General features: G+C 37.4%; 2 protein-coding genes across 2 annotated transcripts; both read right to left on the bottom strand.

The window, feature by feature from the left end:
* Positions 1 to 38,389: 38,389 nt before the first annotated feature.
* On the bottom strand, positions 38,390 to 109,203 carry LOC149196024 (uncharacterized). The gene is made up of 3 exons (XM_089408117.1): positions 109,062 to 109,203; positions 39,160 to 39,767; positions 38,390 to 38,896 (listed from the first exon to the last, which is right to left on the bottom strand). Exons 1-3 carry the CDS (start codon positions 109,201 to 109,203, stop codon positions 38,390 to 38,392), a joined length of 1,257 nt encoding a protein of 418 aa, XP_089264243.1.
* An 11,054-nt stretch (positions 109,204 to 120,257) lies between these two features.
* On the bottom strand, positions 120,258 to 122,461 carry LOC149196023 (methyltransferase FGSG_00040-like). The gene is made up of 2 exons (XM_089408116.1): positions 120,959 to 122,461; positions 120,258 to 120,818 (listed from the first exon to the last, which is right to left on the bottom strand). Exons 1-2 carry the CDS (start codon positions 122,459 to 122,461, stop codon positions 120,258 to 120,260), a joined length of 2,064 nt encoding a protein of 687 aa, XP_089264242.1.
* Positions 122,462 to 144,179: the final 21,718 nt, after the last annotated feature.

Raw genomic sequence — 144,179 nt, 5'->3', positions numbered from 1 at the left:
TTAAGCAAATGTCTATCCTCTTAATTCAATTTATTTTACTCTGTTTCTCAAAAAAGATTGATGAGTCATAATTTACACAGTAAGCAATGATCAATCATAATTTGAGCAGTAGGTAAATTTGATCAGTAAGCAATGCTCCAATTAGAGACAAGTTAGCAATAGCAATAAACATAAACTCTACCAGGTCATTCACAAAGCATTAGTGCCCGTTTTTATTGCATAGGACTTGGATATCCTGGTGAGCAAGTATGCATTCCAATAGATTTCCATCCGTCCCAGTTGAGAATTTATGTTGTTTAGCCCAAAAATACAAATAAGACTGGAACTGATATCTAATGGTTGAGTGATGCAAAGATTGCACCTTCTCCTGAAATAGAGAGCTACGTATTATGAATCTTAGTAATTTTATGTATAATGTTATGTACAAATTTCTAGTGGGAGACACCCACAACTGCAGAGCAAAACACCGACCTTCAGGTTAAATCTATCTCCCTAATTCATTCATTTTTCTTATAGAAAGAAGAATATTATTCATGATTCCTATGAAAATTTATATTATTCATTACTTCTGTGTGAAAGATAAAAATAATTGAGATTTCGTGGAAACCTTTCTTTTAGAAGGAAGCTGTTAATGCCATTGCATCATTTTGGAGTTATTAATGTATCAGACTGTATTGACATCGCATTGAAGGATATGGTTGTATACTATATCATCATCCATAACCTCCCCTGTTTTGTAAGTATTTATGTATAATAATGGCTGAAGTTTCGTAAGTATTTGTGTATAGTAATAACTGAGAGAATTTAAGCATTTCTGGGTAACAATCATTGAAAGATAATGTTAAATGAAGGCTTCTATATTTGATAAAGGATATCTGGTAAAGGACATCTATATTAGGCCATAAAATATCAATTCTATCATTTTAAAATTGGAAAATATCCGTATGTTGGAAAATATCAATACGTTGTACTTGAGATGTTGTTGACCTATTGCTGTTTATTATTTTGATTCATTTAAAGATCCAGAAAATGATCCATATATGTAAGAGGTCTAATGAAGAAGGTCAAACTTCCAAAGAACAATACCTGCTCTGGAGCATGTTTAGTAACTCGATGCATTTTCGCTTCATTGTCAATATAAGTGAGAGTTGTCCTCTTGTCAGTTGGATTGAAAGGAAGAAAATGGACCTCTTGAATGGTTGCCCGTGCCTTTTAGATGCATGGATGTTAAAAGCCACAACAAAAGATACAAATCAGTAAAATAAGCATTGGCCTGCTTATCAACTAAAATTTAATATGATGACATAAAAAAAATACTTGCCTCCTTAGGATATGTAAGCATCCCAACAATTGTTGCATCAATGGCATCTTGATTCTCTGTTCTGGATGCTCTTGCAACCATCAAGACAACAGCATCCTTGCCATATCCTTTCGTGAAAACCTATTCATGACAACAATTAGTAATTGATACTTGTTTGAAGGAAGCTAACAGTACTGGATCATCCAATATTACCACGAACCCTAACTAGCCAATTTGGTACAACTGCAGTATCACCAAAAATTATGTATTTATGAAATAAGAGAAAGCACAAAAAAAAGAATCAGAAGTCCAGAATAAATACCAACCTTTTGGAAGTGGCCAACTTGGTTTGTACTGTTGACAATATGTGCTGGTTTACCAAAAAAGTATGGATCCCAGTAGCAATGACAACACATTCAAGTTCATCCTGTTTGCAAGTAGAGCCAGAATAAATCCCATTTCCAGGACGCTTTGTTACTGGTAATGACTGACCACTGAGGGCAGACTACACACATTCAAAAATATTGTCATAAAGCGTGGCTCAGGAAAAGTACCAAAACAGTTGAAGTTAATCCTAGAAACGATATAAAAGCATACCGAAAATTCGAGCACTTGTAATCAGAAATAAGAAGTAAAGAAAAGCATTGGATTAAGACCTGATCAATCTTTAAAGGATCTCCTTCAAGAAGACGTGCATCTACAGGAACAATATCTCTAAGTTTGATGCTGATTATGTCACCAAGAACAAGCATTGCTGCATCTTTTTCATTCCATTGTCCATCTCTGAGAACTTGTTAAGTTCAAAGTCTTAAGTCATTGACCAAGGAATTTAAAACTGCAGCACCCATGATCTTAAGAGGATTCTGAACATCCAATTGCATGCTTCCCCTCAAAAACCAGGATAGAAAACTAAAAATATTGGGGCTGCCACTCATACAAAAGATAGTGAACAAACCTTGCTCTTTGGAGCCAGCCAAGTCATCAGTGCTGCAGGAACATTGCTAGCATTGTTTTCCTCTATGAAACTTATGTTTAGATGAGATTTTCATTCCTTGTACAGGTAACAGAAACATAGGTAAAATAAAACAAAAACTTTCGAGCCCAAAACTTTTGTTCGACTTAGGTTATAATGCTATTATAATGAAAAATCATGTCGGTCAACCAACGGTCAGCAATTGATCAATTGCATATAGTCCCAGGGAAGGACTAATAATACCAAATGCATTATGCCATAATTCCATTTTCAAACAACATATATTCATTTTAAAGTCCATATAGTTTGGTGCTATTTATAAAGTCTAGCTTCAAGCATGCTGCAGAATGCATTCGATCTCAAATACAGGACAGAAACAGAAACAGTACAAACATACATGTATAAAGACTTTCTAACCCTGTTTCCTGAATCGTTACCTACAGTATGCAAGAAACAAAAACTAACATAGCATTCAGCCATAACATAGGAAGAGACAGAAATGACTAGCCAATTCAATATACAATTTGTCATTTAACTTGAGTAGATAATAAGTGCCATGTTTAATCAATCTATGGAATCTTTGGTGTTTGCATTTAGCAAGTGTAGATACAAAATTATTGCTGATCTGATGTTGCATTTGCTGTATTCAATGATATAAAGCATGATGCAGAATGCGTTCCATTCGAGATAGAGAACAGAAACATAAACAGTACAAACACAGATGCATAAAGACTTTCTAGCCTTTTTTCATCAACCGTTGCGTTACATATTCTTTGTAAATGAGTCAAAATTGCAAGTCAAATACTTGTATTATAGTAAGAGCATAATATGAAGAAACATATTCATATTACTTTTGAATTTGTTGTACATTTCTTTTTTGTTTGCAAATTGCCTAATGGTTGTATTGGGAATGAAGCAATATTCTTTGCAAACTTCAGGTACAGTTTCTATGATACTTGATTCATTAAGCAATATTATTTTGTCACAGTCACCGTGATCATAAACAATTTTAGGCAATATCCTGAAATTTGTAATTGAGATGTTGTTGCCTTGCAAAATTTTGTGTTCATGTCGCTCCACCAAATGTGCAGGTACACTCAACGTTATAGTCATCATTCCTTGAGCATCTGTCAAATCAGCTCGCAATACTTGACGTGATTTGTTTGCTTTATCAATGAATGCAATATAGACAACCATTATGTCTCCAACAAATAACTGCCCAATTTTACGACTATTGAGATCTTCAATTGATACTTTAATTGGCACTATCTGTTTTTGCCTATTAAAATTGCTTAGTTATAAATTGCTATAAACATTTGTAGAATAGTATGTTTCTCCTAAAGACTAAATAAGTAGAAATAGATTAGAGTGTTGTGTTTCATATGCATACCTTTTTGATGTATCATTTTGTACATTTGTTGAATGAAGTTTGGCTGCGATTGTTTCAGTTGGACTAACACAGGCAAAGGCATGGTTCAATATGATGTGGATATTATCACGTGTATTTTGTGATAAGAAATCAATAAAGAAATTGTGATATGTAACCTGTACATGTCTTCTTGCTGCATTGTTTGGGGGGACTTACTACTAGTGCTTTCTTCACTCGTCCAAGATTTTCTAATTTATATACATTTAAATATAGATATGTAAAAAGAGAAGATATATATAGTAAACATTAATCTGATATATATACATTTAAATATAGATATGTAAAAAGAGAAGATATATATAGTAAACATTAATATTTTAAATAGAAAATTGCATATTTGTATAGTTGTCATACATACCTTTTCAAAGAAAGTGGTTGGTTTGCCTTTTCTAATTGAGTTATGCGCTCTATTTCTTCAGTTGTTTGTTTTCCTTTTTCAGGATTTATGCTATGTTATAGAATAGCAACATATATTTAGTTCAATTTGAAAGAGCATATAGAAGTAAACAGTTAACAAGGAACATTAAAACCATAGAACCATACATATGTAAAGATAGAATGCATATATAGTAAACATTAATATTCTAAATACAAATTGGCATATTTGTATAGTTGTCATAGACATACCTTAGTGAACATTATTATTCTAAATACAAATTAGCATATTTGTATAGTTGTCATAGACATACCTTTGCAAAACAAGTGGTTGGCTTGCCCTTTCTAATTGGGTTATGCATTCTATTTCTTCAATTGTTTCTTTTCGTCTTTGAAGATTTAGGCTATGTTATAGAATAGTAACATATATTTAGTGCAAATTAGAAGTAAAAAGTGAACAAGAACATTAAAACCATAGAACCATACATATGTAAAAATAAAAATAGAATGCATATATAGTAAACATTAATATTCTAAATACAAAATAGCATATTTGTGTAGTTCTCATAGACATACCTTTGCAAAACAAGTGGTTGGGTTGCGCTTTATAATTGGCTTATGCATTCTATTTCTTCAATTGTTTCATTTCCTTTTTCAAGATTTATGCTATGTTATAGAATAGTAAGACATATTTAGTGCAAGTCAAAAGAACATATAAAAGTAAAACTTGAACAAGAACAAAAGATCCATAGGAAAGGAAAGGCAAAAAGAATATACTCTGTTTGTTTATGTTGCATGTTGTTGTTCTTTTTTCTTGGTCGTTCTATTCAATTGAAAAGGGTTTTACTAGCAGAATCTGCATTCATAAATAGATGAGGTCATATCTGCAAATTTATGATAGGATACTTGTGTTGGTTAATTGAAAAGGCTGTCTTTGGCATAACTTGCATTGATCAATACAGAACGCCATATATGTAAATGTACAATAGAATGCATAGTATGTATGATGTTATCACTTTGTTTAGTACAAAAAGGATATTGTAGTATGCTTTAGTAAAATAGATATGGTAAAACCAATGAGGTATTGCAAAAATGTCAAAATTTGGAATTTTGTAAACTGTTTCATGTGTATATCATAGCTGAAGGACAAGAGATATTGTATCATGGTCATACCAATATGTATCCAATACGAAAATTCTATATTTTATATTAGCTAGATTTGCCCAAACATGGTCAATCAATGATTTGTGCATGCTATTAGTTTTGTCAACTAGGAAATGAAGATTGTAGTTTTGCATGTAGGTTTCTAGCTGCTTTGTTTTTTGATTGCAATGCACCATATCAATATTGAAGTCCCCTAATATAACTATGATATTGTTTAGATCTAAGTGGTATAAAGCTTTTGCAATGACATTGAGGATATTGTTTAGGTTTGCATGTGGCGATGCATATATATTGAGTATTGCAATTTGTAATGTGTGAACTTTTATTTTTGCGAGCAATGCTTCTACAAAGCAATCTTCAAAATGGGTATGTTCAAGGATAATGATATTTTTCTTTATCAATATCATTACTCCATGCTTAATGCAACTTGAGATGCAATTGAAATTTTTGAAGTATTCATTTTCCATACACAGCAACATATGTGTTTCTTGTAAGCAAAAGATATCAGATTGCATTGTGTCATAGTCATTGCATATGTCAGCAAGATGCGCATGAAGATTGCGAGTGTTCAATGAAAGAATAAAGATGGATCGCAATGATTGTATTGATGAAGAGTCATATTCTAATTGCCATTTTCCAGTGGTTTGCAAACGTTGCATTTCACAATTTACTTTTTGCTTGACCTTGAAATTTTAATGTTTAAGAGGATTAAGCAAATACAATGATTCTATGTTTCTGACACGTGATAGTGCTGTGTATACTAGGCCATGCACTTGTACTCCAGTAGGGTCGAATGCAAGCCTATCCAAGGTTAAGCCTTGTGATCTATGTATTGTGCGTGCACATGCAAGTTGAATTGGAAATTGTTTTCGTATTTTCAATGGCGCCATCTTTGATGTCATAGGCATTGCTTTTGATATTCGCAATATTGGTGTCCAATCATGTGCTATCTCTGAAGTATACAAATGAGCTAGTTTTCTAGATTGTCGATGACCAATATTAGGGTCATGGAACTTAATCCATAGAACATCGACCTTATCTATATGGGTATATGCTTTAACTATTCCATCTGCACCATTCACTAGCCCATCTGGTGCATCATAATTGCAAGCATACATTTCAACTAACATGTTCAACTTTATCAAAAGGTGCGGAGGCAAAATAGCCGTATGTTGATGAGTTGGGAAATTGCCGTTATTCTTCTCATTTTCGTCAATTGCATTAATTAAAATTTCTTTGCCAGGCATCAGCATCAACATTTTCTTGTTATGCATTGCAACATCTTTGTTTTTGTAAAATAAATAGGGAAATGTTGGATCATTTGGTACAGGGCGCATGCAACTTGTATTCATGTATGTTATATCGTCAGATGTTTGACAATTTGTTCGCATTCTATTTAACACTGATATGAATCTCTTATTTGTTTGTCACATCGTCATATGCAATTGGAAGCACTTGACATTATCCTTCCAGAAATCATGTGTTACTGTTTGATTGTTGATTGTTGGTTGTTCAAAAATAAGAGAGTCTTGAATAGGTTGTGCTTGATAGAAATCACCACAAAATATGATGTCAATGTTCCGGAAGTATTTCGTTTGGACATGTTTTATGTTTCTGAGTCTATTGTCAATAGAATATAAGAACCGACTTCCAATCATCGAGATCTCATCTATGAAAGCTACTTGCAATTCTTGATATAGCTTTGATAAGTTGTCCAATACTTCTTTGCTCAATGAGAACAGTTGAGACTTGTTAAAAGGCATTAGCAATGCAGAATGGATTGTTGTTCCACCTGCATTATATGCAGCTTTTCCTGTGTATGCTAATATTATACCTTTTGGTTTCATAGGATCAGTTGTGTTTTTTGAATCATAAATTCGTATAAGCATTTGGAAAATCGCTTTTGCTGTGAGCGTTTTACCTACACCTGCTCCACCTGTAATAAAAAGGTAAATTGGTTCCTTGGGGTTTTTTTTTTTTTAATTGCAATGTCTTTTACAATTGCTTGTTGCTCTTTGTTCAAGATTCTTCTAAGTTTGTAATATTCATTGTTCTCCATTAAAAATGGATGGGAAGTAATTTGAAATCCAAGATTGATTTTTTTCTTCATTTCAAATTGTTTTGGAAATTGCAAGTCCGATTGCAAATCATATTCCTCATAATGGGAATTGTTCTCTTGGTTTTGCATATTCATTTGATTACTATTCAAAGAAATAATTTGCTCATTTGTTGCAGTCTCTAAATCACCCCATGTTGGATTGATGTTATATGTAAATTTGGCTTCATTGACTTGAATTGTTTTTTCATGTAATGTATATGCAGAGAGCCATGTAGGCAATTCTTGTTTCAATGTATCTTCACAATTTTCAAATGGCATATATAACAATAATTTCTCTCGACAAAAGTTTTCAATATCATTGTGTTTGTTATATTTGACAAATCGTATAACATTTGGTTTTTTTCTTTTAGATATGGGTTTGCCATCTTTCTTGTAATTTGATACAAATTCTGCAAGGCAGATTTTGCTAATGGAACTTGGTTGTCCAATGTAGTAGTCAACAATGGAATGGCACATAACATCTTCTGAATCATCAGGTTCTTGTTTCAAAAGAATAGGCGGTTTAAGCATAAATGTGCGTTCATCAACTAGAGACGTGTTTACAAATATACATTCCCTTGAACTAGAACTCAATGGCAATGAAAGTGCTATATGCACTGCTTGTTGAGCTAACATTTGCTGTAGATTGAGTAATGTATTTCCAAGTTTACGAATCATTTGCATAGCATCAATTTCATCTTTCTGATGCTCTTTGCGTATTCTTCTAAATGCATTTGTCATAGACTTGTCAATTTTGGTCATATATGAACTACAATATGACGCTGCAGCATATGCATTTAGCACAAATTGTGCATCTGTATTCGCATTCCATAAAGTAGGCATAGCCTTTGCAAAATTGTTATTCCAAATGTGAGAAGGTTTTCGTCTCAGGAAAATTGTTGGTTGCTTTATTGTATGTTGTAATAGTTCTATGTACTCATTTTCTAGTAGCCCTATTTCTAGGAGGAAATTGTCATGTGTTATTGAATCATTGTAGTTTGTTTGCTCCAAGAATGCAAAAAACGATATTGATTTCTCTACGATTTTTTTATTTTCTGCATTGGTTGGTTCAATGATCATTGTTGATTTCATTGGTGGCATGGGGAAGTTGTATCTGCAATTTGAATTTTTTCGCTTCTTACAACTTTTTGTATGGTGATGTTTATGCAATTTAGCAACATCTGGCTCCAAATGATCTGTATTAAAAGTGATGTAATTGTCAAGAAACTTCTCAATTTATGAATTGCTTTATTTTCCATATATTGGAGCATTCTCTATCCATAACAGTCCATGTTCATGTTTAGTTCCTCTATTTTGGAATTCTGTTACGAAATAGTAATCAGATATTTTTCCAAAGAATGTAGTATCTTGAGATATCAATTGCTTTATAGCATTAATTCTATGTCTATAGTATTGGCTACATGTGACTGGATATTTTCTTATAAGGTAGTCAATGTCATCATCTTCTAATATATCAATAGCATTTTTATTTGCTTTATTTATAAACAATGTGACGAGTGTATCTACTAATGGTTTCCATCGATGTTCTGCACTTGTGAATGTCACGAAGAAAGTTAGAGGCCCCAGTTGTCGTATCATTGCAAATATGTTTTTCCTAATTTGTTCCAAATGGTCAGAAGATATGCGAATGTTTTTGAAATCTATGTATCCAATGTCAGACTTCAATAACTTTTCCAAATTTGCTCGATACTTGACATCTTTTGCTAATATTTTCCTGCCTTTTAGTTGTCCTTTTCTTATTCGTACCCATATGCAAGAAAGCACTTTATCAATTATTATTCGCATTGTCTTGAAAAACAAATTTGTTGTATGATATTGGAAGTCACCACTTGCTTGTAACAATTTCCATTGCACAATTTTTTGGTAACTAAACCTATTTGTGATGTCATGATCACGTGCATTGCCATAAAATAATGTTGGAAAGTTCATTTCTTCTGCATATTTGTCCTTGAAAATGCCTAATGGTCGTTGTCCTTCAGCAGGTGCCAATTCAATAATCGTGTCTTGCAAATCGTAGATGCGTTGTGATTCTATTAATCCATGCACCAATGTTTTAGTAGGTGTTTCATTATTTGCATCACTATCTGTATCACTTTCATTGTCACTGTTTGAATTTTGTACAATGTATTCATTATTCTCTTGTAAAACATGGGTCCAATTCTCATTTATACAAATGTTGCTAGCTTTATAAAGACTTCTAGAACATAGTTCGTTCAATGCTTTCATGACAATAATTGGACGTACTTTACCTGTTTGGTATGCATTTTTGTATTGCAATCGTCTTTTCAATGCAACTGCAATTGTCATTGTATCATTTAGATATTGTGGCAATGCTTTTTGCACAATGTCCATATGAACTGGTAGATTGATAATTGATCCTGTTAAGCCAATTTGTGATCGTCTATGTCCCCATTGTTTGATTTGTGCAAATGCAATTCTCAATGACACAAGTCTTTCTTCTAGGTCTGAAAGCATATTTACAGTTGGCAATGAAATGTTATGTCTTATTTGTTCAGGTGTTGCAAATTGTGGTAGCTTTCCATTCTCGAGCGCTTTCTTGCAAGAAACACATATGTTTTCATTGCTAAAGGTCCTATTGTTCAACGTCAAATTCATATGCTTTTCTTGCAAATCTATAGTGAAGAATCTAATATTTTTTGCAAAATGCAATTTGTTGCAAACTGCACATGTATTCCTAGGCGTGTCTTCGACTTTTTCCATATAAATTTGTATTGCATTTTTCTTGCTTGTAATTCTTGACTTCTTATTAGAAAATGGTTTTTTGCATTTGTCATTGCATTTGCGTTTTGTACGTATGAATTGCTTTAGCTTGTGATAATTCAGCCTACAATCCTTAGTTGGTTGCATTTGATCTAAATGACATGCTATCTCAAATGCAATATTATTGCTAAAATGTACTTGAGATATACATTGCTCTTTTTGTACTATATGCTTATGACACAATTGACTACAAACGTCATTTGCTTCCATGTGCAGTTCTTGAGAATTGTGAACATATTTTTGTATCATTGCGTGGTAGTGAATATGTGATGTATTTGTCATGAATGACAAGATGTTAACAATATCATTGCATCTCGAATAAGCGGAACTGTAAGTGACAAAGTTATTAGCAATAGAGGACCATACTTGGATATTGACTTTGAATATCACAGATATCCATTGTAGACAAAATGGTCCGCCTTCCACTTGTCCTTTTTCATATGGCATTGCCATATTTATCAGATATTGTTGCCAGTTGCTATTCATTGTATAGTGTATCGCATCAACTACTAGGTATTGCTCTAAACAATGCAATGCCTCTTGATTCTTATGCATAAGTGCATTGCAAAAAGATTGCACAATGTAAAGTCGCAAACACTCTGCATTGAATTCTGTTGCTACTAAATAGCAAATTGCATTAAAGAGACTGTCACCACAATTAGATGTCACTTGCTTTGCAATTGTTAGTCCATTTAAAAGCATATTATTTGCAATGTGCATCCAATGGCTTTCAATATCTTTGCAAATAGGTGACAGGTAGATATTAGACTGGTTGCAAATGCAAATTGGAAACTTTTGGTAAACCAATGGTTCATAATGACCAGTAACAGGATTTGCATCATGAAAGAGAATGCAATATGGAATTGCATTTTCATGTTGATTAAAGAGCAAATATCTCATTTTTCTTGTCAATGACCAAACTGCAATTGATATATCTAGCCATTTAGCTAACCAACGTATGCAAAAGGTATCACCCCATAAACCTCGGTCAGACTCCTTTATATTTGTAGATGCAGAATAACGCATTTTATGAAGATATGTACCAATATCATTAACACCATGTAACTCGTATAGGAAGTCAGGTGCTATTTCATACTGATATGACTGTATTGCTTCAACGTCATTGTTCTTTAAGCAAAAAAGACAGTGGTCTATTAACCCATTTCGCAATTCATTTGAAGTATAACGAAAATGTAGAAGCATTTCGAATGAGTCAAATAGACAATCTCCTACAGTGTATGAAAATGCATTTAGTCTAAAAAGACCATTTCTTTTTAATACAATATCAATGTTCTCAGGCAAAATGCATTGCAATCTGAATTTGTAATTGTCAACATCTATTATTTCTTCCATCATTTGCAATTGCTTACCAGAGTTGCCTTTTGCAATTGTCTTGTACAGCTTTGCAAAAAATATTGATGAAGTTAGCAAAAACTGAACATGATTGTTTTGAACAAAAGGTATGTATATTAAAAAAATAGGCTATTGCATTATGTTGCTAAACAAATATCAAATTTCTAGCAAGAAGCCATATTTATAAATAACAAAGAAGTTGGAAATGGAAACAATGCAAAGACATAATGAAAAAAAGGAGCATAATTTTAAGAATATTTGTGCAAGTTAACAAAAGAAAGCAATGGAAAGACAAAATGAAGTTAACAAAAGGAAGCAATGGAAAGAAAAAATGAAGAAATGCAGCATAACTTTAAGAATATTTCTGAAAGTTAACATCATTGTCAATTGCATTTGTGAAATAAAATAACTGTGAGGCTATTTATGAGTTTTACATAAGTGGTGAACCAATTCAACTGTCAAAATATAAAAAGTATTGTCTCCAATTTGTGCTAGGTTGCAACTCCAATATATTTCAAGGTAAAAAGTTTCCTGCTATTTGGTATCAGAGTATGGTTATACTATATGGATCTAAACAGAATTCAAGGATCAAGGAACCCAAACAAGCCATTGAGAACCAGATACGAGTAGTGCATAAGCGTACTTCCATAAGGCTTGTCAAGAAGATCCATCATTATGTGATTCTGGAGGTATGATTCATATAAATGATGAACATGTAATATGTTCAAAGGACAGCTTTGGCAAACACAGCAACAGTCTGCCTGAGCAAATTGTCCCAAGACTGTTGCCAATTGTGGCACGTGAAAAAAGATGCCCAAAAATTACAGATCTTTGATGATTCACAAATTGCGGTGAATTGGATGAATGGAACAAATTCATTGGATAATTATAAATTTCAGCCTATATTTCAGCAGATTCAACTTGATTGAACAGAGTATTTAACACATTATCTTTCAACATGTTTACAAAGACAGGAACATGGAAACTGATGGACTGTCAAAAGCTAGATTACACTTGGTAGCACGAGCTTGGATCATTCAAGAGAAAGTGGAAGGGCAGCTCATGGAATGTCTTGACACACTTTTGATATAATCATGGGACTGTTTAAATGTGCATATCTATATGTATATTTTTTATGGCACTGTTTATGAACATATCTAGGAGCTAATTTTTTATGAGACAAACTGGTTTCAAACCTGCAATATATGTCAGAATGACCATGATAGGGCTGTCATATTGACATTTTTGAAAACTGTTTATGAAGCAAGATATCTTCTCAGCCATACTTTTATCACTTCCTATGATTAAGGATATCTCTATATGTATATTTTTTTATGGGACTGTTTATGGACATATCTAGGAGCTAATTTCTTATGAGACAAAACTGGCTTCAAAGCTCTGATATATGTTAGAATGACTATGATAGGGCTGTCATATTGACATTTTTGAAAACTGTTTATGAAGCAAGATATGTTGTCAACAATACTTTTATCACTTCCTATGCTTAAGGATATCTGTGAAATGCAGAAACATATATAGTAAATGTAATTTTGTTTTCATAATAAAATTATTTTTTCTCTCTGAGGAGAATAAGGTAGTTGAACATCATATCAGAACCAATCTGGTTATAACTAGCTAACATGAGATTTTAATCTAAGGTTTAAATAGACAAAATGTCTTGATACACCATTATACGGAGCTAGTTGGATGCATTACCCAACTTCTACTTGTTGGGATCATCTCAAATAATATTATTGTTATGATTATAATAATTAATAATATTAATATTAATATTAATGTAAACATAGAATAAACAACGACGATTCCATATTTGAATTGCAATATAATTGAATGAGACAAAAAATATAAATGAGCCAATACAGCTTAAATATCTATATTTTTTAAAACAATCACAGAGTAACTCGACTATAAACCTAGAGTAACTGGACCATAAACCTACACAATGCAAAAATTAAAAGCCTAACAAATTGACAAAAAGCAATTAATAGAAAAATTGACAAAAAGCAATTAGTAGAATAACGCCGTACCTGCAACGAAGCCAAGGGTTCGAATTCCTTCTCGTCTAGACCATATTCATGCACAACACAGCCTATACGAGTACCATGAGAAAATATGCAAATGACGAAATTGGTTAACGAAGTCTCCAGAAGCCCCTGGAAAAATACTTGCAGGTCTTTATTCCTCTCTCCAAACCATAATACATTCCATTAATAAAAAGGCAATATGCGGCACATACATAAATACTTGCAGGTCTTTATTTCTTTCTCCAAACCACAATACATTCCATTAAAAACCCAATATGCGCCACAAACAGTTCAAACAGTTCAAAAACCCCAGTTTATTTAGATGTTCATGTGCAAAAACACTTCAAACTACAAAATACTGCCGCTCAATCTGTACCAAGAATCACAGCTTCACCCAGGTCATCTCGGCCCAAATGACAAGGAAGTCACATGGTGGTCGAAACTGACATTTACGGAAATTTCCATAAAACCCATGCAGCTAAGAGAAACCCTCAGTATCACGGAAAAGCTTATAATTTTCGCAAAGGAAACATTTCATCCAATATATAAACAACAGCAAACGAAGAACATCTAGTACCAGTATAGCAAACCTTCAATTCAGCAGTTCTTAACAAAGCAAATGAACTTAATAGTAACTAAATGAACTTAACAGAGTTCTTAACAAAGAAACCTTCCGCTCTAGGAGTAATGTCAGAGTCGAATATTCATACATCCATAACAGAATTACAAAATTAAAAGAACATTATGCACCAAAGTAAGCATACAGATAAATTATACAAGCGAAAAACCTTGAATACACGCCTAAGATAGGAAACCGTGCAGTTACAAAACAGACTGCAATCTTAAATATTTTAACATTTCGGGCAAGCAGAACAGATCGCAGACACTGCAGAGCTAAACAACCAAGTAACAATAATAACCCAAAGGGCGCGAACAGGGTAAAACCCAAGCCGACTAACTTTCCAGGATCTCGAGGAGGGACAGTTGTCCGCCGATAAGACCACCACAGTACATGCCGTCCGCATGGGAGTTGCGGGACCACGTGCCCTTCACCTTGAACGATGCGAAGCCCGCAACAAGACCCCAAAACCTTTCCACCCCCAAAACCTTAGTTCGACTTAGGTTATATTGTTAATATATCGAAAAATCACCTCGGTCAATGAAGGGTCAACGATCGATCGATCGCATATAGTCCCCAGCAGGGAACACGGAGTAACTGGACTATAAACCTAGAGTAACTGGACCATAAACCTACACAATGCAAAAATTAAAAGCCTAACAAATTAACAAAAAGCAATTAATAGAAAAATTGACAAAAAGCAATTAGTAGAATAACGTCGTACCTGCAACGAAGCTGAGGGTTCGAATTCCTTCTCGTCTAGACCATATTCATGCACAACCCAGCACCAGACCCTTGAATTTAACAGAGGAGTACCTATTTCTTTCTCCAAACCACAATACATTCCATTAAAAACCCAATATGCGGCACAAACAGTTCAAACAGTTCAAAAACCCCAATTTGTTTAGATCATCATGTGCAAAAACACTTCAAACTACAAAAGACTGTCGCTCAATCTGTACCAAGAATCACAGCTTCACCCAGGTCGTCTCGGCCCAAATGATAAGGAAGTCACATGGTGGTCGAAACCGACATTTACGGAAATTTCCATAAAACCCATGCAGGTAAGAGAAACCCTCAGTATTTAACCAGAATGCCATTAACTTATAATGCTCAAATAACCATGGACTCTTGAGGGAAACGAATAGACAATACTGTGACAAACATCAACGCCACTGGAAAACGCCAAACGACAGAGGAACAAACATCTAAACAATACAGTAGCCGAACTTACCAAAGCGACACCAGACAATCAAGGCATACAAGCCGGACCTGGAACAACAGAACCGCAACCAAACGTTTGCTATACAGCTAACTGAGCAGGCAGGAACCGCATTGTGTTTTCACCGCAGACAATACAACAAATACAAAGGAAAAATCGCAGAGACTGCAGAGCTAAACAACCAAGTAACAATAATAACCCAAAGGGCGCGAACAAGGTAAAACCCAAGCCGACTAACTTTCCAAGATCTCGAGCAGGGAGACCACCACAGTACATGCCGTCCGCTTGGGAGTCGCGGGACCACATGCTGCTCAATCTGTACCAAGAATCACAGCTTCACCCAGGTCGTCTCGGCTCAAATGATAAGGAACTCACATGGTGGTCGAAACCGACATTTACGGAAATTTCCATAAAACCCATGCAGGTAAGAGAAACCCTCAGTATTTAACCAGAATGCCAATACTGTGACAAACATCAACGCCACTGGAAAACACCAAATGACAGAGGAACAAACATCTAAACAATACAGTAGCCGAACTTACCAAAGCGACACCAGACAGTCAAGGCATACAAGCCAGACCTGGAACAACAGAACCGCAACCAAACATTTGCTATACAGTTAACCGAGCAGGCAGGAACCGCATTCTGTTTTCACCACAGACAATACAACAAATACAAAGGAAAAATCGCAGAGACTACAGAGCTAAACAACCAAGTAACAATAATAACCCAAAGGGCGCAAACAGGGTAAAACCCAAGCCGAGTAACTTTCCAGGATCTCGAGGAGGGACAGTTGTCCGCCGATAAGACCACCACAGTACATGCCCTCCGCATGGGAGTCACGGGACCACGTGGCCTTCACCTCGAACGACGCGAAGCCCGTAATAAGACCCCAAAACCTTTCCACCCCCAAAACCTTAGTTCGACTTAGGTTATATTGTTAATATATCGAAAAATCACCTTGGTCAACGAAGGGTCAGCGATCGATCGATCGCATATAGTCCCCAGCAGGGACTAATAAAATAACCGTGTTGAAAAACCTTTAAAACATACTTAACGCAACGTAGTTAAGAGGTCAAACCCATCAAGGAGTAGGTATAGTAATAGATGGTATGGCTTTGAGAGAAAACTTCATGAATTGTATTACATTGTCATGTTATGTTGTTAATGTTATTTATTTACATGAGCACCTTTATTGAGGGAGTGCCTGCGCACTAAGTTGTCTTTTCTTGGCATTGTTTCTTACTACCTATTTATTTTTGCTTTTTGCTTTTTTCATGTTTTTTTCATTTCAATGAGTCTATATATATATATATATATATATATATATATATATATATATATATATATATATATATATATATATACACTTTAGTATTTTTAGGGAGGGGTTAAGCACTAGAGATTATTGTATTTTTCGGATGAGAATATGGAGAATATGGTTTAGCATATGACCCAGATAATTGCATGATGGGACATGAAGTTTTAACAAGACCCTCAAGCTTTACTAGCACATGAAATCCTTCATGGATAGAGTCCTCAAGAATAATGAAATTGAGTGTAAAATTCATCTTTGTTGGTAACTATATGCATCTAGTTAGATTAAAAGACATGAAACCTTATAGAGATTTCACTGTTACCTCTACCTAATGAGTTTTTAAACATTTCTAGCTCTCAAGTTTTGAAATTTGATTCTCTAGATCCTCTAGTCATTTTTCTTAATCTTATAAAAACTACTCACCATTGTCACTGGTAAGACCAACTTGTTTTGCAATATGATGGGTTGGCAATAATTAATTTGATTTTAAACCTCTATTTAAGGGTTGGTTTTAATTTTCATTGTTACTAAAAAAAAAATTCAAATTCATATTGACATTTTAAATTATCATAAGTTTAATCTTCTCCAAACATTTCTTATGTTGGACATTGAAAAACAATTAAAAAATAACAATATAATAAGATAATGAGAAGTAAATAAGAATCAATTAAAGTAACAAGTTTGATAAAATGATAAGTGATCACAACTCATATCTTTTATGTTGTCTGTCCCAATCAATATTTTCCTGTCGTTACCAAAATCCCAAGTCATATTCATGCGCCACCAGTGGATTATTTTAATAAAGTTCCTCAATATCAATGATCCTTTTATTCTAATGGGAATATTATCTCTGTATAAATTCTCAATATCAAAATTTCTCATATATTTTGCCCGAATGATGTCCTGTCAGTCATGTTGTCCATTCATGGCCCTCCAGAAAGATTTACTCAACATTGTATATCCAAAAGTTCTGTGTTCCAGCAACCCCCAACCACTGAATTCCTTTGGAATAGACAAGTCGGCCCACCTGCAAAGATGATATTTTGTAGTAGTTCTTGCATGAGACGAGAGGAGGCTAGTTATGATAGACTTAATCTTTAATGAAATGGAAAAAGGGATCATGAATAAGTGTGCCCAAAATATAGATATCTACCGCAAAATCACCTGAATAAGAATGTATCTTCCACCCAAAGTGAGAAATATGTGTCCATGTGTTCAATTTCCTCTTATATTTGTCAACCATCGATAACTAGTCTCTAATTATGTAGTTACTAGGATTTGAGCTTATAACCTAGGTAGGTGAGTCCTTCCTCCATTGGGGTTATCTGAAAACCAAATATGCCTACAATGCATTCAATATCCAACCTGTCTCCAGACGATAAATAGAGCATAGATTTGTTACCATTTTTAAGGAGCCCAGAGGCTGCTCCATATCTAAGATATATGTAGTGTAATGCAGACCACTAAGACCTAGATATAATGTCAAAGGTTAGTATATCATCAATAAAAAACAAGTGAGTGATGTTGACCTATCTAGAGATATTTAAACCCTGAAATAAACCATGAGACTATGCCTCTTTGATTCTCAAACTAAGACCATTCATAATGAGAATAAATACTAAGGGGGAAAGAGAGCACCCCTCTTTAAGACCTCTACTCGCGTAGAAAATGGTGCAAGGAATACATTGATCAGAACAAAAAAAAAAACCTAAGGAATACAAGCCATTATCCTCTCCACATTATGAGACCGAAGACCAATCTTGTAGAGAATGAGTGTAATATATGACCAATCCACACTGTCATATGCCTTGTGTAGGTTGGTTTTCATCACCACCGCCTCCTTCTTATACAAATGGATAGAATTGATAGATTCTTGTGTTGATTCAATTGCATCATGAATCTAGTGGTCATTTAAAAAACCAAATTGTTCTCGATAGATATGCAAAGATAGTACCTTATTGATGCACCTTGCAATCACTTTAGAAATAAGCTTGTAGAGAATGTTTCATAATGAGATAGGTCTGTAGTCCTAGAATTTTTTTGGGGAAGAGGACTTCAGGATGAGAGCTAAAAATGTTGAATTTATGGCACCAGTAATCTTACCCTGAGTCCTAACATCTTCCAAAATCTCCAGAATATTATGTCCCATCGGCTCGAAAAAGCATATGAAAAACTCCACTGTCCATCCATTTGGTCCCAAACTTGTCTTTTCTAAAAGACATTTCCTCTAGAATAACCAGGTGATAAAGATCATCATTTGCATTATCGTCAAACATTTTTAGATATAGGTCCAAAGCCCATATATGATCCTTGTAATCCACATCCTCCTGGCCTTATCAAACAGTTTGAAAATTTTGACAGCATCATCTTGTATCTCAGGAGTAGTGTGTTTGGAGTCCCCATATGAGGATTCAATGTACCAAATAGTATTAATATGTTTCCTATAATTTGCGAACCTATGAAAAAAATTAGTGTTACGGTCTCCCTCACATAACCATATTGCTTTGCTCTTGAGCCTCTAGGTTGCTTTCTAAATGTTAAGGATCTCACTCTTCCTGTCTTCTAGCGATTTTTGATGATCGAGATCCCCCCAAGTTGGATTTTTTTGGTCCATGGCTTTGCAAAAACTAGACATGTCACAAGTGATCTTCTGTAATTTTGATATCAACCCTTGTTTTTTAATTCTTTCCTATGTCCTTGTTCGAATTTTTATGATGTTGATATTTTTCATAATGGTCTACATGGCAGATACATCCCATAGGCATTCATCTATGTCCAGGAGGACTTCACCAACACATTATAATATTTATCTTCAAGCCGAACTCCATAGAATTTTAAGGGTAATCCCCAACGGATATTCTCCATCCTCCACTTTTCAAAAAACAATATATAATGAATGATTGTGCTTACAAAATATAATTCATGATCATAGTTACGTGTGATGTTATTATTATTTGTAATGTTGACATATGTATTATTTAAAAGAAATTATAACAACTGATGGTTTTAAATGTGCCTTGAATGATAATGATTTCAAAATATTATTTGTGATGTTGTCATGGTTTTTTCTATAATTTTAATTATTTGTGATATATTTTTAAAATGTTATGATTATTGAATTGAGGCTTCTGTGATCCATTTCAAGTTTATGAGAGATTTTTTGGCGTAAATCACATGATATTTCATTTGTCAACGCGTTTCGAACCAACCAGTGTGGTTCATTGTCAGGACAAGTTGAAAAATCACATCTAGCTTTGCATATTAAATAGTCCCAGCAGAACCTCCAACAGCTTTATTTCATGACCAGGTAACGACTATATTGACTAACGGCTATATTTAACCGAAAAAAGAGTTAGCTAGATTGAAATAGGGGCATGACCTATATTTAATTAATTAAGTTAATTCAATTAATTATTAAATGATAGTTAGTTTTATTCTTATTAAAATAAAAGTTAAAGGGACTATTCTATAAACTTATAAATATAAATATATATTAAAAAAATAAATTAGAAAATAAATTAATTTAAATTAATAGTTAGTTATAAATATTAGAGTAAATAACCATTAGTTATAAAAGTTGTTAAATATAAATACACCTAGTTAGTTATAGTCTTATAAATATATATTAATTTATAAAAATAAATTAATTTTAAATTAATAATTATTTATAAAAGTTATTAAAATATAATTACTCGAGAAATTTTTAGGGGTTAGAAAGAATATTTCAAATATTTAGAGTTAATTAATAGTTTAATTAAGGGGAGAAATGGACAAGGACCAGGGGCCTAAAAATAAGTTAATTTAATTTATTAAATAGGAAGTTAGTTATATTATCAATAAATTAAAAGTCAAAGGGACATGAAAATATATATATATATATATATATATATATATATATATATATATATATATATATATATATATATATATATATATATATATATATATATATATATATATATATATATATAGATATAGATATAGATATAGATATTTTAAATGATTATTAGGTTATTGGTTAGTTATAAATATATAAAAATAAAATTCAAGTGTTAAAAATATATAAAAATAATTGTTCATCTAATTATCCTAGAGGTTTGAACAATTCATTAAATTATCCAGATGAATTAACCTAAAAGTTTTAACTATACAAAATTATTATTTATAATATATAATAAATTAATATTTATTCAGGCCATAGTTAGTTATAAAAGATATTAACAATAATATCAAAATAAGTTAAGACAAGGAAAGAATAAAAATATTTTAAATATCCAAAAATAATTAATCGTATATCCAATTGCTAAATAAATTCATTATTATATAACAATACAAGTAATAATATTAACTATCAACTAAAATTATTAGGATACAGTATAATCAGAAAAAACTAGAAAACGAGGGAGGAAAGAAGGGAAGAAAGCGACTAGGAAGAGAGAGCTGGGACCCAAAAACTACTGATCTTCCAGCCATCCTCTCTATTGAGATTGCTCGGCCTTTTTTCAATCTCAAGGGCTTCCTAAATTTCCGATGATGGAACTGTGAAACCCTAGCAATAACACTAGCTTCCTCAATACAAACATGATGTTTGGTTTTTTCCACATGCTCTCCTAAAGCAGAAGACTTGGTTCTTCTATGCTTAAAGTCAGCTGCATGCTCACTAATCCTTTGATTAATGTTATGATTATGTCATATTTATATTTTTGCAATATATGTTGGCTAATAGTACCTATTAAAAAACAATATACGTTATATGATGTTGCTTTCAAATAAATTATTTGTAATATTGTTGTGGTCATTCTTATAATTGTATTTATTTGTAATATATTTTCAAAATGTTATAATTTTGTCATATTCATTTATATTTTTGAAATATATATTTTCTGATAATACTAACTAAAAAACATTAAATATAAATAATCTATTTGATAATACTAACTAAAAAATTAAATATAAATAACCTATTATACTTATGCATTTCAAAAATTAATATACCTTACAAAAATTAATTTTAAAATATATATTTTCTGATAATACTAACTAAAAAATTAAATATGAATAATCTATTGTACTTGTGCATTTAAAAAATTAATATCTTAAAGTAAATATAGAATAAGATATAAATATTCATCATCATAATTGTATTTCTAAAATATATCTTGATTGATAATATTTGAAAAAAATAATAATAATAATAGTAAATTATTAAATTGATTAACAACCATCTTGCAATATGCGACCTATATATAATTAATTTGATTTAACTTTCCCATTTATTTTACTGTTAAAGTCATACAATCTGTAAATATAAAAATATTTAGTGATATTTGGTAATAAGAATATCATTTTATCAATTTAATTACGCCGTGAAGCGGGATAACATTGAACCCCTAGTCAGAATAATTGAATACAATTTAGTGTTCTGGGAGTAATGATTTTTTATTTTAAATAAACGGAGTGTTTTAAGACCGTTAGGACTTGCTGAGTGAACCCTTTTTCTATTATTAGCATATTGCTTATTGACGATGGAGAATCTAATTATCAATAAAATTATATATTATAAATGCTGGAAAATTATTATTATCAATTAAATAAGTATTAATTCAAACGAGTGGTTGATATCTTAAATATTATAGATAAAAATATTTAATTTTACTTTAATTAAAATTAAAAGTATTAATGGTAAATATTCATAATAGTTATTCTAGATTATGGTAATTAACTAACTTTATTTGTTTAAATTGGGTAATTGTGAAGTTAATAGCGAAATCGTTTGACTTGAAAAAAAAAGTATTAATGGAAAATAATTATTAAAATTTCAATGGTTACATAGAAAGGATTCGGAAAAATATTAATTAGATTAATTAATTGATTTTTCTTTAAATGATAATTGGGTTGTCTTTGATGATTGATCATAATAGTTGTTATTTGTTTCACTCGAATTTAATTTCTTGTAAGTGATATGATGATGAGAGATATTATTCTAATAGTTATGTGCCTCCAAAGATTGTTGTATTGACCTTCACTGTCACCTTGCGCCGAGAAAGGTGATTTCCTTGAAAAAAAAAAATCATTAATAGAATTAAATAAACATTAATTAAAATTATTATTAAAATTTTAAATATTATATATCAAAATTTTAATTGTGTATTAATTAAATAAAAATATTAGTTAAAAATAATTATTGAAATTCAAATGCCCACATGGCGCTTGTAAGGCATTCCATGGTTAAAAGGTCACGGGGTCAAAACCTCGTGGGCATAACTCTAGCCTTCATGGCTGAAGGCATGTGTGACCTCCATGTCAAAAGTTGTCATGGCTCAAACCATGTGTGATATCCATGTGATTTCGACAACATAGATGCCCCTAGGTTGTGACCATTCCAGCAAATATCAATGGTTCAAATCCTAGTGGCCAAAAATCTTGCCTTGTTAAGGGTTGATATGGCCCAAACCAAGGGTGTTCCCATATGCTACTCAAGCCAAGCTAATAATCTCAAAACTCACCCTACTTAATAAAGAAATATAAAATTGTTAAAATTCGAATATTCATTAAATAAAAAGAATACTTAATTTTTATTTTTTATTTTTTTTATACTATTGTTTTCTTTCCTTTTTAAATCATAACAATAATTACATTTAACTTTCCTTCAAAATTTATAAGATCTTTCATTTTACTACAATTTAATGAAATATGATAATCATTTAAATCAAGTTGATATAAGTTTATTGATATATATTGTGTGGGAGTTTAGTGATGTCCTAATTTTGAGTGGTCTCGTCACCCATCATTAGGAACTCAAGTAAAGAGTCCCTAATGATAGGTGATGAGACCGCTAGTATGCAAAAACTTAAATAAGGTTGATATAAGTTTACTGATATATATTGTGTGGGAGTTTAGTAATGTCCTAAGTTTGAGTGGTCTCTGTTGGCTTGTTTGAGCCTGACCCAAGTTCGGAAGAATTATTAGCCAAACAAACCCCGCACTACCGACCCTTTCAGCAACAGTCCACGGATCGCGGATTGAGGTCTCACCCAAGGTAGCATGGGAGGGTGCTGGAACCAGGTTTTCGCACCCTTGGGATTTCTTGATATGATCTAGAAGGGTCATGAACCGATCTGCGGCCTCGTGCCACTCTGCACTGTTGTCAGACTTCCGCTTAAATCCACACCGATGCGCTTTATTATTAATTAATTTATTAAAGATCTAATCTACTTCTTAAGGTCTCTATGCAAACATTTATCAGTAACAACCAATGCGCATAATCATAAATATGCATAAATCCAGAACATAGCAACAGATAGATTCGTGATAAAGCACACAATGATTCAGAAATTCTTATCTTTATTTATCTCCTTCTCAATACCACCAGATCCACCCTGCGCACTCAGCTGCAGGGGTCCGCGCACACAGCTGTAGACTCTACCAGGCCTCTATGCACATAGCTGCAGAGCCTCTATCTATCTACCAACACCCTCGACTTGGACTTACAGATGCAGAGAGAATATTACCTTCATAAACCCATAACATTAAGATCCAAAACAAAACTGACTTCTAACCTTAGAGCCTTGCTCTATTTATACATTCCCAAGTCCCGTGGACCATGGGTAGGCTGACTCACTTTCTATTTTCTTACATTATTTTCGGGCAGACAACCGTTTGAATTGACTCATTACAACTCGCGCTCCGTGTACCTTGCGGAGCCTTTACCATACTATTACCCAAAATTGTGGACTTTAAGCCCCAAAACTGTTATGCGGGGCCTCTGCTACCTAACAGGCCCCCAACAAAATCATTGTGACTCGTCCCGAGTCACTCGGACGGTGTGGCAATCTTCGCGCGGAGGTCATGCAACAACTTCTGTGCTTCGCTTACACTCGCAACAAAATTTTCTGCCATCTACTATACCCATTCTACGCGAGCCACCAATGCTTTAGTATCAGTTTCAGTTTCTTGTCCGAGTTCATATACTACCTGCATGTGTGCCAACTTTCCCTCGATGTTGGTGGAGACCGCGAATGCCTCATCAATCCAAGGCTGGATGCATTCTTTAAGCATTGCTTCCTTTTGCCGAGCGGTGTCAACTTGTGCCTTGAGAACCTGGGCCTCCCTCATTTTGGCCAATTGCTGCATGATGGCAACCGTTTGCACAATCCCCTTGACTTTGTCATAAGCCTGTTGTAACTCCTACGCTTCTGTCTCTACCTGTTGTAACATTGGGTCTTCCTGGAGGGATGTGAGCATAAGGAGGGTCCGATCCAACAATCCCGAGCAATCTTGGACATCACGCTTTATCACTTCTAATCCTGCTTAAATTTCGCCGTAGCGCTGCTGTCGAACTTCTGGGGGTGTGGGTGGCTGCGCCTTTAGTCTTAGTTCTGCAATTTGTAAATTTAATTCCCACTGAGATTTCACAGCCTCTTCTTGGGTTGTACGGAATCCTGCGGCCATGTGATGAATCTTTTTAGCTACGGGAAGTTCCACTAGCACAGCCAACTTTGGTACCTTGCTGCAGGCCTCCGCCATGACCTGTTCCAATTCTTAGTTACGTGTGACCAAATCATTGTGTTGTAGACTGACCTACTCTAGATTTTCCTTGTGCTCCATTAGGATTTGGAGGGCACGGCCTTCCCTGGCACAGATCTCAGTGGTTAGCTCATCTTGCAGTTGGTATAGGGCTTCTCTAGGAAGGGTGGCCAAATTCAACCCCCAAATGCACATGTCACCTTCAGCTTCATCTAGGACAACGCTTGCGGGCAACAATAAAGTGTTCATTGTGGGGATGCACACCATCTGCTCGATTGTGGATGTGTCGTCTGCTAAGTTTGGTATCATCCTTCCTAGGGAATGCACCTGTAAGGCCTGCAGCTGCGCTTTGAGCTCCCCCAACACAGTTGTCTACTCTGTCATCAGCTCCTCCAATGCACCTTTAGTGATATTACTCGTTGGTTCGTTGTTGTCAAGAAACTCTTTCTCCAAAGGCTTTGCTATCTTTTTCTTTTTGCTGGTATGTGGCGACTCCTTGATGCGCGACCTCTTGCCTTGGGTCGATTTGGTGGGAAGGTCCATGCGTTCCTGTGTCTCTGTTTCCCTCTACATGTCCTGCTCCAAGGAAATTTCCTGATCTTCCCTAATCTCTTCGGCGATTACTTCTTGGGTCGCCTCTTGCTGTGAAGCTGCCTTCTATTCCTGACACATCCTTTCCACCATTTTCATGAGTTGCAACTAGATTTCCTTCTTTTGCTGCTATGCTACCATCCTTTCTAATGCGGCCACGTCAGGGCGTGCCACTTTAGAGGCCATGCTGCCATTACCTCGTAAATTGCATCATTCATTACAATAGACAGAAGCTTTACCCATGTTTGTTTTGGATCCTTCCATGCCCGGATGTATAGGTTATGCATGTCTACTTTGAACTCCACCATGCTTTGCAAATTATTGTATACTGTTGGGGATAACCGCGGTCTGTGAGCGATCGATGTCTGGATATTTGCCTCATGGATATCCAAAATAACTTGATCTCACGAACCCTCGTGGCATCCTTTGTAGCCCAGAGTGAGTTATACTGCACTACTTCAAGTAGGTTCTCCTCAATGTTGTGAAACTAGCTACCCTGCGGCAGTTCTCCTGCAACCAAAAGGATTGATAGTAGCAACCATGCATAATGGAAAGTCTTACCTTTCTCCTATGCTTCCTTACAGTTTGTCAAAAAATTTTCACATAGAAACTGTGCCCACTTGAACTGAACCCCTTTTGCACACTGCTCCACAAGCACAATGACAGGGGTTGGTACTTCATCTGCGTGGCACTTCCTCATGAGTTTACTGGCCAGTAGCTGGGTGGCAACTCGCACCCTCGGTCTTTTATGCTTGCCATTACATACCCATGCTTCCGCTTTTCCAACTTATATTTAGCCTTCATTGCTTCTGCGAGACCCACATCGCTACTTGTGCTGGCTATATATGTAGGGTCATTCCCTTTAGTAGGCAGATGGGTAATTTGGTGTACTAAATCGGCCGTGATGGGAATCGGTTCCTCCAACCATAGATACCCCTCATGTACCAAACATAGTAACTATCAGATAACAAAAAAGGTGATGGTCGTGTGGTGATAGTGGGGTATCCACCTCAAATTGAGTAATCCCGCCTTCTCCACACCCCGTAACCACTTTCACTGTAGTAATTTCTCTTTAGCCAATTGGGTGAACTTTTCACTATCCACAAGATCTAAATCTTTGAACTTGATACTCGATACTCGGCCCAGCGATATACCATCAAACATTATCTCATCCAGGAGAAGAGGGGTCTGGAGCGTACTCTTCGCGACGTCCAAGTCTTTTAGTATATTGGTTGTCCTGTTCCATGGAGAGATATATGGTGGTAGCGAAGGTATGTGGACAACATCCTCTGCTTCGTCATCCTGTGCTTCAATCTGAGAGATCAGGGCTTGCAAATCTTCCTCATCCTCGTCGATTTCAGTGTTGATTACTTTGCCCTTTTCTGCCTCTGACAACTTACTAAATCTTGGTGATACCCAGACCGACCCCATAGTCTGCTTGTTTTTCTGGGGTCACGATGTGCGTGGGGACTTTGGAACCTCGGGGGTAGCAGTTGCTTCTTCCGGCTCCTCTTGGGTTGGATATAGCTCTTCTGCAAACCGTGCTTGGGTTCTAGCCATGGTACTCATGGGAGGCCTGATAGCTGGGTGTTTGTTGTTCTGTACTGGCTCAAATGTCAAATATCCCGGTGTTATCCAAGGGATTTTATAGGAACGCGTGAGTTTGAATGTAACCCTTCCCTCCACTCCTAATTCATTAATGTCTTCTTGGCGACATATATTTTTGTATCTATCTCGGAACTCCTACCTTAATGGCACGCCAACCGCTCCTCTTTGTCGTAACTTGAACTTCTTGTCATGAATAATGACATTAACGGTCACCTCCCACCCTTCCCACACGGCAGCACAACCCCTTTGGCGCGGTTGCGATCTTGTTGACCGATTGGCCCTGCACAGAACCTTCTTTTTGCACCGACCCCCCACAGACTTGTTTATAGTCCTGCGTCTTCTTTAAACTAGTTGGGGCATTGAGACTGTGTTGTCCACAGCTATTCAGGTGGTCGCACCCTAGGTGCGAGGTCTCAGCTTCCCTGCTAGCCCGGGCTGTGGGCACCTTTCGAGTACCCTCGTATCTGTTATCCTCTTAGGCACTGCTATATATGGTACATACCTCTGTTGGTGCGGTTTCAGCCATGATAATAGGGTCACAATTTATTCTAGTACCGAGGTAGGCCTAGCCAAGCATGGTTCCCTTCTTTGCAGATTCATGCGGCTTTCTTGTGCGACACCAATTTTCATTTTACTGATTCCTTCCTCCAATGTCGCACTTTTCCTTCTCGGCCATGCCCATTCTTCATCAATTTCATGAAGCCTACTGCTTATGTGCCCCTTCTTGGTTTCCTCTTGTCTTATCATTGATAATATCACCTTCGCCTGCCTCCTTCTGCTGATGGTCTTATAGGCCCATCAAACTCCTGGTATCCGCAGATTCCCATTGGGTCGTCTTATTAGGTGGACGCTATTCATGGTCCCCCTATTTTCCTGCTCGCTTTGTCGCAAACAACTGGTGGAATGCATCGCTGCGGTGAATTTGGATATTTGATTCTTAGTCAGTTAGGCGTTTTCACAACATACACCTGCACCCTACGCCACCGATGGATGCTCACCCTGCTTTTTCCTCCAAACCGTACGTGCATATGCCTTGTACATTCTCACCACTTTCTCCTAGTCTTTTTGTGGGAACTCCACCCTTGTGCAGTTGTTGCACACAATGGCCCCGTTAGTGCACCTGGCTACTTTGGTTCCAAACTTGCCATTTCATAATGGTCTACAGGTTCCTCTTCTTTCACTGCATTCGCATCTGTTGGCAGCTCTCTTGCTTCTATCGTTACACAATGTATTAATCTAACCATCATATTACAATTTAGCATTATTACCTCATGCAATCGATTTTGCCATCGCTCAATCTCTTCATCTAAGTTCGACGTGCAAGAATTGTCATGTTCCCATGATATTCTCCTGTCCGCTATTAGATTCACCGATCCTAATCTTGCGCTGTGATCTGGTAGCTATAGTCTAGTTCATCATCACTGTCCTCATCGCGTACAGGCTCAATGTAGCGTGCCCCTTTGGCTGGGTCTAGTGGAACCACTACGTGGAAGGAATTTTTCTTGAATATCATTTTTCATTTCTTTAGGCTGATGACTCCATTCATATCCATGGCCCAATATATCCATAATAATGTAGGATACGGGTTACTGTCATCCACAATTTCTATTACCTCAAAATCTATTTTTGTGCTTGCACCTTCAATGTCTATTGTGACTCCTTGCAGTCTCCCCATAGCCAAGATCTTTTGTTGGTTTGCCATCTAGAATTGAATAGGAGACCATTGTAGTGCAGGCATTCCCATGTGCTCCCAAGTCTGTTTAGGTAGCACATTCACATCTGACCCCAAATCTAGAACGACCTGATCCATCTCATAGTCACCAATTTGGGCAGTCAACCACATTTTCCGCCCAGTGCGCAAAGCATGCTTGCCTAGTTTCTGGACCATCTGCGGTTCACCTAACCCTGCGCACCTAGTTATCAACTCTTGCAATCCCTTAACTGCTTTATGGTCCCGTAGCAACTTCAAGGTAGTTCGCATAAAGGGATCCATTTCTGGACTAGTTTGATCCTTGCTACCTGAAGTAGAAGCCTCCATGAAGCTCTTCTTAGCTTCCAAAAATGTTTCCTCACGCGTTCCAAATCAAACTCAAGTTGCTTTGTGGGGACCTTGTGGACCCATGTATCCTCCTTAGGTTGCTTCCCCTTATCTTCTCCTGTAGTTGCACCACTTCTGAGCACCATGTTTATGTTAGGGTCCTCTTCGCACAGTTTAGCCTTCATCATTTGGACGTTCTGAGTGCGAGTGGCCTGAAGCACCCCTTTTTCACACAACTATGCAATTAGTGTGGGGAAATCTACCGCTTCATGATCAAATTGGTAACAGTACGGACAACATGTTTTGGTCGTGTTTGTGTAATCACACGTGCAGTGCCCAGGTCCTCCACAATTATAGCATATTAATTGTCCACACCCTCGTCCGGGTCCCATTCCCCCTTGTCCCCATCCGCGTTCCTGGAATCCACCACGTGCTATTGTTGCAGCTGGATCCTGACCTCATGCCTCAGTCTGCATCCTGTAAGTAGATGTTCGATCCATCAACAACTCATAACGTCAACAATTTTGTTCGTCATGGCCCATCGATCTACAACAATTGCAAAATAGTTGTTGGGGTGGTTGGATAAGATTTTGCAATAGATGATAGTTGTCCATGGTGTGCTTTCATCCCACCTGACAGATCATGCACCAGAGTCCGGGCGCTGCGCTTGGCCCCACTTGTGACTCTAATCGTAATGGCATTGGTCCCCCTGCCAAAGAGTTCATAAAAATCTAACAATGATCCTTATGATTGCCTTGGCCCTTACATTTTATGCACCACACGTCTTCGCACACCTCTCTTATTTCAAACTTTGCATCTCTAAGCATACGTTTTGTAGTTGTAAATGGATTTGTTGAACTCCCAACCCTCGATCCTGTATTGGAGTTTCATGCAACCTCATTGCTATCTCTAAAGCTTCAGCTTGGGTTGAGATCTTTTGCTATGACAATGTCGTCCTCAGATGTGGCGTCAAAGACGCCACAAACCACGCACAGTGTTGCGCATCTATCAACATCATATTAGCCTCACGGATTGTACTCTTCAATATCTGATCTAGATCCCACGGGGTTTCACCAGGTAGCATCACGGTCTCTTTGAACCCGATGATCGACTGCATCTCTGATTTTGGCTGGCTGAATTCTTTGTTCAACGTATCATGGATCTTCGCTATTCCCGCATTCGAATGATCACTAGAGTGCTTTATATACCACGTCAACACGCGATCCTACAACGTGCTCACCAAAGTAGCCTTTTTGATGTTATCATCTGTAACACCTTGGGCTTCCCACATTGCCTTTACTATGAACCATAACTGATCTGGTTCCTCATTTCCTACGCCTCTAAATACAGGTAACTTGATCGCACTCACCATTGCAACCCTCGGTGGTGATGGAGGTGGGGTAGGTGAAGATGAGTTTGATGTAGGTGAAGTAGGTGATGGCATGGACAGCGACGATATCAGCGGAATGCACTGCTTTATCAATCGGACTGCACTTCTCAGAGATAACCCTGTGAGCTCCTCCTTGCTTTCTCGCGAAAGTGAAATCAGGGGGTTGTTCTCTAATCTTTCGGTCCCTCGGTAGCCTCTTCCTCTCCACGTTACCCCAAATATCAATGGATGCGCATAACCCATTTTTCACATAACAACATTTTAATCCAAGTATTCAACGATTTGATGTACTTACCCCGCAGTCCTTAGAGGAAGCGCCTTTCTGCTTCGCTATAACTCACAGCTATGTCTATTTTGAATTTGGTGATAAACCCTCCTATTATTTGATCCAACCAGTGATCTACTGCCCATGCGATTTTATCTTCAGATTCTTCTAGCCTGCACACCAACTCTAGAGTCCACACGATGGGCTGATCCAATCTGCACCTTCCCTGATTATCAGCTAGCCTCGCAATCCACTCATATAGCTCTATCAAGAAGGACATGAAGAAGATCTCATGGATTTCGGTGTATATGTATCGATCGAGCCACCTTTCCTGAGATATTTGTGGATTTCTATTTCCCTGTACCACGAACTTGTGAAGCTTCTGATCCAACCAATCTTCAATCTCTTTTTTTGTAGGGTTCTAGCGTTCCGACATTAGAAGCCCTTAGGCAGATTCCAGTCCCAAAAGTGGAACCATTTGTTGGCTTGTTGGGGCCTGACCCAGGTTCGAAAGAATTATAAGCCAAAAAAATCTTACGCTACCGGCCCGTTTCGGCAACAGTCCGCGGAGCGCAAACAGAGGTCTCACCCGAGGTAGGAGGGGAGGGTGCAAGAACCAGGTTTCCACACCCTTGGGATGTCTTAATGTGGTTTGGAGGGGTCGCAAACTGATCTGTGGCCTCGCACCACTCTGCACTGTTTTCAGACTTCTGCATATATCCACACCGATGCGCTTTATTATTAATGATTTTATTATAGATCTAATCTACTTCTTATGGTCTCTAAGCAAACATTCACCAGTAACAACCAATGCGCGCAATCATAAATATGCATAAATCCAAAACATAGCAACAGATAGATTCGCGATAAAGCACACAATGATTCAGAAATTCTTATCTTTATTTATCTCCTTCTCAGTACCACCAGATCCACCCTACGCACTCAGTTGCAGGGGTCTGCGCACACAGTTGCAGACTCAACCAAGCCTTTGCACACACAGTTGCAGAGCCTCTATCTATCTACCAACACCTTCGACTCAGACTTACAGATGCAGAGAGAATATTGCCTTCATAAACCCATAACATTAAGATCGAAAACAAAACTGACTTCTAACCTTAGAGCCTTCCTCTATTTATACATTCCCATGTCCCGTGGACCATGGGCAGGCTGACTCACTTTCTCTTTTCTTACATTATTTTTGGGCAGATAACCCTTTGACTTGACCCATTACAACTCGCACTCCGTGCACCCCGTGGAGCCTTTACCATACTATTACCCAAAATTGCGGACTTTAAGCCCCAAAACTGTTACGCGGGGCCTCCTCTACCCAACAGTCTCGTCAGCCATCATTAGGAACTCAAGTAAAGAGTCCCTAATGATAGGTGATGAGACCGCTAGTATGCAAAAACTTATATGAAGGTGATTACAAGCTCTGGAAAATATACACTCATAAACATTTAAATCAAATAAAATATAAACTAAATTAGTATATTATTTCTAGGAAATTTCTCATAAATAATAATTAAATTAAAAATAATATCATATTTAAAAAATATACAATAAATGTTACCATTAATAATATTAAATAAAATACAATTACTTAGAATTTTGATATATTGCCCATGGGGCTCTGGATTGACGGTGAATGGGTGCATTGTTAAGGTACTCCAAGTGATAGGTCACTAGTTCAAATACCCCATGGTCTTACTTACCAAAAAAAATTGATATACCAATTAAATAATATTTTTTAAAGCAATTTCAATAATGTAAAAATTATAGAATATATCATTTTTTATAAATAAAAAGAAAATCACTCCTACCATAAATAAAATAAAGTAAATTAAAATACTTTACGTGTTTTCAAAATTATATTTCAATTCTATATATAAAAAAAAATTCACCATAACATATATTTATATATGTTATGTAAATATAGGCATCATTTTTATAAATATCAAGATACTTATTTTATTATTCATATCACATTTTTAATATTAAAAAATACTAAAATACTAATCTTATTATAATTTTATTTTAAAATATTGTTGTTATTAATTATAAGAATAATTAATATATGAGTTAAATATATTGAGATTAATTATAGATAGACATCAATCCATGATAAACATTAAAACACTTGCTTTAGATTATTATAAATCATTATACGTCTCAAATTGTTAAAATTGAAAAAAAATATAACTTATATATATATGAAACATATATATATATATTTAAAAACATGGAACAAAAATTTTAACAATAGAAAAATAATCCTACTTTCAAGCCACCATGGCATATCTAGCTCATGGTCTTAAATAACATATAATAATAAAATAAAAACCTTTAAAACATACTTAAACACAACGTAGATAAGACGTCAAACCCATCAAGGAGTAGGTATAGTAATAGATGGTATGGCTTTGAGAGAAAACTTCATGAATTGTATTACATTGTCATGTTATGTTGTTAATGTTATTTATCTACATGAGCACCTTTATTGAGGGAGTGCTTGTGCATTAAGTTGTCTTTTTTTTTGGCATTGTTTCTTACTACCTATTTATTTTTGCTTTTTGTTTTTTTTCATGTTTTTTTCATTGAGTGCAGTTTTTATTTTTTTTATATATATATATATATATATATACCTTAGTATTTTGAGGGAGGGGGTTAAGCACTAGAGATTATTTTATTTTTTAGATGAGAACATGGAGAATATGGTTTAGCATATGATCCAGACAATTGCATGATGGGATATGAAGTTTCAACAAGACCCTCAAGCTTTACTGGCACATGAAATCCTTCATGGATAGAGTCCTCAAGAATAATGAAATTGAGTGTAAAAGTCATCTTTGTTGGTAACTATATGCACCTAGTTAGATTAGAAAACATGAAATCTTATAGAGATTTCATTGTTACCTCTACCTAATGAGTTTTTAAACATTTCTGGCTCTCAAGGTTTGAAATTTGATTCTCTAGATCCTCCAGTCATTTTTCTTAGTCTTATAAAAACTACTCACCATTGTCACTGGTAAGAACAACTGGTTTTTCAATATGATGGGTTGGCATTAATTAATTTTATTTTAAACCTCTGTTTAAGGGTTGGTTTTAATTTTCATTGTTACTAAAAAAAAAATTCAAATTCATATTCACATTTTAAATTATCATAAGTTTAATCTTCTTCAAACATTTATTTATGTTGGACATTGAAAAACAATTAAAAAATAACAATATAATAATATAATGAGAAGTAAATAAGAATCAATTAAAGTAACAAGTTTGATAAAATGATAAGTGATCACAACTTATACCTTTTATGTTGTCTATCACAATCAATATTTTCCTGTCATTACCAAAATACCAAGTCATATTCATGTTCTCCCAGTGGAGTATTTTAATAAAGCTCCTCAATATCACTGATCCTTTTATTCTGATGGGAATATTATCTGTGTATAAATTCTCAATATCAAAATCTCTCATATATTTTGCCCAAATGATGTCCTGTCCGACCCATTGTCCATTCATGGCCCTCCAGAAAGATTTACTCAACATTGTATATCCAAAAGTTCTGTGTTCCAGCAACCCCAAACCACCGAATTCCTTTGGAATAGACAAGTAGACCCACCTGCAAAGATGATATTTTGTAGTAGTTCTTGCCCGAGACGAGAGGAAGCTAGTTATGATGGACTTAATCTTTAAGGAAATGGAAAAAGGGATCATGAATAAGTGTGCCAAAAATATAGATATCTGCTGCAAAATCACCTGAACAAGAATACATCTTCCACCCAAAGTGAGAAATATGTGTCCATGTGTTCAATTTCCTCTTATATTTGTCAACCATCGATAAGTAGTCTCTAATTCTGTAGTTACTGGGATTTGAGCTTATAACCTAGGTAGGTGAGTCCTTCCTCCATTGGGGTTATCTGAAAACCAAATGTGCCTACAATGCATTCAATGTCCAACTTGTCTGCAAATGATAAATAGAGCATAGATTTGTTACCATTTTTAAGGAGCCGAGAGGCCTCTTCATATCTAAGATATATATAGTGTAATGCAAACCACTGAGACCTACATATAATGTCAAAGGTTAGTATATCATCAATAAAAAACAAGTGAGTGATGTTGACCTATCTATAGATATTTAAACCCTAAAATAAACCATGAGACTGTGCCTCTTTGATTCTCAAACTAAGACCATTCATAACAAGAATAAATACTAAGGGGGAAAGAGAGCACCCCTCTTTAAGACCTCTACCCGTGTAGAAAAAGGTGCGAGGAATACATTGACCAGAACAACAAAAAAAAACCTAAGTAATACAAGCCATTATCCACTCCACATTATGAGACCGAAGACCAATCTTGTAGAGAATGAATGTAATATATAACCAGTCCACACTGTCATATGCCTTGTGTAGGTTGGTTTTCATCACCACCGCCTCCTTCTTATAGGAATGGATAGAATTGATAGATTCTTGTGTTGATTCAATTGCATCATGAATCTAGTGATCATTTAAAAACCAAATTGTTCTCGATAGATATGCAAAGATAGTACCTTATTGATGCACCTTGCAATCACTTTAGAAATAAGCTTGTAGAGAGTGTTGCATAGTGAGATAGGTCTGTAGTCCTAGAATTTTTTTGTGGAAGAGGACTTCAGGATGAGAGCTAAAAATGTTGAATTTATGGCACCAATAATCTTACCCCGAGTCTTAACATGTTCCAAAATCTCTAGAATATTATGTCCCATCGGCTTGAAAAAGCATATTGGCTCCTCTAGATTAACCGGGCGATAAAGATCATCATTTGCATTATCGTCAAACATTTTTGGATATAGGTCCAAAGCCCATCCTCCCGGCCTTATCAAACAGTTTGAAAATTTTGACAACATCATCTTGTATCTCAGGAGTAGTGTGTTTGGAGTCCCCATCTGAGGATTCAATGTGCCAGATAGTATTAATATGTTTCATATAATTTGCGAACCTATGAAAAAAAATAGTGTTATGGTCTCCCTCACATAACCATATTGCTTTGCTCTTGAGCCTCAAGGTTGCTTTCTGAATGTTAAGGATCTCATTCTTCCTGTCTTCTAGCGATTTTCAATGATTGAGATCCCCCCGAGTTGGATTTTTTTGTTCCATGGCTCTGCCAAAACTAGACATGTCACAAGTGATCTTCTGTAATTTCGATATCAACCCTTGTTTTTTAATTCTTTCCTATTTCCTTGTTCGACTTTTTATGATGTTGATATTTTTCATAATGGTCTACATGGTAGATACATCCCACAGGCATTCATCTATGTCGAAGAGGACTTCACCAACACATTATAATATTTATCTTCAAGCCTAACTCCATAGAATTTGAAGGGTAATCCTCGACAGATATTCTTCATCCTCCACTAGAGAATAATGGGCAGATGATCATATATGTATGTATTGTATACACTAGACTTCAAATTACCGAGGCTCTCTATCAGATTTTTCTTGTATGAGGACTTGGTCCAGACATTTCCCAACATGTTCTTCACCCACTTTTTGATTATTCGATGTGGGGGAAAGTGGAAAAGGACAAATTTCCACCAAATTATAATCAATAAAAAGATTATATAGACGAACCACAAGTGGATCTAGCCTATTGTTCTTTCCCCAAGACTCTTGTGTCATGAGAGTGACATTCAAATCACTAGCAATGATAAATCCACTGATCTTAATAAGATTGCATTGTTGAATCTGGTCTAAGAAAGCTGAACAATTATGACATGGAGCATATATATTAAGCAGATGTATATGACAAGGTGTTCCTATGATATGTCTAGACAAAAGGATGCCTGCAAAAAGACAAGGATGCTAGGTGGTACAAATAACCAAAGAAGGAGATTTGATATGTTGGGAAGTAGGAGGATTCGAGGTCACAACTTCCCAAGGAAGGGAAGAAGTTGAGCAACAAGGAAAATAAACATATTCAAATGTAAATAATCCACAAAGTGTTCATGACAACAACTTGATAGTAAGCATGGTGGCCAAAAAAGAATAAAGATAGTCTCGAATAGTGCAAAGTATGACACTTCCTCACCAAAAGTGTGATACCATGCTCATTCACACCCATACAGCCCCACAAGTAGCAACATAGAATCACATAGAGATAAGCCCCACAAGTAGCAACATAGAATCACATAGAGATAACACTTGTTTTGAAATTTCCAAGAAATTTGACGAAAAGTTAAACAATTGATTTCGTCTTCATCTATTTCAATTAAAAAAAATAAAATTAAAAAACTATTTATAATGATTAAAATACCAAAAATTATATAAAAATAAATATCAAGTTAAATCTATCTTAATTCAAATTTCTCAAAAATTGTCATTTTAAATATTTTAAATTATCATTTTAAATATTTTAAATTATAAATCTGAAAACAAATCCTTTAATCTTTTTCAAAATAATAATCATTTTCAAAGATTCATTAAAAAAAATTACAAGCATAATTACAAATTAGTTACATAGAATAAATTTGTGTAAAATATTACACAAAATAACTTTAAAATTTAAATATATCGAAATTAATTTATCCGGGAAATCTTACATTATCAAAAGCCAAGTATATTGATCTGAAACCAAAATCACTTCCCATTTCCACCCACTCCTCCCATTAACACTCCATTTTAAACACACCCATTAACTCTCTATTTTAAACCTATACTAAGTTGGTAGGGGCATCCCTAACAAGGATATTAATGCTTTGAATATTGTACATGGCCGCACATGCAAACAGAACATAATTGGACTTTGTTTTTGCTTTCAGCAATGCAATATAATAGCCATATTAGATGGCCATACACATATCCAGAACACATTTGCATTTCAACGTTTATAAAATACAGAAATGAAATAATATCAATGCCAGAGAAATACAATTTCAATGTTTATAAAACACGGAAACGAAATAATATCAATGCCAGAGAAATACAATTTCAATGTTTATGAAACACAGAGATGAAATAATATCAATGCCAGACAATTCTAAAGCGGAAATAATGTCAATGCCATACCATTTTAGAGCCGAACAATCGAAAGACAGCGTTCATATATTCAAAGACAGGACAAGGAGGAAACTACAAAAGAGACTACACTAAGATATCTATCTCACACCCATTATGTTATGACATACCTTTTCTAAATGAAATCTTCCCAAAGGAGCACGAATGATATCAGGCCTATCTAATGGTCTTATACTGTGCGTATCATGAAAATCTAACTATTCACTCTGACAGTTGTACTGTTACTAAAAGAGATGGCAATCTGAATGCTGTAAGACGAGCGCCTTGAGAACATCTTCACTGTGCCTCCCAAAGACTCTGATGCATGCCTCCCTCGCCTGCTCTGATGATAAACTTTCCTCTCCAAACCAACGCTTCGTTCCTCGTAACTGCTCGGCTACCATAACCAGGGTTCGAATGTCCCCGGGTACAGCATTTTGAATGGCCTTAACAACTTTTTCGCCGGAAGGAACGCACTCCTTCAACGTTGTGGGGAAGAAGTCGTCCGACTGTGTTCCTGCAGGATATGCAGAAACAAATGACGCGCGAATCCAATTTCTCTCTTCTTCCGTTTTCAACAACGCGGAACTCCTGACAATCTCCTCTGCCTCTACAAAAAGCTCCTCCAATGCTTTGTCATGCAATTCCTCGAACCGTCCGTTTATAGGCTCCAGGGCTGCCTTCAGAGAGAGCTCCAGAATGCATCTCCTACACTTGCACTTGAAACCCCAGCTTTCGCACATGGCTTGGCGCTGCGGCAATGGGACCAGGGTATCAAAATAGGAAATGGTGATCTCCTTTCCTCGTTTGATGGGCTTGCAGGCATGAATAAACATAGCGCTTCCCACTTGCAACCTGGTCGAGTTCGGCAGGCATGAATGGTTGATGAAGGATGGCAGCAGCTAAAATTCTGGCCTCGCTGGACGAGTTTGGGTTCAGAAATTGAAGCATATGTCTGTTCGGCTCCACCAACTGAATTCCGACTTATAATATCGCGTATACGGTTAACATCTACCTGCAATTTTTCTTTTCCCGCTGCAATTTGGCCCTCCGTCTTAAACAGATCAATGGCTGGAACGTCCAGGCCACGACGCGCAGAGTAGTCGTCTAAACTATAAAGCTGCTGGAGCAATCTCTGCGATTTTCTGGCAGCACTAACGGCGGCAACAAGATCTTCTTGCGACGGAAGATTAATGTTTCCCCTGTGGTCCACATTAATCCCGGCCGAGTCATTATCATAAGCTACTGCAACGGCGTTGCTTACCAGCAAAAGCTGCCCGGTGGTTATTTCTCGTTTGGCGTAAAGCCCCCGGCCGCGGCCGTCTTTGGTCATCTTGATCTCTACCGGGCCAATAAAATCGGCCACTTCAGGGGGAGAAGATGCGTGTCCCAGCAAGTAGTTCGAGATGTCATACTTGCCATTCCGGCTCTGGGAGTACAGAGTCTTGGCTTGGCGAAGCGCGTCTTGTATTTCGAACTGCCCGGGGCTGGCCTCGTTAGCTTTCTCCAAACATTCGCATGCCGCCGCATACTGCTTCAGCCCAACCAGAGCGCGGCCTTTCCTATAGAGCGCTTTGAGATTGCCGGGATCGATCCCAAGAACCAGGTCAGAATCCCAAGAACCTTGTCAGAATCCTACAACGCTAGCTCAAATTCCTTCATCCGAAGCCTTGTCTCCGTCCGGTTGGAATAGGCGTGCAGGAGGCTGGTGTTGATATTATTATTGTCATTGGAGGACCCCTTCTTGAGCTGAAGCAGAGCAGCCTCGATGCATTCCGTATAATATTCGGCCGCTGCGTCCCATTGTCTTTCTCTGAAGCAGCTGTTTCCCTTCTTCCTCAACTCCTCCACATCGACATGCGGCAGGCTCTCCGCCCGCTGGTTCCGAACGGTCCTGCCACCTGTATGTATATTAATTGAATTACACCGTAAAACGGGAAAACATTTAACCCTGGGTCCGAATAATGTGTCACAATTTAGTGTTCAGACGAAATTTGAAAAGTGAAGTTACACCATTATGCGAGAATTTACTTTTAAATTTGAAAAAAATTAAAATAAACGGGAAGTTTTAACTATTTTGAAATAAACGGAGAGTTTTAAGACGGTTTGTATTCGTTGACTAGACAATTTTTTTATTACTAAAATATTATTTGTAAATTTAGTGGAAAAACGAATCATTAATAAAATCATAAATTTAAACGAGTGGAAAGAATAACTATTATAAAATTAAATAAATATTAATTAAAAATAGTGGTTAAATGTTTAAATATTATATTTAAAAAGATTTGGTTTTATTTAATTAAATAAGATTACTAATGGAAAATAATTATTAAAAGCTTTTACATATCAAAGTGATTTGGTCTTAAAAAAACAGCGAGTGATTGATTAATTAATGATTATTATTATTAAATATTATATATAAAACAATTAGATTATATGAAACGAACAAAGTTCTTTCTATAAATTAATTACTCCAGAATATTTGGAATATCAAGATATCCATGAGGATACAAATATTATATATTAAATATGAATAAGAATGATAATGATAACGATTTACAATGAGAACAAGAGGCTTGCTTATATATCACGCAAGCGTCTCTTCATGAAGAGTCGTGTCCTATTAGACATGCCTCTTCAACCTAATTATTAGCTTAACTTAACTATTATTTATGATTATTATCTTTTACATTATATTTATATTATTTATATATTTTATTCGTTACATTGCCTCCTTCCTCAAAAAGTTTTGTCCTCAAAGCTTGTCGATGAAAAAAGCTTGCTCTCTTTTTCGGCTTTGAAAGTCTTTCTGTTTTGGAATAGTCATCCTCGTCGATACAAGTTGATATGATCTTCTTAGTGACAAACAAAACTGTCGCACCGAGAAGGGATCAGACCATCCCAGATTAATCTTATGTATAGCATTCTGATCACTGGAATTTTGTGACGACTTATTAGCATAAGACTGGATTGAGATTACATCACAGTTATCCGGAACATCAGTTTGTTGTTTCGTTTCTGACTTGTTCAAATATGTAGCATGGTTGATTCGTCTGTTCTCATGATTCGGATGCCGATATGGAACCTTTTTTGTTTGATTTTCCCTTATTGGGCATGTGACAATTTTTATATTTTCTTCTGGCGAAGATGTTGAGTTTGTTATGAAACATTCATTGGGGATGTTCATCGTTTGAATTGCAACATCCACGCGCATCTTTTCTTCAACTTGCTTGTCTTCTTCTTGAGTTGTGACATTCACTGAATCGGTATGTGTTGTTTTGTCATCAACTTGAATTCCTACATTTCATGCTTCCTTCTTGATAAATTGTTGTACCTGGTTTTCTAATGACTTCTTATCCTTCTTTAGTATCTTAATTTGCGTCAGCAATTTTTCACTATGGTTTTTAAGTCGAGAAACTTCTTCATTTTTGTCAATAGTGATTTTGTCAATTTCATTTTGCATATTTGTAATACTTTTTTACTTTCTTGAGAAATTACTTTTGAAATATCCGATATATTTTCTGGTGTTACTGAATTAGGTTTCAGTGTAACATCTTGGAGCGTTATTTTCTTCTTCTTGTAAGAAAATGTTAAAAACTTTTTCTTAGTATTTAGAATAAAGGAACCTAGAGTTTTCATCCATGGTGATCCCAAAACAATGTCACTATCGTTAAAAGATAGAGTTTGCATGGTGAATTGTGAGGTAAAAGTATAATCTCCAATATTTAGGTGTAAATTGCTTATATCGGATTGTTTGCCAAAAAACTTTGTTTCAACTATATTTGATTCAGGAATCATCAATTGATTAGCACATTTAGGACTAACATAATTACTTCTTTCAGTAGGACTCATAGGGATTATGATGTCTCTTCCTGCGAGTGATCCTTTGATGTTAAATAGTGTGCGAACACATGTACTACGGGTTTCAGGAAACCTTTCATTACTAGTCTCAATTTTTTCCTTGATTTTTTTACGTAAACAATATGTCAACTGGAGCTATTTTTATTATAAAATATCACTTATTTCTCCTATATATATTTTTCAAATATTCTCCTCTTCTTCTTCTTTTTTTGGTTCGCTCTTTTAATAAAAAATTTATATAATAATAATTTATATATATCATAAAATTATAATTATATAAAATTTATATATATTTTTTTGAAACCCACTTTTCCTTTTATATGTAACTATATAACGCTTATATAGTATCCTTTTTTATAATTATAATAATAATTTTTCTCTGAAAATTTGGATGAGACGTGACTCTTGGTATGGTCACAATCTTTAGATTTGAACGATTAAAATTATTTAGATCACACTTTTTTTCTCCAATGTTATCAAAATATCTTTTACTTTTAAAATACCATGGGCTATTACCATGGGTTGTTTTTAAAACCTCCTGTAAAAAGTAATATTTACCTTTCACGTAAGAGCTTTTGTATTCTTGTTTCTTTAACTTTTAAAATACCATGGGCTATTACCATGGGTTGTTTTTAAAACCTCCGTTAAAATGCTCTGCACGTAAAAGGTAAAACGTATTCCTTTTGTTTTTTTTTTTTTTTCTTTAATTTTTTAAAATACCATGGGCAATTACCATGGGTTGTTTTTAAAACCACGGGCTTCTCCACGTAAAAAGTCTTAATATACTTGGTATGAGATTTTGTATCCGTTTTGTTTTTTGTTTTTTTACTTTTTATTTTCTTCTTCTTTTTTAATTTATTTACTTATATTTTTTTTTGGTTAATTTTTTTTTAATGGCCAAAGGCCTAAAAAATGGAGAATCTCCCAATATATAGCGAAACGCTTCAATTATGACAACAACAAGGTTGATGATAGGTTGATAGCCAAAGGCCTGGTGATAAGCCAAACATGGCTCTGATACCAAATGAAGAGAACAAAGTTCCTTCTATAAATTAATTACTCCAGAATACTTGGAATATCAAGATATCCATAAGGATACAAATATTATATATTAAATATGAATAAGAATGATAATGATAACAATTTACAATGAGAACAAAAGGCTTGCTTATATATCATGCAAGCGTCTCTTCATGAAGAGTCATGTCCTATTAGACATGCCTCTTCAACCTAATTATTAGCTTAACTTAACTATTATTTATGATTATTATCTTTTACATTATATTTATATTATTTATATATTTTATTCGTTACATTGTATTAATTAAAGAAAAGATATTTGTTGAAAATAATTATTTATATATATGGGTTAAATAGTCTTAAGGGTTCGGTTAAGTGGTTTAGAATTGTGAAGTTTTTGATATTGTTGTTAGTGGCTGTTGATTATGGGTTTAGATAATCAAAGTAAGTTTTTTTACCATCCATGCAATGTGTGGAATTAATCTTGATTTGTTGTGCTTTTATTCTAAATAAAAAAAAAAAATAATAATAATAATTATATATATATATATATATATATATATATATATATTAAACAACTATAGTTTGCAGCATTGCTACTTAGTATATGTCCCATGCAAAAATAATTAATAACATAAATTTTTAAAATAATACTATTATTATGTAAAAAAAAATTGATATTTATTGGGATTTTGTAACATGTTTTTTAGGTAGATTATTATGTTGAGTAGAAAATTTACTTTTATATGTGCTATGTTAAATGGAATGAGGAGCAGTTTAACTTTTATATTGATCTGTTTATCTTTTAAAAATTTATAGTTGACTTTAAAATTAGATTATTATTTCAAAATATATTTTTCTATTAGAAATATTTTCTATTTGATATGAAAAATATACATGTTTAGTATTTCAAGAATTTCTTAAACTCCACAACAAGGTTTGAAGTCATTACAACAAAGTTTACCATGTTATTTGTGTAGATTAAACCTAGGCTAGCAAGATAACAATAATTCCTCCCAACCAACCAACATTAACCCAATTTATGTTAGCTTCAAATCTATAAGTGTCGAGAGGGGTCAAATATATCTATAAGTGTTGAGAGGGATCAAATCTATGAGGATGTAAACCTCTTTTAAAATGCAAAACTTGAAGAAAGGTTTGCACATCCAAAGATTAGACTTGCCTAATTTTAATCATGGTTGACACACAAAATTTGTAGAAGATTATGTATATGTCTAATATTAATCTATTGATTGTAAATTTCTTCACTTTACTCACCAAAATAGAGTAAAATAATAAGGAAAAATAATAATAAATTATGTTTTTCCTATCATTTCTCTCCACTTCCATTCTAGTTTTCTATGTTTTCCTATTATTTCTTACATTTCAACCTCTTTTAATACTTTATCAAAATATTGAAATGAATTTAATGAAGTTTGAAATCCCTGGATTGGAAGCATGGGCATCCTTGCAATGTAGTATAATGCTTACCTAGTAGTATAATTAACATGAGCTTGTCAAAAACGAGATACTAATGTGTTTGCTTGTTTATTTGGTTATATAATATTTAATTTTGTGATAAGATGTATATAAATTTTCTTTTATGAGTTAAACAAGGCAATATAGCTAGTGTTCCCTGCCACTTAGCTTAATTATTGAACATTGAATGGTATGAATTAACTCCGACAGTTGAACAAGTTCAACATTGTAGATGGAATAAACTCTAGGTTTAATTAATACAAAATACAATGATACATGTTAGCACATGTTAAACCATTCATAAAATGCACGAGTTTTTATTTTTTTATTTTTTATTTTTATTTTTTTTTAATTTAGAAAGCATAACATAAATTTGCATTTCAAATACTTGAATAAGAGCATAATCTAACAAATTATAGTACTTTGACTAAACAAAATTTAGTGCTTAAAGCAAAAGTCACAGTTCTTTCTCATCAATTTCAAAGTATATCAAAATTTTGCATTAGAGATGTTTGAAAGAAAACTTGATACCATATGCACTTAAGTGAGAATGTAATATGTTGTAAAGACAGTGAAGAAAGATAATTTAACAAATAACAATACTTTGACTAAACAAAATTCGGTGCTATCTATTAAATAGGTGAATTTCTTGTGAATGAGTATAACAATTAATTTTTCAAATTAACAAAAAGTAAAACTAAAACATAAGGGAAATAAGGAAAATTGAATATGAAAAGATACATCAAACTCATATTATATTAACAAGAAAATTGCAAAAATGTTTCAAAACATTTATGCATTTTAAAAAGTAAAAATATTGTTGTGGTAATATCACTATTAACAAAAAGGGGCATTCTTCTTTTTGACATCAATGTTTTTGTGCATGAATATAGTAATGATCATTCTTCTTTCAACATTGGCATTTAAGATCTATAATAATATCGAGTATTTTTTATGAATTTTGATCATCCCTGCACGAGGAAAAATAATACAAAATGTTTATTAATGCTTGCATAAATAGAAAATTGTAGCATTTTGTTATATCACTAAAAACTAAAGGTGAAAGACTGAGAATGGTACCTATTTTGTTTGTTGGTGTTGTCAACATCCAGAATCTCATTGTCATCATTGAGAGTGAAAAGACAATGAATCTGTAAATTGCGCAACATATAGATTTCTTTTTTTTTTGGCAGATATTCTTGGTAAGCCATTTGAGCTAATTCAAATAGCTGTTTCTTAGAACTAATTTGTTTCTAAATCAACAACACAAGACATTGTTATCACGAGTTCTTATAATGCAGTTGATAAAATCTAGAAAGAGAAAAAGGGGTTTGTTGTTTGCACTTAATGCAAAATATTGACATATCTTCTATCATTGTAGATGATGACATCGGGAAACTGCATAGTGCGCAGACAAGTTCAAATGGTGTAGAGTATGCATTTGCAATGATAAGTATTCCTTGCACTTTTTAGAAAATAAGACTAGTCAAGAAATGTATAATGAAAAATAAGTAATCGTGGAATGAAAGATAAGTAGATTATTGGGTATGTACTTCCCTAGATCTATCTATCGATTATCTTTTTGAGGTCTTCTTGTATCTCAATGTTCAAATGTGTTATGAATTTGGCCTATGTTGTACGAAATGGTTTTTCCTTGAGGTATTTCCTTTTTGTTATGTTTTTGAAGAGCATAATTGGCATATCTCCACTTTGTTTCTTTTGTTCTATTTCATTATAGATAGGTGTGAAGTTTTCAAATAGTTGTAGCTATGACATAAAGTACCAAAAAAATGTAATTTTTGGTATTGGATATAAACAATAAGTTGAATTGAGTAAGACTAATGGGTGAGTGGCACAAGGGTGAGCATTTTACCAATGCCTTATCATCTTTAGATCTTACGTTTGTAATCTGTAGTGTAAATTGCATTCCAACTTTTTGAACTGTTGTTACAAGCACTGCAACTGTTCCAATTCAGAATGCTTCTATGCTTTCTCCCAACTCTTTTATTGTTGTATTCAGAACAAATTTGTATTCTACACAAACTATGTCGATGTTTTCTTAGTGCTTGTATTGTATAACAACAAAATGTGGTCACAATCACTAGAATCATAGTTTGTTTTTGGCACAATTTGGAAATTTGTGACTGCAATTCCTTTTCATAGAAAGATCTTTTGATTGTGTTTTTCGATGAGGTCACTTGGAACAACCATTTTGATTCTCGTCAATCCTTGTTGATCAGTCAAATCGACACATAATATTTGACGTGCTTTTGTTACTTTGTCCAAAAAAGTGTTGTAGGCAACCATGAAATCACCATGAAACAATTTTCGAGATTTGTCGATGTTCAGTTTTCAATTGATATTGGAATGGTTAACAATGCATTTGTGATGTGTACAGATCATTCAAATTAGTGTCAATTACAAGGAGCCAATGTTGAAATATGTATATTGTGTTGAAATATGTAACTAGGTTCGATCTTCATAATGACATATGTAATCATGATTTGATGTATTTAATGTAAAGAGAAAAATAAATTTATTGTTGTTGTTCTTGAGGCATGAGTTTCATGCTCAAGGAAAAATTATTTTTAGGTCAAGCAACATTGAATGCTTCTAGGTTTGTCAGAAAGTCCATTGATTAATTGTCATATCTTGAAGACCCATTTGGGCATGTTACATATTCTAAATAAAATTATATGAGTCAAAGTTAGAGTCAAAAGACCCCCCAAGACCTTTTCTATTTGCTACAATCAAGTTAGCGCTCCAAAGAAGCAACTTGTCCTATCAAAAGGACATGTCACCCTAGGTACAATGTCAAGTCGACCCACAAGCATGAGCAAGAAGCCTTTATATAAGAGGCTAGTTGATCATGCTTGAAGACACTCACTCAAGCATCTCTTGGAAGCACAATAAGACCGAACATACCTAGCAAAGGGAAGAAGAATTCAAGGCAAGGAAAAGTGAAGTTTGCAAGGACAGTTTTGGGTTATTCTTTTTCATACATGCAAGGAGACTAGGGCACAATTTACTGCAGCATAACATAAGTATAGACAACTCAAAGGATTTTGAAACAAGGTAATAAGAAGATCCTTCTAGCAAGCCGAAGATATAAGGAGATCAACTCAAGGCAAGCTAAGGAGAAGTAGGGATAAAATTTCCCTTATCCCATCACACGTGCAAAGGTTGCAAAAAGTTGCAGGAGGTCGAGAATTGCAATACAAGAGGCCAAAAATTGCAGTATAGTAGTCCAAGGCTGAAGTTGAAGATGAAGAAGAAATTGTAGTAGTGTTAAGGCAAGGTTGACTTTGTTTGACTCGACAAGAAAAAGGCAAGGTTTGACTTGGACTTGGAGGGTCTTCGTCAAGGAGGGTCATAGGTCTTTTAATTATTTATTTGAAGTCCTATAAGAAGAGAAGAATTCTAGTGGGTTTTCCTCTCAATTGGAGAGGTTTGGGCCCTGACTAATCACCTATATCTTGTCTCCTCTTGTCTCATTGTTCTTTATTGTTTAACAGTTGTTTGATGATAAGAACACAATAATAATCAAGTTGAAGAAGAATCTAATCAAGTTAAGTAAAAATTTCATCACAAGTAGTTATCGAAATAAGATAAATCACCTAATATGTTGCCATGTATATTTCTCAACAAACTATAGATATGGTAGATACAAATAAGAAAAGGGCATAGACTGACTTGCCTTGCTGCTTCTTTTTGTAGTTGTTTGTTTTGTTCTGATGTTATATTTCTTTGCTACTCAAGGTGGCAAGGTATTTGGAAAAATGTAATCAATGACAAAGGATACATGAAAACCAGACTTTTATATATGAAATAAGCAACCAAAGAGAAGTAGAAATAGTATTTGAAAATACTTTCCTTTTCTAATTTTGGTCACTGTAGCTTTGATCCATTTTTCTTCTATAGTAGAAATGAAATTGCATTAGAAGGTTCTTTGCACATGGATGCAATGGATGATTACAAAAGAGAATTAATAAATGTTTAAGTTTCAATGGCAACAAAAAGGGGGAAAATGATTTAATTGAAAATATGGGAAGAATTCAATATGTTTTATGATTCATTTGGATATATATGGTCCATTATGAGAAAAATTGTGTCATGATATGACGAATATGTATATATCTTGTAGATCTTGTAGTTGTGTGTTATGTTAGACCATACATGATCAATGAGCGATGTGGCCACATATTTATTTGCATCTAGAAGAAAATGGAGGTTGTAGCTATGTATATAGTCTGTTAGTTTCTTTGTTCTATTCCTACTTTGGCACATGTTAACATTGAGATATACTAGGGTGACTATTGGTTTACCAATAGATATATTTCATAATGTTTTTTCAATAATATTTAGTATATTGGGAAATGTGGCATAGGGTGTTGCATAGACATTAGTAATTATAATCTGCATTCCATGTAGAATCATACTTTCCATATATGCTTCTACATTTTCTTCTTGAAACTGTGTATGTTCAACAATTCTTATGTTTTCTTTGAAGCATGTGAGCAATCCATATTTGTAATGGCTTTATATGCAATTGAAGGTTTTGAAATTTTGTTGCAGCATATCTTGTTTCAAATGTGTCTCTTGTAAACACAAAATGTCAGCATCCATCAGATCATAGTCATTCAGAACATCGTTGATATAGGTTTCTAGGCTACGAGTGTTTAGAGAGAGAACTAATGTGTGTGAATGTGTGTGAAAATTTTGATAATTGTAATCAGTGCCCATTTTACAGTCTATCATAGATGGTCCAATTCAATTTTTATTTTTTGCTTAACTTTGAAGTTTTGTTTCTATAGAGCTTTTAACAGGAACAAGGATTGCAAGTTCCTAACACGAGACAAGGTTGTGTAGACTAGTCCATGAGCCCATATTCTAGTAGGATCAAATGTAAGGTTGTCTATTGTGTGGCCTTTTTATCTATGTATTGTGTGTGCACATGCAAATTGAACATGAAATTGTTTTCGTATTTTTAAATCGCTTGTCTTTGTTAATGGTGTTATTAGTTTTTCTAGTTGTAATATGGAGATCATCCAATCTTTGAAACTGCCTTCACTAAATAAGTGAGCCAATTTTCTTGCTTGGCCGTGTCCTATGTTTGTATCAAATAACTTGATCCATATGACATAAATTTTGTTCTTTTTTGTATAGTCTTTAATGATTCCATCTACCCGATTAACAAGGAAATATTATGAATTATAATTTCCAACATTGTTATCGGGAAAAGTGTCCATTCAGATCTACTCTATCCCACTAAGGTGTGACAGCGACCTTAGAAACAAACAGAGAAAACTACTTTTGTATTCTTCTTTATGAACTATAAACAAAGAGGAATAGGATGAACCAACCTGTGTCTTGCGCTAGTCCTTTGATCCAATCTCTCTCCTCTTTGACAGCTCCCAGCTACCTGCTCTCTCACTTGTCCAGCTTCACCAAGTACCTGCAAGATCACAGAAGAAGGAAACTATACAAAGACATGGGTTTATATTCATAAATAACTTAGGATCAGATTTAAGTTAACCATACAAGTGCAACAAGCATCAATGAAACACAAGCATGGAGAAGAAACTCAAATAGTTTTATTGATATACAAGAAGATCCAGGAGGAGTTATAATCGATGATTCCTGACCCAGCATCAACCTCCCAGCAAAGAAGTCCCTTCTTCAACCCCAACAAAGCATAGATCACCCAATTCTCTGATATGTATCTCAAAACCAACAACAATTCCTTACAATGTGCAAAATTCTAGCCTCTGGATCTCTGGGATGAGGGATCCATATATAGATGTATGCAAGGAGGATGAGTCAGCTCATGAATTGATTAGTGGCTTCTCTCTGTCAGTTCTTGCTTCCACTTGGAGACTGAGAGCCTCTTACTCATCCTTGGTCGAATTCAGTGAGGCAAGTGTCATTGGAGAAGATTCTGGAAGCTTCCATTGTCTCTCCACCTCGTGGAATGACTCTGCCACTTGTCATTTCCCGCTCAACGCACCCTGGTAGTGCATTTAGGTGCATTGCAACGCACCTAGCTAGTGGACTTAGGTGCTATGCAATGCACTTGGTTAGTGGAGCAGCTGAAATGATCCTGATTTGACTTATTCTGAGTAGTTTCTGGTGGAGAACTTCTGGGAGAAGCTGTATTTTGTTGACCTTGTTCTTTTAGGAGTTAGAACAACACTTTTAGGGACTTAGGAGCCCTTGGTTTATGGACATTTCATGCTTAGAGCTCTAGGGCACAAAAATGTCTATAACAGTTGCCCCCTAAAGTATGAGGCCGTTTATCGGGTGAAATGCTTTATTAGGAGGATCCGAAGTTTTTTCAATGCTGGGAGGAGACCTGTAATAAGATACAATACAATACATTATCTTCATACTGTTTTCATGATCTAGCTGAGGCGGGCATTCCCATGCTCAGCTTCATAAATTCATTTTCATGTACATAGGACAGACAACCGTCTGATGGTAGACTGATGATTCTGATAGAGCCATCATCCTTTTCGTAGGATGATCATCTGTGCTGCAATGTTGTACATTTCAATGTCTTTATTTTCCTGAATATATATCGCAGCCCGGATGGATGAAACTAGATCTGGGGTCTTCAATCTCGTTCGATCTTCACTCGAAGTACAAGTCGATCCATGTGAGAAATGTTTTGAAGTCGAACATGGAAAGACATCGCTTGATTACCAGTCAATGATGTAAACTGTTAACAAGCGCGAGAGGAATCACCGCTAATGATAATGACCCTCAAGGTACTACAGTACAATTCACGTGGTGTGAATAAAGGACTTGGCGTCGAACACCAAGCAAAATCTTTCGGTCAAAGGTCATTGATGTATACCTGTCGCCGGAAGTGAGAAACTTGCCATTGAGGCATGCAAGCTTCAAAGTACTGAATGGGGTGTTCCTAGATCAACTTCTTGGATAATGAGCTGATGTCGACAAGAAGTGATCCGTCATAGGAGGGCCTTAATGAATCCCACATCAATGACATGGAACGGAGCAAATGATTTTGATGGAGGTGAAAACGATTTGATGATATATGGTTCAGGGTGGCGGTCATGAAAGAATGGAGTATAATGTATGGTAGTGGGCGGGACACAGGTGGCCTTTCTCGATGACTTCTCTTAAACATGTCGGCGACACTTATGTGATGGATTGGTAACATTAACCCCAAATGTGGATGGTATGGCGAGACCATGGCGATGTGACTGGTGAATGGAACAACCCAACCCAACTCAGGCACGGAGTGGAAGTGTCATGTTCAAGAGCGACTTGCTACCAATAAAGTTTCTTTGAGTTTTCTTCCCAATTTTTCCCCAGTCATTGCTGACCAGTACCTCTTTATTTTTGTCAAGCTTGAGGAGGATAACATATGGTTGTTCTATAATTTTCCCTTCGGGCAAACCCATCGCTATGTTCTAACGAGCCTAGCGATAGTGAAACTCATTCTCGTCTAAAGAAAAGTTTGTCGCTATTAGTCTTTTTAACGAGTCTAACGACAAAGATAACTCAGTCCTTTTCATTTTTAGAGAGTCTGAAAAGGTACGTAAAGGTAACTCCAAAATTCCTTTTTCGTCAGCTAATCACTTAAGTCCGAAAAAGTATAAAACAATACAGAAGGGATGAATTTTCGATTAGCTTTAATGAGCCGAACAAAACAAGCGCTCGATCCTTTTGTGCAATAATCCCTTAGGTCCAAAAATATTAAAATCTAGAGGAGGGTAGCACTTCCTGTCGCTTTAACGAGCTGGAAGGCCAAAACTCGGCAATCTTTTCATATTTTACGAGTCAATTGAAAAGAGCTTAAAGAAGACTCATATTTTGAGGAACGAGTGATAAAATGGGTAGCAGCTGATTCCAGGTAAGGTTTGGAATTTTCCAATCACGACAGTGTTACAAGGATTGCTAGTGAAATCACTCTTCGCAGCTGTTCCTCAAAATGGGTAAACAATCAAATGGAGGTGAATGATTGGCCAATGGAAAAGTGGAGGTGACGATGCAAACACGACCAAGGATTTAATGGCTGAAATGCTTCATTCACGGTGGTTATTTATCGGGGAATAGTTCATTTTTTAACGAGCTTAAACGCGGGTGGAAACATTTTCTCATGTCTTATGTTTATTTTTTAACGAGCTTGAACTATGCGCTAAAACTGCTCGATTAATCCAGTCATATGATAAGAATGTCTCATATAAAAACGACAATCTTTCGAGTGTTGCCCCACATCCTTTCTTTATGCAAGTTAGGAAACGACCAATCCTACGAGTTTAAAGGGTTAGAGGTCCTATAAATTTAAAAAATAAATAGTCGCTCTTCGCTTGCATTCCAAAAGGTTTGCATGCCCCCAGGTATAAAACAGAGTTTCAAGGTTACCCCTCAATTTGCAGACAAAACATTTGTTCTATCAGGAGAGGCCTACCTCTTACAGGTTACCCAAAGATTGTTCTATTTACGGTGTAAACAAAACACTTCTTCGGCGATGTTGCTCGAAATAAACAAAGGTGAGTGACGATGCTCGCCAACTCACATAACTTTGACAAGAGAATCTTATTCTAGAATAACCCCTCTTCCACTTACGGACGGGGTACAGACTAGTCATATTCTCCCGCGGAAACCTACCCTATACCCGAATTTTTCCTGCCGAAGCAGACTAGGACGCATGCCCCTTGGGTTTCAGTCATACCCCTCCGAATTACTCGCACTCATCGGGAGGACGGACTGGGGATGGAGACATTTCTTGCGTGAAGAGACCATTTAGGGACGGTATATGACTATTTGCTATGCGTGATCCAGGAAATGAAAGTTGGTCCACGAGCTTGACCACACTTCCTTCGTGCGGAAAACACATTACTTTAAAGAGTGAGGAGACGATGACTCCCATGCAATAAATATAGTCTCGTCCAAGGAGTAGGTTATAATCCAAGGGTCCTTGAACTACCATGACGTTCATGCGAACTGTCTTCCCTCTCAACATTATGGGCACATCGGGAAGGATCCCTAAAGGTCGACTGGTTCCTTTATCAAAGCCTGTCAGATTTCTCATTTCAGGCAAAAGCAATGGCGAACCAAGCGCTTTCCAAGCAGTAGAGGAAAGGATACTCACAGAAGCCCCCTCATCTATGATGGTACCAGCCATGACCATTCTATATATTTGAACGATAATTCGAAATGGTACACTTGCTGGTAGGTGGGGTCTGCCTAGTTGATTCCAGTCGAAGGAGACAACTAGGTTGCTTGGAGGTGGGACCGAGTAGACGGCCGGATATGGCTCTGACGAACTTCCTTCCTGCGATAAAGGAACGGGTAGATTGCCCCCATGTTCGTCGAAGTCTGTGTTGATGAAGAGAATTTGGACGATGTCATCCTTGTTCTCTTCAGTGACTGTATCATCTGAAGATAAAACCTCTGAAGGCAAGACCGGGTCAACTGTCGCCTCGACCTTTTGACTTTCGTCTGGTATGGATTCAGTTGGTTTAACTTCAATGATAGGCGTTTTAGCCGACCACCTGAGCGGGCCAGCTGGATTCTCAACTAGTGACAGACTCGGCAAGAGTTTTTTATATCCAGGACGAAGTCGTAACGGTGAAACCGGACGATCATCCAAAACTCCTTTAGCTTCGTCTAAGAAGGGACAACGGTGGAGGGCATGGTCGCCTTCGCACAGTTTACAAGGAAATCTAGCTTTCCCTTTTTGTCCTGGGGCTTCACTTTCACTAGTTGACGGTGTGCTTTCAACATGATCACCAGAGGTTGACGACACCAGATTGTGCAAACAAGGAGACCAGTCCCTTAGTATCCAGGGGATGCAAGGACAATCTCTGTGAAAGTGGTCTCCTTTGCAAATGACACATGGTGATTTAGGCCTGGTCGGTGCAGTGTGTGTATTTTCGTTAGACGACACTCGTTTTCCCCCATTCGACTTTGGCTCCTTCTTCTTTTTCTCTTTCTTCTTCTTTTCCTTCTTCTCCTTAGGAACATGGCTTTTGGCTTTACGAGTTCCGTCAAGCGAAGAGGAAGGAGGAGAGGAAGAATTAGAGGAAGTAGAAGGATGGTGGGCAACTCTGGACTCTTCTAATTGCTAATTCGATTGTTCAGGAATGGTGGTGTTCTAAACGACATTGGTTGAGAAGAGCCATATTGGCAAGCCAATTGTCAGTCCTGGAAGCGACAATGTGGCCATATGGGGCGCACCAACATCTCCCAAAGAGGAGAAGGGACTAGGATTTCCACCAAGGGGAATTCCTTGGTTGGTAGACTCCATTTTCTCAACCCAAGATCAATGTAGGAAAAGGGGATGAATATTCCGTTTAAAATAAATTTTAACACGCTTTGACACAACTTGTTTTTTCAGTTTTTAAGAGTCTAGAAAAAAACAAAAGATGACTCTAGTCTCCTTCGATTTTTAATGAGCCTGAAGTGACAAGTGCTCAGATGGACCTTTTTCGTTAAGGAGTCTCAAAAGGAACGAAAGGGACTGCTCTGGAGGTCTAGGTAGAGGGAGTACCAAACCAATCGCAAAACTACAGAATACTTTTTACGGTACGGCAGTCAATCTTCCCGAATGTTGTGTTCGGTGCATTGCGATAAGTAGGGCGGCCAACACGGCTTCCTATGGATAAAGGTTTTAAGCCTATAGGGGTCTCCCAATATATACTCGATGGTACGTGGGAGCACAAGTCCGTACTGGCACTTATTGTCTCAAAGTGGAGGAATCACCCAACCATCAGTGAGGACAACAGTTACCAGGCTTTACGATGCCGGAATACGTCTCTAGCCTAGACCTCTAAATGTTGTGCGTTAAGTTCCAAAGCGTTGTTAAGTTCATTGAGTTTATTTTAAGTTGATCTTTCTTATGAAGTTTTCCTTTTGGGATCACCATGAGATGTAGATGTAATTCCTAAAATGCAATCTAAAGATGATAAACAAACTTTTATCTCTTTTCAGCAATGAAAATCCTAGCTACTAAGGGAAAAGAAAGACACAATCTTTTCGCAAAGAGCAAAGAGCACACTGTAAATGCACTTTTCCTAAATCAAGCCAAACAGGCTGCCAATATGCAAATGCACATGCATGTGTTTTGTTTTTCACTTTCTTAATATTGATGCATAAAAAGAAAGTTGTTGTACAAATCTGAATTTGCTTTCAAGTGACAAACACAAACAAGCTTCTTTTCGAAATCAAAAGGTAGAGATGATTACGACACTTTATGATTTTGAAATAAATACTCGTTTCGACACTAGAAAGTGACAAATTCAAGCCAAAGGAAAAAGTAAAAGCATAATCGACTATCAATAGCAAATAAACTTCTCCTATGATCAAAATCGACACTTGTGACAGATCTAAATCAAAGGACGACAATACGACTATTCTACTTTTGCAATGGAAAACTGTAAACGACACAACAAAAACATAAAAAACATCTACAGTTTCTTTTTTACAACTGAGGCAGAATATCAGTAAGGAAAAGGGGTTTGAAACAGTGAAATACTGATCACAGGCTGCAAAAAACAGAGATAAAACTGGAAAAAATGAAGAAAAGAACCTCAGCTGCACAGGGCTAGGCTGATCAGCGCACCTATTACACAGAGAAACTGCGTTGCAGTGCAGGTAGCCCTCTTGGGAAGTGCGTTGAAATGCAGAACCTCTTCACAGAGCCTGCGCTGGGGCAGAAACGAGAGTTCTATCCAGGTTCTGGGTCACGGTTTGCAGTTTAATCTATGGTTTTTGGCCGAGTAAAAGCAATCAGTAATACACAATCAGAGGTAGATCTAAGGGGGGTTCTAAGAGATATCACAAGGGCAATCAGTTGGTCTATGAATCAGCCGTTCAGATCATAAACAGATCCAATGAATGGATTGAAGCAGCAGATGTCTACTTTGCATTTGTCAATGGCAAATGCAGTTCGATTGCTGCTTCTAAGTTTATGAAACAAACAACAAGAGAAACACAAAAAAACTAACTAGACACGTTCCCCAATGGAGTCGCCATTTTGTTATCGGGAAAAGTGTCCATTCAGATCTACTCTATCCCACTAAGGTGTGACAGCTACCTTAGAAACAAATAGAGAAAACTACTTTTGTATTCTTCTTTATGAACTATAAACAAAGAGGAATAGGATGAACCAACCTGTGTCTTGTGCTAGTCCTTTGATCCAATCTCTCTCCTCTTTGACAGCTCCCAGCTACCTGCTCTCTCACTTGCCCAACTTCACCAAGTACCTGCAAGATCACAGAAGAAGGAAACTATACAAAGACATGGGTTTATATTCATAAATAACTTAGGATCAGATTTAAGTTAACCATACAAGTGCAACAAGCATCAATGAAACACAAGCATGGAGAAGAAACTCAAATAGTTTTATTGATATACAAGAAGATCCAAGAGGAGTTACAACCGATGATTCTTGACCCATCATCAACCTCCCAGCAAAGAAGTCCCTTCTTCAACCCCAAAAAAGCATAGATCACCCAATTCTCTGATATGTATCTCAAAACCAACAGCAATTCCTTACAATGTGCAAAATTCTAGCCTTTGGATCTCTGGGATGAGGGATCCATATATAGATGTATGCAAGGAGGATGAGTCAGCTCATGAATTGATTAGTGGCTTCTCTCTGTCAGTTCTTACTTCCACTTGGAGACTGAGAGCCTCTTACTCATCCTTGGTCGAATTCAGTGAGGCAAGTGTCATTGGAGAAGATTCTGGAAGCTTCCATTGTCTCTCCACCTCGTGAAATGACTCTGCCACTTGTCATTTCCCGCTCAACGCACCCTGGTAGTGCATTTAGGTGCGTTGCAATGCACCTAGCTAGTGGACTTAGGTGCTATGCAACGCACTTGGCTAGTGGAGCAGCTGAAATGATCCTGATTTGACTTATTTTGAGCAGTTTCTGGTGGAGAACTTCTGGGAGAAGCTGTATTTTTTTTACCTTGTTCTTTTAGGAGTTAGAACAACAGTTTTAGGGACTTAGGAGCCCTTGGTTTATGGACATTTCATGCTTAGAGCTGTAAGGCACAAAAATGTCTATAACAAGCATAGATCTCAATTAACATATTTAATTTCACAACTATTTCTAAAGGCAATGTTTTTGTATGTAAATGTTAAGGGAAATCATTTTAGTTTTATTTTTCTTAGTCGATTGCATTGATGAAAATTTCATCACCAGGAACAATTGTCAATATTTTCTTATTGTGCAAAGAAACATCTTGATTTTAATAAAAGAAGGTAAGGGAAATAAGGGTCAATAGGTGTAGGCCTAACACAATTTTTGTTCAAATATACTAGATCATCTTCTATTTGAGTGTTTGTTAGGATTCTATTTGTTAGAAATTAATTAATGGAGCAATGAAATACACAAAATACTATGGAAACACAAATACAATAACACATAAAACAATTTGGGTTACGTCCACGGACAAACAACCAGTCCTTCCTTTTATACTATCCATCAAAATGAAGAGATACAACCTACAGCAGATCTGTTGTAATTTCCTCTTTGATCTCAGACATCCTCCTCTCTCTCTCTCTCTCTCACTTAGAATAATCATATACAACTACAATACAATTCCCTCAAATAATCAAGGGTTTCATTCTAGGGAAAACAATCCTAAATTAGCATAACTTCTACCGTAAGATCATACAACTAATGAACGATTCATATTGGGTACGAAATTACAATATTTTACAAGGAAAATTTTCATCTATTTTTAGCTTTGTGGGCACTGTGCCCGAACCCCCACCTGGGGGGACCTCATAAAAGTCTTCGTCACCCCCCTGACGGTGATCAAATTGGTAGTGTTGTCTCCCCTTTAGGAACAAGGATCCAACGTGACTGAAACAAAAATCTATGAATAATCAGGAAGATAATCAGGTTGCACACCCAACAATCTCCCACTTGGAGACTGATTATAGCAACTCCATCGTTGCTTCACTTGTTGGAAAATGCTTCCAATTTGGACCTAGCTATTTCTCATCTTCATCATCATACTTGAAGACTAATTGAAACTGAGCATAATCTCAATTTCTCGATGGTTACAGCTTTTGTTAACATATCTGTAGGATTCTGGCTAGTGTGTATATTTTCTAGCTTCAAATGTCCATCTTACAACACTGACCATACGAAATGGTACTTGAGATGTATATGTTTAGTCTTGGAATTAAATGTTGATTTCCTTTCAATATGAATGGCACTATGGTTTTCACTGTATAACCTACCCATCTCCTGCTTCTTTCCCAACTCGTCCATAATCCTTCATAACCAAATCATTTTTTTACTAGCCTCCGTAGTAGCAACATACTTTGCTTCTATTGTTGAAATTGAAACATGGTTTTACAACTTTGAAACCCAACTGGAAGTTTTCCCACCTACAGTAAACACATACCATGTGGTTCTCCTCCTATTATCTCTATCACCTGCCATATTTGCATCAACATATCCCTGTAGAGAAATGTTTGAACCACCAAATAAAAATACTATATTTGTGTTACCTCTCAAATACCTAAGAATCCACTCTAGTGCCATCTAATTCTCTTTTCTTGGATTTTTCATATATATACTTACAACTCCCACTGCATGTGTAATATCAAGCCTTGTGGAGACCACTGCATACATTAAGCTTCCAACTACTGATGCATATGGAACTTTACACATATAATCCATATCTTCCTTGGTATTGGAACACATCTCCTTTCTTATTTTTAAATGGCTAGCCAAAGGTGTACTAACTGGTATTCCATTCTACATATTAAATCTTTCCAACACTTTTTCTATGTACTCACTCTAAGACAATGATAATTTGCAAATTTTCCTATCTCTAGTTATTCTCATACTAAGGATTTGTTGTACAACTCCCAAATCCTTAATTGAAAATGAATTTTCCAATTTTCTTTTGAGCACATTTATTTTCTACATGTTAGACCCTACAAAAATCATGTCATGTACATACAATAGCAATATAATATAGTTTCCATCATTTTTTGTTTTAATATGGACATAATGGTCAGAGTGACATCTAATATAACCTTGTTTAGAAATAAACCTGTCAAATTTTAGATACCACTACCTTGGAGCCTGTTTTAAGCCATACAAGCTCTTCTTCAATTTGTACACTAATTTCTCATTTCCTTCGACCCCATACCCTTATGGCTGCTACATATATATTTCTTCCTCCAAATCCCCATGGAGAAAGGATGTATTTACTTCTAAATGCTCAAGATGCAATTCTTCTACTGCCACTAGACTTAAAATAGTTGTGATTGAAGTCATTTTAACAATAGAATAAAAATTTTCATCAAAGTCTATACCTTTATTTTGTGTAAACCCCTTCACCACAAGTCTAGCATTTTACCTCTATTTTCCTCCATCTTCTTCCTTCAACCTGTAAACCCATTTATTTTGCAATGTCATTCTACCTAAAGGAAACCTGACAAAGTCCCAAGTCTTGTTATGCATCAAGGAGTCCATCTCTTCTTCCATGGCTTTCTCCCGCTTTTTCTTGGTATCTATCTGTATTGCTTCTTCATATATTTCTCGTTCACCAGAATCAATCAACAATACATAATATAATGAAGGAGAGTATCGTTCAATGGGTCTACTTATCCTAGTAGATCTTCTACAACCACTTTTAGGTGTTTCAGGTGCATGTTGTTGTTGTGGTTGTTGTTATTGTTATGGCTATTGATTGTTATGATTTCTAGGAACCTTTACATTTTTGTGATCTCATCAAGGATTGCATATTCTCTGTTTTCCTTTTCTTTTTTCTTTTCCTACATCTAATCCTTATGCAATACCTTTTCATTAAATATAAGATCTTTTCTCCTAATGATTTTGTTATTTTCATGATCATATAAGTGATAGCCAAAATCATTAACACCATATCAAATAAAGGTACATTTCTTTTATTTTTCCTCAAGCTTTGTTCTATTTTCTTTTTTAATGTGGATAAAGGCTTCACAACTAAAAGTCTTTAAAAATGAGTAGTTTACATTTTTACCTGTCTATACCTCCTCTTGAATACCACCATAAAAGGAACTTAAAGGCCCTTTGTTTATTAGATAAACAACAATATCTACAACATCTACCCAAAATTGTAAGGAAAATATTGCATGCAATTTCACGCACATTGCATGCTCCATGATTTTCATGTTCATCCTTTGTAGCACACCATTTTCCTATGGCATTCCTTGAACTATCTTCTCTCTACGAATTCCATGTTACGAACAGTAGTTATCAAACTCTTTGCTGCAATATTAAGCTCCATTGTCTGATTTGAGACAGTTCAACTTCTTTCCTATCTCATTCTCCGCCAAAGATTTACATTTCTTGAAAGTATCAAATACATTAGATTTATTCATAATACAATAAATCCAGGTTTTTCTAGTACCATCATCAATAAAAGTAACATAATAATGAGATCGAGCAAGAGATTATACCTGAGTTGGTCCCCATACATATGTATGCATATGGTCTTATTTTTATCTCTTATTTTCCTTACCAACTCTAATAAATTTGACTATTTTCTGTTTTCCGTAAACACAATTCTGATATAAATCCAAATCAACATGCTTCAAACCTGGAAACAAATTACTTGAGTGAAGAATATGCATCCATTTCTCACTCATGTTCCCGAGCCTATGATGCCACAATGTTGTATATACTCCTATGGAGATTAAAGAATTAACAAAATTAGAAATACCATTGCATAGATACAATGTACCAACATTTTATCCTTTTTCTATTACCAGAGCTCCTTTAGCGACCTTTCGGGTTTTTTCTGTGAATGTAGTTACACAACCTTCACCACCTAATTGCTCTGTTGAAATTAATTTTTTCTTAAAATCTATAACATGCCTTGCCTCCTTCAATAACCATTGGTTTCCATTTTGTTGCATTATAAAAACCTTACCAATTGCAATGATTTTACAAGCTTTATCATCACCCAAACGAACATGTGCAAAATCTCCTTGAACGTGGTCATGAAAATGTTTCCTATCATGTGTATGATGGAATGAGTCCCCTGAATCTACCATAAAAGCATCAATAATATTCTCTAATGAAACAACCAAAACATCTTCCAACACATCACCTATCACATTCACTTCATGATTGTTCTCTTCATGTTCATCTCCTTCTTTTCCTTTATGAGATTTGCAGTATTTATTTAGGTGTGCTTTCTTCTGACATTTCTAGCACACTATCCCTCATCTAGATTTAGATCTTCATTTTCTTGACTTACTGTGATTTCCTTGGGATCCTTCCTCTTTCCATTTTTCTTCCCCTAGTCTCTGCAGTCAAAGCATTACTTGATGTCTCACCTGAGATTTTCCATCACATTTCCTCGCTAAGGATAGCACCAACAACATCATCATACTTTAAAGTATTAGATCTAGAGATACAGTTACTGATAACCATAACTAAGCCATTCCAAATTTCTCGTAATGAGCATAGAAACTACATAGCCCTAACTTCATCATAAAAATTTACCCCTATAGAACTTAACTAACTAGTAATAGTGTTAAATTCATTTAAATGATCAACAATAGATCCACCTTCTGACATATTCATATTAAATAGATGCTTCATAAGAAATACCTTATTTGAGGTCGAGGGGTTTTCATATAGCTTTTCCAATGCCATCATTAAACCTTTTGTTGTCGTTTCCTTTGAAATGTTGAATGCCACTGATGCTGCCAGACACAACCGTATTGTTCCTAGTGCCTTTCTGTCGAGAATCTCCCATTTTGTGTCTGTCATACTCGTCAGCTTCTTTGTTTTTCTGCTCAGTGGTAGGTACAGGTCTTTCTAATACAAATAATCTTCCATAGCTAGGAGTTTTGGTCATTAAATTTCTCGACCCTAAACCTGCCATCTTCCACCATTGCTCCCACTTGAACCAGGAACCCTTCTCACCTACGAGTTTATTAGCCATTTAGACCTTCGACTCTGATACTAGTTGTTATAAATTAATTAATGGAGCAATCAAATACACAAAATATTATGGAAACACAAATATAGAAACAAATAAAACAAGAGAGACACAGATATACATGGTTCACTTAATTTGGGCTATGTCCACAGATAAACAATCAGTCCTTCCTTTTATATTATCCATCAAAATGAATAGATACAACCTACAGTAGATCTACAGTAGATCAACTGTAATTTCCTCTTCACTATGAAAAAGCCTCCTCTATCTCTCTCGCTCAGAATAATCATACACAGTCACAATATAATTTCCTCATATAAACGGAGGGTTTCCTTCTAAGGAAAAAAACTTAAATTAACATAACATTTAACATCATATCACCATCCTAATGAACAACCCTGATTTACTACGAAACTACAATATTTGACAAGGAAAAATTTCATCTATCTTTAGCTTCGGGGGCACTGCCCTCGAACGCCCTCCAAGGGGGGATCATAAAATTCGTCATCGCCCCCCTTGGACCCCCTAACACCAGTTAAACGGGAGGCGTTTTTGCCCCATTAGGAATAGGGATCCAATGCAACTGAAACAAATACCTCTGAATAATCAGGAAGATAATGAGGCTCCACACCTAACACTATTCAATATTGAGATGGTTTTTTCATCTGTTTGATGCATTGTAGTATGCAATTCATGGAAATTTACATTTTCTTTCCAAAATTAATATGGAACTGGTTGCTTGTTGAGAATAGGTTGTTCAAATATCAAGGAATCTTGTATAGTATATCCTTAATAGAGATCACCACAAAATATAATGTCAACATTTCGAAAGTATTTAGTTTGGACATGTTTAATGTTTCTCAATAGATCATCAATGCAAACCAAGAAATGACTTCCCAACGAGGAAACCTCATCAATGAAAACTAGTCTCAGTTATTGGTAAAGTTTTCTAAGTGCATATAATGTTTTATTGCTAAGTGATGTAGGGGCATACTTTTTGAAAGGCATAATAAGTGTAGAATGGACAGTTGTACCACCTGTGTAGATTTTCTTGTGTATGCTAGTATCAACCCCTTTAGTTTCAGAGGATCAGTTGAATGGTGTGCATCATAAATTCATATGATCATTTGGAATATTACTTTTCCTGTAAATGTTTTCCCAGCTCCGGCTCATCCAATTAGGAATATATACAATGGTTTGTCCATGTTCATAGATTTTTTCATTGCAATGTCTTTGATAATTTCTTGTTTTTCCCTATTGAAAATTCTTCTTAATTAGTGATATTCAAGATTTTCAAGTAGAAATGGATGCTTTGAAAAATTAAATCCAATATTCAATTGTATTTCTTTTTCATGGTGATGGGAACATTACAAGCCTATTTACAAATCATATTTTTCGCTAAAGTGTTCAAAGATTTCATGTTTTTTCATTGTATCAATGGGATCAATGGAATTCTTTTGGATTTCCTAAATTCCATTTTCCAAATTGCCCCAAAATGGATTGATGTTATATGTGAATTTATATTAATTTATCTGTCTTGCATTTTAATGTAAGATATATGAGGCGTCCCATGAGGCCAAGTTTTGTTTTAATGCATTCTCATTTTTTTCAAATGGAACATACAACAAAAGCTTTTCCCTGAAATTTTTCATAGTGAATGTGCTTTTTTTATATGATGAATCGTATGACCTTTGCTTCTTTCTCTTTGAAATGGGTGTGCCATTTTTGTTGTATCTTGAGGAAAATTCATGTTATGAAACCATCTCACAAAAATATAGGAAAGATAGTTCAACGCCTTAGAAATAAGCCTCTTCGAGGGGGCAACCTCCTTTACATTACACAAAAGAACAATTCTTGGATGATACAAATGACAAGACCTCCTTTCTATATATAGGAGTCTAAGAGTTCATAATATAATCAGAGCTCACAAAACAATAATAATGTAAGGGCACAATAATAACAATATGTGGACAATGTGGGCACAACAATAAGGGGGTTGTACTAATAACAATAAGGGGTTACACTAGGAGTATAGGGACCTAACATGCCCCTCTCCTTCAAAAAGTGTTGTCCTCAACACTTGAGTAGTTCTTGATGCTTCTATATAAAATCCTTGACCTCCCATGTGGAATATTCAACGGGTAAGTTCTTCCACTTGATAAGATACTCTAAAATTGATTGATTTCATAATTGTCAGGTTCTTTTTTTTATGACTGCTTGAGGTTCCAATATGATTTTTCTTTCCTCGTCAAGTTCTGGCAATATTGTTTGAACTGGGATCTTCTGCAACTTTTGAATGAGTGGCAACACCTCTTCATCCTTCTTCCATTCATCCCTTGCTTCATTTATTCAATCTAGTTGGATAACAGAAATAGCACAAAACAATGCTTCCACATCCTCATCCTTTCTTGAGAGTGCACCTGCAACAACATTTTTCTGCCCTTTTTTGTAGATGATTTCAAAGTCATAACCCAACATATTTGTGACCCATTTTTTCTATTCTTATAAAGATAATCTTTGTTCTAAAAAGTATTTAAGGCTATCTTGATCCATTTTTACCTTGATGTGTCTTCCCATTAGGTAAGGTCGTCATTTCTTAAGTGCATGTAGTATTGCCAAAATTTCCTTCTCATAAATAGCTTTCTTAAGATGTAGCCTTAAAAATAACGAATCACCTACATCAAAACTTCTTTCACCGTGATGTTGATATGCTTGTTGTTTCATTCGACTCTGCACCAAAGTGGCATTATCTTTTAAAAGTTGGAGAACTTGTTGTTGATGCTCGATGTGATCTTTCATTGCTTTAATCTTTTTCTTATTGATATGTCCTTCTATCTTGAGAGTTTGAGGAGTGGTAATTTCTTCCACTGCATTACAAGATATGGTCGGATTCATTTCTTGATGCTCGATGTGATATTTCACTTCTTGAACATTTTTCTTCTTGATATGTCCTTTTATCTTGATAGTTTGAGGAGTGGTAATTTCAGCCAATGAATTACAAGATATGATCGAATTCATTTCTTCTTTGTCGATGTGATATTTCACTTCTTGAACCTTTTTCTTCTTGATATGTCCTTCTATCTTGAGAGTTTGAGGAGTGGTAATTCTCGCCAATGCTTTACAAGATATGGTCGGATTCATTTATTGATGCTCGATGTGATCTTTCACTTCTTGAACATTTTTCTTCTTGATATGTCCTTCTATCTTGATAGTTTGAGGAGTGGTAATTCTAGCCAATGAATTACAAGATATGGTAGAATTCATTTCTTCTTTATCGATGTGATCTTTCACTTCTTGAACCTTTTTCTTCTTGATATGTCCTTCTACTTTGAGAGTTTGAGGAGTGGTAATTCTCGCCAATGCTTTACAAGATATGGTCGTATTCATTTCTTCTTTCTCTAGGGTTGGTTCCTGGTGTATATCCTCTTCTTTTTCTGTTTCTTGATCCTTTTCTTCCTCCTCTTCATAATCTATGTAAAATAATTTCTTCTCAGCACACTTATGACATTTAGTGTATTTGCTATCACAATTGTAACAAAGCCCTTTTTCTCTTTTTTCTTCCAATTGTTGTGGTGTAAATGTTGTATGTTGTGGAAGGCTAGGAGAAAAAACACTTCCATAATTATAGTCAAGAGTGGTGGGATTCCTTGTTTCCATAATTTCTCTTTCAATTTTTCTTGCCAACCTAAATGCCTTCTCCAATGAATCAGGTTCCCAAAGATGAACCTCATGTTCAATGTTATCCTTTAAAGTACCTATGAAGGGATCAATGTTTTGCTTCTCTAGAATATCATTTGCCCTTATATTCAAATTTTGGAAGTCCTCAATGTGCTCTTCCATTGAACCCTTTTGTTTTAGATTTATCAATTGGCTAAAGAAGGTGTTTCTCTTTATATCCTCATAATTTTCCATCATTTCCTCCGTGAAAATTGACCACGTGACAAGTGGTTTACGAGAAAAAATCCCTTCATACCATAAAAATTGATTTGGCTCTTAATATAAGATGCAATACGTACCTTTTGTAACAGTTTCACCTCATGTAGATCAAAATATTGTTCCATCTGTAGTATCCAATTTAACGGATCCTTGCCATCAAACTTCCTCATATCGCCTTTTCTTGATTTCAGGAGCTTGATCTTGAAACGGTTGTAACTCTGTAATTTTAGATATCCAAGTTCTGAATTTGTGTCCAGTAGTAGCCTTATGAGTCCTCTTTCTAACCCCACAAGTCTGATCAATATTGGATTTTGTAGGGAAGAGTTATGTCAAATCTCCCATGATGACCTGATTATAGTTTGGTTCAGTAGAGCGAACTTGTACGAAGTTCCAAGTGTCACTGTTTCAACCTTAGGACCTGAAACCAATACACAAAAAACTACAGTCTGTCCTCATTCTATAACTTCTTACGCAATTTCAATATGATGCTCAAAGATAAAGTTATGACTATTTTCCCAAGGTCACCTATTTGGGATGTAATTCGGGAGCTTGCAGAAACCCTAAATGTGTTGGACTGTATCTCCGACAATATAACCAAAAGAAATATAAAATCCGGACCTGAGATTCATCAAGGTTTCGTCTCAGATGGGTTTTAATTTCAGAGTCTGAAACTATGTAGAAAAACAATTATAATGAAAATTCCACAATGACCTGTTTGAGGTGGAATTCTGGAACTTGCAAAAACCCTAAATGCCTCAGATCATATCTCTGAAATTATAGTGAGGCAAGATCTGAAATTTGGACCCGCACTTCAGAGAGATTTCAGCTCAAATGAGTTTTGTTTTTCACTTTGGAAACATCACAAAAACCAATTTATAGCTAAAATTCCATGATGACCTGTTTGGCGCAACGAAACCCTAGAATCCAACCTATGATACCAAATGTTATGAAACCAGCTCACAAAAGATAGGAAAGATAGATCAATGCCTTAGAAATAAGCCTCTTCTAGGGGGAAACCTCCTTTACATTACACAAATGAACAATTCTTGGATGATACAAATGACAAGACCTCCTTTCTATATATAGGAGTCTAAGGGGTCATAATATAATCAGAGCCGACATAACAATAATAATGTAAGGGCACAATAATAACAATAGTGGGCTTCTATGGGGCACAATAATAACAATATGGGGACTACATGGGCACAAAAAAAAGGGGGTTGTCCTAATGACAATAAGGAGTTACACTAGTAGTATTGGGACCTAACAATTCAACAAGGCATACATACTTTATAGCATTAGGTCGACCAATGTAATAATCAATAATGGAATTATACATTACATTTTTGGAGTTGTCATCTTTTTGTTTTAGCAAAAACAATGGTTTAAGGATAAATGTGCTTTCATCAATTGGGGTCGTGTTTATAAATATGCATTCCATGAACTATTATTTAATGGAAGAGAAAGTGTTATATGTACTACTTGTTGGGCTGACATCTGTTGGAGATTAAGCAAAGTGTTTCCCAATGAATGTATCATTTAAATAGCATTTACTTTTCTCTTTTCATCGTCTCTTATTATTCTTTTAAATGCATTTTTCATTGATTTGTCAGTTTTTTCATGTAAGATGTGCAATATGATGTAGTTGCATATGCATTAAGGACAAATTGGGCACCATTATTTGCAGTTTAGGGTTGTTGCATGTTCTTTGCAAAGCTAGTGTTCCAAATGTGAGAGGGTTTTGTTCGAATAAAATCATTGGTTTCTTCAATGTACTTTGTATTGTGTTGTGGTCGCCAACAACCCCCCTCTTTGTTTAGTATTACCAATAACATCAAGCAAAGGGGGACCCTTAACAAAAAATCTCAAAAATATTTTTATCAAAATTTTTGTATTTAACTCCCTAAAAGCTATATCGCATCGCAAAGAGAGACTGAAGCATTTTCCTATGCACATAAGTAAGCTGCAATGAAGCGATGCGACATTCATTGCCATATTTTGAAAGCGCCCTTAAAAGAAAACCTAAGGAATCGCCGATGGCCAATATGCGACGTCGCATATTGCAACGTCGCATAAGCAGCGCACAATGAGCAAATGAAAATTGCGATATTGTGATTTGCGATCTGCGATCTTACAAACTGCGATTTTGTGATTTTGCGATTTGCGATCTGCGACGAATGAGACTATTAATTGCTGTGATGCGAATCACAGAAACCACTCATCGCAAAGTTTCTTCGGCATGATCTGTAAACCCAAAATCGAGCGCGCACCTTAAGGGAAATTAATGATTGCATGCCTGAGTATCCAAAGATGATCGTGTTGCATTTTTCGAAGAGTCAAGTCATTATGAGTGTCATGATTATGCATTCATTAGAACTTAAAGCTTTCATGTGAATCTTTTTGTCATTTCTCTTTTCCTTTGCGTAAACTGTAAGGCAACAACTAATATAAATCTATATGCAGGAAACATCTAAGGAAAAGGGGAAAGCGCCAATACTTGAAGAATAGAGAGGAGATGCCTTCACAAATGGATGCCGCATGCAGCAGAGCCGCGGATTCCAGAGTATCACTCCACAGACACTGATGAAAATAGACTATCCAAGACTCAGAGTCAAAGGCGCACAAAAGCAGCATGTTTGCAAAAGATCCTGAAGCTCAGATTGGATAAAGCAAAAAGAAAAACGCTAAAGAGGGAGGACGCTCCAGAAAAGCCTAGAACAAAGAATGGAAGCAATTTTCAATACGTAAGATTGTTCAGGCAACGAAATCCCTAACTCATTGAGTCATTCGCACGGCCGGAAACCGAAATAGCAACAACACAATCAGTTTGAAAGAAATCTGGGTTATACTAAGTATACACACAGCAAATACACCCAGCCAGAGGAAGATTTTCAAAAATATCTTCTAGTTTGTCAGAAAGAGGTGCCAGCTTTTGTTATTTCTACTTTTATCGCTCGAGCAAAAGGAAAAGACAACCAGCCGACTCTTTCCAGGCGAACCTCGCATTGCTTACAACACTAAGGAGTAGATACAGAAACGGTTAGAAATTAGATTCAATTTTTAGAAATAAATTTGTTTTAGTAAAAGGGCGGTCATTTGAAGCTGTTCCCTAAATTTGTGTAATTAAGATCAGTTAGTTAGTAGTATTTAACCCTTCTCATGGCATTTGGAGAAGGGTCTGGAAATTTGTCAAAAAACTTGTCCTCAAAACATGCAGTTTTTCACCCTCGGAGGTGGTTTTTGATGAATGGATGGATCGAGATTTATTTATGTTTGCATTTTAATGTCTGCTACTGATGTTGCACTTCTGTACTCTTAGTAGATGTTAGAAGTAAGTAGAGATAAATCGTTATTGCTTGAAGTTTGTGAGTAAAATCAGTCATAAATGGTACTTTTATCTCTTGATTAATTTCTGCTCATATTCTCAGAGTGATATACAGCTGAGTTGTTTATATGTTGATGTATGAATGTTTGGGTTACCATTTGGCACTTTTGTATGGTGGAATCATTTGTTTGTGCTTAACATATGAATAACTTATCATGTGATATGTTGTTCACAACTATTTTGCCTAACTTCTTATGCAGAATGGTTTATCTTAATTGATTTATATTCTTATGATAACTGAATGATCTTTATTACCAGTTATTGTATGAAATCTTTTAGATCGCATGATGAAAGAATCCTACCCCAGGTTAGTATAGATTAGATGTGTTGTTTCTGTTAGATTACAGTAGCATAGAGTCAGTTTAGAGTTTAGAATTAGATTAGCTTAAAATTACCTCTAGATTAGCATCATCAAAATCTAGACACACACACACATCCTTTAAATTGGGAAGTTGGTCCCATCATCCCCAGTCAGACCCGCTACACCAAACGGGCAAGGAGCCGCCAACCAAGTTCCGGACCGGGTGGGTATCCCCCTTGTTGTTGACCCGATTTTGGGGCCCTCAACATATTTGGCGCTAGAAGGAGGGCACGAACTATGAATGGCAACTAAGTCAAAATCCAAATACCATTCTGAGAGTAAATCACCCTCATCAACTCCCCTGACTTCTCCAATACGGTTAAACCCAGAGTTAGAAGTCGCTCGAGTATCCACCGCTGCTACCTACCCTAATATATCAGACCAACTGATCATTGAACCCCCTGAAATTCAAACTTTGATTCGTAAACTCCAGGGATTCTCTATTTTTTCTCAGAGGTCTGATAAATCTCACAGCAGCGTGACTTCGCAGTACAATCCTGCTCATCCCCTGACCAGATTGAAGAGTGAAAAATTTGGTATTCAACCAAGTGAACTCCCTCTCCCTACTAGGAAAAGAGCAAGGAAAACACCACCAGAGTCTGACCGTGAGACTCTTTCATCTACTTCGTCCATTTCAACCCCCTCACCGCGAAGTCAACCACCCACATCCTCATCCCAAATCACTCATCCATCTTCCACGACCCTTCCTCTTCAATCATCAAAGATCATAATATCTTCATCTTCTCAGCATCAGGGACCGTCTTCTGCACTTTCATTAACTAGCAGCTCAACGATGGCCCAGTCTCCATGGAACAATCCTGGGGCGGTTTTGATGCCTCCACCCCTGAGCCCAATACCGGCCCATCCCGAGAAATGGCTACCCAAATTCAATCCAGAAATAGGCATGCTAGCCGAAGAGCATATCAATAATTTCATGCTTTCTGTTAATCTCAACGGAGTTACCAACGAGGATGCTGTCGTCGGGCTTTTTCCTTATACAATGCAAGGAACAGCTGGGTCATGGTACTTTTCGTTACCTTCCGGGTCCATCACAAGTTGGGACATTTTTCAAAGTCAATTCCTCACCAAGTTTGGCGATGACAGATCAACAGTGACATTGATCAATGACCTATCTAATCTTAAAGCTGAGACTAGAGAACCCATTAAAGATTTCAATTTACGGTTCAATAAGATCCTCAACAAAATTCCCGCTGCTTCTCAACCCAGCGAGGAAGTAAGATGTGAATGGTACATCACGGCCTTACCATCAAACTTGGCTATCTTCGTAGATAGGGCAAACAAGATGACCTTAGTTGAAAACTTGACTGAGGCATTAGCAGTAGAAAAATGTGTAGTTGCCCTAGAAAAGAGATCTGCAATAGAAGAACGCAAATCTAAGAAAATCTCTTTCAAAGAAGACACCAAGAAGAAGCAAACGAAAGATCCTTTCAATATGGAAGGATTACAAAAAGTGTTAAAGGCCATGTCCAATGAGATGATTGACATAAGAAAGCAAGTAGCAGAAACTTCTTCAAAAAAGCCCTATAGATCTTTTAAAAGAAATCTTCCCATGGAGATGAAACCACCCAATGTTGTCTCAAACGTCGAATCTGAAGAAGAAGAAGAAGAAGAGAATACCACTGAAGGGCAGACCGATGATGAAGAAGTTGTGGAACTACAAGGAATGTGGTATTTCATCCTCCCACAAGAAGAATATCAAGAAGCATTTCCGGTTAGCACACGAAGCAAAAATCAACTTGATCCTCCCCAAACTACCCCTAAACAGAAGGGCGCAAGCTCTGTGACAAAAGATAAGGTCACAACAAAGAAAACAACTGCTAGAGCGACCCAATTTAGCCCAGTCCAATCAGATCAAGCACCTCCATCAAGAACACTGATAGTGTCGGATGAAATGGAGTATAACATTATCGATGACATGAAAAAGACTAGGGCTAATATCACTCTTTACGAATTGAGAAAATTGAAACATCAACAGAAAATAATGATGAAAGAATTACATGCCATGCCTACTACATCTTTACCTACAGTTGTAGCTTCCCACAACATGGGAAGACCTCCAACCAACATGATCAATAAGATTGATCCAAATGACATTGCCTTGATTGGAGGAAGATCAAGATCTCATACTCCTCCTTTTCTTCTCACTTATGAAATTTTCAATAAAAACATGCACAATTTCTTGGTTGATTCTGGTGCTTCAACGAATATTTTACCCAGATCAATATGTGCCAAATTGAATGTTCAGCCACAAAAATCCGCAGTGCGCATAGTTCAACTTGATCGATATCAAGTCGAAGTGATTGGTGAACTTAACCAGGTGACCATAAGATTGTCGTCTAACCCGAAAGTATGCCAGGTTATCGACATTCTAGTAGCTGATATCCCTGAATTCTATGGTTTAATTCTTAGCAGGGATTGGTCCGAAAAACTCCACGGATATTTCTCAACTGACTGGTCGCACATGTGGTTACCCTACAACGGTAAACCCAATCAAATAAAGGTTGAACGAGAGTTGCACCAAAAATACATAGTGACTGAATTGGAAGGAGAGAATGAAGCAATAGCATACAACAGCAATATCATAGGCAATTACTCAGTAGATTCTTTCCTCGGCAATTTCAATGCTCACACCTCACCTTACTTAGAAAATTCAGTTTTGTCCCAAGTTGAAAACTTTCCCCAAACTGATGATTCAAAGTGTTTTAAATTTTTAGATAACTCTGTAAATACATCTTTGTTTTGGAAATTATATTTTGATGGCTCTAAATCTAACGAGGGAGCAGGAGCAGGATGCGTTCTGATTAGCCCAGATGGAAACAAGACCATGCTTACATGCAAACTTGAGTTCGATTGCACAAACAACACAGCGGAATACGAAGCCTTGGTGCAAGGCCTATACAAAGCAATCGGGTTGAATATTAAGTATCTTCAAGTCTTTGGAGATTCTGAAATTGTCGTCAAACAGGTACGTAACACCATACATTGCCTTTCAAGTCATTTAAAGCACTATCAATCTTTAGTACAAGATCTGACTTCACATTTCATAGCATTCAATATTTCGTCAATCCCAAGACTCCAAAATGTGAGCGCAGACCTGTTAGCTAACGTAGCCTCTAGACTTATTCCCTCCGAAGATTTTAGTCCCGATAGGTTCTCAATAGAATTAATCTTTAGACCATCCATCCCTGACAACATCACCAACTGGAGAGTATTCAACGACAACCCTGACATTGTAAATTTCCTCACTTCTGAAGGATCCTACTCAAATCAAATAATTGACGAAGACCATCATGATCACCAAATTCAACAAAATAGCACTGATAATGCTATACCTAAATCGGTGGTTAAGTTAGAAGATTTATATGATTTGAAAAGTTGGTTTAAAAGGTCTGCCAATTCTAAACTCTACAGTTCAACTCTGAATTATGAATTAGTGAACCTAGGAACCGATCAGAAGCCGCAAAATGTTAATCTGGGCCACGGCCTAGCCCCTGAAGAAAAATCAGCATATATTCGTCTTCTGAGACAATACAAAAACGTTTTTGCACGGAATTACGATGAGCTAAAGACATACAACACTTCTATCATTCAACACACTATCCCTATGATTGACAATGAAAAACCTGTCCAACAGAAGCTCAGAAAAATCCACCCCAACTTAGAAAATCAGATAAAGACTGAGCTAAATAAGTTGTTGAGAGCCAGAATAATTTTCCCCGTTAGACATTCCAAATGGGTATCCAATATGGTGCCCGTTAGAAAGAAAAACAGAGATATTAGAATCTGTATTGATTTCTGGAATCTCAACAAAGCCTGTCAGAAAGACAATTTTCCCCTCCCACCTATGGAGCAAATACTACAGGCAGTAGCGGGCTCAGAATTAATGTCTTTCCTGGATGGATTTTCAGGATACAATCAAGTGCTGGTACATCCTGATGATCAGTTAAAAACCACATTCCGAACCAAATGGGGCACATACGCATATCGGAAGATGCCATTTGGTCTGATCAATGCCGGCGCTACCTTTCAGAGAGCCATGGACATCGCGTTTAAAGGTTTAGTCAATAAATCGGTAGTGATTTACCTGGATGATATAACAGTGTACTCCAAGAAGCGAAGCAACCATCTCAAAGACTTGAAACAAATCTTTCAAAGATGTTTAAGGTATGGGATTTCACTTAACCCAAAGAAATCTTTTTTCGCATTAAGTGAAGGGAAATTGCTCGGATTCATAGTGTCGAAATCTGGTATTCACATTGAACCTGACAGAATCAAAGAAATTTCCGAAATATCCATTCCCCATAACAAAAAGGCCATTCAATCTTTCCTTGGACAAATCAATTTTGTAAAAAGGTTTGTCCTGGATTTTTCACGTATTATTTCTCCTTTACAAAATATGATAAAAAAGAATTCAAATTTTAAATGGGGCCTAGATGAGCACGAAGCATTCAACTTGATCAAACAAGCTATCATCAACGCTCCATCTTTAGCTACCCCAAATTTTTCAGAATCCTTTATCTTATACACTTTTGCCTCAGAGAAATCTTATGCCGTGATTTTAACTCAAGCAAATCAAGAGAAGGCGGAAGCTCCAATCACATTCTTTAGCTCGAACTTACAAGGTGCTGAGCTCAATTATTCAGACGTGGAGAAACAAGCATATGCTATTTTCAAAGCGATCAAATATTTCAGACCTTTCTTACTTAAAGCCCATACCAAAGTCGTCGTACCGTTTCCAGCGGTAAGAAACCTGTTGGTACAGAAGGATGTGGGCGAAAAGAGGGTGAATTGGATTACCGCTTTACAAGAATACGATCTTGAGATCAAACCAGCAAACATCGTAAGAGGTCAAGGCTTCTGTAAGATGTTAGCTGGAGCATCGCAAATTCTTGAGAACTCATCTGAAGAGGTACATACATATGAGGTAAGCCTAAACGACGCAGAATCATTATATGCGGACACCATTTATTATCTTAAGAACGGGTATGCTCCATCACACCTGGATCACACCAAGAAAAGAGCTCTGAGATTGAAAGCTAAACAATACCAGCTCATAAATGATGTTCTGTTTAAAAGGAATTACGATTCTGTACTTCTTAGGTGTCTTGAGAAAACTGAAGCCGAAAAGGTTTTGCAGGAACTCCACGATGGACCAGCAGGTGGACACTATGCTGGAGAAACTACTGCGCATAAGATCTTACGTGCAGGATATTATTGGCCCACGCTGTTCAAAGACTCATAAAATTACGTAAGGAATTGCCAAATCTGCCAGACTGCTGCATGGAAACAAAAGAAATCGTCCATGCCACTACAGCTGGTTAACATCGAGCAACCATTCAGCCAATGGGGCTTGGACATAATAGGTGAGATCGTTCCTCACTCTTCTAAGCAGCATAGGTATATCCTCACGGCAACAGATTATTTTACTAAATGGGTAGAATTAGTTCCTCTCAAGACAGTTAATTCTGAAAACATTATTGAATGCATAGATCAATTTATCATCACTAGGTTTGGATTGCCAACGGCCTTAATGTTTGATAATGCATCATACTTTTCTGGAAATGCAATGACTGAGTTTGCACTTAAAAGAGGGTTCAAACTGAAGTATTCTGCCAACTACTATCCGCAAGGTAACGAGTTGGCTGAATCAACAAACGAAAACCTAATCAGGATTATTAAAAGAATAGTTGACCAAAACCAAAAGAATTGGCACAAAGCGCTGGTTAATGCTTTATGGGCAGACAGAATTACGAAGAAAGCTTCGATCGGCACTTCTCCCTTTAATTTAGTTTATGGGAAAGAAGTGGTTCTTCCTACTCACTTAGTCATTCCCTCTTTGTCTTTAGTACAACACATCGATGAAGTATCTACTTCCTCTTTGCAATTGAGACAAATGGAGATAATCAAACTAGAAGAACGACGAGAACAAGCTAAGAAAACCCATGCTCACCACCAAGCGCTAATAAAATCCTCTTTTGACTCAAACATCATAACTAGAAAGAACTTTCAGATGGGAGATTTAGTTTTGAAATGGGATAAGGCTCATGAAGAAAAGGGCAAGCATACGAAATTTCAGAAGCTGTGGCTTGGTCCTTTTCAGATTGTAGAAGTCATAGGCCCATCGACGTTTGTGTTGCAGGATTTGGTAGGTAGAAGAGATTCTTTGCCTGTGAATGGACAGATTCTTAAAATGTATTTTCCATAAGAAGATCATTCTTCTATTTTTGTAGGATAGTTTTAGTTTTTTTTTTTTTTTTTGTTTTTCTCTTTCTTATAAATAAAACCGGTTGTAAGCGATCATTGAAAAGGATTCATGAAAGAGCACACTAACTCTCTATCAGATTTTGATTTCACTTGTACAAATAGCAAAACTTTTCGAAAAATCTGATTTTTATTATTGATAAATAGAGTTAACTTTACCCTAAATATGATATTAGTTTCAACCTCTCAAAAGACTTTGATGAAAGCAACCTTTGGTAAAAAATTGTTTTATGTCAGCACAATGAAAGGTATCATCAATAATAAAATAAATATTCTCTGTAAAGCTGTTGTTTTCAAACTCTATTATTGTCGTCCAGAGCTTTCTTAAGGAAAAACAATGACTTCCTCCCTGCAAAAGGAAACCGCATCATTCAGAGAAACAATCCGAGAAAACACTATATCTCAAAGAATAAGAGGTCTCATCACGAGCTGGCTTATCATGATCACAGATATTATAACTTGCTGACTTTGCCAATACTGTCTATCAAAACAGGGCAACGACTCAAGATTGTTGCAATCAAAAGACAAGGGGTCTCATCACGAGCCAGCTTGTTCAACAAAAGTGTAAATCAAGTGAATGACTGTGTCATAATTTGGCCACCAAACCAAGACATTGTTCTTTAGAGAATAAAAAAGGAAAAAGTGTCAAAAAAGATTTTTCTCTGAAGTGTTGTAAATAACCTCAAGCAGGAAAAAGGATCATTGCTGGATAACATGGTAACCTTGTCGAGGCTATGGACGCTTGCGGGCAGCAGAGGCTCTACCTACGACAAATGAGCATATTTTAAAGCCAGTACGCAGAGAAGACCTTATTTTATCTTTAAAAAGGACCGAGTAATGTTTGGTATGAATGCAAGAACTAAGCCTAGGGAAGCAGACAATTGGATAAAAAGAAAGGTTGAAACAAAGTATCATTGACAGGATGAGGGGTAATCTACTCTATCTGTCCATAACAAAATTTAGACATATGAAAATTTTTCTGTTTCAGAAGTGGAAATGTCAATAGAAAAGCAGAGATAACTGGTTCTTCATAGTGAATCGCCATTGTTGTGGTCACCAACAACCCCCCTCTTTGTTTAGTATTAGCAATAACATCAAGCAAAGGGGGACCCTTAACAAAAAATCTCAAAAATATTTTTATCAAAATTTTTGTATTTAACTCCCTAAAAGCTATATCGCATCGCAAAGAGAGAGTGAAGCGTTTTCCTATGCGCATAAGTAAGCTGCAATGAAGCGATGCGACATTCATCGCATCGCATATTTTGAAAGCGCCCTTAAAAGAAAACCTAAGGAATCGCCGATGGCCGATATGCGACGTCGCATATCGCAACGTCGCATAAGCAGCGCACAATGAGCAAATGAAAATTGCGATATTGCGATTTGCGATCTGCGATCTTACAAACTGCGATTTTGTGATTTTGCGATTTGCGATCTGCGACGAATGAGACTATTAATTGCTGCGATGCGAATCGCAGAAACCACTCATCGCAAAGTTTCTTCGGCATGATCTGTAAACCCAAAATCGAGCGCGCACCTTAAGGGAAATTAATGATTGCACGCCTGAGTATCCAAAGATGATCGTGTTGCGTTTTTCGAAGAGTCAAGTCATTATGAGTGTCATGATTATGCATTCATTAGAACTTAAAGCTTTCATGTCAATCTTTTCGTCATTTCTCTTTTCCTTTGCGTAAACTGTAAGGCAGCAACTAATATAAATCTATATGCAGGAAACATCTAAGGAAAAGGGGAAAGCGCCAATACTTGAAGAACAGAGAGGAGATGCCTTCACAAATGGATGCCGCATGCAGCAGAGCCGTGGATTCCAGAGTATCACTCCACAGACACTGATGAAGATAGACTATCCAAGACTCAGAGTCAAAGGCGCACAAAAACAACATGTTTGCAGAAGATCCTGAAGCTCAGATTGGATAAAGCAAAAAGAAAAACGCTAAAGAGGGAGGACACTCCAGAAAATCCTGGAACAAAGAACGGAAGCAATTTTCAATACGTAAGATTGTTCAGGCAAGGAATCCCTAACTCATTGAGTCATTCGCACGGCCGGAACCCGAAATAGCAACAGCACAATCAGTTTGAAAGAAATCTGGGTTATATTAAGTATACACACAGCAAATACACCCAGCCAGAGGAAGATTTTCAAAAATATCTTCTAGTTTGTCAGAAAGAGGTGCCAGCTTTTGTTATTTCTACTTTTATCGCTCGAGCAAAAGGAAAAGACAACCAGCCGACTCTTTCCAGGCGAACCTCGCATTTCTTACAACACTAAGGAGCAGATACAGAAACGGTTAGAAATTAGATTCAATTTTTAGAAATAAATTTGTTTTAGTAAAAGGGCGGTCATTTGAAGCCGTTCCCTAAATTTGTGTAATTAAGATTAGTTAGTTAGTAGTATTTAACCCTTCTCATGGCATTTGGAGAAGGGTCCGGAAATTTGTCAAAAAACTTGTCCTCAGAACATGCACTTTTGCACCCTCGGAGGTGGTTTTTGATGAATGGATGGATCGAGATTTATTTATGTTTGCATTTTAATGTCTGCTACTGATGTTGCACTTTTGTACTCTTAGTAGATGTTAGAAGTAAGTAGAGATAAATCGTTATTGCTTGAAGTTTGTGAGTAAAATCAGTCATAAATGGTACTTTTATCTCCTGATTAATTTCTACTCATATTCTCAGAGTGATATACAGCTGAGTTGTTTATATGTTGATGTATGAATGTCTGGGTTACCATTTGGCACTTTTGTGCGGTGGAATCATTTGTTTGTGCTTAACATATGAATAACTTATCATGCGATATGCTATTCACAACTGTTTTGCCTAACTTCTTATGCAGAATGGTTTATCTTAATTGATTTATATTCTTATGATAGCTAAATGATCTTTATTACCAGTTATTGTATGAAATCTTTTTAGATCGCATGATGAAAGAATCCTACCCCGGGTTAGTATAGATTAGATGTGTTGTTTTTGTTAGATTACAGTAGCATAGAGTCAGTTTAGAGTTTAGAATTAGATTAGCTTAAAATTACCTCTAGATTAGCATCATCAAAATCTAGACACACACACACACATCCTTTAAATTGGGAAGCTGGTCCCATCATCCCCAGTCGGACCCGCTACACCAAATGGGCAAGGAGCCGCCAACCAGGTTCTGGACCGAGTGGGTATCCCCCTTGTTGTTGACCCGATTTTGGGGCCCTCAACATATTTGGCACTAGAAGGAGGGCACGAACTATGAATGGCTACTAAGTCAAAATCCAAATACCATTCTGAGAGTAAATCACCCTCATCAACTCCCCCGACTTCTCCAATACGGTTAAACCCAGAGTTAGAAGTCGCTCGAGTATCCACCGCTGCCACCTACCCTAATATATCAGACCAACTGATCATTGAACCCCCTGAAATTCAAACTTTGATTCGTAAACTCCAGGGATTCTCTATTTTTTCTCAGAGGTCTGATAAATCTCACAGCAGCGTGACTTCGCAGTACAATCCTGCTCATCCCCTGACCAGATTGAAGAGTGAAAAATTTGGTATTCAACCAAGTGAACTCCCTCTCCCTACTAGGAAAAGAGCAAGGAAAACACCACCAGAGTCTGACCGTGAGACTCTTTCATCTACTTCGTCCATTTCAACCCCCTCACCGTGAAGTCAACCACCCACATCCTCATCCCAAATCACTCATCCATCTTCCACGACCCTTCCTGCTCAATCATCAAAGATCATAATATCTTCATCTTCTCAGCATCAGGGACCATCTTCTGCACTTTCATTAACTAGCGGCTCAACGATGGCCCAGTCTCCATGGAACAATCCTGGGGCGGTTTTGATGCCTCCACCCCTGAGCCCAATACCGGCCCATCCCGAGAAATGGCTACCCAAATTCAATCCAGAAACAGGCATGCTAGCCGAAGAGCATATCAATAATTTCATGCTTTCTGTTAACCTCAACGGAGTTACCAACGAGGATGCTGTCATCCGGCTTTTTCCTTATACAATGCAAGGAACAGCCGGGTCATGGTACTTTTCGTTACCTTCCGGGTCCATCACAAGTTGGGACATTTTTCAAAGTCAAATCCTCACCAAGTTTGGCGATGACAGATCAACAACGACATTGATCAATGACCTATCTAATCTTAAAGCTGAGACTAGAGAACCCATTAAAGATTTCAATTTACGGTTCAATAATATCCTCAACAAAATTCCCGCTGCTTCTCAACCCAGCGAGGAAGTAAGATGTGAATGGTACATCATGGCCTTACCATCAAACTTGGCTATCTTCATAGATAGGGCAAACAAGACGACCTTAGTTGAAAACTTGACTGAGGCGTTAGCAGTAGAAAAATGCGTAGTTGCCCTAGAAAAGAGATCTGCAATAGAAGAACGCAAATATAAGAAAATCTCTTTCAAAGAAGACACCAAGAAGAAGCAAACGAAAGATCCTTTCGATATGGAAGGATTACAAAAAGTGTTAAAGGCCATGTCCAATGAGATGATTGACATAAGAAAGCAAGTAGCAGAAACTTCTTCAAAAAAGCCCTACAGATCTTTTAAAAGAAATCTTCCCATGGAGATGAAACCACCCAATGCTGTCTGAAACGTCGAATCTGAAGAAGAAGAAGAAGAAGAGAATACCACTGAAGGGCAGACCGATGATGAAGAAGTTGTGGAACTACAAGGAATGTGGGATTTCATCCTCCCACAAGAAGAAGATCAAGAAGCATTTCCGGTTAGCACACGAAGCAAAAATCAACTTGATCCTCCCCAAACTACCCCTAAACAGAAGGGCGCAAGCCCTGCAACAAAAGATAAGGTCGCAACAAAGAAAACAACTGCTAGAGCGACCTAATTTAGCCCAGTCCAATCAGATCAAGCACCTCCATCAAGAACACTGATAGTGTCAGATGAAATGGAGTATAACATTATCGATGACATGAAAAAGACTAGGCCTAATATCACTCTTTATGAATTGAGCAAATTGAAACATCAACAGAAAATAATGATGAAAGAATTACATGCCGTGCCTACTACATCTTTACCTACAGCTGTAGCTCCCCACAACATGGGAAGACCTCCAACCAACATGATCAATAAGATTGATCCAAATGACATTGCCTTGATTGGAGGAAGATCAAGATCTCATACTCCTCCTTTTCTTCTCACTTATGAAATTTTCAATAAAAACGTGCACAATTGCTTGGTTGATTTTGGTGCTTCAACGAATATTTTACCCAGATCAATATGTGCCAAATTGAATGTTCAGCCACAAAAATCCACAGTGCGCATAGTTCAACTTGATCGATCTCAAGTCGAAGTGATTGGTGAACTTAACCAGGTGACCATAAGATTGTCGTCTAACCCGAAAGTATGCCAGGTTATCGACATTCTAGTAGCTGATATCCCTGAATTCTATGGTTTAATTCTTAGCAGGGATTGGTCCGAAAAACTCCACGGATATTTCTCAACCGACTGGTCGCACATGTGGTTACCCTACAACGGTAAACCCAATCAAATAAAGGTTGAACGAGAGTTTCACCAAAAATACATAGTGACTGAATTGGAAGGAGAGAATGAAGCAATAGCATACAACAACAATATCATAGGCAATTACTCAGTAGATTCTTTTCTATCATATTTTTTTGTTTCCATGATATCATGTAACAATTTTTCTTTTTTGTTCATTGTGTCGTCTACCAAGGAAATTGGTTCAAGAACTTTCGTGCTTCTCATGGGTAGCAGTGGGAAAACGTATCTAAAATGTGAGATTTTTCTCTTTTTTATAAATTTTTGTATGGTGGTGTTGATGTATTTTTGTAAGATTTAGATCAAGGTGATCTGTGTTACAAGTCAAATAATTGTTGACGAAGTTTTCAATGTGAGTGTTACTATTGAATCCATATATTGGTGCATTTTCTACCCATAGAAACCCATGTTTATGTTTGCATCTTTTATTTTGGAATTTCGTTACGAAGTAGTGATCCACTACATTTCTGAAGAATGTTTTATCTCGAGATATCATTTTCTTTAAGGCATTAATTCTATGCCTATATTTACGAGTATATGTCACTACATTTTTTCTTATGATATAATCAATGTTGCAATCTTCTATTGTTTCAATATGTTTTCTTTTTTATTCTTTTGTCATGTAATCTGGTCAATGTGTTGACTAATGGAGCCCATCGATGTTCAGTGCTTTTAAATGTGATGAAAAAAGTTGGTGGTCATTATTAATGTATCATGGAAAATATGTTTGTTGCAAGAAATCAGGAGATATTCTTATGCATTTGAAATCCATGTAACCAATGTCACTTTTAAGAATGTTATCCAAGTTTGGTTTGTATTTAACATATTTTGCTAGTAACTTTCTTCCTTTTAATTTCCCTTTTATTATTCTTATTCAAATGCATGAAACAAAATTTTCAATTATTATTCACAATATTTTAAAGAACATTATTTGTGTGGTAAGATAAATCACCACTATAGTGCATTAACTCCCATTGCACATTTTTTTGGTAGAAAAATATTTCTAAATTGTCACTATCATGTGGGTCTCCAAAGAAAATAGATGGAAAGTTCATTTCCTCTGCATATTGTCTTGCAAATCATGGATGCATTTGGACCCTATGTATCCATGTACCAATGTTTCAGTTGGTGTTTCATTTTCTAAATTGCTAGTTGTTTCACGTTTGTCTTCAATGTCAATGTTTTCATTTGGAGCATTTAAAGTAGTTGATTTTAACATGTTATCCCAATTTCTATTTATGCTAATGTTTTCAATTTTATATAGATGTTGAGAACATAGTTCTTTCAATTCCTTCATGACATTATGCATGCAAAACTTTCTTGTTTGAAATGTGTTAGGGTCCTATAATTTATAGGATCTCAAGGTGATTAAGCATTTCATAGTTTGTAGGTTTCAAATTGTTCATAAGATGTAAATTTTCAATTGATTTCAAAAAAAGAGAAAAAATAGAAAATAAATGAAAAGAGAGTATATAAAAAGAAAAAAAAAAAAGAGAAGCCCAAATGTTGTTCAAATCATACAATTTAAGCATGATTGAACAAATTTCAATTTATGTTCATATGTTAGAAAATAAAATTTTTCCAAACAATTTAACCTTGGCAAATTAGTAGGTAGGTAGAAATTGAATTTGGTCCAACTGTTTAATCTGGACCAAAGGGGAGAAATAAGTGATAGAGTAGGTTAGATTTTTAAAGAGAAAGAGATATAAAAAAAAAAAAAAAAAAAGGATGAAAGGGTCTACAAGTGTAAGTGCACCCTACAAATGGAAGAGAACAAAAAGAAAATGCTAGTGTTGGGCATGGAATTCCCCCAAGGCATGTTTTTAAGCTTAAAGCCCAAGTTTTGATCGACTCTTCTTGTAAAAGCTCCGCAAATTGTGGACGCGGGACACAAAAGTACAATAGAGTCACAGGGTTGTCCACCCTAGTTTTTGTAATGTAATGTTAGCTAGATAGACCTACCCATGGTTCGTGACCATGGGATTGTATTAATAGAGCGGGGCTCTAAGTGTAAAAGAGAACTAAGAGAGGAACAGAAGAGAAGCATGAGAAGTTTAAGGGATTGAGTTAGAGCGTAAAGCGTGTCTGTGGGTCATAGAGTAGGAAAAGGCTCTGCAGCTGAGCGATTTGAGGCCTAGAAGTCCACAGTTGAGTGGGCAGACCCCCGCAGCTGAGTGCGCAAGGCAAGTCAAGTCTGTAACCATTGGGAGAATCAGTAAAGAGAAGTTTTGCTATAATTCTGTGTATATTTTCCTGGTTTAATGCATGATTGAATATAATTTACAAGTATACAGTTTATTTACTAAGCGATCATGTATGAATGTTTTGTATTGCTAATTATAACTGAAGACATTCAAGTAGGCGAAGGTAATTAATTAACACTGGAAGATAAGTAAGATCTAGGGAAATAGCGCAGCACAACCCCTGGTTAAGGCTGCGCGAAGGCAATGTATTAGACCGCGAGGAACAGGAAGTGCACAAAGCAACCTGCGTGCAAGAACGGACAGAGAACTAGTCATACTTCTCAGACATCTCAAGGGTGTGGAAACCTGGTTCTAGCACCCTCCCATACTACTTCAGGTGAGACCTCGGTCCGTGCTCCCCAGGCTGTTACTGAAAGGACCAGTAGTACAGTGATATGTTTGGCTAATTAACTCCGAACCTGGGTTAAGCCCCAACAAGCCAACAAATGGTTTGGTTACCAAGACCGGGATCTGCACAGGAAATGTCAGGTGTCGTATCCCTGGAATTCGACAAAGAAAGGAATTGAAGATTGGTTGGACAGAAAGATTCACAAGTGGTGAAATAGGAAAACAGGGATCCGCGCATGTCAAAGGAAGAGTGGTTATACTCCTACTTATATATGGAAATCCACAAAATTTTCTTTGCATCCTTCCCCACTGAGTTGTACGAGTGGATCGCAAAGCTAGCAAATAGCCAAGGAAGGTGTAAACTCGACAAACCTATTGTGTGGAATCTAGAATTGGTGCATAGATTGGAAGCATTGGAAGATAATATCGTGCACAGAACGATGCTTCCTCAAAGGACCACGAGGTAAGTATGTTAAATCTTTGAACACTTGGATTAAAATGCTACTGTGTGAAAGGTGGGTCATGTGAATAAATTGATATTTTGGGCTATGCAAAGTTGGAAAATCTACAAAAATGAAGGTAGCACAGAACTAGAGAATAGCCCCTTGATTTCACCTCCACGAAGGGGTGAATAAGAGCTTGCGAAGGTCTCACCAAGAAGTGCGATCAATCTGATAAGATAGAGAATTCTGTGCATACCACCCCCACCCACACCACCACTAGTTCTACCGTCTTCACCTTTGTCTTTGCCCATACCACCTCTGCCACCACTGTGAAGCAGTATGGAAAGCGCAATAAAGCTACCAATGTTCAAGGGAGTAGGGAATGAAGATTTGGACCAGTTTTGGTTCGTAATAAAAGATGTATGGGAAGCACAGGGTGTCATGGATGATAATATAAAGAAGGCAACATTAGTTAGCGCTCTGCAGGATCACACGCTGACCTGGTATATTAGGCATTCCAATGACAATCCAAATGCAGGGATCGCAAATATCCAAGTTGTGCTAAACAAAGAATTTAGCAGGCCACAGTCAAAGGCACAATCAATCATTGGGTTTAAGGAAATCACAATGCTACCAGGCGAAACCCCGTGCGAATTGGATCAAGGACTGAAGTGCACAATTCGCGAAATGAACATGACATTAATAGATGGGCAACACCGCAAATGGTTTGTGGCATTGTTAACATCACATCTACGAAATGCATTGTCGCAACAAAGGCTAACCACTTAGGCTGAGGATTTGAAGGCCACGATGAGATTGCACGAGACTCCAATACAAGATCCTAACCTGAGAGTTCAGTAGATTCACGCGCAATTGAAAAACTTGTGCCTAGAGATGCAGAGTTTGAAACAAGATAGGACAGCCCACCCAGAGATGCACGATGAGGTATGGTGCGTAAAATGCAAGGGCCAGGGGCACGACAAGGACCAATGCCTGGTGTCTGCAAATTACATTGTGGGAGGAGGGCCAATGCCACTAAGACCGAAGGCACAAATAGGACCAAGTGCGGCACCTACACTATGGTGCACGATTTGTCAGATAGGAGGAAAGCATGCTACAGATAACTACCATTTATTGGAGAAGTATACGTAGAATTCTCATCAGTTGTTCTGTAATTTATGTAGATTAGTAGGCCATGATGAGTGCACATGTAGAAGTTATGAGTTGATGATGGATCAAACTCCTACCTACAAAGTTTAGGCCCAAACACGACCCCTTGACTAGAATGCAGGGATGGTGCAAACCGGATTTCAAGGGCACGGATGAGGCCAAGGTGGAGGGGGACTAGGAAGAGGTCGCGGACAATTGATATGTTACAATTGTGGAGGGTGGAGGCATTATGCCCAGGATTGTACAAATCCAACGTGACCATCATGCTTGTATTATATGTTGTTTGACCATGAGATGGAGGATTGTCCCACACTGATAGTGGATGACTTCCTCAAAAAATTTGAAAGAGAAGTACTGGAACAACAGCGTTTCGACGCTCTAAAATGGGTACTGCGAGCTACACCCGCAAGATGATGGGGTACGCACCAACAAAGTCTTGAGGATTGGTGTGAATGTAGAAGAATGATGCGCATGCAATTTGGGAAGCCTGCAATGCGATTAACAGAAAATGTTGTCAAACGAACTGGCCCGCGCACCCACCTATCCAGGTGGATACAGGCATATGGTGAAAAACCTGTACTAATGCACACCGTCCTCATGGTAGGAGACACGATTAGTAAACAGCTGCAGGGAAGGCAAAGGTGCAAACAACCCCTCCGGTTGGGACCACGAAGTATGAAAGACCAAGTGCGTAGAAGAATATCCATGCAGAAGCTTTTAAGAAATTATGCGAAGAGTTGAACAAGGTCCAAAATGTGAAACAGACTGACTGGGACCTGCGCGTACCAGCGGTTCTCTGGGCTTATAGGACCGTGTGCAAAAACCTGACTAAGTAGGCACCGCCAAGGCTGGAGTATGAAGCAACCGCAGTAAGTCCTATAGTACTTGGAAAGCTTAGGTTGTGCATGACAACATTGGTAGATACGACAGTTTGTGGAACCTTGGAAAAAAAATCCAACATGGAAATTTTAGGCTCCAAGAACTTGAAGAAGAAAGGGTACAATTAAGGAAGAAAAGTGCTCTAGTGGACGCGAAAGTCAAGAATATGGAAGACGATATAAAGGAATATTTTCTCTACAAAAATATCAGGGTGATAAGGCAGGATGCGTATGATCGTGCTGACAAGTTTAAGGCCTATCTCCATGAATTGATCAGTCTAATGCTCTGGCTTGGACTACACATTGCTAAGTGTATTGACCAGGGTAGCGCGTTGCAGATGGTAAAGTGCGCGATTCCAACAGTAACAATAAAAGGTGGGTATTCTCCAGGAAACATGATGAATGACAGGATGAAACTTTACACGGGTGGTGCGACCACCTGACTAGCCGAAGGAAGAACAGTCTTAGCGCCCATGGTAGTTGAAAGGAAGCGAAGAACTATAAACTATTCTACCCGGGAGTTGCGCGATGTTAGAGCTGCGCATAGAAGAAAAGAGTCACAAGGTCCACGACCATGCATGGGGGGCTGTGCTGCCACATGGGTTGGCCAGAAAGTGACCGTTGAAGTCACTATTCATGATGGGATGCTCGACTTGAGACCAAATGGAGCGGGTGGCAGGCATTTAAGACGCGATTTATGGGCAAGATTTGGGAAAATCTACCGCCAAGGGAGCATTAATGAATCGGATTTGGGGGGAATGGTAGAATTCAAATTCAAAAAGTGCTATAAATTACAAAGGTCTGCCCAGCAAACAACACTTGGTCATTCGCTAATTGAGCTATTGAGAAGAGCCTTGATTATTGTGTGTCGAGCATTGATTAAGCCCCTAAGTTCGCGAGTGCTAGATTTCTGGATAGACAAGATGGCAATAGCTGAGGACGTTATGGAGATAAAAGAACTCATCACCGAAGAGGCCGCATAGGCCCTAACTATGGGGGATGCTCCGAAAGGTACTGGGATTGAGGTAGAAATCTCGAAATCATCGCACACACGAAGACCCAAGAAGGACAAGCAAGCGATGGTTCCCATATGTGTGTCCCCATGGAACTCACTGCACACCAAGCTATCAATGGAGGAAAAGGGGAAGGCCATCACCCTCAAGACCGATGAAGAAGAAGAAGACCTGGAGGACCTAATTATTGAAGAGGACGAGGATGAAGGCATGGAGGAGGAAAATCAACCTGCACACCCCCCGACGAAGCTGCCCACCTATGGCCCCCCACGAAAAGGAAAGGCTAGAGTGCCCAAGGACCTTGACGAGATGAAGAGCTCGCTCAAGACGTCGCTCCTCCTAGACAACATTATTTTTGAGGGAATGCACTTGGGCCAGGTGTTGAGATTAAAATTGAAATATTGGGGCCTTGTTGACCATGAGAAGTTCCCTCACCTTGTGACCTTGCACCTCATGAAGCCCAAGAAGAACACCGTGGCGGGGGTTATAGAATTAGCACTGCAAAAGTGGTTGCACAGAGTGGAAAGGGCTGGGCTACTGAACTCACTCTGGGTGCTGCATTTCCACTGTGCCCCAATAACCATTTTTGTCATCAAGCAACTACTCTGCCTAGGGGATGATGGGTGTTTGTGGCTAGAGGAGCCCATCCCCATCATGGCAGACTTGATTCATCGCATTTCCCAACTTCCATGCAAAGGAGAGGACCCCGCAGACATCTCGAAAGGGAAAAGAAGTGACTTGGCCATCGTAGAGACCATGAAGAAAAAATACAAGCTAGCGAAGAAGAAAAGGGGCTACGCCATATCCAGCATTAGTGACAAAGCAGTAAAAGTGGAAACCCAAATATTGGCTGGTAAGATTATGCGCAAGTGCCGCGAAGATGAGGCACCCATGCCGGTGGTAGCACTGGATGAGCAGTGCACACAGGGGGTCCAGTTCGACTGGTCCAAGTTCCTTTGCAAGGAGTTTTTAGAAAATTTCTGCGAAGCTCAGGAATAGGGGAAAACGTTCCACTATGCATAGATTCTGTTGTCCATAGTGCTCGTGGTAGGGGAATTACTGAAGGATAGTCAATTGCCCACTATTGACAAAGATCTGCTGGAGGCCGCGAAGTATGCTTCGCTCTGGGTCACAAAGGATGCCACTAGGATCCGCAACAGTAAAATATTCTAGGTGTTCATGGAGATGAACCTCAAAATGGGGATCAAATGCAAGCCACAGTTATTGGCCACTGTCTACAACAGTCTTTAGAGTTTTGTGAAATTTAAAGCAGACATCCATAGCATTTACATTAGAGCGTACAAGGACTCGACCAAACAATGGAGGTAGCTACCCTTTGTAGCCACAGACGATGTCATCTTTAATGTCCTGGAGACATGGTCGCCAGAGTGCCGCTCTCCAGACATCGTGGAGATAGAGAAGTCGACAACACAAAGGAAGAAAGACAAGGCCAAGCTGCGCATCGCACAGTTGGAAGAAAAGAGAAGTGTTAAGTTATGGAATGTTCTATGCTTATAATAGTTTACTTCTTTTCCTTATTATATTCCACAGATTAGAAATCACATGTACATAAATTAAAGTGTAGATATAATATTTAACAATCGACAGAAAACAAGCCAAGACAAGAGACACAAGATGTGGCGGCTAGCTAGGGACAAACCCCACAATGTGTGGGGAAACCCTTTGATCAAATCTTCTTTTATCTTCAATAATTCAGCAGAGAGAAATAGTACAATAAATCTGATTTATATCAGCAATAGCAAACCCTAGAACAACAACATCAGCATCAGCAGTTTCATCATCAAACTAGGGCAGACGATATCTCACAAACTGATCGTCGGATCGGCTTCATTCCACCACCAAACGTTGCAGCTTCCAGAGGAGGTTCAAATGAACCTACAACAAAGTTCGGATGAGGAGATCTTCTATTCCATGTAGGTCAATCTTTACTCTTTAGTTGTAGCTTCAGTTTCGGCAGCTTCTGGCTTCAAACTAGGGTAGTCGATATCTTGCAAACCGTCCATCAGATTGAATTGATTCCAGTACCAAAAGTTGCGGCTTTTAGAGGAGGTTCAGATTAACCTACAACGTAGTTCAGATGAGGAGATCTTCTATTCCACACAAGTCAATCTTTACTTGTACAGTTGCAGCTTCAGTTTCGGTAGCTTTCGGCTTCAAACTAGGGCAGTCGATATCTTGCAAACCGTCTATCGGATTGACTTGATTCCACCACCAAAAGTTGTGGCTTTCAGAGGAGGTTCAGATGAACCTGCAATTTAGATGAGGAGATCTTCTAGTCCACGTAGGTCAATCTTTACTTCTGCAGTTGTAGCTTTAGTTTCGACAGCTTCCAGCTTCAAATGTGTGAGGGAGAGACCCTTTTCTGCGCAGTAGAGAAGAGACTATTTTCCATGCAGTAGAGAGAGAGATGTGATGAGATGAGTGAGTGAAAATGAGGAAAAGTCCTCCTGTATTTATACACAATGTTGGTGCTTGAATAGATGTGACTGTTGGGCTTCTGAGCATATGTGAATTGTAGGTCGGCTTGATAATAATTCCATAATCAAAATAAATTCATATCTCCATGAATACTTATCGGAATTGGATGATCCTTATATTAATCCTACACCTCTCGACGAGAGGAATCTAATAATATTATCAGCCATGAATAAGATGACCCACATGAGGTTTTTCCCTAGTTGCCAATTTTAACACTCCCTCTCAACTAGGGAGAACTTCATCTGCAATTTGTCTACCAGTCGTTACTATTCATCCATAAAATGCATTGCCCTGTACAGCTTGTCCCTTGCCCTGATTTGCTCTATTCTGCCTGTTATCCTTTGTCTTGTTCTACCCTATACTGATCTGTATTGTTATGCTCTATTCTGCTCTTCTATTACATTGTTCTATTCTACTTTGCTTTCGTCCAAATTATGAAGAAGAAGAAATGATCGAGGATGTATCATACTGACTCAAAGTCCGTCTTAGAGTATGTACCACTGGTCCTATACCAATCTCAACCAACCCGAAGTCAGCATCATAGTGAGTACAACTCCACTAGTCCCAGACCAATATCATCCTCCACTGACTCAAAGTCATTCTCAGAGTGCGTACCACTGGTCCGAGACCAATCTCAACCGACCCGAAGTCAGCTTCATAGTAAGTACCACTCCTACCACTGGTCCCAGACTAGTATCGTAGTCTCAGAGAGTGTACCACTGGTCCCAGACTAGTCTCAACCGACCCAAAGTCAGCGTCATAGTATGTACCACTCTCACTGGTCCTATACCAGTACTGCACTGACATGAAGTCAGTCTCAGAGTATGTACTACCCATCCCAGACTAGTCTCAACTGACCCGAAGTTAGTTTCATAGTATGGTATAACTCCTACCATTGGTCCCATATAAACGGAGGTCATCCTAGCATTGGGAGTATGGTAGATACAAATATGCGTCCATCGATACTACTATGGTCCCTAACTTCATTTCCCTGCTCATTGATCAGATGAGAGATACTTCCCATGAGTCCCAGACTACATGGGTAGGATGCCTCGATAGGAGAACTAATCAATCCTGTCCTCACAGGAGAACACATCAATCTTGCTACAATCACCATGGAGAACACATCAATCCAGGCCTCATGGGAGAACACATCAATCCTGCTACAATCGCCATGGAGAACACATCAATCTAGGCCTCACAAGAGAATTAATAATCCTGCTACACAGGAGAGCGAATCATCCTATTCCACAAGAGAGCGAATCATCTTGTCCCACAAGAGAGTGAATCATCTTGTTCCGGTGCACACCACCAGGGGAGGTTGAGTCACCCTGTGGTCATATATTGCTCCAGCAAGAACCGCAAGCTCTCAGAGCTCCTAGAGCTCAATGTATTCAACATGCAGGACCCTTGTACAAGGGTTTCTTGATGACTCCAAGTCATTTGGGAAAATCATAAATTAGATCTTTCCTTGGGGCTTTGACAAGGTATATCAACCTGTACATCATCTTAATACGATGGAGCCTCCTTGCTCATCGACTTACCATATCCCAGATGATGTCTATCTGCTAGAGAAATTGACGAATACAAGATTCCTCAATAATCAAATCCCACCTCTGGTTGTTACAAAGAATCACAGTGGTATCCAATGTAAATCCAAATAGCTCACTAAAGAGCTTTCCCAACTAGACTGCCTCACAGGAGGCCATGCTAGTAGCAATATACTCTGCTTCGGCAGTGCTCAAGGCCACTCACTTCTGCTTCCTGCTCATCCAGGATATCGAAGCAGATCCCAAGGTGAAACAGCACCTGGAAATTCTCTTACAGTCCACCACATTGCCTGCCCAATCAGCATCAGTATATCCAAGTAGTCTCACATCTCCAGCAATATATCTTAACCCATTAGTAATTGTGCCATGAAGATATCTCAGAAGATTCTTAGCATCAATCCAATGAGGCTCAACCAAATATGAGCTCACAATGCTAACTACAAAACATATGTTTGGACGGAGGTTCACCAAGAACATCAATGCGAATGAGTTTATGAAACTCAGAGGCATTTCCCAAATTTTGTCTGACATCACTACCATATAACTTCTAAAAGTTAAGATCCTCAAGGTAGTCATAAGCTTGCAGTTCATCATACCAAATCTTTCCAATATCTTTACCACATATTTTCCTCAAGATAGGAAAATTTCCCTTGGCTTCTACCACACTTCAAGTCCTTGGTCCTTCATTTCAAATTCAGAAGCCAACTCCCTCTTACATTTGTGAATGAGAGGGTATGCACCTGTTAGAAAGAGGTCATCCACATACAACACCAGTATGAGAAGCTTGTCATCTTCAACCTTAAAATAAAGGTTAGGATCAGCTTCACTCCTAGTGAATCCTAGCTTCATCGAGTAGCTATTGATCCTCTCATACCATGCTCCGGGTGCTTGCTTCAGCCCATAGAGAGCCTTCTTCAACCTGCATACATGATATTTTCGATCATAAATCTCAAATCCTTCAAGTTGCTCCACATAGACCTCTTCTTTAATCTAACCGTGTAAGAACGCGGTCTTGACATCCATATGATGTAGGTTCCATCCTTGTGAAGCCACAAGGGCTATGATCAAGCGGATGGTCATATATCTAGCAACAGGTGCAAATATCACATCAATAGTTTATACCTCCCTTCTGGGAGAAACCACGAGCCTTATACTTTTCCATAATTTCATCTGCTGCGTGCTTTATCTTGTAAAGCCATTTAGAAGTGACAATTGTCTTGTCCTGGGGTCTGGGAACTACTTCCCAGATATCATTCTCCATAATAGACTCTTATTCTTTGGTCATAGAATCCGTCCATACTTGATGCTTGATGGCAGCTAAGAATGATGGAGGTTCATTTTGTATGATCGTGCTCATGATGGTTAGGTATCCCTGATACTTGTTAGGTTTCTTACTTTCACAGAAGGTTCCTCAGGGTGTAGCATGTCCTTCAGCATCATCAAGTATCCCCCTAAGCCATGAAGGCCTCTTCCTAGAAGAGGGAGGCCCAGGTGGATAAATAAGATCCATAGGTTCCTCCACATCAAGCATTTTTACATCATCTACCCATAGAGACATCTTCCACAATCGTACGGTTCTTCCTTTCCACCACACCATTATGCTCAGGAGTATGTGGTGTAGTAGTCTCCCTCTTAATTCCAGCCTTAGATATGCGTGAGTGAACCAACTGTAATATATTAGAGGTCTTGCTTTGGCTTGAGGGGAATGGCCCCCTTTTGAGCTTTCCTTCGGCACATCCTGGACATACACCTTCTTTCTCTACTCGGAATTTGGGCATCCCTGTCACCATTTTTCTTACACCGGGTAGATCTTTATAATGAAGGTGGGAAAACCTCTGATGCCAAAGTTTGAATTGAAGAGATGTGTCATAAGATATGACACCTAGCGGACTTCCATCGACCTGATATAATGAATCAACACGAAACCCAAGAGTAAATGCATCTTTAACATTATTTTTCCATATACGTTCCTTGCCATTGCTGAAGGTTACCTTGTAGCCTTTGTCTTCCATTGCCAAGATGGACACCAGGTTCTTTTTGAGGTCAGGTGCATTTAATACATATTGGAATTTCTAGCCTTCTTTAATGGTTGTCCTCTTCCTTGATTCCTAACTCTCCTCTTACCTTTGCAATTGAATTTTTCATTCCCTTGATTGCCATCAGAGGGATTTTGATCATCATCCCTATGTGAGTCCTTTCTATGAGGGCACTCCCTTGCATAGTGACCTGCTTTATCGCAGATGTAACATCGTCCTTTTCTTCCACCCTTAGGTCCAACCTTACCTTTTGATTTAGTCCTAAAATTATTTATTTTCTTAGCATGAGAAGAAAAGGTAGTAGGAGGACCTTTAGGCATGGGCATTTCTTGCTCTTCTACCCTTGTTTCTTCTTGAATGCATCTAGCCATTAATTCCTTGAAGCCAGGAATTACATTATTGTTCAGAAGAGTAGTCCTGAACATGTACCATTTGGATGGTAATCCTCCAAGAGTTGTGAGTACTATTTCTCTGTCAGTAATAGTCTCTCCAATAGATAGGACATCATTCTTGATCTCGGTGATTCTTAAGAAGTATGCTTGCATACTCTCATCTTTACCCTTCTTGATTTCCCTCAACTTATTTCTAAGAAACCAAAATTGATTTGCATCATTTACTTTACATAAACTCACCAGTCTATAATAGATTTCCTTGGATGTGTCTGGATCGGAGATGTAAGCCACCAAGTGCTCATCGATAGAGTCTCGGATGGGCTTCTTTGTTTAGACTTCACCGATTTTCCATTTGTTCCTGGCAGCAACGGATGTATTTGATGAAGGCTCAACAATATTGCCTCTCACATGCTCCAATACTCCTTGATCCTCAAGGGTTAGATCGATAGACATCTTCCATCCGTGATAGTCATCTTTCTCACGGAGCTTGTGTTCGGCAGGAAAGAGTGTTAAGGACCCCATCGTTCTTTTAGGATAGCCTTGCCAATCTTCTCTTCGGTGATTACTCTTGCTCTTGCTCGGGTTTTGTCTTCACCTCAGCTCCGATACCATGTTAAGTTATGGTATGTTATATACTTATGAAAGTTTACTTCTTTTCCTTATTATATTCCATAGATTAGCAATCACATGTACATAAAGTCAAGTGCAGATAGAACATTAAACGATCGACAGAAAACAAGCCAAGACAAGAGACACAAGATGTGGCCGCTAGCCAGGGACAAACCCCACAATGTGTGGGGAAACCCTTTGATAAAATCTTCTTTTATCTTCAATAATTCAGTAGAGAGAAATAGTACAATAAATCTTATTTATATCAACAGTAGCAAACCCTAGATCAGCAGCATCAACATCAGCAGTTTCATCATCAAAATAGGGCAGATGATATCTCACAAACCGACCGTCGGATCGGCTTTATTCCACCACCAAAAGTTGTGGCTTCCAGAGGAGGTTCAGATGAACCTATAGCATAGTTCAGATGAGGAGATATTTGATTCCACGCAAGTCAACCTTTACTTCTGCAATTGCAGCTTCAGTTTCAGCAGCTTCCGGCTTCAAACTAGGGCAGTTGATATTTTGCAAACCGTCCATCGGATTGACTTGATTCCACCACCAAAAGTTGTGGCTTTTAGAGGAGGTTCAGATGAACCTACAACGTAGTTCAGATGAGGAGATCTTCTATTCCACGTAGGTCAATCTTTACTTCTGCAGTTTTAGCTTCAATTTCGGTAGCTTCCAGCTTCAAACTACGATAGTCGATATCTTGCAAACCGTCCGTCGGATTGACTTGATTCCACCACCAAAATTTGCAGCTTTCATAGGAGGTTCAGATGAACCTACAACATAGTTTAGATGAAGAGATATTCTAGTCCACGTAGTTCAATCTTTACTTCTGCAGTTGCAACATCAGTTTTGGCTGCTTCCGGCTTCAAATGTGTGAGGGAGAGACCCTTTTCTGCACAGTAGAGAAGAGACTCTTTTCTGCGCAGTAGAGAGAGAGAGAGAGAGAGAGAGATATGATGAGATGAGTGAGTGCAAATGGGAAAAGTCATCCTATATTTATACACAATGTTGGTGTTTGAATAGATGTGACTGTTGGGCTTCTGAGCCTACGTGATTTGTAGGTCGGCTTGATAATAATTCCATAATCAAAATAAATTCATATATCCATGAATACTTATCAGAATCGGATGATCTTTATATCAATCCTACACCTCTCGACGAGAGGAATCTAATAAAAATATTATCAGCCATGAATAAGATGACCCACATGAAGTTTTTCCCTAGTTTCCAATTTTAACAAGAAGGAAGGAGGCAGCGGCACCAGAAGTGCAGGCAGTGCGGGACGTTGCACAGACAACAACTGAGCAGGAAAGGCCGCAGAAGTAGCACCAACAGCACAGGAGGTAGCCATGAAGGAGAGTGAGGGCCAAACATTGCCTTCGCATGAACAGGAAGTAGAGGACAAAGAGGGAGGCGCAAACCCACAAACCACATCCACACAGTTGAAGCGCCAACACCCAGCCGAGTGAACAGGGTCATGTAAGAAGGACAAGGCATCGAAGTTGTCTATTGACCCGATCACCCTAACTAAGGGTGATTTGCATGACATTGGTGAGACAGTGCACAATGTCACCTATGAGGCCCTCCAAAATTTCATGCAAGAGAACCAGATTGTGTTGGGGGCCCTCAGAGTGCAATTGCAGGAATTACAGGTGTGCCCTCCTCAAGCTGGTACCCTGTCAACGAACCTCGCAGTCATAGAACAAATGTTGCGCGCGAGGATGACAAATACCATAGTGCTACCAGAAGGGGCACTAGTGACAACAAATGAGGCCAACAAGCCTACAGTTAATGCATTGAAGGGCCTTAGTATCAATATGGCTGCACTCCAGCAAGAGACCTTATATGTTTTACAGGATGTAATTACTGCAGAGTTGTGAGCTAGGGAGAACCGCACACTGCAAGTCCTCAACGAACAGAAAATCAATATGGAATAGTTGAGCTTGCACCGTAACGAAGTGGCATCGCAGAATTAATAGTTGATAAAGGTAATAGACAAATCTTGCCAAAACATCCCAGAGTTGGCCATCCCATCAGACATACCAGTACAGGCATGCATCCAGAGGTTAGCAGCAGGGGTGCGCGAGGTGCGGGAGGAAATGACAAAGGTTCAGCTGGAATTGAACCTTCAGATCGCTGAGCTATGGTTAAAGGCACAGTTGTCCACCCCTTCGAAAGTCAGAGAAAAGTGTGCCAGTGCTATCACAGTGGGACTGGATGAAATTGGAAGTGTAGTGCGAGACTGCACCAGCATGTTGGAAGAATCATTTGAGGTCCTCACAAATCTACAAGAGGACCCCAACATCCAACACTTAGAGACAGAGGCACGAGAACTCCAATAGTAGTATGACAAAGCCAGAGGAACTGCAAAGATGGTGGCCCTCACTCAGAGGCTTGTTCGGATGCAACTGTTGAGAATGCAACAAGATGATGGAGCTTAGTGGAAAGGAGTTGCCTTCACTAAGTGGGCCCGCAGGAAAATTATGGCGCAAAGTCTATTTTTAGACTATGTCTATTTCTAGACATATGGATCATGGTCTATGAGTTGCAGGATGCTGTTTATGGATGATTGGTCATGTTGGGAAAAATAGATGGACTTCTATTTTTGGATCACAACAGGAGTGATCATAGTCTATTTTTAGACTGCTAGTCAAAAATAGAAAAGTCAAATATTATTGTCTCATAATAATATTTGGACTATAAACTTTATCTTATCCTCTTGGAGCACTTCAGTTTGAGCTACAGATGTGGCACATGCAACTGTCAGAAGGAAATACGCTTTTCTTATGAGTCAGTTGAGCTATTGCATGCAGGACATTAGTTATAACTCATGCATGTGAGTTCTGTAGAGTTGGATGTGGAGTTGATGGATTTGTGTTCAGTTTGACTTGGTTGAACTAGTTGTAATTAGTCTAACTGCAGATAGACTAGTGATGAGTGATGTGAATTAATTGATTAAATTAATTCACTAATTATTAACTCATAATGCAACTGAAGAATACATCAGTTAACTCAGTGCATGTACAATTCAGTGGAGACAGGTGTTAGAGGTTGAGATTGCTATCAGTTGTGACTATAGTTGTGCATGAGATCTTGCACAATCAATGTATTGAGTATGCCCATGAGGATTGTACAGTAAATGCCCAGAGATATAGCATGTTCTCACGTGATTTCCAGAGTGAGTGATTTTCACATGGTATTGTGTGCAATAGAGGCAGGGAAAGCAGCGGAGAAGATTTGAACCTGTGACTTGTTTAGATCTGAGCTAGTTTTGTGTGTAACAGGTGGAGATAGTGTTGGATACTTGTGAGGAGTATTGTACTATGTATTGTTACATGTTCTCAATCATTAATATACAGATAGTGTGGAGTTTTCAGCTGTAAGCTTTCCTCGGGTTACATACTGTGTTAATGTGTGCATGCGATTGATGTTTCATTGTTTTTTTGATGCTGCAAAATTGATGATCAACGTAGAGGAGGTTATGTATTATGCATGTATTCTGAAATAGTGTATAATCGGGATAATCTCTGTTGAATAAGTGTTTATTATTCAAAATTTCTACATGGTATCAGAGCTGTTGATCATCAGATCTATTATTCAGAAAGTGTTTACATCCTATTTCTTCAGGCAGAGTCTGTAATCGGGCCAGGTAGCCTCTCGATTCATCCTTCCTTTGGAAGGTGAGATATCCAGTAAAAGCCTATACAGTCAATCTCTGTACGAGAAATACTTTGTTCTCACAAATTCTAGATCAGAGGCGGTTGAGTTTGGAGCTGGTGGAATTTGAATTTGCAGCAGTGTTTTCTTGGTATCAACGTGGCAATGTCTTTCAACGGATTGCGATTGGAGTATGCTCTTGAGGGCAGCTCAAACTATATTGCATGGAAGGACAGGATGGAGGCAGTTTTGGATGATAATGGGCTGAAGGAGTTCATAGAGGCTGATGTCCCAAAGCCTACTGATGCTGTGCAGGTTGATGCTTGGCAAAAGAAGACAACAAAGTGTCGAAGGATTTTGTTGGAGGGCGTGAAGGATCACATTGTGTCCAGCCTGCATGGAAAGGCTTCTCCATACTTGATGTGGAAACCTTTAACAGATCTATTCCAAAGCAAGAGCGATCAGAGGAAGCTGGCACTCAAGGATAAACTCAGAAACATCAAATGTGAGAAGGGAGACAGTATGCCCAAGTATCTCACGAAGTTCACTCAGTGCAAAGATGAGCTGGGAAGTGTGGGGGTAACTGTCGATGATGAGGACTTGGTGAGCTTAGCTCTCCTTGGTCTTCCGAAGAGTTGGAATTCCTATCAGGACTCTGTCAATGGTTGGGAGAAATTGCCAGGATGGGAGAGACTTTGGTCAGATCTTGTGCAGGAGGAGATCAGGCGGAATACCAGCGACAGATCTTCATCAAAGGGACCTGATGAAGAAAATTGCGCTTTGGCTGCCAAAGCAAAGAAGGGGAATAACAAGAAAGCTTCTCAGTCTGGTGCGAAAGGTAAGAAGCAGGACATGTCCAAGGTGAAGTGCTTTCACTATCACCAGCACAGACACTATGCCACTAATTGTCCACAGAAGAAGAAGAACAAGCAAGCTACTGGATCTTCAGCAGGAGAGGCTCTAGCCTCGCAGTTTGAGCTTGATTTTTCATTGATCGCATGCTTGGTTTCAAGTGTGATGGGATCGGTGTGGTTCTTGGAGAGTGGTGTGTCTTTTCACATGACAGGAGATCGAGATTTATTTTCTGATCTGGAGGACAAAGATCTTGGAGTGCACATTGAGATGGTTGATGACGGTAGATACAGTGCGACCGGTATCAGTACCATTTCCTTTGAGAGGGAGTCTGGTAAACCCTTTGTATTGAAGGAAGTGATGCATGTTCCAGGATTGAAGAAGAATCTTATCTCTGTGGTGATGTTAGAAGACAAGGGATATGATTTTGTTTTCAGCGATGGAAAGGCTTTCCTGCGCAACAAGACAATTGGAGAAACCCAGAAGATAGGGGTTCGAGTGAGGAACCTTTATGAGTTGCATGTAGATGGATGCGTAGCAAGGGCATGCAAGGTAGAAGGATTAGTGAGCCGGGATGATGGCGAGCTGTGGCACAGGAGATTGGGTCACCTTCACCATGGAGACTTGAAGATACTGCAACAGATCACTACAGGGCTTCCTAAAGGCACCCTTGCGCAGTCAGATCAGTGCAAGGGGTGCACTTTGGGAAAGTTTGTGAAAGCCACCTTTCACGAGAAGGATAGTCGTGCCACAACGATCCTTGAGAGAATTCACACAGACGTGTGTGGACCTTTCTCAGTAGCTTCGACAGCAAAACACAGGTATTATGTGATCTTTGTTGATGATTTCTCTCGTAAGTGCTGGATCTTCTTCATGCAGAAGAAGAGCGAGACATACTCAAAGTTTTGTGAGTTCAAAGCACTGGTCGAGAAGGAGTCGGGAAAGAAGGTGAAGGCTCTTAGGAGCGATAATGGTGGTGAATACATCTCTAGTGAGTTCAAGGATTTCTCCAGTGCAGAAGGGATTTGAAGAGAGCTCATAGCTCCCCATAATCCACAGTAGAACAGGGTTGCTGAGCAGAAGAAAAGAACGATCGTGGGTGCTGCACGGGCAATGTTGCATGATAGGGCCTACCCCTTCATTTGTGGGTGGAAGCATGCAATACAATAGTATATGTGCAAAACCGTTGTCCTCACAGGATACTTGGCATGAGTACACCCGAGGAGGCTTATTCTGGTAAGAGGCCTAATCTTTCTCATTTGAGGATTTTTGGTGCTAACGTTTACATGCATGTGACAAAGGATGATAGGAAGAAGTTGGAGCCGACTGCAGAGGTTGGGATAGTTGTGGGGTACACTAATATGCCCCACAACTATCATGTGTATTTTCTAGACAGTGGCAAGACTGTTGTGCGATGGGATATAAAATTTCAGGAGGAGAAAGCCATGAAGTGTTTGCTTGAGAGGGAGCTACACTTGCATGCATATGAGGAGCTATTAGTTCCTAAAGATGAGCTTTAGGATGTGGATCAGCCACATGATGAAGTTCATGGATTGGAACAGACCACTCATGCAATGCCAACCATCAGAGGGCGAAAGCGCTTGACAGAAGCTAAGTGACTGGCTCAAGATGCAGAGAAAGTTGTAGGACCACCTACAGCCTAACGCAGGTGGAGACAGTCACCTGATCAGTACACTGGATACATGGCTCTTGTGAGCAAATGTGTTGTGACTGAGCCATCCTCTTTCGAGGAAGCTGTGGAGGATCCCGCATGGGTAGACGCCATGGTGGAAGAGTATGATTCGATTGTCGGAAACAGTGCATGGGAGATTGTTCCTAGACCAGTAGGGAAATCAGTGGTGGGTTCGAGATGGATCTACAAAGTTAAGCAGGCAGCTGACGGGAGTGTGGAGAAGTACAAGGCAAGATTTGTTGCCCAAGGCTTTTCACAAACAGAGGGAATCGATTATGAGGAGACCTTTGCACCTGTCGCAAGGTATTCTTCCATATGGACGATTCTTGCTCTCTCAGCGCAGATGGGGTGGCACATTCATCAGATGGATGTGAAGACTACATTCCTCAACGGAGTCATTGAGGAGGAGGTGTACATTGAGCAACCCGAAGGTTTTTAGATCTTCAGCAGCGAGTCACATGTGTGCAGGCTCAAGAGAGCATTGTATGGGTTGAAACAAGCACCACGTGCTTGGTACATATAGATAGACAACCATTTCACCAAACTTGGATTCTCCAAGAGTGAGGCGGATCCTAACCTATACCAGATTGTGGTGGAGGGTAAGTTTCTTATCATTGTACTTTATGTAGATGATTTGATTCTACCGGTGATGAGCTGTTGATAATTTCATGCAAGGATGATCTTACTAAGGAGTTTGAGATGAAGGACTTGGGCCTCCTTCATTATTTCCTGGGATTGGAAATTTGGCATCGCAGTGATGGACTATTTGTTTCTCAAGGTAAGTATGCTTGGGAGATACTGGATAAGTTCAACATGCATGGCTGCAAGCCTGTTGATACTCCTCTTCCTGGAGGTTGGAGGAAGGAGGATGCCACTTCAGCAGAAGAAGTGGATGCCACTGTTTATCGACAGTTGGAGGAGTCGCATGTGTGGAGGCTCAAGAGAGGCACATCGGGATATGGATCTTGGTACAAACAGGAGGATGCAGATTGGGCAGGGAGCTCAACAGACGACATCAGGTACCATCATATCAGATATTGTGTGCAGCGGAGAATCATGTTACTTTCATACATTCCAACGGAGGATCAGGATGCTGATATCTTGACGAAGGCGCTCACCAGGAGCAAATTCGAATACCACCGAGGCAGGATAGGGGTTGATGATAATCCATATCTTATTGAGAGGGAGTGTTGAGAATGCAACAATATGATGGAGCTTAGTGGAAAGGAGTCGCCTTCACTAAGTGGGCCCGCAGGCGAATTATGGCGCAAAGTCTATTTTTAGACTATGTCTATTTTTAGACATATGGATCATGGTCTATGAGTTGCAGGATGCTATTTATGGATGATTGGTCATGTTGGGAAAAATAGATGGACTTCTATTTTTGGATCACAGCAGGAGTGATCAGAGTCTATTTTTAGACTGCTAGTCAAAAATAGAAAAGTCAAATATTATTGTCTCATAATAATATTTGGACTATAACAACATGGCAGCCCATGTGGAGTTCTAGCGATGAGGCTAGGAAGAACTACTGTCGTTTTGACCCTTAACCCTTATCAATCACCAATCAAATAGTGCCAAATCATTAATGCTCCTTATCAAGTTTGATATATGGAGGAATCATATGGTCTATATGTTTAATATGACATAATAATTAACATATAAAGAGTTCGGTTAGTGTAAAGATAGACTGCTCCATTTGTCAGTAATTCATGATTAAGTTCATATATATATATATATATATATATATATATATATATATATATATATATATATATATATAGATATACTATTTTGAGTAAAGTTTGTTACATATGGTGGTTACAAAAAATTCATGATCATAGTTATTTATGTTATTCTCATGATCATTTGTATCATTATAACTATTTGTGATATATTTTTAAAATGTTATGATCATGTCATATTTATTTTATTTTTGAAATATATATTAGCTCATAATACTTCTCAAAAAAGCAATATATAATGAATGATTGTGCTTACAAAATATAATTCATGATCATAGTTACGTGTGATGTTATTATTATTTGTAATGTTGAAATATGTATTATTTAAAAGAAAATTATAACAATTAATGGTTTTTAAATGTGCCTTGAATGATAATGATTTCAAAATATTATTTGTGATATTGTCATGGTTTTTTCTATAATTTTAATCATTTTTGATATATTTTTAAAATGTTATGACTATTGAATTGAGGCTTCTGTGATCCATATCAAGTTTATGAGAGATTTTTCGGCGTAAATCACATGATATTTTATTTGTCGACGTGTTTCGAACCAACTAGTGTGGTTCATTGTCAGGACAAGTTGAAGAATCAGATCTAGTTTTGCATATTAAATAGTCCCAGCAGAACCTCCAATAGCTTTATTTCATGACCAGGTAATGGCTATATTGACTAATGTCTATATTTAACCAAGAAAACAGTTAGTTGGACTGAAATAGGGGCATGACCTATATTTAATTAATTAAGTTAATTCAATTAATTATTAAATGATAGTTAGTTTTATTCTTATTAAAATAAAAGTTAAAGGGACTATTCTATAAACTTATAAATATAAATATATATTAAAAAATAAATTATAAAATAAATTAATTTAAATTAATAGCTAGTTATAAATATTAGAGTAAATAACCATTAGTTATAAAAGTTGTTAAATATAAATACACCTAGTTAGTTATAGTGTTATAAATATATATTAATTTATAAAAAATAAATTAATTTTAAATTAATAATTATTTATAAAAGTTATTAAAATATAAATACTCGAGAAATTTTTAGGGGTTAGAAAGAATATTTCAAATATTTAAAGTTAATTAATAGTTTAATTAAGGGGAGAAATACACAAGGACGGGGCCTACAATAAGTTAATTTAATTTATTAAATAGGAAGTTAGTTATATTATCAATAAATTATTAGTTAGTTATAAATATATAAAAATTATTGTTCATCTAATTATCCTAGAGGTTTGAACATTTCATTAAATTATCGAGATGAATTAACCTAAAAGTTTTAACTATACAAAATTATTATTTATAATATATAATAAATTAATATTTATTCAGGTCATAGTTAGTTATAAAAGATATTAACAATAATCTCAGAATAAGTTAAGAGAAGGAAAGAATAAAAATATTTTAAATATACAGAAATAATTAATCGTATATCCAATTGTTAAATTAACTTATTATTATATAACAATACAAGTAATAATATTAACTATCAACTAAAATTATTAGGATACAGCATAATCAGAACAAACCAGAAAACGAGGGAGGGAGGAAGGGAAGAAAGTGACTAGGAAGAGAGTGCTGGGACCCAGGACCCAACAACTATTGATCTTCCATCCATCCTCTCTATTGAAATTGCTCGGCCTTTTTTCAATCTCAAGGGCGTCCTAAATTTCCCATGATGGAACTGCGAAACCCTAGCAATAACACTAGCTTCCTCAATACAAACATGATGTTTGGTTTTTTCCGCATGCTCTACTAAAGCAAAAGACTTGGTTCTTCTATGCTTGAGGTCAGCTACCTACTCACTAATCCTTTGATTAATGTTATGATTATGTCATATTTATATTTTTGCAATATATATTGGCTAATAGTACCTATTAAAAAACAATATATGTGATATGATGTTGCTTTCAAATAAATTATTTGTAATATTGTTGTGGCCATTCTTATAATTGTATTTATTTGTAATATATTTTCAAAATGTTATAATTTTTTCATCTTCATCTATATTTTTGAAATATATATTTTCTCATAATATTAACTAAAAAATTAAATATAAATAATCTATTTGATAATACTAACTAAAAAAATTAAATATAAGTAACGTATTATACTTATACATTTAAAAAATTAATATACCATTACAAAAATTATTTTTAAAATATATATTTTCTGATAATACTAACTAAAAATTAAATACGAATAATGTATTGTACTTGTGCATTTAAAAAATTAATATACAATTACAAAAATTAATTTTATTAATCATAATTATGTTTCTGAAATATATCTTGATAGATAATATTTGAAAATAATAATAATAAAAAATTATTAAATTTAAATTTACAAAATTATTAAGTTTACCATTTATTTTACGGTTAAAATATTTAGTGATATTGGGTAATAAGAATATCATTTTGTCAATTTAATTACGCCGTTAAGCGGGATAACATTGAACCCCTGGTCGGAATAATTTAATACAATTTAGTGTTCTTTACACCAGTATGGGAGTAATGATTTTTTATTTTAAATAAACGGAATGTCTTAAGACCGTCAGGACTTGCTGAGTGAACCCTTTTTCTATTATTAACATATTGCTTATTTACGATGGAGAATCTGGAAAATTATTATTATAAATTAAATAAGTATTAATTCAAATTATTGGTTGATATCTTAAATATTATAGATAAAAATATTTGGTTTTATATTAATTAAAATTAAAATTATTAATGGTAAATATTGATAATAGTTATTCGAGATTAAGGTAATTAACTAACCTTATGTGTTTAAATGGGGTAATTGTGAAGTTAATAGCGAAATCGTTTGACTTGAAAGAAAAAAAGTATTAATGGAAAATAATTATTAAAATTTCAATTGTTACATAGAAAGGATTTAGCCAAATATTAATTAGATTAATTAATTAATTTTTTTTTAAATGATAATTGGGTTGTCTTTGATGATTGGTCATAATACTTGTTATTTTTTTACTCGAATTTAATTTTTTGTAAGTGATATGATGATGAGAAATATTATTCTAATAGTTATGTGCCTCCAAAGATTGTTGTATTGACCTTCACTGTCACCTCTCGCCGAGAAAGGTAATTTCCTTGAAAAAAAATATAATTATTAATAGAATTAAATAAATATTAATTAAAATAATTATTAAAATTTTAAATATTGTGTATCAAAATTTTAATGGTGTATTAATTAAATAAAAATATTAGCTAAAAATAATTATTGAAATTCAAATGCCCACATGGCGCTTGTAAAGGCATTCCATGGTTAAAAGGTCACAGGGTCAAAACTTTGTGGGCATAACTCTAGCCTTCATGGCTCAAGGCATGTGTGATCTCCATGTCAAAAGTTGTCATGGCTCAAACCATGTGTGATATCCATGTGATTTCGACAACTTAGATGCCCCTAGGTTGTGACCATTCCAACAAATATCAATGGTTCAAAACCTAGTGGCCAAAAATCTTGCCTTGTTAAGAGTTGATATGGCCCAAACCAAGGGTGTTCCCATATGATACTCAAGCCAAGCTAATAATCTCAAAACTCGCCCTACTTAATAAAGAAATATAAAAATGTTAAAATTCGAATATTCATTAAATAAAAAGAATAATATTTTTTTCTTTCCTTTTTAAATCATAACAATAATTACATTTAACTTTCCTTCTAAATTTATAAGATCTTTCATTTTACTACAATTTAATGAAATATGATAATCATTTAAATCAAGTTGATATAAGATTATTGATATATATTATGTGGGAGTTTAGTGATGTCCTAAGTTTGAGTAATCTCGTCACCCATCATTAGGAACTCAAGTAAAGAGTCCCTAATGATAGGTGATGAGACCGCTAGTATGCAGAAACTTAAATCAAGTTGATATAAGTTTACTGATATATATTGTGTGGGAGTTTAGTAATGTCCTAAGTTTGAGTGGTCTCTGTTGGCTTGTTTGAGCCTAACCCAAGTTCAGAAGAATTATTAGCCAAACAAATCCTGCACTACCGGCCCTTTCAGCAACACTCTATGGATCGCGGATTGAGGTCTCACCCGAGGTAGCAGGGGAGGGTGTTGGAACCAGGTTTTCACACCCTTGGGATGTCTTGATATGGTCTGGAAGGGTCGTGAACCGATCTGCGGCCTCGTGCCACTCTACACTGTTGTCAGACTTTCGCTTAAATCCACACCGATGCGCTTTATTATTAATGACTTTATTATAGATCTAATCTACTTCTTAAGGTCTCTATGCAAACATTTGCCAGTAACAACAAATGCACGCAATCATAAATATGCATAAATCCAGAACATAGCAACGGATAAATTCGCGATAAAGCACACAGTGATTTAGGAATTCTTATCTTTATTTATCTCCTTCTCAGTACCACCAGATCCACCCTGCACACTCAGCTACAGGGGTCCGCGCACACAGCTGCAGAGCCTCTATGCTCATAGTTGCAGAGCCTCTATTTATCTACCAACACCCTCGACTTGGACTTACAGATGCAGAGAGAATATTACCTTCATAAACCCATAACATTAAGATCCAAAACAAAACTGACTTCTAACCTTAGAGCCTTGCTCTATTTATACATTCCCAAGTCCCATGGACCATGGGCAGGCTGACTCACTTTCTATTTTCTTACATTATTTTCAGGCGGACAACCCTTTGAATTGACTCATTACAACTCGTGCTCCGCATACCTCGTGGAGCCTTTACCATACTATTACCCAAAATTGCGGGCTTTAAGCCCCAAAACCATTATTCAAGGCCTCTGCTACCCAACAGGCCCCCAACACAATCATCGTGACTCGTCCTGAGGCACTCAGATGGTGTGGAAATCTTCGCGTGGAGGTCATGCAGCAACTTTTGTGCTTCGCTTACACTCGCAACAAAATTTTCCGCCATCTACTATACTCGTTCTACGCGAGCCATGGATGCTTCGGTATTAGTTTCAGTTGCTTGTCTGAGTTCTTATACTACCTGCATGTGTGAAAACTTTCCCTCAATGTTGGTGGAGACCGCGAATGCCTCATCAAGCCAAGGTTGGATGCATTCTTTAAGCACTGCTTCCTTCTGCCGAGTGGTGTCAACTTGTGTCTTGAGAACCTGGGCCTCCCTCATTTTGGCCAATCGCTGTATGATGGCAACCGTTTGCACAGTCCCCTTGACTTTGTCATAATCCTGCTATAACTCCTGCGCTTTTGTCTCTACCTGTTGTAGCATTGGATCTTCCTGGAGGGATGTGAGAATAAGGAGGGTCTGATCCAACAATCGCGAGTAATCTTGGACATCACGCTTTATCACTTCTAATCCTGCTTGAATTTCGCCGCAGTGCTGCTCTCGAACTTTTGGGGGTGTGGGTGGCTACGCCTTTAGTCTTAGCTCTCCAATTTGTAAATTTAATTCCCACTGAGATTTCACAGCCTCTTCTTGGGTTGTACGGAATCCTGCAGCCTTGTGATGAATCTTTTTAGCTATGGGATGTTCCACTAGCATAGCCAACTCTGGTACCTTGCTGCAGTCCTCCGCCACGACCTGTTCCAATTCTTAGTTATTTGTGACCAAGTCATCGTGCTGTAGACTGACCTACTCCAGATTTGCCTTGTGCTCCATAAGGATTTGGAGGGAACGGCCTTCCCTGGCACGGATCTCAGTGGTTAGCCCATCTTGCAGTTGGTATAGGGCTTCTCTAGGAAGGGCAGCCAAATTCAACCCCCAACTGCACATGTCACCTTCAGCTTCAGCTAGGACAGCGCTTGCGAGAAATAATAAAGTGTTCACTGCGGGGATGCACACCACCTGCTCGACTGTGGATGTGTCATCTGCTCGACTGTGGATGTGTCGTCTGCTAGGTTTGGTATCATCCTTCCCGGGGAACACACCTATAAGCCCTATAGCTGCGCTCTGAGCTCCCCCAACACAGTTGTCTACTCTATCATCAGCTCCTCCAATGAACCTTTAGTGACATTACGCGTTGGTTCGTCGTTGTCAAGAAACTCTTTCTCCAAAGGCTTTGTTATCTTTGTCTTTTTGCCAATATGTGGCGACTCCTTGATGCGCGACCTCTTGCCTTGGGTTGACTTGGTGGGAAGGTCCATGCATTCCTATGTCTCCGTTTCCCTCTGCATGTCCTACTCCAAGGACATTTCCTAATCTTCCCTAATCTCTTCGGTGATTACTTCCTAGGTCGCCTCTTGCTGCGAAGATGCCTTCTATTCCTGACGCATCCTTTCCACCATTTTCATGAGTCACAACTGGATTTCCTTCTTTCGCTGCTATGCTGCCATCCTTTCTAATGCGGCCACGTCTGGGGCATGCCACTCTGGAGGCCATGGTGCCATTACCTCGTAAATTACATCGTTAGTTACAATGGACGGAATCTTTACCCATGTTTGTTTTGGATCTTTTCGTGCCCGGATATATAGGTTATGCATGTCTGCTTTGAACTCCACCGTGCTTTGAAAATTATTGTATACTGTTGGGGATAACCGTGGTCTGTGAGCGATCCATGTCCAGATATTTGCCTCCATGGATATCCAAAATAACTTGATCTCACGAACCCTCATAGCATCCTTTGTAGCCCAGACCGAGTTATACCGCACTACTTCAGGCAGGTTCTCCTCAATGTTGTGAAACTGGCTACCCTGCGGCAGTTCTCCTATAACCAAAAGGATTGATAGTAGCAACCATGCATAATGGAAAGTCTTACCCTTCCCTTGTGCTTCCTTACAGTTTGTCAAAAATTCGTCGCATAGAAACTGTGCCCACTTGAACTGAACCCCTTTTGCACACTGCTCAACAAGCACAATGACAGGGGCTGGTACTTCATCTGCGTGGCACTTTGTCATGAGTTTACTGGCCAGTAGCTGGGTGGCGACTTGCAACCCTCGGTCTTTTATGCTTTCTATTACATATCCATGCTTTCGATTTTCCAACTTATATTTAGCCTTCATTGCTTCTGCGAGACCCACATCGCTACTTGTGCTGGCTATGTCTGTAGGGTCATTCCCTTTAGTAGGTAGATGGGTAGTTCGGTGTACTAAATCTGTCATGATTAGAATCGGTTCCTCCAACCATAGATACCCCTCATGTACCAGACATAGTAACTATCGGATAACAAAAATGGTGATGGTCACGTGGTGATAATGGGGTATCCACTTTAGATTGAGTAATCCTGCCTTCTCCCCACCCCGTAACCACTTTCACTGTAGTAATTTCTCTTCAGCCAATTGGGTGAACTTTTCACTATCCACAAGATCCCAATCTTCGAACTTGATACTCGATACTCGGCCCAGCAGTATACCATCAAACATTATCTCATCCAGGAGAAGCAGAGTCTCGAGCGTACTCTTCGTGGCGTCCAAGTCTTTCAGTATATTGGCCGTCCTGTTCCATGGAGAGATATATGGTGGTAGCGAAGGTATGTGGACAATATCCTCTGCTTCGTCATCCTGTGCTTCAATCTGAGAGATTAAGGCTTGCAAATCTTCCTCATCCTCGTCGATTTCAGTGTTGATTGCTTTGCCCTTTTCTACCTCTGACAACTTACTGAATCTTGGTGATACCCAGACTGGCCCCATAGTCTGCTTGTTTTTCCAGTGTCACGATGTGCGTGGGGACTTTGGAACCTCGGGGGTAGCAATTACTTCTTCCGGCTCCTCCTGGGTCAGATATAGCTCTTCCGTGAATTGTGCTCGGGTTCTAGCCATGGTACTCATGGGAGGCCTAGTAGCTGGGTGTTTGTTGTTCTGTACTCGCTCAAATGTCAAATATCCTGGTGTTGTCCAAGGGATTTTATAGGAATGCATGAGTTTGAATGTAACCTTTCCCTCCACTCCTAATTCATTAATGTCTTCTTGGTGGCAGATATTTTTGTATCTATCTCAGAACTCCTACCTTAATGGCCCCCCAGCCGCTCCTCTTTGCAGTAACTTGAACTTCTTGTCATGAATAGTGACATTAACGGTCACCTCCCACCCTTCCCACATGGCAACGCAACCCCTTTGGCGCGGTCACGATCTTGCTGACCGATTGGCCTTGCACAGAACCTTCTTTCTGTAGCGACCCCCCACAGACTTGTTTATAGTCCTACGTCTTCTTTAAACTTGTTGGGGCATTGAGACTATGATGTCCACAGCTAGTCAGGTGGTCGCACCCCAGGTGCAAGGTCTCAGCTTCCCTGCTAGCCCAGGCTGCAGGCACCTTTCGAGTACCCTCGTATCCATTATCCCTTTGGGCACTGCTATATACGGTACATACCTCTGTTGGTGCGGTTTCAGCCATGATAGTAGGGTCACAACTCATTCTAGTACCGAGGTAGGCCTAGCCAAGCCTGGTTCCCTTCTTTGCAGATTCGCGTGGCTTGCTTGTGTGACGCCAATTTTCATTTTGCTGATTCCTTCCTCCAATGTCACACTTTTCCTTCTCGGCCACGCCCATTCTTCATCAATTTTGTGAAGCCTACTGCTTCTACACCCCTTCTTGGTTTCCTCTTGTCTTATCATTGATAAGATCACCTCACCTGCCTCCTTCTGCTAATGGTCTTATAGGCCCATCAAACTCCTGGTATCCGCAGATTCCCATTGGGTCGTCTTATTAGGCGGACGTTGTTCATGCTCCCCCTGTTTTCCTGCTGGCTTTGTCGCAAACAACTGGCGGAATGCATCGCTGCAGTGAATTTGGATTTTTGATTCTTAGTTAGTTAGACTTTTTCACAACATACACCTACACCCTATGCCGCTGATGGATGCTCACCTCACTTTGTCCTCCAAATCGTACGTGCACCTGCCTTGTACATTCGCACCACTTTCTCCTAGTCTTTTTGTGGGTACTCCACCCTTGTGCAGTTGTTGCACACAGCGGCCCCGTTAGTGATCCTGGCTGCTTTGGTTCCAAACTTGCCATTTCATAATGGTCTATAGGTTCCTCTTCTTTCGCTGCATTCACATCTGTTGGAATTTCTCTTGCTTCTATCGTTACACGATGTAATGATCTAACCATCATATTAAAATTTAGTGTTATTACCTCATGCAATCAGTTCTGCCATCGCTCAATCTCTTCATCTGAGTTCGACGTGCAGGAATTATCACGTTCCCATGATATTCTCCTGTCCGCTATCAGATTCACTGATCCTGATCTTGCGCTGTGTTTTGGTAGATATAGTCCAGTTCATCATCATTGTCCTCATCGCGTACAGGCTCAATGCAGCATGCCCCTTTGGCTGGGTCTAGTGGAACCACTACGTGGAGGGAATTTTTCTTGAATATCATTTTTCATTTCTTTAGGTTGATGACTCCATTCATATCCATGGTGCAATATATCCCTAATAATGTAGGATACGGGTTACTGTCATCCACAATTTCTATTACCTTAAAATCTATTTTTGTGCTTGCACCTTCAATGTCTATTGTGACTACTTGCAGTCTCCTCATAGCCAAGATCTTTTGTTGGTTTGCCATCCACAATTGAATAGGAGACCATTGTAGTGCAGGCCTTCCCATGCACTCCCAAGTCTGCTTAGGTAGCACATTCACATCTGACCCCAAATCTAGAACGACCTGATCCATCTCATAGTCACCAATTTAGGCAGTCAACTGCATTTTCTGCCCAGTGCAAAAGCATGCTTGCCTAGTTTCTAGACTATTCGCGTTTCACCTGACCCTGCGCACCTAGTTATCAACTCTTGTAATCCCTTAATTGCTTTATGGTCTTGTAGTAGCTTCATGCATGTTTCTAAAAAGGTAGTTCGCATAGAGGGATCCATTTCTGGACTAGTTTGATCCTTGCTACCTGAAGTAGAAGCCTCCGTGAAGCTCTTCTTAGCTTCCATAAATGTTTCCTCACGCATTCCAAATCAAACTCAAGTTGCTTTGTAGGGGCCTTGTGGACCCATGTATCCTCCTCAGGTTGCTTCCCCTTATCTTCTCTTGTAGTTGCACCACTTATGAGCCCCATGTTTATGTTAGGGTCCTCTTCGCATAGTTCAGCCTTCATCATTTGGACGTTCTGAGTGGGAGTGGCCTGAAGAACCCCTTTTTCACACATCTACGTAATTAGTGTGGGGAAATCTACCACTTCATGATCAAATTGGTAACAATACAGACAACATGTTTTGGTCGTGTTTGTGCAATCACATGCATAGTGCCTAGGTCCTCCACAGTTATAGCAGATTAATTGTCCACACCCTCGTTCGGGTCCCATTCCCCCTTGTCCCTGTCCGCGTTCCTGGAATCCACCATGTGCTATTGCTGTAGCTGGATCTTGACCTCGTGCCTTAGTCTGCATCCTGTAAGCAGATGTTCGATCCATCAACAACTCATAACGTTAACAATTTCGTTCGTCATGGCCCATCAATCTACAGAAATTGCAAAATAGTTCTTGGGATGGTTGGATAAGATTTTGCAATAGATGACAGTTGTCCATGGTGTGCTTTCATCCCACCTGACAGATCATGCACCAGAGCGCGGGCACCATGCTTGGCCCCACTTGTGCCTCTAATCGCAATGGCATTGGTCCCCCCCGCCAAATAGTTCATGAAAATCGAACAATGATCCTTATCATTGCCCTGACCTTACATTTTATGCACCACACGTCTTTGCGCGCCTCTCGCCAAGGTGTCTTACCTTGTTTCAAACTTTGCATCTTTAAGCATAGCTTTTGTATTTTCACATGGATTTGTTGAACTCCCAACCCTAGATCCTGTATTGGAGTTTCATGCAACCTCATTGTTATCTCTAAAACTTCAGCTTGGGTTGAGATCTTTTGCTATGACAATGTCGTCCTCAGATGTGGCATCAAAGACGCCACAAACCACACACGGTGTTGCGCATCTATCAGCATCATGTTAGCCTCATGGATTATACTCTTCAATATCTGATCCAGATCCCACGGGGTTTCACCAGGTAGCATCACAATCTCTTTGAACCCGATGATCGACTGTGTCTTTGATTTTGGCTGGCTGAATTCTTTGTTCAATGTATCCTGGATCGTTGCTATTCTCACATTCGAATGATCACTAGAGTGCTTTATATACCACGTCAACGCGCGATCCTACAACGCCCTCACAAAAGTATCCTTTTTGATGTTATTATTTGTAACACCTTGGGCTTCCCACACTGCCTTTATTATGAACCAGAACTGATTTGGTTCCTCATTTCCTACGCCTCTAAATATAGGTAACTTGATTGCACTCACCATTGCAACCCTTAGTTGTGATGGAGGTGGGGTAGGTGAAGATGAGTTTGATGTAGGTGAAGTAGGTGATGGCATGGACAACGGCGATATCAGCGGAATGCACTGCTTTATCAATCAGACTGCACTTCTCAGAGAGAAACCTGTGAGTCCTCCTCGCTTTCTCGTGAAAGTGAAATCAGGGGACTATTCTCTAATCCTTCGGTCCCTCAGTAGCCTCTTCCTCTCCACGTTACCCCAAACATCAATGGATGCGCATAACCCATTTTTCACATAACAACATTTTAATCCAAGTATTCAACAATTTGATGTACTTACCCCGCGGTCCTTAGAGGAAGCGCCTTTCTGCTTCGATATAACTCACAGTTATGTCTATTGTGAATTCAGTGATAAACCCTCCTATTATTCAATCCAACCAATGATCTACTGCCCATGCGATTTTATCTTCAGATTCTACTAGCCTGCGCACCAACTCTAGAGTCCACACAATGGGCTGATCCAATCTACACCTTCCATGATTATCAGCTAGCCTCGCGATCCACTCATACAGCTCTGTCAAGAAGGACACGAAGAAGATCTCATGGATTTCGGTGTATATGTATCGATCCAACCACCTTTCCTGAGATATTTGCGGATTTCTATTTCCCTGTACCACAAACTCATGAAGCTTCTGACCCAACCAATCTTCAATCTCTTTTTTCATAGGGTTCCAGCGTTCTGACATTAGACAGCCCTTAGAAAGATCCCGGTCCCGGAAGCAGAACCATTTGTTGGCTTGTTGGGGCCTGACCTGGGTTCGAAAGAACTATAAGCCAAAACAATATTGCACTACCGGCCTCTTTTGGCAACAGTGCACGGAGTGCAAACGGAGGTCTCACCCGAGGTAGCAGGGGAGGGTGCTGGAACCAAGTTTCTGCACTCTTGGGATATCTTGATGTGGTTTGGAGGGGTCGCGAACTAATCTGTGGCCTCGCACCACTCTGCACTATTGTCAGACTTCCGCATAGATCCACACCGATGCACTTTATTATTAGTGATTTTATTATAGATCTAATCTACTTCTTAAGGTCTCTAAGCAAACATTTACCAGTAACAACCAATGCGCACAATCATAAATATGCATAAATCCAAAATATAGCAACAGATAGATTCGCGATAAAGCACACAATGATTCATAAATTCTTATCTTTATTTATCTACTTCTCGGTACCACCAGATCCACCCTACGCACTCAGTTGCAGGGGTCCACGCACACAGCTATAGACTCTACCGAGCCTCTGCACACATAGTTGCAGAGCCTCTATCTATCTACCAACACCCTCGACTCAGACTTATAGATGCAGAGAGAATATTTCCTTCATAAACCCATAACATTAAGATCCAAAACAACACTGACTTCTAGCCTTAGAGCCTTACTCTATTTATACATTCCCATGTCCCATGGACCATGGGCAGGCTGACTCACTTTCTCTTTTCTTACATTATCTTTGGGCAAACAACCCTTTGACTTGACTCATTACAACTCGCACTCCGTGCACCCCATGGAGCCTTTACCATAGATGGTATGGCTTTGAGAGAAAACTTTATGAATTGTATTACATTGTCATGTTATGTTGTTAATGTTATTTATCTACATGAGCACCTTTATTGAGGGAGTGCTTGTGCATTAAGTTGTCTTTTTTTTGGCATTGTTTCTTACTACCTATTTATTTTTGCTTTTTGTTTTTTTTCATGTTTTTTTCATTTCATTGAGTCTATTTTTTTTATTTTATATAGATATATATAGATATATAGATATATATATATATATATATATATATATATATATATATATATATATATATATATATATATATATATATTATATATATATATATATATATAATACCTTAGTATTTTGAGGGAGGGGGTTAAACATTAGAGATTATTTTATTTTTCGGATGAGAACATGGAGAATATGGTTTACCATATGACCCAGACAATTGCATGATGGGATATGAAGTTTCAACAAGACCCTCAAGCTTTATTGGCACATGAAATCCTTCATGGATAGAGTCCTCAAGAATAATGAAATTGAGTGTAAAAGTCATCTTTGTTGGTAACTATATGCACCTAGTTAGATTAAAAAACATGAAACCATATAGAGATTTCACTGTTACCTCTACTAATGAGTTTTGAAACATTTCTAGCTCTCAAGGTTTGAAATTTGATTCTCTAGATCCTCTAGTCATTTTTCTTAGTCTTATAAAAACTACTCACCATTGTCACTGGTAAGACCAACTTGTTTTGCAATATGATGGATTGGCATTAATTAATTTGATTTTAAACCTCTATTTAAGGGTTGGTTTTAATTTTCATTGTTACTAAAAAAAAGTCAAATTCATATTCACATTTTAAATTATCATAAGTTTAATCTTCTCCAAACATTTATTTATGTTGGACATTCAAAAACAATTAAAAAATAACAATATAATAATATAATGAGAAGTAAATAAGAATCAATTAAAAAGTTTGATAAAATGATAAGTGATCACAACTTATACCTTTTATGTTGTCTATCCCAATCAATATTTTCCTATCATTACCAAAATCCCAAGTCATATTCATGCGCCACTAGTGGAGTATTTTAATAAAGCTCCTCAATATCAATGATCCTTTTATGGGAATATTATCTGTGTATAAATTCTCAATATCAAAATTTCTCATATATTTGGCCCGAATGATGTCCTGTCAGACCCATTGTCCATTCATGGCCCTCCAGAAATATTTACTCAAAATTGTATATCCAAAACTTTTGTGTTCCAGCAATCCCCAACCATCAAATTCCTTTGGAATAGACAAGTCGACCCACCTGCAAAGATGATATTTTGTAGTAGTTCTTGCCCGAGACAAGAGGAAGCTAGTTATGATGGACTTAATCTTTAAGGAAATGGAAAAAGGGATCATGAATAAGTGTGCCCAAAATATAGATATCTGCTACAAAATCACCTGAACAAGAATACATCTTCCACCCAAAGTGAGAAATATGTGTCCATGTGTTCAATTTCCTCTTATATTTGTCAAACATCGATAAGTAGTCTCCAATTCTGTAGTTACTGGGATTTGAGCTTATAACCCAGGTAGGTGAGTCCTTCCTCCAATGGGGTTATCTGAAAACCAAATATGCCTACAATGCTTTCAATGTCCAACCTATCTGCAGATGATAAATAGAGCATAGATTTGTTACCATTTTTAAGGAGCCGAGAGGCCTCTCCATATCTAAGATATATATAGTGTAATGCAGACAACTGAGACCTAGATATAATGTCAAAGGTTAGTATATCATCAATAAAAAACAAGTGAGTGATGTTGACCTATCTATAGATATTTAAACCCTAAAATAAACCATGAGACTGTGCCTCTTTGATTCTCAAACTAAGATCATTCATAAAAAGAATAAATACTAAGGGGGAAAGAGAGCACCACTCTTTAAGACCTCTACCCGCGTAGAAAAAGGTGCGAGGAATACATTGACCAGAACAACAAAAAAAACCTAAGTAATACAAGCCATTATCCACTCCACATTATGAGACCGAAGACCAATCTTGTAGAGAATGAGTGTAATATATGACCAATCCACATTGTCATATGCCTTGTGTAGGTTGGTTTTCATCACCACCGCCTCCTTCTTATAGGAATTGATAGAATTGATAGATTCTTGTGTTGATTCAATTGCATCATGAATCTAGTGATCATTTAAAAAACCAAATTGTTCTCGATAGATATGCAAAGATAGTACCTTATTGATGCACCTTGCAATCACTTTAGAAATAAGCTTGTAGAGAATGTTGCATAGTGAGATAGGTTTGTAGTCCTAGAATTTTTTTGGGGAAGAGGACTTCAGGATGAGAGCTAAAAATGTTGAATTTATGGCACCAATAATCTTACCCCGAGTCCTAACATCTTCCAAAATCTCCAGAATATTATGTCCCATCGGATCAAAAAAGTGTATGAAAAACTCCACTATCCATCCATTCGGTCCCAAACTTGTCTTTTCCAAAAGACATTTCCTCTAGATTAAGCGAGCGATAAAGATCATCATTTGCATTATCGTCAAACATTTTTGGATATAGGTCCAAAGCCCATATATGATCCTTGTAATCCACATCCTCTTGGGCTTATCAAACAGTTTGAAAATTTTGACAACATCATCTTGTATCTCAATAGTAGTGTGTTTGGAGTCCCCATCTAAGGATTCAATGTGCCAGATAGTATTAATATGTTTCCTATAATTTGCGAACCTATGAAAAAAATTAGTGTTATGGTCTCCCTCACATAACTATATTGCTTTGCTCTTGAGCCTCTAGGTTGTTCTCTGAATGTTAAGGATCTCACTCTTCCTATCTTCTAGTGATTTTCGATGATCGAGATCCCCCTGAGTTGGATTTTTTTGTTCCATGGCTCTGCCAAAACTAGACATGTCACAAGTGATCTTCTGTAATTTCAATATCAACCCTTGTTTTCTAATTTCTTTCTATGTCCTTGTTCAAATTTTTATGATGTTGATATTTTTCATAATGGTCTACATGGCAGATACATCCCACAGGCATTCATCTATGTCCAAGAGGACTTCACCAACACATTATAATATTTATCTTCAAGCCAAACTCCATAGAATTTGAAGGGTAATCCCCGACAGATATTCTCCACCCCCCACTGGAGAATAATGGGCAGATGATCATATATGTATGTATTGTATACACTAGACTTCAAATTACCGAGGCTCTCTATCAGATTTTCTTGTATGAGTACTCAGTCCAGACATTTCCCAACATGTTCTTCACCCACTCTTTGATTATTCGATGTGGGGGAAAGTAGAAAAGGACAAATTTCCACCAAATTATAATCAATAAAAAGATTATATGGATGATTCACAAGTGGATCTGGTCTATTGTTCTTTCCCCAAGACTCTTGTGCCATGAGAGTGACATTCAAATCACCAACAATGATAAATCCACTGATCTTAATAAGATTTCATTGTTAAATTTGGTCTGAGAAAGTTGAACAATTATGACATGGAGCATATATATTAAGCAGATGTATATGACAAGGTGTTCCTATGATATGTCTAGACAAAAGGATGCCTGCAAAAAGACAAGGATGCTAGGTGGTACAAATAACCAAAGAAGGGGATTCAATATGTTGGGAAGTAGGAGGATTCGAGGTCACAACTTCCCGAGGAAGGGAAGAGGTTGAGCAACAAGGAAAATAAACATATTCAAATGTAAATAATCCACAGAGTGTTCATGACAACAACTTGATAGTAAGCATGGTGGCCAAAAAAGAATACAGATAGTCTCGAATAGTGCAAAGTATGACACTTCCTCACCAAAAGTGTGATACCATGCTCATTCACACCCATACAACTCCACAAGTAGCAACATAGAATCAAATAGAGATAACACTTGTTTTGAAATTTCCAAGAAATTTGATGAAAAGTTAAACAATTGATTTCGTCTTCATCTATTTCAATTCAAAAAAATAAAATTAAAAAACTATTTATAATGATTAAAATACCAAAAATTATATAAATTAAATATCAAGCTAAATCTATCTTAATTCAAACTTCTCAAAAATTGTCATTTTAAATATTTTAAATTATAAATCTGAAAACAAATCCTTTAATCTTTTTCAAAATAATAATCATTTTTAAAGATTCATTAAAAAAATTACAAATTAGTTACGTAGAATAAATTTGTGTAAAATATTACACAAAATAACTTTAAAATTTAAATATATCGAAATTAATTTATCCCGAAAATCTTACATTATCAAAAGCCAAATATATTGATCTGAAACCAAAATCACTTCCCATTTCCACCCACTCCTCCCATTAACACTCCATTTTAAACATACCCATTAACTCTCTATTTTAAACCTATACTAAGGCGTATCATGAAAATCTAACTATTCACTTCAAAGTTCAAACATTTAAAAAAATAAACTTCTCAAAAATGGCACTCTGCCGTGAATCTTGAAGATCATCAGGAATGACAGTTGTACTGTTACTAAAAGAGATGGCAATCTGAATGCTGTAAGACGAGCGCCTTGAGAACATCTTCACTGTGCCTCCCAAAGACTCTGATGCATGCCTCCCTCGCCTGCTCTGATGATAAACTTTCCTCTCCAAACCAACGCTTGGTTCCTCGTAACTGCTCGGTACAGCATTTTGAATGGCCTTAACAACTTTTTCGCCGGAAGGAACGCACTCCTTCAACGTTGTGGGGAAGAAGTCGTCCGACTGTGTTCCTGCAGGATATGCAGAAACAAATGACGCGCGAATCCAATTTCTCTCTTCTTCCGTTTTCAACAACGCGGAACTCCTGACAATCTCCTCTGCCTCGACAAAAAGCTTTGCAAATTCTGCGCACGCCCGAAGATCCGCGTCAAAACCCTCTGGAGACCTTGCAACAATGATTTCCTCAAGAACCGTCCGTTTATAGGCTCCAGGGCTGCCTTCAGAGAGAGCTCGAGAATGCATCTCCTACACTTGCACTTGAAACCCCAGCTTTCGCACATGGCTTGTCGCTGCGGCAATGGGACCAGGGTATCAAAATAGGAAATGGTGATCTCCTTTCCTCGTTTGATGGGCTTGCAGGCATGAATGAACATAGCGCTTCCCACTTGCAACCTGGTCGAGTTCGGCAGGCATGAATGGTTGATGAAGGATGGCAGCAGCCAGAGACCGCTAAAATTCTGGCCTCGCTGGACGAGTTTGGGTTCAGAAATTGAAGCATATGTCTGTTCGGCTCCACCAACTGAATTCCGACTTATAATATCGCGTATACGGTTAACATCTACCTGCAATTTTTCTTTTCCCGCTGCAATTTGGCCCTCCGTCTTAAACAGATCAATGGCTGGAACGTCCAGGCCACGACGCGCAGAGTAGTCGTCTAAACTATAAAGCTGCTGGAGCAATCTCTGCGATTTTCTGGCAGCACTAACGACGGCGGCAACAAGATCTTCTTGCGACGGAAGATTAATGTTTCCCCGGTGGTCCACATTAATCCCGGCCGAGTCATTATCATAAGCTACTGCAACGGCGTTGCTTACCAGCAAAAGCTGCCCGGTGGTTATTTCTCGTTTGGCGTAAAGCCCCCGGCCGCGGCCGTCTTTGGTCATCTTGATCTCTACCGGGCCAATAAAATCGGCCACTTCAGGGGGAGAAGATGCGTGTCCCAGCAAGTTCGAGATGTCATACTTGCCAGTCCGGCTCTGGGAGTACAGAGTCTTGGCTTGGCGAAGCGCGTCTTGTATTTCGAACTGCCCGGGGCTGGCCTCGTTAGCTTTCTCCAAACATTCGCATGCCGCCGCATACTGCTTCAGCCCAACCAGAGCGCGGCCTTTCCTATAGAGCGCTTTGAGATTGCCGGGATCGATCCCAAGAACCTTGTCAGAATCCTCCAGCGCTAGCTCAAATTCTTTCATCCGAAGCCTTGTCTCCGTCCGGTTGGAATAGGCGTGCAGGAGGCTGGTGTTGATATTATTATTGTCATTGGAGGACCCCTTCTTGAGCTGAAGCAGAGCAGCCTCGATGCATTCCGTATAATATTCGGCCGCTGCGTCCCATTGTCTTTCTCTGAAGCAGCTGTTTCCCTTCTTCCTCAACTCCTCCACATCGACATGCGGCAGGCTCTCCGCCCGCTTCTGCTCCTCCTGAGTCACGAGCATCTCGACGTTGGCAGGGTTGTCCACACGGATGGCGAGGCCACCGTCGCCTGAGCGCTTAAAATAGGGCTCCCTGATGGCCACCTTGGCTCCCCTGGGATAAAGGCTCTGGATGTTCTCCTGCGAATGAGCCGCATTGTATATTCCCAGCCTGACCCCAAGGCCATGACCGTCCTCAAGCATAGTCATGATGCCACTTATCCTGAAGGCCTCGGCGCAGATAGTACCGTAGAGCACCCGGCCGCGGTGGACTCGGCCAACCTGCAATTGGGTAAAGGAAATGGGTTTTAATTTTTCCAGCGGAACCGAAGAACCTCCTCTACTGCTGCCAATGGGGTCTGTGAAGGAGAAGCGTGTTGGAAAAAAGCATTGTGGTATATTCCCGAGTTGGTGACGAGCGAACTCATGGAGTTGGAGAAGAGCTTGCTTGTCGAACCTCTCAGAAGCTAATATCGTCATTAACTCACACAGTTTCTCCATCCTTCTGCGAACAAAATTAGAAAGTCACCACCGTGTCTTTTACTTCCAGAGCTACAAGCTTTTTCCTCCGCCCAAATGATATTTAAAGGAAAGGAAGAAACGCAAGGAAACCAGAAACCACACAACGACTTCTCAAACCCTCCGCACGAGTGATGGATTGGGGTTGGGGTTGGGGTTGGAAAAAGGAAGACGTGATCGTGATGAACTGGGACTGCCCTTGTTTTCTGGTTCCGAACGGTCCTGCCACCTGTATGTATATTAATTGAATTACACCGTAAAACGGGAAAACATTTAACCCTGGGTCCGAATAATGTGTCACAATTTAGTGTTCAGACTAAATTTGAAAAGTGAAGTTACACCATTACGGGAGAATTTAAAAATAAATTTCAAAAAAATTAAAATAAACCGGAAGTTTTAACTATTTTGAAATAAACGGAGAGTTTTAAGACGGTTTGTATTCGTTGACCAGACAATTTTTTTATTACTAAAATATTATTTATAAATTTAGTGGAAAAACGAATCATTAATAAAAATCATAAATTTAAACGAGTGGAAAGAATAACTATTATAAAATTAAATAAATATTAATTAAAAATAGTGGTTAAATGTTTAAATATTATATTTAAAAAGATTTGGTCTTATTTAATTAAATAAGATTACTAATGGAAAATAATTATTAAAAGCTTTTACATATAAAAGTGATTTGGTCTTAAAAAAACAGCGAGTGATTAATTAATTAATGATTATTATTATTAAATATTATATATAAAACGATCAGATCATATGAAACGAATAATGTTTTTTCTATAAATTAATTACTCTAGAATATTTGGAATATCAAGATATTCATGAGGATACAAATATTATATATTAAATATGAATTAGAATGATAAAGATAACTATTTACAATGAGAACAAGAGGCTTGCTTATATATCACGCAAGCGTCTCTTCATGAAGAGTCGTGTCCTATTAGACATGCCTCTTCAACCTAATTATTAGCTTAACTTAACTATTATTTATGATTATTATCTTTTACATTATATTTATATTATTTATATATTCTATTCGTTACATTGCCTCCTTCCTCAAAAGGCTTTGTCCTCAAAGCTTGATCTCTTTTTCTGCTTTGAAAGTCTTTCTGTTTTGGAATAGTCATCCTCGTCGATACAAGTTGATATGATCTTCTTAGTGACAAACAAAATTGTCGCACCGAGAAGGGATCAGACCATCCCAGATTAATCTTATGTATAGCATTCTGATCACTGGAATTTTGTGACGACTTATTAGCATAAGACTGGATTGAGATTACATCACAGTTATCCGGAACATCAGTTTGTTGTTTCGTTTCTGACTTGTTCAAATATGTAGCATGGTTGATTCGTCTGTTCTCATGATTCGGATGCCGATATGGAACCTTTTTTGTTTGATTTTCCCTTATTGGGCATGTGACAATTTTTATATTTTCTTCTGGCGAAGATGTTGAGTTTGTTATGAAACATTCATTGAGGATGTTCATCGTTTGAATTGCAACATCCATGCGCATCTTTTCTTCAACTTGCTTGTCTTCTTCCTGAGTTGTGACATTCACTGAATCGATATGTGTTGTTTTGTCATCAACTTAAATTCCTACATTTCATGCTTCCTTCTTGATAAGTTGTTGTACCTGGTTTTCTAATGACTTCTTATCCTTCTTTAGTATCTTAATTTGCATCAGCAATTTTTCACTATGGTTTTTAAGTCGAGAAACTTCTTCATTTTTATCAACAGTGATTTTGTCAATTTCATTTTGCATATTTTGTAATACTTTTTTACCTTCTTGAGAAATTAATTTTGAAATATCCGATATATCTTCTGGTGTTACTGAATTAGGTTTCAGTGTAACATCTTAGGGCGTTATTTTCTTCTTCTTGTAAGAAAATGTTAAAAACTTTTTCTTAGTATTTAGAATAAAGGAACCTAGAGTTTTCATCCATGGTGATCCCAAAACAATGTCACTATCGTTAAAAGATAGGGTCTGCACGGTGAATTGTGAGGTAAAAGTATAATCTCCAATATTTAGGTGTAAATTGCTTATATCAGATTGTTTGCCAAAAAACTTTGTTTCAACTATATTTGATTCAGGAATCACCAATTGATTAGCACATTTAGGACTAACATAATTACTTCTTTCATTAGGACTGATAGAGATTATGATGTCTCTTCCTGCGAATGATCCTTTGATGTTAAATAGTGTGCGAACACATGTACTACGGGTTTCAGGAAACCTTTCATTACTAATCTCAATTTTTTCCTTGATGTTTTTACGTAAATAATATGTCAACTGGAGCTATTTTTATTATAAAATATCACTTATTTCTCCTATATATTTTTCAAATATTCTCCTCTTCTTCTTCTTTTTTTGGTTCGCTCTTTTAATAAAAAATTTATATAATAATAATTTATATATATTATAAAATTATAATTATATAAAATTTATATATATTTTTTTGAAACCCACTTTTCCTTTTATATGTAACTATATAAGACTTATATAGTATCCTTTTTTATAATTATAATAATATTTTTTCTCTAAAAATTTGGATGAGACGTGACTCTTGGTACGGTCACAATCTTTAGATTTGAACGATTAAAATTATTTATATCACACTTTTTTTCTCCAATGTTATCAAAATATCTTTTACTTTTAAAATACCATGGGCTATTACCATGGGTTGTTTTTAAAACCTCCTGTAAAAAGTAATATTTACCTTTCACGTAAGAGCTTTTGTATTCTTGTTTCTTTAACTTTAAAATACCATGAGCTATTACCATGGGTTGTTTTTAAAACCTCTGTTAAAATGCTCTGCACGTAAAAAGTAAAACGTATTCCTTTTGTTTTTTCTTTAACTTTTTAAAATACCATTGGCAATTACCATGGGTTGTTTTTAAAACCACGGGCTTCTCCACGTAAAAAGCTTTAATATACTTGGTATGAGATTTTGTATCCGTTTTGTTTTTTGTTTTTTTACTTTTTATTTTCTTCTTCTTTTTTTAATTTATTTACTTATATTTTTTTTTTTTGTTAATTTTTTTTAATGGCCAAAGGCCTAAAAAATGGAGAATCTCCCAATATATAGCGAAACGCTTCAATTATGACAACAACAAGGTTGATGATAGGTTGATAGCCAAAGGCTTGGTGATAAACCAAACGTGGCTCTGATACCAAATGAAGCGAACAAAGTTCCTTCTATAAATTAATTACTCCAGAATACTTGGAATATCAAGATATCCATGAGGATACAAATATTATATATTAAATATGAATAAGAATGATAATGATAACGATTTACAATGAGAACAAAAGGCTTGCTTATATATCATGCAAGCGTCTCTTCATGAAGAGTCATGTCCTATTAGACATGCCTCTTCAACCTAATTATTAGCTTAGCTTAACTATTATTTATGATTATTATCTTTTACATTATATTTATATTATTTATATATTTTATTCGTTACATTGTATTAATTAAAGAAAATATATTTGTTGAAAATAATTATTTATATATATGGGTTAAATAGTATTAAGGGTTCGGTTAAGTGGTTTAGAATTGTGAAGTTTTTTATATTGTTGTTAGTGGTTGCTGATTATGGGTTTAGATAATCAAAGTAAATTTTTTTGCCATCCATGAAATGTGTGGAATTAATCTTGATTTGTTGTGCTTTTATTCTAAATAATATATATATATATATATATATATATATATATATATATTTTAGACAACTATAGTATGCAGCATTGCTACTTAGTATATGTCCCATGCAAAAATAATTAATAACATAAATTTTTAAAATAATATTATTATTATGTAAAAAATTGTCTATATTTTTTGTAACATGTTTTTTAGGTAGATTATTATGTTGTGTAGCAAATTTACTTTTATATGTGCTATGTTAAATGGAATGAGGAGCAGTTCAACTTTTATATTGATCTGTTTATCTTTTAAAAATTTATAGTTGACTTTAAAATTATATTATTATTTTAAAATATATTTTTCTATTAGAAATATTTTCTATTTTATATGAAAAATATACATGTTTAGTATTTCAAGAATTTCTTAAACTCCACAACAAGGTTTGAAGTCATTACAACAAAGTTTACCATGTTATTCGTGTGGATTAAACCTAGGCTAGCAGGATAACAATAATTCCTCCCAACCACCCAACATTAACCCAATTTATGTTAACTTCAAATCTATAAGTGTCGAGAGGGATCAAATCTATCTATAAGTGTTGAGAGGGATCAAATCTATGAGGATGTAAACCTCTTTTAAAATGCAAAACTTGAAGAAAGGTTTGCACATCCAAAGATTAGACTTGCCTAATTTTAATCATGGTTGACACACAAAATTTGTAGAAGATTATGTATATGTCTAATATTAATCTATTTATTGTAAATTTACTCACTTTACTCACCAAAATAGATTAAAATAATAAGGAAAAATAATAATAAACTGGGACTGCCCCTGTTTGCTGGTTCCGAACGGTCCTGCCACCTGTATGTATATTAATTGAATTACACCGTAAAACGGGAAAACATTTAACCCTGGGTCCGAATAATGTGTCACAATTTACTGTTCAGACGAAATTTGAAAAGTGAAGTTACACCATTATGGGAGGATTTACTTTTAAATTTCAAAAAAAATAAAATAAACCGGAAGTTTTACCTATTTTGAAATAAACGGAGAGTTTTAAGACGGTTTGTATTCGTTGACTAGACAGTTTTTTTATTACTAAAATATTATTTGTAAATTTAGTGGAAAAACGAATTATTAATAAAATCATAAATTTAAACGAGTGGAAAGAATAACTATTATAAAATTAAATAAATATTAATTAAAAATAGTGGTTAAATGTTTAATATTATATTTAAAAAGATTTGGTCTTATTTAATTAAATAAGATTACTAATGGAAAATAATTATTAAAATCTTTTACATATAAAAGTGATTTGGTCTTAAAAAAAAACCGTTACATATCAAAGTGATTTGGTCTTAAAAAAACCGTGAGTGATTAATTAATTAATGATTATTATTATTAAATATTATATATAAAACGATCAGATCATATGAAACGAATAAAGTTCTTTCTATAAATTAATTACTCCAGAATACTTGGAATATCAAGATATCCATGAGGATACAAATATTATATATTAAATATGAATAAGAATGACAATGATAACGATTTACAATGAGAACAAGAGGCTTGCTTATATATCACGCAAGCGTCTTTTCATGAAGAGTCATGTCCTATTAGACATGCCTCTTCAACCTAATTATTAGCTTAACTTAACTATTATTTATGATTATTATATTTTACATTATATTTATATTATTTATATATTTTATTCGTTACATTGCCTCCTTCCTCAAAAAGCTTTGTCCTCAAAGTTTGTCGATGAAAAAAGCTTGATCTCTTTTTCGGCTTTGAAAGTCTTTTTGTTTTGGAATAGTCATCCTCGTCGATACAAGTTGATATGATCTTCTTAGTGACAAACAAAACTGTCGCACCGAGAAGGGATCAAACCATCCCAGATTAATATTATGTATAGCATTCTGATAACTGGAATTTTGTGACGACTTATTAGCATAAGACTGGATTGAGATTACATCACAGTTATCCGGAACATCAGTTTGTTGTTTCGTTTCTGACTTGTTCAAATATGTAGCATGGTTGATTCGTCTGTTCTCATGATTCAGATGCCGATATGGAACATTTTTTGTTTGATTTTCCCTTATTGGGCATGTGACAATTTCTATATTTTCTTCTAGCGAAGATGTTGAGTTTGTTATGAAACATTCATTGGGGATGTTCATCGTTTGAATTGCAACATCCACGCGCATCTTTTCTTCAACTTGCTTGTCTTCTTCTTGAGTTGTGACATTCACTGAATCGGTATGTGTTGTTTTGTCATCAACTTGAATTCCTACATTTCATGCTTCCTTCTTGATAAGTTGTTGTACCTGGTTTTCTAATGACTTCTTATCCTTGTTTAGTATCTTAATTTGCGTCAGCAATTTTTCACTATGGTTTTTAAGTCGAGAAACTTCTTCATTTTTGTCAATAGTGATTTTTTCAATTTCATTTTGCATATATGTAATACTTTTTTACCTTCTTGAGAAATTACTTTTGAAATATCCGATATATCTTTTCGTGTTACAGAATTAGGTTTCAGTGTAACATCTTGGAGCGTTATTTTCTTCTTCTTGTAAGAAAATGTTAAAAACTTTTTCTTAGTATTTAGAATAAAGGAACCTAGAGTTTTCATCCATGGTGATCCCAAAACAATGTCACTATCATTAAAAGATAGGGTTTGCACGGTGAATTGTGAGGTAAAAGTATAATCTCCAATATTTAGGTGTAAATTGCTTATATTAGATTATTTGCCAAAAAACTTTGTTTCAACTATATTTGATTCAGGAATCACCAATTGATTAGCACATTTAGGACTAACATAATTACTTCTTTCAGTAGGACTAATAGAGATTATGATGTCTCTTCCTGCGAGTGATCCTTTGATGTTAAATAGTGTGCGAACACATGTACTACAGGTTTCAGGAAACCTTTCATTACTAGTCTCAATTTTTTCCTTGATGTTTTTACGTAAACAATATGTCAACTGGAGCTATTTTTATTATAAAATATCACTTATTTCTCCTATATATATATTTTAAATATTCTCCTGGATTGGAAGCATGGGCATCCTTGCAATGTAGTATAATGCTTACCTAGTAGTATAATTAACATGAGCTTGTAAAAAACGAGATACTAATGTGTTTGCTTATTTATTTGGTTATATAACATTTAATTTTGTGATAAGATGTATATAAATTTTCTTTTATGAGTTAAACAAGGCAATATAGCTAGTGTTCCCTGCCACTTAGTTTAACTATTGAACATTGAATGGTATGAATTAACTCCGACAGTTGAACAAGTTCAACATTGTAGATGGAATAAACTCTAGGTTTAATTAATAAAAAATACAATAATACATGTTAGCACATGTTAAACCATTCATAAAATGCACGAGTTTTTTTTTTTTTTTAGAAAGCATAATATAAATTTGCATTTCAAATACTTGAATGAGAGCATAATCTAACAAATTATAGTACTTTGACTAAACAGAATTTAGTACTTAAAGCAAAAGTCACAGTTCTTTCTCATCGATTTCAAAGTATATCAAAATTTTGCATTAGAGATGTTTGAAAGAAAACTTGATAATATGCACTTAAGTGAGAATGTAATATGTTGTAAAGACAATGAAGAAAGATAATTTAACAAATAACAATACTTTGACTAAACAAAATTCGGTGCTATCTATTAAATAAGTGAATTTCTTGTGAATGAGTAAAACAATTAATTTTTCAAATTAACAAGAAGTAAAACTAAAAAATAAGGGAAATAAGGAAAATTGAATATGAAAAGATACATCAAGCTCATATTATATAAACAAGAAAATTGCAGAAAATGTTTCAAAACATTTATGCATTTTAAAAAGTAAAAATATTGTTGTGGTAATATCACTATTAACAAAAAGGGGCATTCTTCTTTTTGACATCAATGTTTTTGTGCATGAATACAGTAATGATCATTCTTCTTTCAACATTGGCATTTAAGATCTATAATAATATGGAGTATTTTTTATGAATTTTGATCATCCCTGCACGAGGAAAAATAATACAAAATGTTTATTAATGCTTGCATAAATAGAAAATTGTAGCATTTTGTTATATCACTAAAAACTAAAGGTGAAAGACTGAGAATGATACCTATTTTGTTTGTTGGTGTTGTCAACATCCAAAATCTCATTGTCATCATTGGGAGTGAAAAGACAATGAATCTGTAAATTGCGCAACATATATATATATATATATATATATATATATTTGCAGATATTCTTGGTAAGACATTTGAGCTAATTCAAATAGTTGTTTCTTAGAACTAATCTGTTTCTAAATCAACAACACAAGGCATTGTTATCACGAGTTCTTATAATGCAGTTGATAAAATGTAGAAAGAGAAAAAGGGGTTTGATGTTTGCACTTAATGCAAAATATTGACATATGTTATATCATTGTAGATGATGACATTGGGAAACTGCAAAGTGCGCAGACAAGTTCAAATGGTGTAGAGTATGCATTTGCAATGATAAGTATTCCTTGCACTTGTTAGAAAATAAGACTAGTCAAGAAATGTATAATGAAAAATAAGTAATAGTGGAATGGAAGATAAGTAGATTATTGGGTATGTACTTCCCTAGATCTATCTATCGATTATTTTTTTGAGGTCTTCTTGTATCTCAATGTTCAAATGTGTTATGAATTTGGCCTATGTTGTACGAAATGGTTTTTCCTTGAGGTATTTCCTTTTTGTTATGTTTCTGAAGAGAATAATTGGCATATCTCCACTTTGTTTCTTTTGTTCCATTTCATTGTAGATAGGTGTGAAGTTTTCAAATAGTTGTAGCTATGACATAAAGTACCAAAACAATGTAATTTTTGGCATTGGATATAAACAATAAGTTGAATTGAGTAAGACTAATGGGTGAGTGGCACAAGGGTGAGCATTTTACCAATGCCTTATCATCTTCAGATCTTCCATTTGTAATCTTTAGTGTAAATTGCATTCCAACTTTTGAAGTGTTGTTACAAGTGGTGCAACTGTTCCAATTTAGAATGCTTCTATGCTTTCTCCCAACTCTTTTATTGTTGTATTTGGAACAAATTTGTATTCTGCACAAACTATGTCAATGTTTTCTTAGTGCTTGTATTGTCTAACAACAAAATGTGGTCATAATCACCAGAATCATAGTTCGTTTTTGGCACAATTTGGAAATTTGTGACTGCAATTCCTTTTCATAGAAAGATCTTTTGATTGTGTTTTTCGATGAGGTCATTTGGAACAACCATTTCGATTGTTGTCAATCCTTGTTTATCAGTCAAATCAACACATAATATTTGACGTGCTTTTGTTACTTTGTCCAAAAAAGTGTTGTAGGCAACCCTGAAATCACCATGAAACAATTTTCGAGATTTGTCGATGTTTAGTTTTTCAATTTGTTATCACAAAATCAGGTACTAAGGGCTGCCAATTAGCAAGATTTTGTATAACTATTTCAAACCAGGCTTTAGACTAAGGTTTAGCCTCCTTAGTCAGAGAGGGCTCTCTCACAGATTATGAATATGGACTAATGACAAGGAAAGATGGCTAACTCTTTAAAAAACACATGAAAATAAGCTGGCTGGACAAATATCAAATTGTTTCCCATTGGGCTTATGGAGTCTCACACATCTCAGCAAACAAAAAACACTATCCTTTCATAGAAATCAGGGCACTTTACATCTAATGTTCAAACATAACTTACATAAAACACAGTTTGCCACGGCATACAGGAAGTCAGAGCATGACACATGAGTTTTGAGTGATTATGCAGTAACAAAACTGTAAAAGAACACTAAAGAGAATAAACCATCATACATTTGAACCATTAGATCTATTGTGAATCCTGAGAAGAAACAGCAGTCATTTGCATTACTGAAATTCTGTTTACACACAAGCCAAAACAGTCTTCAAAACATCCAACCCCAATTACATCCAAGTCTGATCCATATATAGGAATACACTATTAACCACCTAGAGCGAGCTCGAAGGCTGCTATTAACTACTCCTATCTGCTGTTTAACTAATTCATTAATTACATAAGTGCTGAACTGTAATTACAAAAGATCCTAATTAATTCAAAACTCAAATCTGTCCTCCTCGTAGCATGATGACTTTCTGATCCTTGACACCTGTATATTTTCTGTTTTGGCCGAGATATGTTGGAGGAGAATACACTGAACGAGCTGGCTTTGGATACTGGCTGCGTAGATGGCTCATTAATCAATTAAGATAAGTGCCCTGTTTCCACGGTCCTTGTCTCCCATCATTCTTCACTACTTAAAGAACATGTTCCCAGCTCTTTAATTCTTCAAAAACAACGCATATCACCATATTCCCCATGAGCTGGAAGCCTCGCGGTCTGAACAGGTGTACAAACCAAAAACTCCGGTAACCCTACCAGAACCCTAACAATTCGGTCATAAAGTACCTTTAACAAAGCTTTAGCTAAAAACAAAATATTTCACCTTTTCTCCAAAACGCACACCTGTCATTCTCTGAATAGCCAGGATAGTCTTGTATGGTCTCCCTCATGTTCTTGAGGCATTTCCTTCAAAAATTTGCTGACCTCATCATTAAACTCTTTGTTTTTCTTATAAAACAGCACCTACAGCAGTTTCGTAGCGCGCTACGAAACTGCTGTTTTTGCTAAAACAGAGTATATTTGAACTAAAGCATCTTGTGCTTGAACTTGTGACTCTTCAAACTTCTTCTACAGGTGTCAAAGACTTAGGTGACTTTCAAAATAGGGGAGCTTAAACAAAATTGAGCAAAACTAAGAATATCACCTTTTCCTCAAACCAGTGAGCTAGTTAACCTAGCCTTGTCTTCAAATTTGCAATCTCCTTCTTCAAAGCTTTGTTTTTAGCTCTCAGGGTCATGTTCATCTTTCTGACATGTTTAGCTTGTTTGAGGGCTAGAACCGTCCATGTATATACATCAGCCACTGAATCTACCTGGCTCACTAGGCTTTTGCTACCCTTTAACACAGCTCTTCGATAGTTGGCATACCTAACTGTACGTTCCTTAGTAACATTCTCTGCTGGGGCAACTTCTTCTTTTGCTGTTCCTGCTTGATTCTTTATAGCTATGACATTTCCTCCTTGGGTAATGATAACTTTTCTGTTCTTATCTTTATGCTTGACTGCCTCCACTGTTTTGGTCAGCACTTCAATTACCTCTGTTGTGGGCATCTTTATGGCTTTCTCTCCTTTATGCACTTTCTCAGCTTCTTTAACTTGCCTCCTCAACCTTTGTTCCTTGTTTAACAATGCAAGTTTGGATGGCTTTCTATTTCCCAAAGTCTATCAAATACTTTATCGGACCACTTTCTGAATTCTTGGCACAAATAACAGTCTTCTTGAAGACAGCAGACTCTTTGTCTCCTACCATTTTAAGTTGACAGAAATTCTCTGGATTTAAAAGGTCATCCCATCTAATGCAAGCATCAAGGTTCCTTATCTGTACAGCTAGTTGTGATACACTCCTTGCCATTTCAACAGAAGCTCGCCATGCAAACTGTCTACTTCTTCTGGGGATTTCTAAACCTTCCCAATTTCCTCTAGTTTTTTTTTTTTGAAAACCTGCGCCGTTTGCAAGTTGACAAAATCTTTTTCTCCGATCGCATTCTGACTTCAGGCTTGCTCTTTAGCAACTTAACACCATGGCACTTGTAACAGGTAAACATGTACTGAGTTTATCTGAGAAATGGGAAGATACCGAACATTTCCGATGAAATGAACCTTGACAAAAATGGCATCGAAGAGGTCAATCCAGTTTCTTGAGCGTGGCCATGGAGCATAAAAAGCTTCCAACCATCCATTCACCGATTTATCTCGAATACTTTGGGACATAGTCATTGCCTGGCTGTTTGGGTTGTTTGCATCAGGAAAAACATAATCATAAGATAAACCATTCAACATGCCATTGACAAAACCTTCTCTGCCACCCGTTTGCGTGGAAAAAGAACTCTTGTGGAACTAGGCCACGAAGATAATGAACTACATCTCTCTCTAGCACTTCATCAAACACTTGCGCCCAAGACATAAATTCTATTCCATGAATTTTCCACCTGCCAATAATCGGTTTCACCCACAGCGGAAAGAAATCTCCACCGGCCCATTTGTATAGACCTCAGCCATGATATGAAAGCGGTGCTCCCATATAAACCCGCGTATTGACACATATCTGAGCGAAGCACTAAATTATCCACATTTGCCCTACGTTTACATTTCTAGATCTCATACCGTTACTAGCTCATTCTTTGAAGGAATTGGAGATAGAGACAGATGATTTGCTCCCAGATCCTGGAAAGCAACTCCGTGCTCAAAAGCAACTATATGAACAATAAGATGTAAATAAGATGTCCCAATGGATCTACTTTCTCTCTCCTTGATGTTCTCAATGGCTCTGAATGCAATTTCATCTAGCCCCTCAATGCGCGGAATCTGCCCACATTCATACTTGTTGACTAGCTTCTCTGAACGCTCAATTTCTCCTCGCCACTCCTTTATACCACAGAGTCTCTTTGTTTGTGACTACATTAATGAAGCTCTATATTAGAAGGGGGGCCATAAACATGACAGACAATTTTGTAAAAGCCAAAATAGCAGTGAGGCTAGATAACTTCCAGAAAGACCATAATATAGCGAATACAAGAGAGCATTGCCTTGACTGCAACTTCGATTGGAGCAGAGCAGAACTGTTTTCAGCTCTATCCTGAGGTCTAAGCATAGGTAAATCCTGAACATTAATGGCACACCTCTGCCCAGTAGCCAACAGATAATTCAACCAGGAAAAAGTCAACCTGTGTATAAATCCTGAACTAGCATAACTTGTGAGAGTTCCAGAGTTCTATTTTTGGGGAAAGAGTATTTTATCAGTTAACAGATTTTCAGGCATTAGATCAGGATTTTCTACCACTTCTCCCAGAGTTATGCGCCACTGTCTCAACATGCTGCGCTGCGAAACTACTGAAAACTGACTTATGCGCTACGAAATCACCTAAAGAGCATGTTGCACTGCGAAACTGCTGAAAAAGATTTATGTACCTTTGGCAAACAATTGAACTGATGTGAACAATTCATAGTTTTTTCTTGAGTGATAACACAATTGATATTGGAATGGTTAACAATGCATTTGTGATGTGTACAGATCATTCAAATCAGTGTCAATTACAAGGAGCCAATGTTGAAATATGTATATTGTGTTGAAATATGTAACTAGGTTCAATCTTCATAATGACATATGTAATCATGATCTGATGTATAAAATGTAAAGATAAAAATAAATTTATTATTGTTGTTCTTGAGGCATGAGTTTCATGCTCAAGGAAAAATTATTTTTAGGTCAAGCAACATTGAATGCTTCTAGGTTTGTCAGAAAGTTCATTGAGTCATTGTCATATCTTGAAGACCCATTTGGGCATGTTACATATTGTCAATAAAATTATATGAGTCAAAGTTAGAGTCAAAAGACCCCCCAAGACCTTTTCTATGTGCTACAATCAAGTTAGCCCTCCAAAGAAGCAACTTGTCCTATCAAAAGGACATGTCAGCCTAGGTACAATGTCAAGTCAACCCACAAGCATGAGCAAGAAGCCTTTATATAAGAGGCTAGTCGATCATGCTTGAAGACACTCACTCAAGCATCTCTTGGAAGCATAAGAAGACCGAACATACCTAGAAAAGGGAAGAAGAATTCAAGGAAAGGAAAAGTGAAGTTTGCAAGGATTGTTTTGGGTTATTCTTGTTCATACATGCAAGGAGACTAGGGCACAATTTACTGCAGCATAACATAAGTATAGACAACTCAAAGAATTTTGAAACAAGGTAATAAGAAGATCCTTCTAGCAAGCCGAAGATATAAGGAGATCAACTCAAGGCAAGCTAAGGAGAAGTAGGGATAAAATTTCCCTTATCCCATCACACGTGCAAAGGTTGCAAAAAGTTGCAGGAGGTTGAGAATTGCAATACAAGAGGCCAAAAATTGCAATATAGTAGTCCAAGGCTGAAGTTGAAGATGAAGAAGAAATTGTAGTAGTGTTAAGGCAAGGTTGACTTTGTTTGACTCGACCAGAAAAAGGCAAGGTTTGACTTGGACTTGGAGGGTCTTCATCAAGGAGGGTCATAGGTCTTTAATTATTTATTTGAAGTCCTATAAGAAGACAAGAATTCTAGTGGGTTTTCCTCTCAATTGGAGAGGTTTGGGCCCTGACTAATCACCTATATCTTCTCTCCTCTTGTCTCATTGTTCTTTATTGTTTAACAGTTGTTTGATGATAAGAACGCAATAATAATCAAGTTGAAGAAGAATCTAATCAAGTTAAGTAAAATTTCATCACAAGTAGTTATCGAAATAAGATAAATCACCTAATATGTTGCCAGATATATTTCTCAACAAACTGTAGATATGGTAGATACAAATAAGAAATGGGCATAGACTGACTTGCCTTTTTTGTAGTTGTTTGTTTTGTTGTGATGTTATATTTCTTTGCTGCTCAAGGTGGCAAGGTATTTGGAAAATGTAATCAATGACAAAGGATACATGAAAACCAGACTTTTATATATGAAATAAGCAACCAAAGAGAAGTAGCAATAGTATTTGAAAATACTTTCCTTTTCTAATTTTGGTCGTTGTAGCTTTGATCCATTTTTCTTCTATAGTAGAAATGAAATTGCATTAGAAGGTTCTTTGCACATGGATGCAATGGATGATTACAAAAGAGCATTAATAAATGTTTAAGTTTCAATGGCAACAAAAAGGGGGAAAATGATTTAATTGAAAATATGGGAAGAATTCAATATGTTTTATGATTCATTTGGATATATATGGTCCATTATGAGAAAAATTATGTCATGATATGACGAATATGTATATATCTTGTAGATCTTGTAGTTGTGTGTTATGTTAGACCATACATGATCAATGAGCGATGTGGCCATATATGTATTTGCATCTAGAAGAAAATGGAGGTTGTAGCTATGTATATAGTCTGTTAGTTTCTTTGTTCTATTCCTACTTTTTGTTAGGGTCCCACCCTAACCCCCTTATTTATGTAATGGGATCACGTCATAGTCAAGAGTCAATAAAGACCATATTAATAATTGTAAGTGGTTAATCTGCAATTAATGACAGAACCACAGTTAGTTGCAAATGGGCCGTAGTATTAGATAGATGGTATTAATAAAACCCATGGTATTGGCCCGTGGTATTACATGTATGAGTCATATATATAGGATAGAGACTCCCTGCGAGGAGCATCGTGTCTTATTTTGTAATTGAGCTCTGCTCTATTGGAGGTTGCCCCCTCGAAGAGGCAAGTGAACATTACTCTCTGAATAATAAAATCATTGCTATTCTGTGTTCTGGGTATCTTTTCTTCGCATATTCTGTATTTGGGTATCATTTTGCAGGTTAAGAGCATAACAAGTGGTATCAGAGCACTTTCCAAGGCCGGTGGGATCTCCATTTCTTAGCAAATTTTTTTTTGGCTAGAGACGTGTTCCGGCGTCTTTAAACCACTGGATCTATCGTTGAGCGCATAAACCTGCGGATTTGGGGAGACATGCACGCAGGAAATACAAGAGGTGGTCACGTCTGTTGGACTCCCTTGTAACCCCTGTGGGTACCCCTTCAAGTAGTATCGCATTAGACAGAACCACGCACGGACTGTCTTCCACGTACCCTCTGGGTATATCGGAAGCCCCCTAGGCTCCCTTGAAACCTCGCCATAGGTAAACCGTCGGCCGTCTTGCGGCTACAGTACACCGAGAACAGCACTCGGAGAGATTACTCGCCCATACGATAGGGTAGTCGGGCTGTACGGCTAAGGGTACAATCGATCCTCCTTAGTTAGAGCCCTGAAACATTGGGCCGAGTACTATTGTCAGACCCTTATGTATATTGTGATCTGTAGCACCTGACACTCCTCAAGACCATAGTTCCCTTTTCTATCGGGGGATCACTCATCATCTCTTCCATATCCGCTTGTGCAAATGGGTGTAGCAGCAGCAGACATCAGTCCTGCAGTCTCGAGTTCGCAGATCAGCCATTCCGATCTATTAGATCCATCAGATTCGCAGAAGCAGTCTGTTCTGCCGCCCAGAGCTATCAGATCCGCCATTTAGATCTCTCAGATCCACCAGATCGAAGTCGTTGTGAAGGGTTCCTATACCAGGGTATACTTTTCGCAGGACTTTTGGCCGCATTGACATTTTGAGGATTTGGCCACTGCAGTATTGATAAGGAAGGAGTAAAACTCTGTTAGGAGTTTTCAGAAAAAAAAATAAAAAAAAAAAATAAAATAAATAAAATAAATAAAATAAAAAAATAAAAAAAAAATAAAAAAGGCTGAGATCTTTCGGGGCGCTTATTGGTGATCTAGCCCATCAGAATTAGGATGACGAGCTGAGCATGGTGGTACCATTCACTTCTTAGTGAAAATTTTTTTAGGCGGTCCCAATTTTCAAAAAATCAAGTTGGTGTATGGTAGAAACTAGAGCTCAAGCGATGGCCAATGAAAGGATGGACAAACTTGAAGAATCAGTGCAAAACCTCCACATTCAGCTTACCGGACTATGTAGCATGGTCGAGAAAATAGTCCCGAAGGGCAAGGAGCAAGCCCACGAGGAGGCGTATAATGGTAATGAACACAATGAGGGTGAGTCTAGCCACTCTCCTCACGTCTGGCACACCCACCAACAACCCAGTCAACGACCTCCCAAGTTGGATATGCATAAATTTAATGGTTCTCACCCGTCGGCATGGATAGCACAAATGGAGCAGTATTTCAAACTGAATTACATCTTCGATGATGAGAATCAACTTATGTTGGGGAGCATGTACTTGGACAATGAAAGGTGGCAATGGTGGGAATGGCATCAACGTTTCACTGGACCTTTTAGGACTTGGACCAAATTCACCAAAGCTCTTCAAGAGCGCTTTGACCAGGAATCATCTTTTTTGGGTCATCTTACTAAGCTCCGATAGACTAGTACAGTGGATGAATATATTACAGCTTTTGAAGTCTTAGCCTTCCGCACTTGGGGTCTCTCAGATGTGTTCTACACGGAATGTTTTATCAGCGGTCTTAAAGAAGCTATCAAAGCCCAAGTCCTACTGCACCACCCTCCCACATGGACGGAGGCTTGCAAGGTAGCTCGTAACGTGGAACGTGCATTAGCAGCCCAATACAGTCACCCAAATTTCTCCACTAAAGGTTGCCCCCCACAGGCTCACAACACGACTCAAACACTTAAGGTCCAAAAGGTGTCACCTGCGGAAATGGCCGAAAGAAGAAAGCAAGGCCTATGTTACTACTGTGATGAAAAATACTCCCCAGGTCATAAATGCAAGGAGCCCAAATTTTTTCAAATTGATGCCACTGACTACAACTCAACAGAGGAAGATCCACCACTGGAGGAACATGAGCTGCTAGAAGAAGACACCCAAAAGGACAATGTCTCTGACGAACCAGTTATTTCGTTGCATGCTTTGGCAGGAATTTCTTCCCCTCAAACTCTCAAAATTAGAGGTTTTATTAAACATCGCCCAGTAGTAGTCTTGATTGATAGTGGAAGTACACATAATTTCATCCATCAATAAGTCGCAGAAGTAGTGCATTGTTTTGTACGAGCAGTTTCTAACTTCCAAGTTCAAATTGCGGATGGAGGCACAATGAAATGTGAAGGCCGCTGTGAAAATGTCAAACTTCAAATGGGGGATTATCAGTTGAAAACCCATATGTTTGCCATACACATGGGGGGTTGCGACATTGTCCTCGGCGCTGAATGGCTCCGCACTCTTGGGCCAATCACAATGGATTTCCAGGAGTTATATACACATACCCTCCGTGGACTCCAGGCGGGAGCCCCCTCTATCATCAGCTCACATAGGATGGAAAAATTGTTAAAAAAGGGCAATCATGGAGTTGTAGCTCAATTTAATGCCATCCAGGCAGTCGAAACCAAGCCTCTGCCAATTCATCCTGAGATGCAACAGATTTTAAATAACCATCTGTCGGTCTTTGACAAGCCTCATGGGCTTCCACCATCGCGAGGGGAACATGATCATAGCATCACCTTGGTTCTAGGGGCCCAACCCCCAAATGTGCGTCCATACAGATATTCGTTCACCCAAAAGAATGAAATAGAAAAAATCATCAAGGAACTTTTGGAAGCAGGTGTCATTTGTCCTAGCATTAGTCCTTATTCATCCCCAGTGGTCATGGTGCTCAAGAAAGATGGGGAGTAGTGGATGTGTCCTGACTTCAGGGCCCTCAATAAGTTGATAGTCAAAGATAAATTTCCCATCCCGGTGGTTGATGATTTGCTGGATGAACTCAATGGGGCTCAATTCTTCACTAAGTTGGATCTTTGCTCAGGCTACCACCAAATTCGCATGAAGGAAGTCGACATTCCCAAGATTGCTTTCAGAACTCATGAAGGCCATTATGAATTCCTGGTCATGCCATTTGGTCTTTGTAATGCCCCCTCTACTTTTCAGAGCCTTATGAACCACATTCTCAAACCATATCTCAGGAAATTTGTCCTTGTTTTCTTCAATGACATCCTCATCTATAGTTGCACTTGGGCCGCGCATCTTTAGCATGTAGATATACTCTTGCAACTGCTCCGCAAGCATAAATTATTTGTCAAGATGTCCAAGTGTTCGTTTGGCATGGCAGAAGTAGAGTATTTGGGCCAGATTGTGGGGCATGAAGGTGTCAAGGTGGACCCCAAAAAGATCCAGGCAATGCAGGAATGGCCTCAACCTAAGACCTTGAAGAGCTTGAGAGGATTTTTGGGTCTCACAGGCTATTATCGTAAATTTGTCCACAACTATGGTCGCATAGCGAAGCCCCTCACCCAACTCCTAAAGAAAAATTCATTCTTCTGGAATGAGGAAGCACAACAGGCCTTTACAGCTCTAAAAAATGCCATGTGTTCCACTCCAGTCTTAGCACTACCTGACTTCACCAAATATTTTGTCATTGAATGTGATGCTTCGGGTACAGGTACTGGGGCGGTCTTAATGCAGGAAGGGCGACCGTTGGCCTTCACAAGACAACAACTCAGTGGGAGGAATCTGGGCCAATCTACCTAAGAGAAGGAAATGATGGCCATCTTACATGCCGTCGAGACCTGGCGACCTTACTTATTGGGGCAACGTTTCCAAATCCGCACAGATCATCACAGTCTTAAATATTTTTTGGAGCAACGCCTATCCTCCCCACAACAAAATAAATGGCTCGCCAAAATGCTGGGATATGATTATGAGATCATTTACAAGAAAGGGAAAGACAATAGTGTAGCAAATGCATTATCTCGCCAATTTGAGGAGGAAAGTACTCTGCTAGCAATTTCCCTCCCCATTCCAGAATGGATTGAAGAGGCTCGCAGGGAATGGTTTTCACACCCCGGGCTCTCCCAACTCATTTCTCAATTGCAGGTAGATCCAAATTCCACCAAGGGATACTCGTGGAAGGATGATATTCTTCGCTACAAGGACAGAGTCGTAATATCACAAACATCCACCCTCAAAAGTCACATTTTGGCAGAATTGCACTCATCTCCCATTGCAGGACATTCGGGCTTTCAGAAGACGTATGCTCACTCCAGAAGATCATTTTTTTGGACAGGCATGAAAAAGGACATCCTTACTTTCGTAGCAGAATGCGATGTCTGTCAACGCCACAAAGGGGAAACTGTCAACACACCAGGCACATTACAACCATTGCCCATTCCGGCATCAACTTGGACGGAGGTTTCTATGGATTTCATTACAGGTCTTCCAAAGTCAGGGAAAAAGTCAGTCATCATGGTGGTTGTGGACCGACTGTCGAAGTATGCTCATTTCTGCGCCCTACCCCACCCGTTTACACCAACTTTGGTTGCTCAATCTTTCATGGATCAGATCTTCAAATTGCATGGCATGCCCACTTCTATTGTGTCCGACCGCGACCCAATCTTCACCAGTAATTTTTGGCAGGAACTCTTCAGAATACAAGGCACGCAACTAAAACTCAGTACTTCCTATCATCCGCAAATAGATGATCAAATCGAAGCCATCAACAAATGTCTAGAAACCTACCTTAGCTGTTTCACTTCAGAAAAGCAACACCTTTGGGTACAGTGGTTACCTCTGGCTGAATGGTGGTATAACACCAACTATCATGCCACCACCAAAATGACTCCCTATGAAGAAGTATATGGTCAACTCCTGCCTTCACCTACTTCGTATCTCAAGGGATGCTCAAAAGTACAAGCAATGGATCAACTCCTACAACACAGCGCAACCATGCTCGCCCATCTTCGAGAGAATCTTCATCAAGCTCATAACTGCATGAAGCAACAGGTAGACCAACATCGCTCAGAGCGCCAATTTCAAGAAGGGGATCAGGTCTTTTTACGGCTACAACCATATAAGCAAACATCACTCAAAGACAAGGGGTGTCAGAAACTCTCTCCCAAATTCTACAGACCATATCAAGTACTTCAGCGCATTGGAGAAGTGGCCTACAAGTTGGCCTTTCCACCTACTGCAAAAATCCATCCAGTTTTCCATGTCTCATGCCTCAAGAAAGTGATTGGGAACAATTGCAGAATTCAAACTAGTCTACCTGAATTGGACGAAGAAGGGTCCATCTGGCTTCAACCCGAATAGGTCCTAGACACACGAGACAAGCAACTGCGCGACTGCATGATTAAGGAAGTCCTCGTCAAATGGAAAGACACCTCTCCCGAAGATGCAACTTGGGAACCAGCCACTATTCTTCAGCAGTTTCCACAGCTTCAGCCTTGAGGACAAGGCTAGGCTTAAGGGGGAGGGCATGTTAGGGTCCCACCCTAACCCCCTTATTTATGTAATGGGATCACGTCATAGTCAAGAGTCAATAAAGCCCATATTAATATTTGTAAGTGGTTAATCCGCAATTAATGACGGAACCACAGTTAGTTGCAAATGGGCTGTAGTATTAGATAGATGGTATTAATAAAACCCACGGTATTGGCCCGTGGTATTACATGTATGAGTCATATATGTAGGATAGAGACTCCTTGCGAGGAGCATCGTTTCTTATTTTGTAATTGAGCTCTGCTCTATTGGAGGTTGCCCCCTCGAAGAGGAAAGTGAACATTACTCTCTGAATAATAAAATCATTGCTATTCTATGTTCTGGGTATCTTTTCTTCGCATATTCTGTATTTGGGTATCATTTTGTAGGTTAAGAGCATAACACTTTGGCACATGTTAACATTGAGATCTCCTAGGGTGACTATTGGTTTACCAATAGATATATTTCATAATGTGTTTCCAATAATATTTAGTATATTGGGAAATGTGGCATAGGGTGTTGCATAGACATTGGTAATTATAATCTGCATTCCATGTAGAATCATACTTTCCATATATGCTTCTACATTTTCTTCTTGAAACTGTGTATGTTCAACAATTCTTATGTTTTCTTTGAAGCATGTGAGCAATCCATATTTGTAATGGCTTTATATGCAATTGAAGGTTTTGAAATTTTGTTGCAGATATCTTGTTTCAAATGTGTCTCTTGCAAACAGAAAAGGTCAGCATCCATCAGATCATAGTCATTCAGAACATCGTTGATATAGGTTTCTAGGCTACGAGTGTTTAGAGAGAGAACTAATGTGCGTGAATGTGTGTGAAAATTTTGATAATTGTAATCAGTGCCCATTTTACAGTCTATCATAGATGGTCCATTTCAATTTTTATTTTTTGCTTAACTTTGAAGTTTTGTCTCTGTAGAGCTTTTAACAGGAACAAGGATTGCAAGTTCCTAACACGAGACAAGGTTGTGTAGACTAGTCCATGAGCCCATATTCTAGTAGGATCAAATGTAAGGTTGTCTATTGTGAGGCCTTTTTATCTATGTATTGTGTGTGCACATGCCAATTGAACATGAAATTGTTTTCGTATTTTTAAATCGCTTCTCTTTGTTAATGGTGTTATTAGGTTTTCTACTTGTAATA

The sequence above is a fragment of the Pinus tabuliformis genome, chromosome 2_2 (assembly GCF_031772625.1).
Source record: "Pinus tabuliformis cultivar Carrire ecotype Pingquan chromosome 2_2, CPIR1, whole genome shotgun sequence".
NCBI classification, from domain to species: Eukaryota; Viridiplantae; Streptophyta; class Pinopsida; order Pinales; family Pinaceae; genus Pinus; species Pinus tabuliformis.
This window is presented reverse-complemented; position numbering and strand designations above follow the sequence as displayed.

Excerpts from the sequence above, each read along its gene's own strand:
- LOC149196024 (XM_089408117.1), bottom strand. The coding sequence starts at position 109,203 with ATGGACCTTCCCACCAAGTCAACCCAAGGCAAGAGGTCGCGCATCAAG. Across the intron at positions 39,768-109,061 it reads AACGCGTAATGTCACTAAAG|GTTCTTGGGATTCTGACCTG; the intron begins GTTCATTGGAGG and ends GATTCTGACAAG. Across the intron at positions 38,897-39,159 it reads CGGGAAAAGAAAAATTGCAG|CGCCAAGCCATGTGCGAAAG; the intron begins GTAGATGTTAAC and ends CCATTGCCGCAG.
- LOC149196023 (XM_089408116.1), bottom strand. The coding sequence starts at position 122,461 with ATGACGATATTAGCTTCTGAGAGGTTCGACAAGCAAGCTCTTCTCCAA. Across the intron at positions 120,819-120,958 it reads CGAACTCGACCAGGTTGCAA|GAGATGCATTCTCGAGCTCT; the intron begins GTGGGAAGCGCT and ends GTGCAAGTGTAG.